This window comes from Porites lutea, chromosome 2, assembly GCF_958299795.1.
Source record: "Porites lutea chromosome 2, jaPorLute2.1, whole genome shotgun sequence".
Classification (NCBI taxonomy): Eukaryota; Metazoa; Cnidaria; class Anthozoa; order Scleractinia; family Poritidae; genus Porites; species Porites lutea.
This window is the reverse complement of record NC_133202.1, coordinates 20,009,142-20,129,141: the sequence shown is the minus strand read 5'-3', so window position 1 is coordinate 20,129,141 and position 120,000 is coordinate 20,009,142. Positions and strand designations below refer to the sequence as shown.

Below are 120,000 nucleotides of genomic sequence, written 5' to 3'. Positions count from 1 at the left end.
TCATTTATTAGATGGGGGGGGGGGGGGGGGGGGGGTGGTCTGGTGCATTTTAATTTTCCTATGCATAATTTGATAATTTCCCGTGGGCCTGTTCTTGCCACTGCATAACATAATGTGGCCCCCCTTCGAGTCTGCAAATGAAATAAGATGACCCGCCCTCAACCACAGAAACAGTTTTAATACAACTTCAATAAAACTCACCGGACTATTTCAAGCAAATAGCGAGTAGCGCTCCTCCCTGATTTAGTAGTTGTCACTGTGATCTGAATATCATCCCCTTCCTCATCATCATCCTCTGAGCTCGAGCCAAATCTGTTTGAACGCTTTCATCATCAGGGAATATAAGTATTCCTCTTCATTTTCACTACTGCAGAGTGGACCTTCCTCTTCTTGTGTAAAACCCTGTATCTGTTATTGAGTAATGTGCCTTTGCACCTCCATTAGCTTTGCATGCTTGTTTGATGCAGTGCGAAGCCAGTGATGCTTCAAGTATTTAGCGATAACTGCTATTATTATACACTCACTATCTCTTTTCAGATTGGCCGAAAGCGTACAGTGAATTTTCGAAATCAGCGCCTGGGACATTATCAGGCTGCAGATTATACATTAATCATGTCATGGACACTCAAGGTCACGGGTAATCATGTCATGTATGACCGCGGTGTATGATTTCTAAGGGTAATCATGTCAAGTTCGCGCGCTTTGTGTTGCTTGCCGTCAGTGAAGAAACAAAAACATGACTTCCAGGTTTGCTTCGTTGTCCAAGCAAGACAAATATAGCAAGGCATCGAAAAAGTGGTTGAAGACAAGGACTCACAAACACAAAAAGGTCGACGAAGGTGGCAAAGGAGCTGTTTGCTGATGACGTGAAAGAGAAAAACTGAGAGAACCTGAGGAAAAGAAAGAGTTGGCACAAACTTTGAAAACATTTTATGTCGAAGCGAGAAAGAAAGGATTCGTTCAATGTATAATAAAACAATTATTAGATCTTAGCTGTTGAAAACTTGGCAATCTCCATTCGTCAAAATGTTGATATCAAAGGAATTAAAATAGAAAATCACGAAGCCAAGCTATTGCAATACGCAGACGATACCACAGCAATCCTGTCTGATGAAAATTCTGCAAAAACGTTATTTGAAGAACTAGAAGTATTTAAGAACTTCAGTGGATTGGAGATAAATAGCTCTAAAACAGAAGGAATGTGGATTGGTTCGCTTAAAAGAAAAGATGAAAAACCGTTTAGTATTAAATGCCCAAGTGAACCCATAAAAGCTTTAGGAACCTTTTTTACATATGACCTATCATTACTTTACGAAAAAAACTTTCAAGAGAAGGTTGACAGCATAAAGCAGCTGACAAATATATGGTCAACTAGAGGACTGTCCATTTATGGTAAAGTAACTATAATCAAATCATTACTTATTCCAAAACTAGTTTTTATATCTTCGGTTCTTTCACCTCCAAGTAAAATCATCAAACAAGTGAATAGTTTGATTTTCTCCTTTTTATGGAATGGAAAGGATAAAGTAACGAGGCTCTCTTCAATAAACAGTTAAGAAGACGGTGGCATAAAAATGACAGATATTGAAAGCTTGGTCAAAGCTCTACGACTAGCTTGGCTAAAACGTATTTTCAGCGATAACGAAAGTACGTGGAATTCTACTTGTTACATCTCCTACGTAATGTTGGTGGTCTTTTACTTTTTAAATGCAATTATGCAATGAATGATCTTTCAATTAACTCGGTTTTCTACAGAGAACTCTTAGAATGTTGGTTAGAATTTCCAAAACTCTTTTTAGCTAACAAACAACGGCTCTGTATAATTTGGAATAACAAAGATATAAGAATAGATGGAAAACCGGTCTTTTATAAATCTTATTATGACTCGGGGATTTGTATCATTAAAGATCTCTTGTTCAATCTCAACAATATAGAATCCTTTAATGCAATTAATAACATAGTTGAGAAAGCTAATTTTCTTACATGGACAGGTCTCAGGCACGCAATTCCTTCTATTCTGAAACCAATAGAGTACACTACCTTTACAGAAAATACTCATTACTCATTTTACAAAGGGGAATGAGATTTTTGACATAGCGGAAAAGAAAACGAAAGACTACTACTCTTTCATAATAATTACCTAGTAATGCAAAGAATTTAAAACATGAAGAAGAGAATGTTTTGCAGCATCTGTTTTAGCATTTGCATACTTCATAAGATACGATTTGTTGAAAAATAACTGACAATTTGATGCTGTAGTTGTATAGCACTTGAAGTAGTCTTGAGTAATACTGAGTAATACATGAAGTTTATGAAGTTTATTTTTCTAATGTTAAAGGACTGCTATACACCATGTTATGTTGGTTTGTTATGCTATCATTTTGATAATAAATTTTTATTTGACTTGCTCTTGATTCCTTCAGTATTGTTTCTTTTTGGTGGAACGGAAACTGGAATGCAGAAAAATACATGGCCCCTCAGAAATGGTTGCACAATTTTATGCAGCCCCCTATTTTCAGGTGCACAAAAAGGTATGACCCCACCCCATTTGCACCAGCCCAACCCTCCCTCTAATAAATGACCGGTCCCTAAGTATAAAAGTGTCTAAATAAGCATGAGTCTTCGCTTTTTGGCAAACAATAACAACTTTATTGGCCACTCCAGAAAATACCATAACATACCATAATGCTCTTTGTTTGTCACCCCAAAATTTTGCATAAGCATTGTCTTCAGTTTCTCTTGGGAGTTAAAATGGCCCCAAGAGAAACTGACGACAATGCTTATGCAAATTTTGGGGTGACAAACAAAGAGCATTATGGTATGTTATGGTATTTCTGCAGTGGTCAATTATGCGTCTGAGCGGTTTACATTAAGTGAAGTTGACATTATATAACAAACTTGACAAAACAACCTGATCAATGGTGTCTTTACTAAATTCGTGACCTTTTCAGAGGACCTCTTTCCAATTTTTACTTTGTTCTTGGATGATTGTTATACATTTCTGCAAACAGTTTCTTTTAAAAGTGTTTTTTTTGCTAAAATTGCTACCCAGATTTTTCTAAAATTTGCGTCCACTAAAAGAAGGGACACGTCTTTATACTTTTAGCTACTAAGCTTCTTCGTCTTGTTTACTTTTTACCAAGACGATATTGGAAAGAACCGTTTGATACACAGCCGTCTTACAGATGAATTTTCGTAAGGTACCTTCACACAACAACTGCCCTCGATTGTCCCCTATGGGTCCCTATGCGGACGACGGACGTTGGCCCTCATTGGCGCTAGTTGATTTTACCAATCTTTTTCGTACAATATCATAGAGGTCTCGCTTTTCACAAAATATTCACATTCTGTCAATTTTGCTCGTTCAAACAGTAGTTCTTTTCCTTTGTCAACCATAGCTTCCTGTTGAAATGAAACAAATCTAAAATTTCCATGAATGAACCGAGCAGCTGTTTGGACTTGTTGTAGCAAATGAGCCTGAAATAACTCGGGATCTTGTGTGAAAATGCTGCAACTCCAAAGAATAAACTCCGAGGTGGGGGTAATTCGCCCGTGACTGAAAGAAATCGGTAAATGATCGTCGATGCATTCGTCAACAAACAGTTGGTCGCCATCCTTGAGTATAAAATCAATGTTGGTTTCTTCAGCCTGAAAAGGAAACCACTCGAGAACGAGCGTTTTGCTCGGAAACAAGTTCTTGACGACAGTGGGAGACAAAATTACTTCAGCGAAGTATTCTCGAGTGCACAGTTGTAGTTTGCGTTCGCTTTTTGGAAGATTTTTGAGCTGACATTTGTCTATGTCGGACCCCAGGATGTGTTGTACCAGCACCTCTCTGTAATCAGTACGAGAAGTATCTCGCTGAAACGAAGTGGTCAATCGTTGTCGGGTAATGTTCGGAAAAATCTGCCGTACGTGATTTCCCAGAGCTTCGGACAGGTGTTTTCCATAGCTGCGACCTCGGAAGTCTGGGTGAATTCTTCTTGCCCTACTCACGGCCGTCTTACCATTATCTACAACAACCTTAGCCTCCAAACCGATTATTTTGCCATCTTTAATAGCAACCATAACCATGACGTTTTCCTGTTTAAGCCAGTGATGATACTTGAACGGTAGATAATCATGTCCTTTGTATATACCCTTGGATATTTCCTGAACCTCGTCGAAATCTTGCAATGTAGCGAGTCGAAATGACAAATTGTCCGCCATCTTCCACTCAATAAGGGGCGTGACAGGTAATGAAATACACCCGTCACGCAAGGATTATTAGGGACCTTTAGTAAGCATGGTAAGGGCCTGTTTACATGGAGTGGGGGACCCCGGTATAGTGGGATAAGTTTCTTTTGTTTTCACGCTCTGGGAGACACAAAACAAAAGAAACTTACCCCACTAGTCCGGGGTCCCCCACTCCATGTAAACAGGGTATTACAGGGACCGCGGAGGGGGAGGGGCTGGTAGGGCCGCGGCCCCACCACTTTTTTGCGCCCCCGCCCCCACTTTTGGAAAATCAAATACTATGATTTTATTCCTTTTTTCGATTCTCAATATGAAAAAATTATTTTCAATCGTCAGCCCTCCCACTTTTCACCTTGTTCCGCGGTCCCTGTATTAGAGTGGGCGACGGCAACTTCAACCGGACGTGACATCATCATTTGTTGGATATTGCGCATGCTCTTACTCACCACCTTGCCGTCGTGGTCCCGTCCTGTCGCTGACCAAAAGGATCGCGGCGTCTGGGAACGAGCGTCGGCGACGTGAAACTGTTGTCAGCCAATCCTGACAATATTTGCTACGCTGTACTAGACTAAACTCCCCAAATCCCCCCCTCCCCTTATCCTAGAGTAGCTGTTTTCCAGAAACAACTGAGATCACTAGCACAGTCCAGCCTTAAACAAAACCGATTTGATATTTTTGTATTCTTGAGGGGCAGTTCCTGGCTTCCCTTGTCTAGACTAAAATCTTGATCAGCCAATTGATCAGTTTAAATGGAAAATGATACACTCCTCTAGACCCAAACTCTCTGATTTATATACCCTATCCCTAAACTGCTTGAAAACCATACCCTTCACAGCGGCACATACCTATATCGCCCACATATGGCAGTACCCCCCCCCCGGGTCACCTTGCCGTTCCCGTCCTAAAAAAAAAGCTTTAAAAATTCGCTGTTAAAAATTTGGTCATTCCACTTCGTAGTTATGCAGGGACTGAGAAGAAATGTACAAAAAAGCGTGATGCACGTGTAGAGTTGTTGTTTTGCTCATGAAACTATTGCCTTTTTGAATTTCCCGTTGCCGTCGCCGTCGTACTGTTTTGTATGGTCCCTATATTCTCTTGCCCCGATCCGAGGACTGGTAAAAAATGTGGACCCCTATTCTCTCTGCACCCCTTCTCGGCAAGAAATGCCTTGATTGTCAGGCTACTACATTTCTCACAGATATATCAAATCATAAAGAAGGGTGTAGTGGAGGGCCGTAGTGGAGACATTGTGGACCTTGCAGTGAAAACGTCGGTAAAAAAAATGAATTTGCGTTCTTTCAAACTTAATCGCGTCTATTTGGACCCGCTCAATATGTCAAATGCAGGCGACTTTTCCAGGGGTTGAATTCTTAAGGATGTTATTCAGGCGGGTTCCAAAATAGGAAGGAAAATTCGTCGTCGTATGTCCACGTCCTCCATAAAACGTCAAATTAGGAGGTTTCACGTCGTAGTCGTGCTGTGGACGTCAAAGAAATGTACTAAAAAGAGTGATCATCAAACCTATTGGTTTTTTGAAGTCGTTGTTGTGGTAATTTGCTTAAGCTCACTTATTGTTAGCCTCAATGCAAGGGGCTGTACGCTTATCACGTCCCGGGGGGGGGGGGGTGACGGGGGTTTTCAGGAAAGTGAGTTGTATCAAAACCTTACTTCTCCCCCAAAATAATTACATATAAAATTTGTACCCCCCAAATTTACCCCCCCCCCCCCCCCCCCACCTCCAACCCCTTCTAGACAAAGTCTCTTCTTCCATCCTTGGGCAGATAGCGTGTCGAAGGTGCCCCAAACCTGGGGGAGTCTAGATCTGGAGGCATGCTCCCCCAGAAAATATATTAAATTTAGGGTCTCGGAAATGCCATCTCCTGCGTTTTCTGCAGCCGGACAGTTTCAGTAAATAAAGACGAAGGAAAATGCAATAATTAGTTGTTTATTTTCCCCATCTATTTCTAGTGTTATTGGTAAGGTACAGACTGTTTACGGCAAAAAAGGTAAAACAGGGACGACATCAAGGACGTTACAAGCAAAGGGCGAGATGCACAGGAAAAAATAACGGATTCCCATTTTTGGATATTTTTGGGTATTTAAAGAATACCCATAAAAATCCCAAATTTGGCAAAGTGAGACAAGTCCCAACCAGGGAATTCCCAACCAAGTTCCCAGATTGGGACTTGTCTCACTTTTCCAAATTTGGGATTTTTGTGGGTATTCTTTAAATACCCAAAAATATCCAAAAATGGGAATCCGTTATTTTTTCCTGTGATGTGTACCCTTCAGACGGGCAAACGCTGTTATAATGTCATCAATATATATCAATTACGTCCTTGTGCTTGTGTATGTGCAGAATTGAAGGAGTTTGCTGTCTCTTCATACCGCTGAAGCTACGCTCAGCTGTGCATATGGGAGCTACATTATACTCCGGGACAGAATTGTATTTGGCTTGGTCAAAAGTCTCAACCAAGTTCTGAATTCAAATACTGAATTCAAATCCATTTCACTCCACTTAACCTGTAAGAGGATAAAGGAAATCCTAACACAAAAACACCAAATTATATAATGCAAAATATTTATATTATATTAATGATAAAAATGCTTTCATGAAATTAAAAAAGTCTATATATTTTTTCCAGATTATTTTCAGCTGTATGGATAGGCATATGTGCGTACATGCACGCTACATTCCTGGTAGTAGAAATAGCTGATAGGTTTCTGGGCCAAGCTTTATACGGGTAACATTTTGTTGTTGACAAAGAACCGCCGAAACAATTTTTTTTGTCTACTTTTGAACGTGGATTTGCTTCAATCGTAGTATAGCTAATATTTCGACCCCCCTTACGTTTTGTGCACTTTCAAAATTGACCCCCCAAAATCAAGCCTCTTAGAAAATTGTAACCCCATCCGACTCCCCCCCCACCTGGAACGTAATAAACATACAGTCTCCAATGGGACACTTCTTTTTATCTACTAGCCTGTGTGGCAGGTGTTCGAAAGGGAGGGGAAAGGGAATTAGGAGCAAGATTTCCCTTCCCCTTTTAACGCCTGCCACACAGGCTATTTATCTACAGTTGTTTTGTGCATGTGCCTTGTTGACATGGCCCCTCTCATGAACAGTTCAGCATTTTCAACGCCACTGTAAGGGACTGTGTAATAACTATCAGTAGGGGTTTCTAAAACAGAACGGGGGAGTAAAGGGTAAAGTGATGTAAGAAATTGATTGAACATGTACTGCACATGCCTGTGGCACTAGATCTACTTACATTGAAAAGAACAAAGGAGGCAAGTGATTGTGTAAACTTTAAGTTTACTACCTTGTTTCTGCTAGGGTTTTATGACGCATGAGTCTTTAGCTTGCACGGGAATGGGGCCGTTGAAGCGAAGGGAGAGGGGGTTGTACCTTGGTTACCTACAATTAAACGCAGATTAAGAAGTTAATTCAGTTTTTGTACAGGGGAAGGGGTATAAGGTAACTTAAAGCAATATTTCACTCATTTGAGGGCTCCCCTGATAATTTTACACAGTCCCTTAATCTGCATAACAACTGCATACCATATAAATGTTTTGGTTTTTGAACTTCTACTTAACGTATTTCTTGAAACCTTATTTCTAGTGTAAGCACTATCATTAAAATAATATTGTTTCAGAACTAAATCAATCGAAGACAAAACCCTGCTGGTTTTACAGTATTTAGTGTACAAGTCAAAACACTGTGAACCCTTTGCTTTAATGGTGGCAGGTCAATTTCTTACTGACCATCTCTTAAAAATTTCAGGGAAACAAACCTCAAAAGTGCAAACTTATTATCATTGCTGTATGTGTTTTGTTTTTCTCATGCCTAGTTGGCTTTTGGACCATTCCACACCCCATCTATGGACCAGATTTTCTGAGAAGGGCTTCAAAACTTTTTTAGGGGGTGGCTGTGTCAGCAACTTTGATAACTGGAATATTTCTGAGCGGTATAGGAAAAATATTCCTATTTCTGAGGGGCAAGGGGGGAAGACTATGTTGATACCTTTGATCTTGTTTTTTCTCAAGGGTAGAAGTCAACTTACCTCATCCATAGGCAGGGGGGGGGGGGTGAGTGTTGTGGCTATTAAATGCTTTTTTCCTTGAAGGACTATCACATCCCAGAATTATTATGGTGTTTACAGTTTTCTTAGTTTCTCACTTTTGTAAACACAAGAAGAAAGAAATCACAGCATGACTGTCTGTATAAATTATGGTCTCCAAATATGATTTAATAGATTGCTTGTGAGCTCAAAAAAAATGTGAAAACTTGACCCAGCTTGAAAGCTACAAGGAGGACCTGTTAGGGTTCAATTGCAACAAGCAACATGGCCTTGAAACAGCAGCTTATTAAGACAGGTGAAATGGCAACAAATGGGTTGAAACAGAGACAGCAATGAGGAAAATCACAATACCGACAGCGACATCACCTCTTCAGTTTGTGGAACCGCTTTTAAAATTCAGACCAGAAACATAAGTACCCCACCCCCCTGCCCCACACATACTCACACACACTAAGAGGGCCTCCACAAATTGATATTAGTGAACTTACACAACAAGACGAGAGAGGGGAGAAGACTTCAAACCAAGCATGACAATAGTTTTGTTTAAAAAAAACTTTCCTCTAAACTTCACCTTCCTTTAAATAGATCTCTTTGTAAAACACCAGAAAACATTTATTTAAGGGAAGATCATGACAAAACATGCAAGTAATAGCCCTTTCATGTTTAAAACACACTAGTGTTTTGCCATTCGCTTCTTCCTGCCATCCTGTTGCATAAACTCACTATTAAGAGAAAATAGTTTGTTTCTAAGTTACCAGATCTTCATCATCAAAAAGGGACAAAGCAGCACCAAACCCCCCATGGAAGGTCTCAATCTTTTCAAGGAATCTTACTGGAAATTACATGGTTTAAACTTCATTCATGTCCAAGGATAGCAGAGTAAAAACACTGTGATGACAGTCACTTTATATTTTACATTGCATCAGATTCATGTGAGTGCAAGAATCAAACAGGAGTTGCAGAAATGAAGTACAACACATGTTGCTCAAAAAAAGATAGTCGCAATTCAGATTCAGCTTAAGATTGAAATCCTTCCATTAAGCGAAGTGCTTGCTTCATTTCGCTTAGGAATACGCTAAATTTGTTCGACGTCATTGAGAATGACACTGGTTGACTTCTCCCACTGTTTTCATCCAGCTCACTGAACCTGAGTTGAACCTCTGGCTCCGAGATTTCATGTAATTCACTGGATCCTAAAACATAATCGACTCTCCACTCCACTTCTGTCATTCCACTCAACTTCAAACTTTTCCCCAAGAAGCAATCTTGTAACTTGATCAAATTCTCGCCATATGTTTTACACAGAGCAACAGAATGTTCTTTTGGCAAGCCAAGCTGCTGCAGCTCGTTGGATAAAGAATCACCGTCCACGCTGTACTTAGTAGCACTAGAAATTATGAACGACAATGCCGCGATCGATCCTTTCACATCAGACAGTTCGTACTTGGCATCAGATGTCAGCTTTTCTACCTTGGCATAGTCAATCGATTCTCCTAATAGATCCTTGATAATTTGAGTACATAGAAGCCGCATCTTTACAGAGGTTATTTTGGAAAGTGTACTTATCTCTGCAAGTACCCAATCTGGGCAATCTAACTCTCCACAAAAACGAAACTTCATTTTTTCCTCCCTCCTCCTTCCGACACTTCGTTCCTTCGTTTACAAAAGGTACTCACGTGACTTAGATGCCTTATATGGATTAAGCGTCTCGATAGCGTCCTTTCCGCGCGAAGGACGCAAATAGCGTTGTGAACTGGAAGGGATCATCGGCACGTTGGAGATGTTCGATAAAGAAGGTCTGGTGACAGCCGTGGTTATTTTAATAACTATCGTAGCTGTGATCCTGGTGATCTTGTTTGGTAAGTGGTTTTTGGTCGTCTATGGGCGCCTTTTCGTATGATCATGCAGTTGACAGTTGGGATGCGCGGATCACAGTTCGAGCCTTTTCGTTGAGTGTGGGGGTTAAGTTCCGTTATGCCCTGTTTAGCTCAAAGGATTAATAACTCAATCCCCGGTATACATAATTTACTACCTTGCTTCACTGATCTTGAGTTATGATCACCGAGGTTGCCACTGGTTAACCATCAACCGTAGTACATCACTTTATAGGGTTGTTTCGATCGAGAAAATTAAATTTCAATCTTTGCTGCACCCCCCGGCCCCCTTGCCGAAATTCCAAGCGTAATTATCCAGAAGAGCATGCTCAAGAATAATGACTCGTTTCTGAGCTAGATTTGATAAATTTTTGCCTTGCGTGCATGTCTTTCTCCTTTGGAAGAATTTTTTTCGTGTCGCACCACAGGGTTCCCAGTAGGTTTTTCAAGATTATGTATCGGTCAAATCGAAGCTTCAACATGCCCCCCCCCCCCCACCCCCGCATACCGCGGGCATTTGACACCTTTGCCGTCCCGGGGAGGAGGGAATTTGATTATCAGAGTCTTCCAGGGGGTGGGGAATTTGATCCCCATGCTTTAGGGGTGGGGAATTTGAACTGCACCCTCGATTTCATGTAAAATCTTTGGCGTGGCGACCTATCATGGGGGACGCGGTGTTAGAGGATTTTCGTGGAAAAGATTGTGCCTTTGTGGCCAATTGTTTACGAGGAAAGGGCTTAAACAAGCTTTGTGCCATATTTGAAGTATTTAAATTTTAAAATTTTTAATATTGGATTCAGGCTCTGAATGTATGAATGTATTTTATTGTTGAGTTCACAATGAAATACAACACCTATACCGGGGATTCAATACAACAACATAAAATAAAATAAAATAAAAAGCTCAGGTCAACTACTTTGACCTACTGTAAGTATGTTAATTAATAAGATGAGCGATCACGCATGTCAATGAAATGGTCATGATGTAGTAATCTCAATAGGTGGGATCTTTTTTTATACAACGCTTTGTAAGTTGCATGAAGAAGAAAAGCTGAGCATTCAGTGACCTTGTAGCAGCGATTTCCGCCGCTTTGCACGAGACTTCTGTTCGTAGTTAATACGCTAACTGTGTTTCTCAGTTTTTGTTATATTTATAAAGATTTGTTTGGCAACTGAAGGCGTTTCCATCGTCCTTCTGTCATTTTTGTGCCTGTGAAATGTCCCCGGGGTGGGGGCATTTGATCACCTGAATGGACCCTAGTGTGGGGCATTTGAATGGCATTTTGGCCTGGGTAGGGGGGAATTTGAACAAAAATTTTCAAAAAAGTCAAATGCCCGGGGGGTTTCCCGGGGGGGGGGCATGTTGAAGCTTCGATTTGACCGATACATTAGGGATTAGGGAATTGGCCTCACTAGAGAATTTGTGCGAAAATAATAGCCGAGCGAGATCTGGGGCCAGTTTTTCGAAGCCCGATTAGCGCTTAACCCGGGGTTAAATTTAACCCGGGTTTCTTTTTCTTGCGTTCAAAAGCATTTTCTCGGATAATTTTCTCTGTTATTTTTAGAGCCTCTAGTCATCAACTAGTAGACAAAAAGAATTAAAACTGAAATGCTTTTTAAGCTTTCAAATCTGAATTCAAATCTCGCACTAACCCTGGATTATCCTAACCCAGCTTTGAACAACTCGGCCCTGGAATTTTAATTGAATAAGGATATGGGGTTTTATGATATGAGATTTGGGAAATGTTGTTGTTTAGTCTGCGGAGTGTGACAAGTGCATACCCGCCAAGGGTCACGCCTGAGGAGTGATTGTCACGCCTGCGGATCGAAAACTTGGATCTCACTCCTACTTGCGCCTGTGTTACGATTTATCATGCCTGGTGGAAAAGTTTGAGCCATTACAGCATTTACTGACACATTGTAGTTATTTAAAGAAACCAGAACCAAAGAGAGAAAAGAAAAGTCTATGTGGATGATCTTCTCTTTTTTTAGTAGGGAAGTCAATGTTCCTTTGTGTTCCCATGTTCATGTTAGACTGAACTCTTCGTACAGTCTTCGGAAGTCTTTGGAACGTCTTCGGATCTTGTCGGACCCTATGAAAAATCTTGGCACTCTTAAGATAAAAAATGTCCACGCCTATTAATGTAAAAAAGTTGGCAGGTATACGAGTGCGCCCCATTTTTTTATTGTACATGCTCATTGTGCAGTTCAAAATGAGCACTGCACAGAGCTTAACATCTTTTTGCAATAGAATGACACTGAGAAGTTGTATTATTTAAAATCCAGTAGTTCAGTTTGCTCATGGTGCACATGGCAAATAGCTCTAGAATAGGCCAATAAAAGCCAGTGATAAGGATTATGGGATATTTGCAGAAAAATATTTTGGACAATCCATGGGGATTGTAAGCTCAGAATAAAACTTCCGCCAAGCTGTATAAAACCTAATCATCAGAGATCCAGTTGAATCTCTACTAACAACCACCTCTCCACTATAACAGACACTTTTTTTTGTCCCAGGGGACACTACACTACTTGACTCTCGTTTCTCGGGGGAGGGGAGAAAAACTGTGCCTGCCCGATATCATTGTTCTTTTGGAAAACTTCGTACGCTGGTAAACGGAGCCCCAGATTGGTGCAGCTTGGGGGAAGTAGATTGATGCCTGTCAATCAAATGTAAGTCTATATTGTTTATTCCGTTTTTGTTTACATGCAACTGCGGGAAAGAATTATTCTGAATTCAGAAATGGCGGATGCTAGAGCGATTTTTAACACTGCTGTCGAAACAAGTCTTTTGGAATTGGAGCGGCTGGGAATGTCGCGTGTGTTAGGCAATGAAAAAGTCAAAACAATTTCTACACTGGCATCAGGACAAGATTTGCTTGCAGTGCTACTTTAATTACCTCATGCCAAAATGCTGCTTGTTCCAATACGTTTTTTTTCTCTGGCAGGTAGATTATGCTCTGGAGGGTTCGCAGGTGTCATATGATGCCCCTACCCCCCCCCCCCCCCCCCATAATGGCCACCTCTCCCCAACAGCCACTTTCTTCTATCCCCAAGGTGGCCATTGTGGAAAGGTTCAACTGTAACGGCTAAAATTAATGTCCCAGTAGGCAAACAAAAGCTGCTTGTTTATGCTTGTAATACAGCAGCTGCGATCTTTATGGAACATTGGGGATGGTTGAAATATCAACCCTCAGTGACTGTACTAGGCATTAGGGGAGAGAGGGGAGAGAGGGGGAGAGGAGAAAAAAATATGCTTGCCTCAATTCTCATTTTTCGGTTGGGATTATGCTGGCAAATGGAGCCTTTGATTGTTGTGGTTTAGCACTATACATGGCTAACAGATCGATACCTGTCAGTTTTATTGTAAGTTGATAGATCTCTTTTGTTTGAGATGTAGGGACAGACAGAGGCAGCAGTGTAGCTTTCCATTTTGCTAGTGATGACTGTTTTATTGTCTAGAAATGTTGCATAGTTCGTCTGTGACATTTCAAGGGCCCCAATGTCTGGCCTTAAAATAAACAGTTTTACTGGAGGATGGATGTCATAAATTAGCAGTTATGTCTGATAGTAAGATTATGCTGTTGGTCCCATTTCAGTGCAGTAATATGAGTGTCATGTTACCATACTGTTTATAAGCATTATTTTATTGCATTAATGGTAATTAAAACTGAGTGAGAACATTCATCAAAGATAGAAGCGTAGCATAGCTAATTATGTATGCTTTTACCCCATTACTTATCTGAAAAGAATGTGGTTCTAGAGGTAAATGAAAACAAGACAAATGTGGCTATAAAATAGCTATTGGGTTGGAGAATATACCTGCTTTTATTCCCCTTAATTTGGAATTCTGTAAGTATTCAGTTACACAGCATTAACAGCATTGCACACAGTTTTACTACTTATAGCCCTGAAACTCAGACCAGCAAATTGATATTAACACCTGCACAAACAGTTGAAAAAGGGCAAAAGTCAGACAAACATCTTAGGTTAATCTAATGTTGTTTGGTTAGAAAATTTGTTAGCATTGTTTCTTGTTCTAATATCTTTTCAGGCTGGTTTATTGTTTGGAAAATGTTCCTTATCCGCTTCTCTTTCATTCGGGAGTTAGTGTATGGTGGTGGCAATGACAAGTCAAGTACCAACACTGTTCCAGCCACTCCATTAAGAAGATCATCACGTATCAGGGATCTGAGATCCAGGAAATTAAAAACTGATGATTAACATCATTGGTATCAAAGAAGATCTGTATTTACAATCTCTTTTCTGCAGTACTTATTCTTTCCAGCTGTACATAGTAACATTTTCTGGTGTCAAGACAAGTAACATGGATGACTGTGTATGAACTTCAGACCTCTTCAAAAAGACATGTAATAGGAAGAAAGAAATCGCTTAACCAAACCTACTCCAAACAAAAAGGACCCAAGTTGTAACATTTTATTCCACTTTTAACGATCTATTTATTGTATTAAAATATTGTAGTTAGTGTCATTAATATACTTAGGGATATTAGACATTCAAAGGAATGTTAAAAAAGTGAACATATATATGTTCGATATTTTAATGTCAATATAAAGTACAAGCAAGAATTTGCACTATTAGCACAGAAAAGCAAAGTCTCCTGTTAAGAGATAGAATATACAAGGTTGCTGAAACTTTGAAGTGCCAAAACTTAGTCTAAATTTTGGTTCTGTTGTAGTATCTTTGTTTTTGAAATGTAATTGAGGTTTGATGATTTTTCGTTCAAATACATTGTAGTTAAGCAAAGCACGGGTGGCCTAAACTCATGTGATGAGGAAGAGCAGTGATCTCAGGGGCGTAGCCAGCCCATCATAGACCTGTAGGCTCAGGCCTACAAATTTTTGGTTTGATCACTCCACCGTTGTAATAAATTAGGCATTATTATTTGTATTTCAGTCATGACCAAATAATCAGTGATATTTCTCATAGGAATAAATAAACTTGCACTGGATTTTTTTTACACTACAGATAGAATTTACAGTGAATTTTGTTGCACATCAGTGTAACAAGTTAAAAAGGTCTCATACTGGTCCTGATTTATTTGCTAATTACACTGAAAATTTTATGATCAGTATCAACTAGTAAAGTAGTAATTGACATAGTGTTAAGTGCTGTTCTTCAGAGACAAGTAAAAGAAACCAGGCCCTGGTTGTTTAAACGTTGGATAGCACCATCCACTAGATAAATCACTGTCCATTGGAAAAGTATTAGGAAAACCAATAGACCTTTTTACCAATACGGTGGCCATATTGAATTTGTTAGATTTAAGGAGTATTATGGGATGACCAGGGGGCACTCGCTCAGTATTTACGTCTGCTTTCTGGGCAAAGAGAGAATTTCACTGTATATTTCTCGGGGAAAAGGTGATCATTATTACATCCAAACATGGTACAATGATCTTTTTTTTCCATTATACAATCTTTTCTAGGAAAACTTAAAGAAAAATTGGCCTGAAAAGTTGCGTAAATACTTTAGCGAGTATACTGGATCGTGCTCATGCCCACTGGGGATCCCATAATACTCCTTAAATCTAATTTATTCAATATGGTTGTCGTATCGGTAAAAAGGTCTATTATGCTATCTGCTGGATAGTGATTTATCCAGTGGATAGCATTAGCCAATGTTTGAACAACCGGCACCTGATTGCGGGGCTGTCAACCCCAACATCTTCAAATATTGAGAATTGATAAGGAAGGGATGACAGATGACGTCATTACGCACAGTAAATGACATCATTTGTACAATAAATACTTGTTGACTCTGATTGCCAAAAAGGATGTTACCATTGTAAAATATGACCAGATTGGTTTACTTCCCACCAATCACATCATTATAATAATTATTATTACGATGGCATACCAGAGTTTATGAGGACTTTATGAGAGTTAAGGAGTTTATGTTAACATGAAAATAGCTCAAACAATGCAAAATAGTTCAAATTTTATTGTCAGAAAGTCAAGTGTACTGAAGAAATGGCAAACTTCAGTGATTATCCGCGAGATTTCATACTCTAATCTGGAGACCCGGAGTTAAGATCCAAAACCTGGAGTCTCCCGGATTATCCAAGACAGTTGACAGTACTGTGATTGACAAATGACGTATCATATTGATTTATGAAGACATGATTGTGTAAACTTGTTTATTTTTGGATACTGGATTGTGAATTCAAATTTGAAATAAATCATATACATGAACTGTGGATGAAACAGATGAATGTGCATGATATGATCAACCCGGACTTTAAAACAGTCTGGCTTTTTTCTCAAAAATCAGTTTAAGGTTGCTTACGAGTCTCACATGCGAAACACGCAAGCCTCACATACCCATGTGAGGGTGTAAGAGGCGAGAGAAAAAAAAAACAGTTTGCTCTCCACTTTTAGCCTTGCTCCTGACCTTTTGTTGACTGCTCATGCATACTTGAATATGCAAAAATGTGGACTGTTTTGCAGTCTATGATCAACCTTGCATATAATTTTCTACAACTTACCTCATGAAGCCTACCTGAGACCTATTCTTAACAGAATTCTTAACAGTGGAACCTCTACATAAGAAAGGGCCATGGCCGACTGGCAAAATTTGTTTGCTTTAAGAAGGGTTTGTTATGTTGAGATCTTTTTCCATAATATATTTTACTATTACTGGGGTAAAGGAAAACATTCAGTTATACTGAGGACTTTGTTATATAGAGGTTTGTTCAGTACAGTTTTGTAAAAGTTCCCATCCAATCTTGGGTGGGGGGTCCTTAAAGAAATTTTGTATTGCCATGTATTTCCTCTACCTCAATCTCCATAAAATATGACTGGTCCCTTAGGGGTTCTTTCAAACCCACAAAATTGAACAGCTGCAATTATGTGGTAATTAGTAATATACATTTTTAATTTTAAATATGTAGAAATACACAATTCAGCTATGTATGGCTGAATTATTATTATTATTTAAAGTATCTATCCAATTTGCAAAAGATTAAGTTTGTTAAGGAATGTACTATACCAGCTAATTTTTCATCAGCTTTATTCACTTTTTTAGTTTGAATAGGCCTGTAGTAAGTATTAACATAACAGCAAAATTAACGTACATACTGTCCATATTTAAACGATAATACTTTTACAGAAACTGCAGCGTTCTACCTTTAAGGATGAGGTTTGTTCTTTTATAATTTGTATGAAAATGAAAAAAAGATATCTCGTTACAGGTAAAGCTTTGCGAAGCAATCATGCTCTCTCCCTTGCAAATGAAATATTTGTTAACTCCAAATCAAACTTAAACCAAGATCAAAACAACTTTTTTAGCAGCTTCTCCGCATTAAAAGTACAAAATCAATATTGAACATATGCATGTTTAGGTGTGAAGACCATGTCACTTTTATTTATTTTCTCTAATATCTGCTTACACCCCATATTAGTTAAATGTCCATGAAACTGTTCAATAAGCTATACTGAGCCTGATCAAAGCTGCATGTTAAAAACTATCATACAATGATGGCACACTTCACATACCTGAATTTGCCACATAATTCAAAAATCCTAATAAATAACTTTAGACATAAAGTTCCATTTTGGCACACAGACCAGGTAAAGAACAATGTTACTACCGGTACCTTTCACTTACTGTAGCTAATGAGTTGCCAAGGATGAAAAGGCAATTAAGTCCTTGCAGAGCCACAGCAAACAGGTAAATGAGGTGTATTATGGGTATCGCCTATGTGAAAGCGGCATTCATGTTAACAAACATAAAACTATATATCTTATTGGCAGCTGTAAACATTCACTATTAAAGAGTCTGTTGATGCTGGGGAGCAAAGTTATGTTTACTTTCTAAGTTTGTAAATAATTAGAGACATTTGTGTGGAAGAAAAGCAAGCTTGTTCTCATTCATATCAATGTTTATGTTAGAAATTAATTTTTTTGTGCTGATCACCTAATGTGAAAGTAACTTCAGAGGACCTACCTGTCAATCTAAGCAGTTTACTTAGACTTGGGGCTTATGTAAATTGGGACAGTAGAACACCGGTAACTCAAACTCTAAAGGGAAACCAAAAACAGTTCGAGTTGGCGGTGAATTCAAGTTATCAGCGTAAATCTCAGTGAAATTTTGATGAAAGTAAAGGAAATTTAGTCCGAGTTTGCGGGGAATTTAAGTTGTCTGAGTTTGAGCTATTGAGGTTCTACCATAATTTTAAGTAATTGAGGCTGATTGTATCAATATTATGCTGGGGGTACCTGAGCTGTGTGAGGTCATGCCTGGTGAATTTGATCCACATTAACCACAACTCTGGTCAGAAAGAATACAGTGGAATCCCCATTAGTAAGGTCAATAACAGGCCAGAAGAAATTGGTTTATTAACCGAGGGGCTGTATTAGTGGGAAAGGGGATTTTTTTTTATGACCACTTTCTTTTCTTGAAGTAAGAAAGTAACCAACAACTTATTCATAAACACATATATCTGGTTATTAATATTTCTCATGATTCTTTTTTTCATTTGTCAAGTCTATGTTTTAAATGCAGCTTTGGTTCTAGTGGTCATTATTAAAACAAGGTCAATTAATAAGGTAAGGTAAGCTGATAAAGAAGCTACATAATTTTCAGCACTTGAGAGCTTGGCCGCTTCATATTGTCTTTTCATTTTTCCAATAAATTATTATTACACATGTGTTATTGAATTGACTGCAGTTCTTTTAATACACATATTAATACAAATGATTCAAAAAAGGTTGCAAGAAAAGCATACAAGCATACCCAACAATGCTGAAAGGCATTATGGGTGGTAGTCAGTTAACAGTTATGATACTTGACTGAGCATTGCAATGCAGTAGAAAAAGAAAATCATGAATGATGCTAATCATCTTATGAATTGAGGGTGTCAAAATTTTTATTTTCAAATCACTGAAGATATGCCAACCTACACTTCAGCACTGATAGCCTGCGAAAACAGTCATTTCATCCTCGCTCCTCACCGCTTGGGACATCTCAAGAGGAGGAATGTCGGCGACCAGGCAACAGAAATTCCATACTGATGAAATAAATCAATGTTTACATATTAAATCAGTAGTCATGGCGTTTCAAATGCAAATATGATCAATTTTACAATTCTCCTTGTCAATTTTGGTAAAGTGTTGTGGTCATTTGCGAACAAACTCCAGCTAAACTTAAATACTTCTTCTAGCAAAGTATATATACCACAAATTTTGACTGTTTTGTTACAGATACCTGCATTTATATTTAACCTTTGCAGCCTTTTGTCTTATGTCTGTCATTCGTAAACAAAGGCTAAAACAATATAACTACTCTGACGTCCAATCAGCACTTAAGAGCAGATAAGACAGATTTTAAGTCATCAATATGAAATTTCTGTCACTGAGACGCAGACGTTCCTGCAGAATAAATCATGATTGTATTAGCTGTAGGAGAAATGTCTGTTTTTGCAGGCTACAGCACTGACAGCCTTTTTTTGAATCAGTTATACAGTAGAACCTTGATAAGTTGAATATTAATTTCCTTTTCCTTGATCAAAATTTCACTGCAATTTACCACAATAACTCAAATTTCCCACTAACTCTAGACTGTGAGCAGGAGAGACGAGAGCACGTGCGAGGGGAGAGCGGCTAAGCCACGAGCAAAGTGGACAGTAATTTGCATAATTTTAACTTTTCATTCGACTTGCGTGGCTCTGAGGAAAGACGGATGACTGCTTGCGGCCTACACTAACTCCAACTGTTTTTCGTTTCCCTTCAGAGTTCAAGTTAACTACTGTGTTTACATATCTAGCCATAACCACCAGGGCCAGTGTTCAAAACCAGGTTAAGATAACCCAGGATTAGTGCAAAATTTAAATTCAGATATGAAAGCTTAAAACACAAATTCAGTTAAATTCTTTTTGTCCATAATTATTTGGTGATGAACGCTCTAAAAAAAAAAATAGAGAAAATTACCTGAGAAAGTGCTTTGAACAAGAGAAAAAAAACAGGTTAAAATTTAACCCCGTGTTAGTACTAACCAGCTTTCAAACTGGGCCCAGTACTTTTAAGCAATTAGGTTTGATTTTGTAAAATATTAGTCATTACTGTGTGCATGTAACTTCTTCATTAGGCCTAGCCCAGACACACCAGTCTAGCTTTCACAGTGTTTAGTAACGAGAAGAAGTGTTAATAATATTGTGCCTGAACATTCAAGACAGCATTTCAATAAATATTTGAAATGTGTCATATTATTCCTTAATTTATGATTAATTTATTCTACTTCTTTGGTCTGCCCAACTTACTCCTAAATGTGGCAATTCCTAATAACTAGCCTGCAATCATGCAACCACCTCTCATCACTTTTTGCTGCTAGGGACATAACGTGAAATGTCCCAAGCAGCAGAGAGCATTCAGGGGAGGCAGCATTATTCACAGACTTGAAAATGCCTATCTGTTTTTTAGAAATAATTAATGTGTAAAATCACTAATGAATGGGATCATACTGCTTCCCTTTAAATTGTGAACAAAATGATGTTTAAACACATAAAGTTGTTCACCTGAGTGAAGCATAACAGCTTGGACTGCAAAAGCTACCATTTTGTTAACAACTGCTATGACTGTTGTCTTCTGGATCTGGTTAGAATTAGATCCCCTCAGCCTTAACCCCCTCAGACATCTCATGAAGTTTACACAGCATAGTATTCCTTATCATTTTGGTTTCCAGCACTGACTATAGTAATCAGGGTTAAGAAACACTGATAAGGGTTAAGCACTGGAAATAGTGATTAGGATTAAGCACTGACTATGGTGATTAGGGTTAAGCCCTGAAAATAGTGTTAGCTTCTATTTAGGGTAAGGGTTATGGCTATATAGGTTTGAATCAAACCATCACTAGCCAGCAAATCCTCAGTGGCCTCGTGGTATAGGTGATGGAACAGAGACTCTACACTCCAAGTTTGATTTCTCCTCACCCTCTTCTGAATTTTTTTCCCTTAAAAATTTAAGAAACTTATAAACTTTCATGAACATTTGCTGGGCAGAATTTTCAAGAGACTTAGAAATTTCAACTAAGTGTAGAGTGGAAGCAAAAAAGAATACTATGTTGTGTAAACTTTATAAGAAGACCAAGGGGTTTAGGCTGATGGGATGTAATACTGACCTCGGGATCTATCACATCATAATATTATTAGGCCTTTGTAGTTTTCTTTACTATCTGGTACAGCTCAACAGCAACATCATTCACCACAACAACAGCATCACTCATTTCTTTGATGGCATTTGATGCAGGATACTGCAATGCCGCAGACTTTGTTGCACTTACTAAAATCTTGATACAGTTAGATAGTTTGTTAGTAACACTCATCACATGACCTCTCAACTCGCTATGCTTGATTCTCTTGCCAAGAGTGTCACCAATGTACACAAATTTATGGGCACTCAACACAATAAACTTGCTGTTGGAAACAAACACCTTTGGACTTTCTGCTTTTTCCACCACGGCAAAAAAACTTTTTACAGCCTCACTAAGCACAAAAAGCTGTGCATCAATCTCATATTTATAAAACTCTAGAAGTTCACGATCATTCAAAGACACCATAACTCCATTTGAGGTACCATCACCTTTTATCAGGTCTGAAAGAGGGCGATGCTGTAGTGCATCAAACTTGGGAAATCCAGAATTGACCTTTTCTCCAAATTGTGATGTAAATGAGTGCGCACTCTTTGATTGTCTTAAGCTTTGCGGCAAATCAGAATCAGAAACATGAACTGTTGTCTGTTTCATCAAAGAAACAACCTTGTTTCTGTCTGAAGACAGTGTCATTCTTCTTCCTTCTGCAACCTCCTTATTCTGTTCAAGTAACTGTGTTGGATCAGAATTGCACTTTCGTCTAGTTCCTGTTGGCTCTGACTCAGATTCATTATGCTCTCTGCGTAAAATGTTTTCATTATCCCGATTATGATCAGTAAACAAAGGAATTTTGTAGCTTTTTCTTGTTGTGTTTTTTCTATCTAATTTTGGCTTTGGGGGAGGTCCTCCTGTAGTATCAAAAGGAAACTTCTCTATACTTTTTTGCCTCAGGTGTTGACACTTTTCACTGCTATCCCTTCTTTCAGGAGGAGGTGGTGGTGAAGATTTTACTTCATCTTCAGAGCTGGAACTTTTCAATTTTTCTTTACTGGTTTGCAAACGTAATGGTAGGTTTGGTGCCACATTTTCATCAGACCAACCAGCACTATCCCTTTTAGGTGTGTCCATTCCACAAACACGGCGCACAGTTGTGGGGCTCCACTTCCCACCATTTGATGTGGGCTTGAAATTTGTATCAACGACATCTTTTACCACAGATTTAATCAATGTAAATTGTTTCTCTTCATTTGAGTTCTCACTGCTCTTCTCAGGGCCACTTATATTCTCTTTCTTTGGTGTGTGTGTCTTGGACTCCTCAGAGTTAATCAAAACCTCTGATTTCTTAGTGGCTTGGTTGTCTCTGCTCCCCTTGGCTGGCAAATTATACAGTGTCATGGCTGCAGAACGTACGATTGCTGCCAAGGCTTGTGTATTCTCAGGAACAGGCCGAATGTGAACCATGATCAGATCCAGATCATCATGAGTGTTGTCAGTTTTATCTAAAGGCAACCTCCAGTCTTGCCCATCAAGCCTTTGCAAAGCCAATTTTACTGAGTAATATGTTTCTAGTAAAGGCTCTATTGCTCTGCTAAGTCTCCCACTTAGTTCTTGGCTTGTAAGTTTTCTTGCATTGACAAGGGAACTAAGGCCAAATTCCGTCAATAATCTTAAGGCTACTTTTGCTTTACCTGCAATATCTCTGATGTCAGCTAGGAGAGGTTTCAGAATATTTGGATTCCTCCAAGAAGTTGTAACAAAGCTTAACAGCTTACTAACTGTTACATTTACAGCTTGTTCTAGTTTTGTAAGGCGCTGCAGTGCTGCCGATGGATCCAACTTTAATTCTTTGACAGCAGACATGTTAATACGCTGTAAGATACTTATTTGGGTTCGTTTTGGGGTAGGACCTCCATTGAAACTTTGACCCTCATCCTGAAGTGAAATTGGCTAAAAAATAAACAGAAAGCACTGCATTAACTAAAAACATTTAAGCCAATTCATTTTTACAACCTGTTTTCTTTGATAACAGAAGTAACCCTGACATTCTTTTGTCAATTGATTCCAGAGAACATGCCTGCACCTTTTTACACCAAATTCCTTTCAAATAAAATATTGGGGCAAGCAATATCATTTGCCACTATTATGAATTACATTAAGAAGTGGTCACATTTTTAACACAGCATCCCGCCTTCCACCCATTACCCTCAAACAGGGTTTCTGATATTTCACGCGGTCAAGGAGCTGCGAAATTGAGGTAAGTCCACGAAATTCACAGAAACACACAAAATACCACGAAATTCACAACAAATTAGATCAAATACATGTCTGTACGACATACTTGAAACTTATCTCAGCTATTGGGGCTGTTTACTTGCTGTAAACTCACAAATTTATGTTAAAACTTCATCACAGAAGCGAGCCAACAATATCTCCAAACTACCAGGCGTAGATTATGTTGCTAAAAACGGGGCATTAGCCATGGCACAAAAAACTTTTCCATTGGCTCGTTTCTTGATGGTATTGTGGTTGAAAAAAACGAATGATTATCCTGGTTACAAAAATGTTAAAAACGATGGTCAGATTGTCGCAAAACGGACCGATTATTAGCAAAATTTGCCCAGAAAATATCCTCGAAATTGGCCATATTTTATTGATGTTTTCTCACCCAAATTTACCCTGAAAATTTCCGTAAAAATCCCACAAAATCGGCCATTTTTTGCACAAATTTGTCCCTGAAAACCTTGCGAAATTTGACCTTTTTCTCTGCTTGAACAATGGCCTCTCATCAAAACAATCAAAATTCTACAAGCCTAAAAGAAAGTGGATCATCTCATACTGATTTTCTAAACTCCTAGGAAAAAAAATTTGTAGGGAAAATTGGAAAAACTCTATTGACAACAAAATCATCTAAAAAGGGATTTCCTGAATAGCAGAGAAACAATTTGCCATTTACCATGCAACTTGTTGAAGATAGCATGGTATTTTTGTCCTTGAGGACTGACTTGGGTTTTGTTTTTGTAACGATCAGACTTTGGCATAAGATATCCTCACAGATAAGCCACAACCTAAAGTTTGAGCAAAATTTAAGCACAAAAAGGTGTGGCTTATGTGCTGGAGTCCCAGGTATTGAGACCTACCAGAACTGGAACATCGTACACATTGACCTCTTGCTCACGTCCATCTCCATAAATGTCTTGATAGTCGACATAGTCATCATCCTCTGAACTCAACTTTACACTATCTGTGCTGCTAGATGACTGACGTTTACCATCACTACTATTACCGGACAAACGTGCAGGATTTTTATTAACATCAAGTGACACATTCACTCCTTCTGTTATTTTGTCAATACCATCAATTTTATCCCCATCACCAGATATGACAGGAACATCATAGATTTCAGAGTACAGGTCAGGTTCATTACAGATGACTGATTGTTGTTTCTTGTCATTTTCTCCCCTCCAATTTTCTTGAAAAGGACTAGGGAATACTTTAGGGAGAACAGTAGGATTTTGTGGTTCCTGATCAGCTGACTTTGATGGAGTGTCATAAATATCTCCCTCGATATCATCTTCAAGAAATGCAGAAGGTACATCATACACTTCAGCAGTAGCAGTATAGTTGTCAACAATATTTTCAGTTTCATGTTGCTTACTACTGAGGTCAAAAGCTGGTGAAGTACCATTAGCAAAATTGCTCTCTTGGCTATCAGCATTTGGGACATCATAGTCAGGACTCCTAATACCTCTTGGTACTGCATAATCTTGTCCTTCCTGGGACCTGGGAACATCATAATCAATATCTTCAAAGGTGAAAACCTCACTTGATACTGTTGGTTCAGGTGAGGTGTGTTCATCTACTCTTCTCTTAATCTGCTGCATGCGATTTCCTGGGGCAATACCTTGCCTGCCATGCAAGGAGCAAAGCCACCAGCCAATCAGACCATCCACATCTTGCTCAAGCACAGTGATAATATCTCCTTTTCTGAAGCTTAATTCATCAGGAGCATCAGCAAGATTGTCAAACAACGCTTTGGCAAGAATAGCCTAAGGAAAAAAAAAACATAACTCAACTGACAGAGAACAAATTAATCAACTCACTTCTACACCAGTAAAGAACTGTCTGTCTGGAGGGTCCCACAAAGGGTTCTTCAGCCCCTACATCATTTTTTTTATTGAGACACTTTTTACTAGCTAGTCACAAATATAATTTTTGAAAATCTTTACAATAGTTCCAGATTACTACATCTTTGTAGATTAAGTGGTAGGACAAGAGGGTGATGGTGACAGGGCCACTTGAGATGCTGTTACATCTTTTACTATTACTTTTATAGCCAAAGGAAAAAGGTTCTAGAATTCAACCTTAAGGTCCACTTCATCAGCACTCAAAAAAAGTCCTGTCCAGTAGTCTGGGACAAGTAGATTTTCTTGCTGGGCAGGTAACTTTTAAAGCTCACTTGTTCAATGGACCAGGGCCCAGGGGCCCGTTTCTTGAAAGACCCGATAATTAATGGGCACGTAAAGCAGTTGTTGTTTACATGCAAGATAGAGGTTTCAATAGTTTTGCATCTAACGTGATGAAACTATCAGTTAATGAAACAAAATGAAGCAGTTTGTTATCCAGGACCTGTGCTCTTATTCTCTATATTTCGATTTGAAAATATGATTTTGGGCCCGAAAAGTTACCGGGACTTTCAAGAAATGGGCCCAAGGTAAGTCATCCTCTAATAAAATCATTATCTAAGATGAGCAAGAAATGGCCCTGGGCAAGCGAAATGTGAGAGCTGCTTGCCCAATCGACACTGTTTGTTAGCCCTTTTTTGTAAATAGTGTTTATGTACAGTAGCTACACGTGTTGCGGACTTGATGAGTGCATGACACCATACTCAGGGCTCCCACATTATATTATGATTATTACATACAATGCACTAACTGAAAGGAATGCATCATTCTGGCATAATCTTTTATTATTTCCAAGTTAAGCTAACTCATATAATGCAACTTGCTGGTGTACACTAACTACTGGTAATAAGAAAAACACCACACTCTTTGAAAAATTATTACTGGGTGGCAACAAATATTACTACAAATTTTGAATCCAGGTGAGACAGGAATAATATAATAATATTATTGTAAATGACCTTTTGCAGAATACACAGGTAAAAATGTAAGAAAAATTGCTACCAGTTTGAATAAAATAGCTGGGTTTTTTTTGTTGTCACATAGGTCATTAGTCTGTTAACAGTCCTCTATTTGTCTGTAAGATCTTTGGGTTTACTGTAAAAGGCAGCTACCTTGGTTTCAAACATAAGCAAAACCTGGAGAAGAGCTACCAACTGGAAAGGGTGGGTTAGGGGGGCTCCTTCCATGCATTTTTATGGCCAAACATGACCCAGAAGTTAGGGAAACAGTGACACATGAGATGCTGTCCACTGAATACAATGAGGCAGCCTCAGTTACTGAACTGCAGGGTAACATGAATGACTTCTCCATCAATATTGACAGCTTTCCACTTATCATTTTACCTGACGATGTCAAATAACAGACAAAGGAAAGCACTCCTAAAAAATAACATTGATGTCTCCCTTTGATTTCCCAGCAACGTAAGGATGGCCTCCCTATTGTTCTTGCCACCCTTCCCCACCACTAAAAACCCCAAGGCCTATCTCCTCAGTACATTTAATATAAAGATGGCTGCCAGTTAAGAGTAATAACATTTTTGTAACATTTGAGATTAACAAAGCCATTCTATTCTATTAACAGGCACTATTTTAATGAGAAACACTATCCTTCATTCAGACAACTTCCCTGCAAAAGATTTTAAAATGACCAAAGCAAGGGCATTTGGTACAATTGTCATGGGGCAAATTCCACACAACACAGAGAATAAGAGCACACTTAATTTGGAGCCTCGCTCTGTTATGTGTCCTGCACCTTCGTCCTTCATTTTTGTGTCTTGTTCATAAGTATTTTCTCCCCCTAGTGTTTTTTAGTATTGTAATCATGGTGAAAGCGATTAAATAAATAAATAAATAAATAAGAATAAAAGTCTTAAAATCATGGGTGATAACTGGCCCAAAATTTCAGTGTTTATACCACTACATGAAAAAATTCTGCAATTTGATTGGCTTAGAGCAGTGGTATTTCAGCTTAATTTGAAATACTTACATGTGAAAATTACAAACCCTTTGCGCGTAGTAGTATAAACAAATAATGGCATGATTTGTACGTGATATTTGGCATAAATACCACTCGTGATATTTCAAAATTGTCTCAAATTTCACTTGCCTATCGGCTCGTGAAATTACGTACAACAATTTCGAAATATCACTTGTGGTATTTAGGCCAAATATCACTACAAATCATGCTATTACCTATACTAATTTGTAATTTCACACCTGAAATTACAAAATTGCTATGGCAACCTTCTGTCGTTTTAGTGCCAAGATGGCGGCAAAGTTTTAAAATATTATGAAGAAATCAGGACATTAAAAGACCCTAAACACACGAAAGAGCGCATCCAGAAGGATTCTTTCATGTATTTTGTCAAAAAAATCTGAAAATTTATGAACTTAAGCTACAATTTAAGCTTGAAAGTGTTCACTGCGTGGAGTTCTCAATCCAGAATCAATTTCATGGCAACGTCAAAATCCTACGATTGTGAGTGTAATTAGTCACCCATGATATTGGTAGGTAATTAAATGGGATATTCGTGAAATTAGGGAATAATTTCAATTGCGTTTTGTCAGAATCTCAATAATTTCCCTCGCCATTATCAGGATTTGGACAAAACACATGTAAGATTGCTGATATTCCCTAATTTCACTTGTCCCCATTTAATTACACATACAAATTTCATGTCAAATGATTGGATATTTCTTATGTGTTCATTGCTCTTATTGGCTGGAACTTATTTCACTATAAAAATTTACAACATAACTTTTCTTTGAGTATCCTTCGTTTCTTTTACTCTTATAAAATACAGGACACTTCATGTCACCCTTTCCAAGAAACCTCACCTTGGATAGTTTAACTGTCCTGGAAGGGCATTAATTTTGCCAATTTTTCCATAACTGGTATAACCTTACTTTTACTAACTCAAAACAGAAGATTTTCTAAGTTCTCTTTAAAAACGGACCTCTCTCTCGTATCCCTTGTCTCCAGTAGTTTTTGTTTTGAAAATCTTGAATTCGATTAACATTTGATTGTGTGATGTGTTGAACTGCAAGAGCTTATCATAGATGACAACTCCTGTCCAGCCCGCAGTGTATCACTAGACAATGCACCTACAGTCTCAGACAAAAATAGTTGGGACACTTTAACCAAACGCTGCTTTTTCCCTTCTCGTGCTCCCCTCGTCCCTCTCAAAGTTGTTTATCGCGGTTTGGTCACCAAATCTTGTACACCAACATTGGGGGGACAAGGAGACCCCAAAGTGTCCCAACCATTTTGACTGAGACTGTGTTTTTGAGGAATTTTAGTTATGTGACTCCTCGTTGGCTCTAGTGGCGGGAAATCGCTAGGTAGGTATATGCACGTTTCGGAGCCATTTTTTCAGGAAAGACATTAAAGATTTCAAGGATAGAAAGAGAGAAGACAATTAATAGAGGAAAGAAGTCTTTGTTTCTTTAATTACAACATTCCACGGTATTAAAAAAGCTTTCTAGGTATTAGGGTTAAAGAGTGAACAACGGATGAGTCAAAACTGCGCGCATTATTTCGCAGGCTGTGTATCTTGCCGCGAATATCTTGTACCAGTGGAGACACGATTGGACGGGTCACCATAATGGGTCACCATACTATCCAGGGCGTTTTCTAAGAGCTCTCTGGTATATATAATGGATTAAGAAAGAAAAGGATAAGGTACTTTCATACTTAATTGAAATAGCCAAGGTTTATATCGCCTTGATACATGTAAGACAAGTTATTAAAACTTTGATCATGGTGACACGATTGTTCGCTGAAAGAAACTTATAAATATCTTAATTGAATTAATGTACGGTGACCCGTGTACACGTCGAGTAGAACGCTTTTTTGGAGGTTTCAAGGATAGGTAGTGTCCTCGTTTTATATGATTCATGTTTTGTACCTCATGTCCCACATTTATGGCACAGTAGTTTGTTTTAGAGTTATTCAGGAAGGTGTATATTTGGGGTAAAGAATGAGAACCGATGTCACCATTTGGCGCAAGGCCAAATTAACATAAGTTGTAAACAACTTATAAAAAGTTGTCGATTTCACAGCAGTAGCCTGGAATATCATTAAGAAACTTTTTCGCGTCGGACCAAACAGTTACACTATTGTTGGACACCCTTTTTACGCGCTTGTAGTCAATAGTATCTTTAGAAATTTAGAAAGTGGGATACTGTTCTCGCTGATAGGTCTTGGGAATAATCCTGGCTTGTTGCATTTTCCTCCAAACTGAGGAAAAGTTTCCCCCTTTCTCTCGAATCGCTTAATCGCTCTTTCAGCTGTCTTTCGCCTCTTGCCCTTAAGTTAGAAATGCGTCCCTTTGAGCCTTGTTCCTACACTCTTTCTTGGCAAAGAGGCCTTCTCTATTATTCCCCACACATTTTTTTTAGAAATGTGGCACATTCGAGCGCCTCTCTGTATATGAAAACCCTGAATGTTACGTAGATAGTATGCACGTGCTATATTGTCACGCTATCAATCGGCCACTAGAAAGCTATTTGTGTACGGTTTAGTGCACACTCAGTTCCTTTTATTTTACAATACTCTACTCTGCCCAAGAAATTTCTGCGAACTGGTCATTCTTTGTGTTATGTTGTTATGCCCAAATAACTTAGTCCACTGCTACAGAAACGTTCGCGAAACACAATGGATACCCAACAAACCAAAAGCCCGTCGCTTGTGACCGACCTACAGATTAACCTCTGTATCTGTCAACACGCCTTCAAATTCCTCCCTGACACAGTCTCAGACAAAAATAGTTGGGACACTTTAACCAAACGCTGCTTTTTCCCTTCTCGTGCTCCCCTCGTCCCTCTCAAAGTTGTTTATCGCGGTTTGGTCACCAAATCTTGTACACCAACATTGGGGGGACAAGGAGACCCCAAAGTGTCCCAACCATTTTGACTGAGACTGTAGGTTTATAAAACTGCTGAATGCACTCCTCAATGGTTTTTTATATCCCTGAGAGAGTTGTAGACTTCTTTTTTATTAATACTTTTGAATGGAAGATATCTTTGTGTCTCCATAAGGTACATGCAGAAACTATGAAGTAATAATATTATTTGTGCACTGCTGAGACGAAAAATGGCCAATGAATTTTATCAAAACACTATGCTTATCTCAGCACTTCTCTTGTTTCTGGTCTAACTCAACAATGGACTTGGTCACTCGGAAATTTCATAAATCTGATAAAGCTTTTTCCAAGGGTCCAATGTTTCCTAACATCAGTTAGGGCTAATTATAACAAAAAGTAGTAAAAACCGTGACAACAAAAACAATAAGCTAATTAAAACGCGAAAACAGTCTGAAGGAGGTATATACAATAAACGGTATCACCAAAAATGTATCAAAACATGTTTAAAAGTAAGTACATGTAACAAAAGATTGTTAATAAAGGTTGATTACTACGTTAACCATAAAAATATTGTATTTATTATAGACAAGTACAACACAATTTCATAGTAAGACAGTGAAATAATAACATATTTGAAGAGCCCCTTGTTGATATAGAAAGCATTCAAATCTTCTCAAAACTCCTGACGACACATTCAAGTGTTTCTCAATACATATAAAATTTTCAAAATGGCTGTAAACATTCTCTTTGTACACGAGCATAAATATTGAAACGGCGATGGATCAAAAGTTTAGTTTCTGCAATTTAGCAAAAGTTTATATTAAACCAAGTAGCCATTTTTCAAATTCCATAAAACTCTCATGAATGACAAGAATAGAGTAACATGAACACTTGTAAACTAGGCTCACAAATATAAACAAATGCTTGTAAGAGAATGGAATTTTGTTAAACTTTAAAAGAAAAATTGTAAAGTTAGCGTGGTAAAAGACATACACAACACTCACCTGCTTAGTTAAATTTGTTCCTGCTACCATGATGATTTCCTATTACTTCGCCTAACTCACTACCTTGCTGATAATCTTAGGTTCAAATAAGCTAAGCGCCGATTTCGTCTACCTGCGCTGCGTGCACCTCTATAATCTAGAATTTGCTTGTAGTAACACACATTTGGAAGTAACTTCGTCAACCAGACATTAACACTAATTGTAGTTCCTTACCGGGGCGGACATGCCTGAGTATTTCGTCGAAAACCACGCAAATCAAAAGATACTTGAGCTCTTGTTACTTGTACTGCATTCCAGCATCTCGCAAAATGAAGTCAATGAAGCCATGTGCACTAAGACAGATATTAACAAACATTTAATATCAGGCGGACTGTAAAACACAGAATTACTCTGCAGCTTTATTATTTGCCGAATAGTCTGTATGTAAAACAGAAAATCGTGAATATTAGCTTGTAGGTTGTTACTGAGGTCGTTGCGGTCAATTGTTTATGGGCCTTCATGCGCCCGCCCAAGCCCGAGGCGAGCCATTCAAATAAAAGTAATCAGTTAAATGTAGTTGACAAATGAATCACCTTTTTCCTGGAATGTAATTCAGCCCCCAAGTAAACTGAAGATTCTAAATCTTCAACGTCCCACTGTTGTGTCAAATTCCAACACTGAACTCGAAAGAGGACGTCAAGTGAATCCGCCACGAAGATGATGACGTAAACCAACATGGCCGCACCTCGTTGAATATTTGTCGCATTCCGAAATATTTTGTCGCCCACACGCATTGTCTGCCTGGCGCCCGCGCGCGCTCCTGCTGTGATGTGTTATGGCTTAATAGTTTATACGCATACGTACACCATCATTATCGCTATCTCTTGAGCACCAAAATGGCTGCAATGCTTGTATTTTTGATGAAGAGCTCATTTGATTCATAAATTCAATAACACATTTGGGAACATGAAGCGTACACTGACTCGCGAAAACAATACTACACCCGGCCCAACAACCCGAATAGGACTACATACCTTATTAAAGTTATACAGAGGGAACGCGTGGAGAGTTTTTTTTTGAAACCGACTAACATCTTGCTCACTCGCCGCTGATTCAGTATTCTTTCTATGAAGAACAAACCAAGTCTCAGAAGACTTCACTTTCGCTGTAGCTGGTCCACATCTGCGCTCATAATTTTAGGCCTAGATTTTTGATAGTTTTTTTCTTAGTAATGCTTGATTTTCCTTTTCTCACTTTTAAATTATTCACAATTGTAAATAGTTTTCTATCGTGGACATATATTTAGCTTTTGATTTGTAAACAATACGATATACTTTAAAATTGTACATATTGCTTATTGTTCTGATACTTAAATAAAGATTGGAGAACATACCAACGACTTCAAACCCAGCAAAACTTTACTACATGCGTTGGCATTTATGTGGAAAATGTCTAGAAAAACTATCAAAAACTTCCCAAAGTGCAAAACTTCTTGGCTCTAAAAGTTACTTCATTTCTTCCACTTTAAGTTAGTTTATTACCAAATGCATTTTTAGCCCCAGCTCCAGAAAGAAGAAATAAAGTCTTTTCTTTATTTATTCTTGAAGCAATAAGACTGACTTTCTATTGCTTTACCTACGCAACATGTGATGTTGGAAGAGGGGTTCGAAAGCTTTGTCGTCTTTGTCCAGTCCCGACGACCCACGTGGCCTCGTTTATTGCGAGTCCACAGTGAGTGCTCCTTGATTTTATGTCAGTTTTTTGGCCACACCAATCGCCAAAAAGAGTATCCACTCTTCTGATCCAATTCATCGCCAACTTCTACCACATGTATGAATTAAAACCCTCTGCACAATTAAATCTCGTTAGATATTTTAAACCTAAGTGGTTTTATCATTGAAATTTTCCTGGGTGTCGCCGTCGCTGGTTTTTAAACAACCCACACTGAAGAAATGATTGTTCGTTAATTAAGAGCAGTCTAGGGATGTCACAAAAATCGGCGAATAAATTATTTGTGCCGTTTCAGGTACGCGTAAGAATGGTGGTTAGTATCAAAGAACTAACGTTCAAAATCAAGCCAAAATTAATTGTCCACGCGTCAATGGAAGTATTGCCGGCCCGAGATCTATAAAACTTGTCTCAGGCCAACACGTCTTTAGATCCTTATCGGATAATTCGCTCTTTTTTCCATTTCTTGTTAGAAACATTTGACTGGACCGTTTTTAAGAATGAGATAAAAACGTGTCAAAAACCAGGTAAAAGTTAAAAAGCGTATTTAATTTTAAAATAATGTTTAATTTCATTCCTTCGTTGATTATTTTCATGAGAATTATAATAATAATTACAGAAGATGAGAAACTATAAAACCTGGGATCAGGCGATTTTTTTTTGTATTTTTTTTCCCCGCAAAAAAAAAAGAAAGAAAAAAAATCGCCTGATCGCAGGTTACTCTACTGTCAGTAGAATGATGATAATCTAGCTAAGTTACAGTTGACCTCAGTTTTAAGGGGATCTATAATTTCAACTATGTTTTTGCTTTTCTATAGACTCCCTCGTCACAATTAACATATGGTAACGAGTCTATAATAACGTAATCAATGTATCACTGAAGGAAGCAATGAAATGAAATGAAATCTACGTTCCGTTTTATGCTTTGAGGGACTAAAATAGGGTTTTCCGAAACGGCCCGCTTCTCCGTCACTATCAGTTATTTATTTATTTATTTATTTATTATCCCGTCATCCGGCTAACATCCCACCCTCTTTCAAAATGCCGAGTCGGATTTTAAGCTTTCCGGATGAGACGCGGATTTCGCGGGTTAGGGGTAGGGTTAGCATACAAATCGGTCTTTGTTCATGGAAAGTGTAGTTTGGTAAATTTCTCTTTCTGAGGAAGCAAACAAAAAAAAACAAACAAGCATATCAGTAAACAGTGTCTACGTGTATCTAAGCTTAAAAGATTCAGTCATGCCGATGTGGTTATATTCCATAAAAAATATCAAAAAGTGTCAAATTTTCTTATTAAGAAAAAAAAACAGACCTTTCGGGTGTATAACCCTTCCTCAGTCTGAGGAAACCATTGTACTACGCAATTGCCATAGACAAAAATGATCGAAGTGCGTACGCCTGGGCGCGCAAGATGAAATTCAGTCCTTTCGGCTGAACGGTGCCTAGTTGGAAAATCAACTTCATCTCACGCTGCTTTTTTTGGATGTTAGTTCCACTGCATAGAGCCACACCACGCACTCTGACACTCAGAAATACTGTGGCCCGCCTGGAGTTGAAATGTTGGGCCACAGGAAACCCAGGAGTGTCGTTGCGAATGTTCGATCAAACGACTCCTGGGGTTATATCGCCCAGGTTTGGTGATATGGAATATCACCACATCAGCTACCTAAGTATAAATGTCACGCATCCCTGACTGTTTTTCCGTTCACCCAAGATTCAGTCATTCCGTCGTTTACAGTAATACATAAGACCTTCCAACCAACTATGTTACGGATGGAGTAATTGTTATTAATAATAACAACCCTCAACTGTTGCTGATACGAAATCGAAACAAATACAGTATGTCTCAAGCAGATAATCTTAAACAGCTTAACTATAATACCAGCACTTTTCAACCAGTTCAGAAACCTGCACAATCGAGGACAAAGCAATGAGTCGGGTCAAAAAATTATACGCATATTAAAGTTTAAAATTTAATATGCGTACAGGGTGGGCTCCCGATGCGTATAATTAAACTGATTCCTACGGCAGGAAGAGTGATAGACAAAAAAAAGAAAGAAGAAAGAGAACAAAAATAAAGCGGTGAATTATATTTGCCCGATATCTGTATTTGTATTCATTTTTCTTTTCTAGCCCCTGTTGAAGGTTAGTGTTGTAAACCGAAATGTCGGGCAAATATAATTCAAAACTTTATTTTTGTTCTGTTTCTTTATTTTTTTATTTTTTCTATCACTCTTCCTGTCGTAAGGATCAGTAAAAAGTCGACGTCTCGACTGCTTTGAGTGGAAACAAGACTGAAACAGGTTTTCGCTTTCTTCTGCGCTGCGGGAAGATTTTCTTCAGGCGCTTCTTTCTCTTCACTTTTGTCGAATTGGCGTCGTACATCTTACTCTATACTGTTAGGTTCATCTGGTGATTGAAAGGTCATACCGATTATTCCACGGCAGAGCCAATGACAACGGACAGGACCTCTTTAACGCTTGAGTCCCGTTGTGACTTGTTCTGCCGTGGAAGAATCTGTATGATCAGCTGTATGATCTTTTCACTCACTGGCACCTTACAGATGGTCCTACCGTTTACTAAATATAACTATTGTTTCTTCCTTATTGAGTTACGCTTCTCTGTCGTACAGAGGTCAGAGGCGCTATACGCCTTAACCCGCTCTCGCATCCGTCATCATCATTTCTTCTTAAGTTACTCTACTTAGAGGAGGTTGTTCCATCAGAGGGATATCGAAGAGGTGAAGAGACCGAGTGACCGTTATAAAGTAGCCGGCGACGCCTCGACCAGGAAGTTGTTCGTTTTAGCTCCTTTTAAGCCTCGGGTTTTCTAAACTTTTGAGCACATTTCAACACAATGTTGAACGACCTGGCTCTTGCGATGATGTACAGAAACTTGTAGATCTTCCACATCAAGCCGAGGAAAATTTTTCGAGGTTTTCCTGGAGTTTTTTCAATCCACATAGTAGCAGCTGTACCGAGTCCATTGGTTTTGCGGCAACAGTTCTATGAGGACCATTCAAAGTTGTGACAGAGCGCATTCCATATTTCTGATGGAAGATACATTCCCTTCCAAAACATGGAAACAGTCACCAACTAAGCTTTAAAATATCTGTTGTTAGATTGCAATGACTGAATTCTTCGTACTTTTCGTGAATAGAAAAAGCAGAACTAAAAGAGCACAAACAGCTGAAAGAAATCGGGCCATGTTTTAAGGGTTGTGAAAATCTTAATGCAACCTAAGTTTTTTGCGCGCCGCAGAAAGAAATCAGTTGGTTGAATATTGCACTTTGACACAATTCGGTTAGTTACCTGCAAATCCGCCCATCACCATTGAACATTTCAATCTTTCCGTCAGAACGCCACCATTTTCAGGATAAGAGACCGAAAAAATTGAAGCATTCCCACGTCCCGCCATGAGAATGACGAACTTCCCCCTTCCCGCCCACTCCTAACCATCTTCTATGCCAGCAGCTAAAAAAAATATTCTGCATCCTGCCAACGCTATGTTAGGCCCTCAATAGGACAATTGCACGATGACGACATTTGACTACAACTACCAGAATTCAATCCGGTTTTGCTTTGTTATTTAAATTTGTCAATCCCGCTGAGGATTAAAGAACAATAGCCTTAATTTGCACAAGAAAACAACAAGCTCAAGGATTCTGGTAGTTGTAGTAAAATGACGTCATCGTGCAATTGTCCTATTTCTTGCCAACGCAGACGTTGTTTTCCGTGCGTTCAAGGCCTTGAGATGTGGCTGAAAACGTGAATCAAAACCTTCAAGGAAATGCAATCTGTGAGTGGCGTCCAATACTCATTATTGTCTCCATAACTAACCATGACCCGTCTATGCTCTAGTAGATACCCGAGGATCGCAGCTCAATAAATTTCGCTACTCTTCAAGGGGGCACTCTTTTGAGAACGACTCTTGAATAAATTATCTCTATATAAACATACTAACAAACAAACAAACAAACAAAAAGAAAAAAAACAGGGGTATGTGTTTTTTATTGTTTAATAAAGGATATATATTTAAGGCCAAAGACAGAGCTTTTTCTGAGAGCGGGACTAAGGCGCAAAAAAGAAATCCCGAGCGGGTAAGATGGGCCCATCTTGAATGGTGATGCTCAAAGTGCCTTTTTCACCAAATTCAATAGTGGCTAGTCTGTTTCTAACTTGTCAGTTTCCCTCATTAACGGTTGTTTTAACAACAACGACAAAGGTACTTGCTACCTTCAACTGGGGAAAAAGTTCACATGTAATATTGTTCTTTTTAAAATAAATAATTTCTCCACAAAGTTATCATTTTCGGTTACATTTTTTTTAGAGACTGTAACTATGCCATTGAAATGAAAGTAACGAAAGTGAATCACAGGGAGCCCACACAAACTGAGTGACCGTTGTGTTTGGATTTAAAAAGGAAATGTATGGGAATATAATAAAGTATATATTATGATAATATAAACTTTGTTTTATTCCCATACATTTCCGTTTAAAATTCAAACATCACAACGGTCACTGAGGTTGTGTAGTCCCCCTGAGAAGTGAATATGATGCAATTCCACATATCTGAAATGCAGGAGAAAGTTTTAACACCTGAAAAAGATTATCAGAGTTGGTCATAATTTGGAAAGCCAAAAACAGGACACTGAGCTTGAAGTTGAAGTCCATATTTATAATAGCAGAAAACAAATTTAACAAAGGTAACAAAATGTTAAAGGAAAATGAACATCAAAATGTGTTAGATTGCCCTTAAGGGTGTGTTTCTTCTAGGGAGTGGGGGGTGGGGGTGGGTTAAAAACATTCTTAAGCATGGTGACTATTCAGGATGGGGGTGGACAGATCAAGCAGGGATCATTCAAGTGAATACATAAGCAGCTATGTAACCCAAACTAAATGGCTGAGGGGATTTAGCCTTCTCTCTGCATTGTCCCTTTCAGCCAGAGGAACATATAGATTTGCATGGAGGGCTAATGGAGATGTAAAACAGCACATTTTAATATTCAAGTTTCTTGCTCGCAACAGATTTTACTTTCTTACTGTTGTTTTGAAAGATATGTAAGAATCATAATAATATTCATAATCATGATAATATTCACTTTCTATATTACTACTATTGATACAAGTTGTCAGTTGGTTGTGTGGACACCACAATACAAATAAGAGTGGGTCCAAAGCAATCTCTAAGCCAGACTCCAATCCCATCTTGTAGCATAGGCATAAGGCACCCCTTCAACATGGTGCAGTGCACTTGAGGCCCCTCATTCCCATCCAATCCTTCACCCATACATTCCTCGGCAAATTTTTTGCCCACACATTGTTTCTTTGCCCCATGAGCCAGAAAATTTATGACTATAGTATCATAACAAATGACCCTGATTATTACATGAAATGTATAGAAAATTAAAATAAAGAGTTTACTGATTCACATCTCACATGTCTATGATCGACTGGATTTCTTAAGGTGATGATAATTGGGTAAGATCTTGGTAAGGAAATCAAGCTGCAGTGTTTGTGGCACTGGTCTCTCCCCTTGTACTCTCCTACTACAGCTCTGTCCATAGATGACTGTATTCTCGAGCAATGTCTCTTGCGAAGTAACTTCGCACTTGGCTCCTATAACACAACCGTGGGAAATACCCGTGTAGCGGCCAATCTTACTTTTTGCTTCAAGGATATTGTTATCTCCCACTTTCACCGCTTCACATTGACTCCCGACTTCAAACACGTTATGGTTTCCAATTCTCATGACAATCTTTTCTCCTTGTTGTGCATCATCGTCGTCGAGATAATACGAGTTTATTATTGTTGCTTGTTCTTCGATCAGATTGTTGTCTCCAATTATTATCGGTCCAGCTTCGGCTATAATTCGTGCTTTAGGGTGAATAACTGTCCGAGAACCTATTGTCACCTCACCTTTTATTTCAGCCTCCTGACAAACCACTGATCCACTCCCAATTTTTAATTTACGAGGCGTTTGAGAATGCTTCGACATATTGCCTTCCTTCCTTTCGCCGATCCCTCAATTTATCCCATAATGCAATACTAGAACTTACTAGAACTCTCGTTCCCAGGGTTTTTGTGCTCCGTCGTGCCTGTGCCCTGGGGGAAACCTCGATACACAACAAGACGCTCCAGAAATCAGACAACGCTGCACGGATTTGACTGGTTTTGAGCCATCTATTCGGTGAATGACCAAAAACTTAAAATGAAATCTTCTATATAGCAACGTCATTCAGGTGCAGTCCATAGTTCTTCCTAAATAGCTTGCATTATACACTGCATATTGAGGAACAATGCCGCTACCAACAAAGATTCCTCGCGGTGGAAAGGCCAGAAGTCAACATACTGGCCGTGTATTTGCAAATCGTTACCGGGTAGAGAAACGACTTGGTAGCGGCAGCTTTGGAACCGTTTTTCTGGTGGAAGATACGATGAGTAAAGGCGAATGGTGAGTTGTTATCCATGATCGAGGCTGTTGCCTTCAAACGAAGGTTTGTTGGCTTCCCAGCGGCTAGGCACGAGCCTTGATACAACTCCCACCCCCTGTGAAGTAGTGTAACTGCATCTCCTTACCTCTGGTAGACCAGGGCAACTACTGTTAGAGGTTCTGCAATATTTGATCCTGCAAAGTGAGTGAATTATGGCTCCGTCTATTCCAAGTATTCCCATCCTCCCGGGCTCGCCACCAGGCATCTGTCTGGCTTATGATATTCCTTCTTTGGAAAGCTGCAAATGCTGCACTTATAGGCTTTTGTTTTCGTATTACCATAGATGTTTCTTTTTATAGGTGCTAGAAATATGAAATTTAATTTTATGACAATTGAACCCTGTGCTGGAGTAGCTTAATGTCAAAAGTTGTTCAGACTGTTTTGCTTCTTGATTAGAAATCTGAACACACAAGACAATCTCGGGGAGACAGTCACTGTCTTGTTGTTTAGAGGCTTTGCTATTGATTAAGTTAAACCTCCTACAATCAGATGCACCAATTATATTTAAATAATGTACACAATATAAATTTTTGGCCTGAGTTAAGTATCATTATTATCACTACACGTGGCCAAATAACAAAGTGCCCCCTCTAAAATGCTCCTTTTGCGGGCCAAATGGCAAAGAGCAGGCTGTAAATGGAATTTGCAACCTACAAAATGATTTCCTGTTAAACAATCTTTCCTTATGAAATAAATTTGTGCAATTTGGCCTTGTGTATTGATAATAATGATAATAACATTACTTTTGTCAGGCATATACCCCGGTAGTTTATTTGTGTCCCTCATAGCATCATTTGCACCCCCACAACGTTTGAGCGTAAATGATGCTACTTCAGTCACAAATAAATTATATGCCTGACAAAAGTCATGTGATTGTCCTATTCCCACTTGATAGAATATCATAAACTGCTGCTTATAAGCTCTGGTAGTGAGGGTCCTTTGGAGGGCTCATAAATGGAGGGACTATATCCAAGGAGGTTTATAACCAGAACAAAAAAAGCGCTTTAAAACAAGCCATAGCAGTACTTATCAAAATACGTTTTGCACTTACTGGTATAAACGTCATAATAAATCAAATTCGTTTTGATACCAGCCAGAAGGGAGCTTATATCCGGGGAGACTTTTGTTTACAGCTGGATGGGCCTATAACTTGGGGGGGGGGGGGGGGGGGCTTATACATGTAAGTGAAGGGGTTTATAAGTGGCAGCCTATGGTATTTTTTTCTCTCCAGCTGCAGCTGCTCTAGGGGGCTCAAGTGAGTTATTTCCTAGTTATAATATTAATTATTAAATTGATTGATTTAAGTAAAATGTGATTGCAGCCATGTATTTTGGGTCTTAAATGAGTTTTAAGCAGTCATGCAAATCATGCAAGAATAATAGATTTTTATAACTTGGTTAGGTTTATTTCAACCACCTAAAGGGTAGTTTAGTGCAGGTTAATACTATCAATCAATTGATCATCCCTGCCTCTACATGACAATTTTCCAAATTTAAGCTTTATAATATTTATAGTAAGCACTACATTTTTGAAAAATACTTTGTTCTGTCATTCTCAACTTCAGCGTTTTTTCCTTTAAGGACGGTGCGTACTATTGTCACTGCGCAAATTTTCTGCGCATGCCAAGGTAGTCGAGTGCAACCCGAAACAAATGTGCAACACGCAGGACACGCTGATTGGTTTTGTCTCCTGGAAGTCTGGGAGGTTCGAGTTATTTCTTGTGGAAAAGATGCGTCGTTTTTCAACAGATGAAAAATAATTTCTATTTACCTTGTCAGTTCTTTGAAAACCGAAGAAGTATGCACATGTTGCTATTTCTATGTATGATCGATCTGACCGAACATTTTATAGTCAAACAAAAGTCAATTCTAAAACATCAAAAGTTAATGCCTCAAGATGTTACACTTAGAGCTTGGGTATTAAAAAATCCCTTAATAGGCAAGGATCAGTAAATCAGAAGGAAAATAGCTCTAAGTCCTCTGCTTAATCAAGAAACTGCAAGCTTACCTTTCACTCGTTTCCTTCGCGTTTTATCGGCTAATCGGCTATAAACACTTTCCCGAATATTTCTTTAATTTTGTAAGATTTTATGTAATTATTCACCAGAAGATAGATTTAAAGTGTTCGAGTACTTACAGATGTACCTTTTATTGCGAGTCGGCGGCTTTTATTTGTTGAACAAACAAGAAAAAAACTATCACAAGATTGTTTGGATTGCTGAGATCGCAGCTTCACAAATAGTTGCGGACCGCAAAGGAAACGCTTTCATTGTGGAAAAAATAATAAAAAACATTTTTATGCTTTTTGAGCTATTTTGAAAAAACAGCTCATATGTCAGTGGTGTGACGTATGTATCTTTGTGGCTTTGTATCTTTGTATGTTGGGATGTTTGTTGCAAGAGCCAATAAGGTTGAAGGTACTATGACTTGATGCTTAGGAACCAATGAGATCTTGGCATCTATTTAAACATGGCATTGGTAAAGGTCGAACAAGGGCACTTTGAGACTGCCATCTTGATTCTTCACAATTTTTTTGTCTTTTATTACGGCTACAGGTGTTTGGAAGAATTGCATTAAATATCTTCATGATTCAAACGCTGTGTACAGTGATGCAGCTGTTTAAGGGTTCATATTTTAGTATGGATGCTGCTTCAAGGCATTTCTGACATAATTCGGCTATTGGTACAACGCACGTCAGTATGAGTTCTGTTTCACCTGCTACAACTGGGTAGAGTATAAAAGATCATATATTTTCAAAGCTCTTCCAATGAAGCAATAATTGATATTTAGATATAGACTTTAATTCGAAAGTATGCGCCCTATAAAATGTGGTTTTAGAAGTTTAAAAAGGCAGCTTATTTTTGTGAAAGCTGTACCGAGTATTGTTAATCTTGTAAACAAGCTTTAAAAATATTATTCTCTCGCTTACAAAGTTCAACAGACCTTTTTCGTTCTGGCAAAACAACATAAAAAGAATAATAAGTGAACAACATGATACATCCTTCCTGCATGCTAAGTATTATAGTTTCTGAAACTATAATACGTAACTTAAGTAGAAACAGTAGCGTTAGGGAATAAAATTGGAAGAAGCTAGTTGACATAATAATTAGATACTGTTGTATTGACTGGAGTAACATGATACAAGTAGAAATATATTTCGGCAGTTTGATAATTTTCTTGGAAGTTAATAAATGTTAGGCTATCAACCTTGACGTTGTATGAAACATAATTTAATTGCAGAGGTTGTAATAAAGCCGAGGTGATTTCTTAAAATCGCTTGAGAAAATTTTGTAGTAAAACAATTTGCCTTTTTTTTTTCACATACGAATTGTAAAAGGGCCGATTCCAACATCTTCACATGCAAATTGTGTGCATGAGTTATTTTTATAATTCTGTTTGCTAGATTACTGTGTGATAACTCGAATTCCCTCACATACGAACCACGAAAGGGGGCAAAGTCCAACACTTTCCAAGCCAGCTGTGTGACTGTACATCTCATGCAGATTGGCTTTTCACAATAATAATAGTAACTTGGACGTATGAAGACGTGTTTTTTTCGTTAAGTAACCAATGCCCTAAAAAAGGCTCTTGTCTTTTAAGAAGCAGTAGCTTTTAAAACATGAAGAAATAAGTTGTCGGAGTTAAAGACTGTTTCACGAATGTTGATAAATGTTAGGTTATCAACCTTGACGTTGCATGAAACATAATTTAATTGCAGATGTTGTAATGAAGCCGAGGTGATTTCTTAAAATCGTTTGAGAAAATTTTGTAGGAAACAATTTGCTTTTTTTTTTACGTACGAATTGTAAAAGGGCCAAAGACCAACATCTTCACATGCAAATTGTGTGCATGAGTTATTTTTATAATTCTGTTTACTAGTTTACTGTGTGATAACTCGAATTCCCTCACGTACGAACCACGAAGGGGGGCAAAGTCCAACACTTTCACATGCCAGCTGTGTGACAGTACATCTCATGCAGATTGGCTTTTCACAATGATAAATGGTAACTTGGACGTATGAAGACCTGTTTCGTTTTGTAACCAATGCCTTAAAAAAGGCTCTTGTCTTTTAAGAAGCAATAGCTTTTAAAACATGAAGAAATAAGTTGTCGGAGTTAAAGACTGTTTCACTGAGTAGAATTGCACGTGAAAACCTCGTGAATTATGATGATGCAACCATCTACCTCAATGATAAAAATCCTGGTATTTCGTAACTATTCAGTCTTCGATGTGTCACATTTTGGCTTGAGAGACTCCGAGGAAACCTTAGGGTTTTCCTTCTAGTCAACGTTTGGTGAGTAGAAATTTATTTTACTTTAACAGTTTGTTTAACTTGCACCAGGTGTAACAGGGAAAGACAGAGGAAAGTGAATATATAGGTTGAGGATCAACTCAGCTGAGCGTTTTGCGTTTTCATTTATGTACCGCAATACCCAATTTCGCACAAAAACCAAATCTACATTTAGGATGAAAAAGGTAGATTCATCACTCTTGGTAAGGTTACACCGAAGTATTATAGTTATACTGAAGCATTCAAAATAGCTCATGCACGTTTAACGTGCCTATGTTTACTATTATCATTGTTATTTAAACATTTTGGCATTACTAAGCATTGAAATTATTGACTTATTGGCAGCTTGTCATGTAGATAGTATTTCTTAATGTTCAATTTCACGCCACACATCATCTGGACATTTTAGACATAGCTGCCATTTGGCTCTTTACAAACTAAAGATGGAAGGTAAAATAAAGTATTTCCACTCTAAGACTTTCTTAGGTTTAACAGACACCGTTAAGTCTAATATTAACATTTAGAAACGAAAAATAGTGAATGATCATGACCCAGAATGCTACAGTAAAAAAAATCAAAACGAAATACATAAAATGATCATTATAGCCCAGTGCATATATAAGGGTACAAAGACGCATTCTGTACAACTACTTTCACACTATTCAGCTTTTTTAAAAGAGAGCTCATGTATGGAACTTCAGTCAATGCAAATCATTTATGTCATATGACACTTGTGGCAAAGCCCGAAAGAGATAGCCCAAAGCACAGATATAAGCTCATTGAATGTATGCAAGTTTAATAACATATTTGATCGAGGTACCCGGTAAAATGATAAAAAAACGGTAGAAGGTTTACAATCCATGTTACATCTACAGTTCAAAAAATCTTGAGGACATGTACAGGTAAGCAAACGATTGAAGGAATACCTGTCTTAGAGTCCCTGTCGACTATTTGCCACTACAGTACAGTAGTTTGTTTACAACACCAGCCGTGGATCTTGAGCTCGCCATACTACTCTATGTGCGCTGCAAGTAATCTTTAATACCTTGGAGATTGCTCTTCTTCAAAAATCTTTGTTAAATGTTTGAGACGGAGAAGCTTCAGTTGAATGAAATGTTTTCCTTAGAGTCCATGAAATGTCCTGCTTCACTTTCTGTTTTTGCTCTCCTCCGTGTGTTGTTGTTTTCTCTGACTGTTAGCCATTTTGGATATCCCAGAGTACTTCGTGTTGAGTGAAGCAATAGTGAAACTGACTGGGGAGGGGATGGGGAAAATTGTAAATAACCCCCAAAGCGATTAAGTTAAGGTTGAAACCAACCAATTTAACTTCTAAAAACGCGCGGTAAGCCCTACCTTTTATGTTACCAAATGAAAGTAATAAGCCTATTTAGCAAACAATCAATTTAATGTCGTTTACACTATTTTTGAGGCAAACGCGTGGAGAGGGGTAACTGCTGATAACTTTCCAGTTGTGCTGATATTTCAAAAAAAGACGTATAAAGAGCAGTTGTTATGTTATCATTTGTTGCTTATTTTGAAACCTTGTTACAATTATCATTGCACTTGTGGCAGTTCATGTGTACACTCTGAAATTTGGGGAAAAAATAACTTTTTATCATTTTTTTCAAAAATGCCCCTTCAGTGTTTTTGAAGCGCAGTTATCTCTGAAAAATGCGTGGTTACCCCCAGTATTCTTTTTGGATTTCAATAGCTGCTGATATGATCTACTTGTCTCACACAGTCATTATCTGGGAAAAAATACTTCCCATTAGTGGGCACTGTCCTTAAACACATTTGAGTCTGGCTGCTTGTAAAAGTTAACCTAGTTAAATTTGTTTAAACCAAGAGTACATTTTGAAAAATATAAATATATATATATATTTTTAAAAATAACCTGGTTAACTTGCTAGGTGTGGTCGCGGCCGTTGTTATTGTTGTTTAACTTTGGCTCAATCATCAGCTTTTGATCACAAACAAGTGATGTGACATATTGGATCACAAAAAAATGCATGGTCAAATAAGGCTGGTATTACGTCAAATTGACCACAGGCTTTTACCTTTGTGTGCTGTACCTCACTTTCATGGCCTCTTGATTTTCACATTCAAAAACTTTTCTTATGTATTTATACAGTGGTAGAAGTTACTTTGAAGGAAGACTTAAGGGAAGGTTTTGTCTTGTATGTTTTGCCTCACCAATCATGTTTTCTGTATGTTATAAAATGCAAATTTCACTTTTTTGCCATCATAAATCAGAAATGACTGTGTAACAATTTGTTATTTTTAAGGAAGATTGAGTTAGTTTATCTCTCCTCAAGTTTCATTGATAGTAGAAATTAGGTAACCTTGAACATATTTACCATTCACATGATTGTTAACTTGTTATGGGCTGTTGTATTTAGGAAAGTTTTAAAGGAAATCTTTGTTGGCGAACTGCAACCAGATGAAACAGTTGATGCAATGAGAGAAGCTAAGTTGTTGTCCACGGTATGTGTTATTTTTATAGTGTTTTACCTCTGATGGGTGATGCGTCTTTCTCTAAAATCCTTGTGTAATCACTTTAATGAGCCAAACACACTTTTAAAAATATTATGTATGTGACCAGCCGATGGAACTGAGACTTTTGATCATCCCCCTAATTTCAACCTTCAGTCACTGAACTGCCATATAAAGAAAATGCTTGCAAACAATAACTATTTTAATCTACCAAAATCTGATCCAAAACCAAGGTTATCTTGGACAACTTATGCATCCAACCACTGTGCATTCTTAGTCAGCAGCAATCTCAGATGTGCCATGCAAAACCATGGAGAATGGCGCATTAACTGGCTGGCATGTTTCCTTGATACTCACAGTAACCTAGCCTCCTGGATAAACAACCCTGGCGAAAGACTTATGATCATCAATCCTTTGTACATATATGTTGTGGTTCAATTTTATGCTAAGTTTAAATTTTATTTTATTTTGTTTTTGTATATAGCAATGTATGATAATGAGTTTGAAACAAAGGAAAATAAAATTTAAATGGTTAACTTAGCATAAATTTTGTTATTAATAACTGCAGTCATTTTATTAATGTTAATGTAAACAATAAAGTTTTTATTTTTTCCAAACCAAAACTTCCAAATAATTATGTGGGTAATTTACCCTCTTTGTAATGCCAAGTAGTTCATTTGAAATACAAGTATCTACATGTACACTGTATAGAATGATATTGTCTGTTGCAAAACCTTTATCTGGCAACAATTTTTAAACAACTTATGCTCTGTATTTTTTCAGCTAAATCACCCTAACATTGTCAAGTTCTTTGATAGTTTCATTGATGGAGAATCATTTTGTATAGTTACTGAGTATTGTGAGGTAAGTGGCATTTTTGCCTCTCTAGTTTGGCTAAAACCGACCAAACTCTACTGTGAGAGGTTGTTTGATTTTCTCTTCCCTTTTTTTTTTCAAGAATTACCCCTCACTATAACTTTTTGCAGAAAAATGACTGGCTATAAAGAAGCAGGAACTGCCCAAATGCTTTTTATAGGTCTATCACCTAGTGACCTTCTGTGAACCAGGTGCATAATATCAGTTTCCCAAGTTCAAGCATGCACAGAAAGCAAAATTTAGAGAAAGAAGTCTTGACTTTGTGGCCCCTTTTTTTTTCTTTTGTGAGCATTTATTAAGCTTCATTTCAGTGAGGAAAAGGAAGGATCATAGGAGTAGGTGGAATTTTTGGGTCAACTTTACAAGGTTTTTTTTGCCTTTTTTCTCCAGCCTCTTTGACTGAATCATGCTTATTCTGGTATGTTAAAAGACTTCTTCCCCCTGTAGTTGGATGACAAAGTTGTCCTTGACCATTAAAACTGATGAATTCAGAAGTGACTCAAAACCATGGATCCTCATAAGGGTGTGGTGGTCCAGGGGCAAATAGGGTTAATCAAAGCAGCTAAAATTCTTCTTTTGCTGATTTTTTCACTTGATAATTTGGCATTTCATGACCAGATTTTGTTTTTTATTCTGAAATCTGGATTTTCTCCAGGAAACTAGGTGCTTGGAAATTTTGCTGAAAAACACGTTTTGAAGCTTAAGACATTCCGTTTTCTGTTCACTGTCTGGCTATTGGAGGCATCATGAAATTGCTCCTACACCAGAGAAAGTTTAATATAAAAATTATTACCTTGCATACGTGCATGTAATTTACGTATAATACCGGTAACCACATTTTAATGACTCAACTTAATTTTAGCTTATCATTTACAGGGCGTTAGTAATTTTTTACATACTGGTTACTTAAAAATGTTTGTTTTTCTGTTCTAAACTGAAGGGTGGTGATTTGGATGACAAAATCAAGGCTTGGAAGAAAGCTGGCAAGAGTTTTGATGAATCACTGATTTTGGCTTGGTTTATTCAATTGGTTTTAGCTGTTAAGTTCATGCATGAAAAGTAAGATTACATCAGCTGTGCTTTTATTGTATATTTGCACTATCAGTTTCTTACTAGATAAATAAACTATGTGAGTACCTTTTTATTGTTAACAAACTTGATGTGTCAACCTACAAGCACTTTCCTGCTGCTGGTGGACCTGTGGCTCTTTGTAGCCACCATCTTTATTAGTCAGTTCATGCACAAAGAATAAAGTTACTTTCGCAAGCAGAACTGATACTTTCTACCATTAAGCAAAGTTAGGACTCTGTCTAAACCCGCCAGCTGATTGCTTTCTTTTCATGAAGTGTTCATTGGCCATATTGCTAGCTTTTGCTACATGTACTTTTTTAAGATCCCTCTGCTTGACCCACTCTTTTCTTAAAGTCAAACTTCTTTGCACTATTCTAGCGTCCTGAAATAAATTTGAAAATGTCCTTTATTCCCACAGTTCCTGCAGGCATAATCACTTTGCTGGGCAGCTACAATGAGGGACATAAGTGTTGAGACACTTCTATATTTATGGCTCCTTTTTACACTTGTGTACCCCCACCCCCTCCCCCCAAAATCATTGTTGTATTTTAGACCCTCAGTTCTTCCTTTTACTCCAAGCAACATTGATTCAGGGGTGGGTGGGGGGATTCATGGTGTTGAAAAAGAATGAAATAATAAACGAATGAAATTGTTGATAAGAGTGCATATAATTTTTAGATGCGTGTGTCAACTATTGTTGAATAATATTGGGTGATAAGCTTTTTCTATTGCTGGAGCTTGCCGCTTACAAGAATGGCTCTCATAAGTGACCACTAGAGGTGTAAGTTATAAATGGCTGCTTCCAAGAGCTTGTCCAACTACAAATAAACATTGAAAATGCAAGAAAAATGTTTGTTAAGTGTTTGGCTATACTGTTGTTCTGACATTATGTTGCAATTTTCAGTTACAAGCATAAAATTCAAGTGGTGTTTTGAATTGTAATCGGACTTGTATGTGAAAAAAACAACTCTGAAAGTGAGGTAAATTTATTTTGACAGACAGCCATTTTAGGAAGTTGATGTATTAAAATACAAGATTTAGAGGGGAATGAGATTTCAGGTGTCTGCTCACAGGAGCGTAAAAACAAACTAAAATCTAACTGGTAGACCCTGAAAGTGTCTGTAGATGCCTTTGATAATTGTCTGCTTACAGGAATGTAAAAATACAGAGTTTGTATTGGAGTTGAAACAGGGTTTTGTGAAGACAGCCATAAGAAGAGCTGTCCACTGACAAGAGTGTCTGTTAAGAGAGCTTCCACTGTAGTTGATTTCTATTAATTTCTGTTAAACAGATAACACAATCATGTATAAAGAATATGACACCTTAGACCCTGCAAGAAGGATATTAAGTATATTCTCTACTGGAAGTGTACTTTAAAGGTAGATGTTTGTTTGTTTTCAGGAAAATCTTACATAGAGACTTAAAGACAAGGTAAGCTTGATGTAGACGCTGTGCTTGATTTCTTTGAAACCTGTTTCTCAGAGTAGTAACCGCCGCCCAGTTAGTTCAATGGGATAAGCGCCAGTCTGCTGAGCGGGAGGCTGTAGGTTCAAACCCCTGCCGGACCAACACTCAGGGTCTTTAAATAACTGAGGAGAAAGTGCTGCCTTTGTAATAACATCTGCAAACAGTTTGACTTTCTAGTCTTCTCGGATAAGGTCGATAAACCGTAGGCCTGTCTCGCAAGCCCTTGCACACGTAATAAAAAATCTGTGGAACGTTAAAGAACCCACACATTCTTGGTAAAAAGTAGGGCACGTAGTGCCCTGTGTAGTGGTCTATCTCACTTTCACACTCATGTATGGGGGCATCGTTACTCATTCCTTCACTACTTGTAAACTGCACCTTAAGCAGTCTGGCAAAGTCCCCCAACCATGTTGTAAATTATCCCCGAAAAGCCCTTAGGAGAGTGGATAATGTGATATTTACTACTTTATATTACTAGTAGGCAAGGGTAGAACTGATCTGCCTCAAATCACCAAAAAATGTGTGGTAGATTTCCTTTACAAAGAGTTCGTGGAGTGGCAAGTGAGATCAGCTTGGTTTGGAGTGAGAATGTGGGGTTGAGATAGACTGAATTTGAAATAGGTGAATTAAAACACTGAGATATATAGAATTTTTAAGATTGCTTCCCTTGACAACAAATGCCCTAATTCACCCTGTCAGTATATATTAAATATGTACCAGGAACCATCAGTTCAGGTATATTGCATGAGTTCAAAATAATTATAGTGGACAAGCATACCTTTGATCCTTATGCATGCATGGTACAATTTCATCTTGTTAATGTTGAGAAGGCTGGGTTAGCTGGCTACAGCTGTGTGGGTCTCCTTTTACTTGGATCACTTTTTCTCTGCCTGAACCTTTTTAATGACTTACCATTTTGTCCAACAAAAGGCCAAGAATTTATGGCCTTACAGTCAAACAAGTAAAACCATGAACACCTGAAATACTTTCAGGAATGTTTATTCTGTTACGACTCATCACAGCAAAGATCAGGACACATGAACTATAACCACAAAACCACAAACTAATTAACGTTGTTGCTTGTGGTTTTGTTTGTCGTGCCCAATTGGCTCTTTTTTCTTGCAAAACTTAAAGCATCTCTTGCAATGGCACTGTAATTTTAATTTTTTGTGTAATTATTTAGTAAGCTAATGATTTTAATAATAATAGTGTTTTATTTATATATTTCAGGAACATTTTTTTAAAGAATAATTTCATAAAATTAGGTATGTGGTGTACAATGTTAACCTAAGAGTTGGGATACTGTGAGGTTTATCTAGCTGTGTTGTTTTTATATAGCTAAGTGAATCTGTTGATTCAATAAATTTTCTGAGTACTAGTATAGGCATCTCTATCATTGAATTTTTCCAAATGCCTGTTTCAGTTGGACAAAAATAACAGCTTCCTTCAGCTCCACTCTTTCCCTTTTTGACAACAATAAGCAAAGACGTGTAACATTAAACCCAAGTCAGCTGAGTCATTGACTGAAAAAAAAAACATTCTTTAGTATATAAAACTCACAAGGCTAAAAATTCACTGTCACTTTTACCTCATAGCAAATATTTCATTCTTAGCTACATTCTACCTGTATCTATATTTATTGTTACGTAAACCCTGGCAGTAGTTTAGTGGCCATAATCTCCCACAAGTCCACTGTTACTTAGGGGCTTTACTTTAAGCTGATTGCATCTGTTTAATTATTTAGCTGCCTTTATTTTTTAACTTCTATTTTATTTGATTTTATAAATAATGAAGTTTCCATTTATAATGTTGCAGGTCAAACTTAAATGACATGTAATATCAATTTGATAGGTTTAATTTTTTTTAAACTTAGTTTCCTTTCTCTCCTGGACTTAATTCATGAATACTTTAATAGGGCTAAGCTGAATTTAAGTATGACCTGTAACATAATTATTATGTAATAGCGAGAGTATTTCCTATCACCCACCCTGAAGAAAGGGTGTAGAGTGTGCAGGGGTTGCAATTGGAGCCTATAATTGATTGTGGGTCAGCTAAGAACATTTTACAGTGATCTTGAAATTGTATTACTACCAATACAATGAGACTTGAGTTTGTATTTTTATTTCTGCCTCATAGTCCTGAAGTCTTAAGCAAGGGCCCTCACATCTCAGCAAGTCTTGGATTTTACATTCAACACCTCTAGTGTGAAAGAAACATAATAAATGTATAATTGCATGAAAGTACAAAATGTATAGCAAGAAAAATATATATGTCAAAAGAGAAGTAATGTAAAAATGAAGGCTAACCATTAAAAAAAAAAACTTTTACAGGAGATTAAAAATAATGGTCTGTAAAAAACTTCTCCCTTGGGCCATCAGAATATTTGCTACAAATTAATGTCAGGGGCAAAGCATGGCCATTTTGGCAAGTACGCACACGGATCCATGCATATTTGAAACAAAATAATGTTTTTGTTATCCTTTAATAGTTACTTCTTTTGGCAGATAACATTCTTGTTAACAATAGAACATGATATTAAAAAAAGCTTTTAAAATGTTTTTCTTTGAGCTGGTACTGGAATCAGAAAGTTTTCAAGCACAAAGCACCTCCCCTACAAGAAACTCAAATAAAATGGTTTGTTCAATTGCTAAATGTTTGGAATGAAACAAGCTCACCTACTGTCGCTCAAGAAAAATGACCACTTGAAGTGCAGAAATTTGGAGTTTAAAAGCAATTGTTGGAAGAATTTCGGCGTGTGTGTGGTTGTGTAAATTTTCTGCAAGTATAGTCCTTTACTGACTTTTGTGTGTTTCCTTTATTTCAATCATGAAACTGATCATGGAACAGACAATTATAGTCAGGGCTTTAGTATTTATTTATTTATTTATTTATTTTCAGTGAATATCTCTAATGCTTTTCATTGAAAACGATTCTACATCTGTTGAGTGCAAATTTCCGGCAAAATTCTTGTTGATGCTGCACCACAGCTGCACCTAATGGTCTGCTTCAGCTTTATACCTCGATTATGGTCAGCGTAGTCTGTTCAATGATTACCCACTTGAGCAACATTTATAGAGAGAGAGAAAAGTAAAAATGAACAGCTTTAATTTGAATGGGAAAACTTTCCAGATAAATCTTTAAAGGAATGATAATCAGTCAAGATCGATTTAAATGTGTTTCCATGAATTTCCTCAGTCCTCCTTCCTTTTTGTTTTATTCAAAAGCAATGTATTAGGGGATCCACATAAAATCTTTTTAAAAAAAATCCTACCGATTTCTCAAGTACACATGTGCATATTTGCATAAAGGACACTACGCCCCTGATGTATTTTTATTTGCATCCATCTCAATCAATCTACAATGTTAAAATTTTGTTAATCAATTTATTTTTTGTTTTAATTGGGTTTTTAAATGTATTATTTTCAAATAATCCAGAGATGCCTTTTCAAACTGTCCTGATGAATAAAAAGTTTCTAAAACATATTAAACAGTCCTGTCTGAAGGTGATGTTTGAGTCCTAGACCTTCATGAGAACGATTGTTATATAAATTATTGTACACCTGACTAGGTCTTACAACTTCAGCATTTTAATATTAATCTCCTTAAGCTGGCCAATAGGCCTTTGGCAATAGTTAGTCACATGGTCAACTTTCTGCAAACATAAAAACAGTTTGCTTTTGGAAAATGTTGTTAGTACGAGCTGAAAGAGCATATTAAAATGAAGAATTTTCAACTGTATAACTCAAAAGGAGTGATTGCAATGGTCACGAAAATTAGAAGGATTTGTATGACAAAAACTACTCTTGCCACCCAGTCGCGCTTGAGTGTCTTGTGTGGTTTACCATACAAACCCTTGTAAACTTCCACAATTTTTTAAACTGTCATTAAATCTTTCTCTTACCCATTTAACTACACAAATTGCCTGTTACGAATAAAAAGGAGATTTTTAGCGCTATAAGGCTTAAGGAAATATTTTACGACGGTTTGAAAATTTCCAATTTAACAAGGGTTTGTATGGAAAACCAGTTAAGCATGACTGGGTGGCAAAATTAATTTTGGGCAGCTGTTGCAATCTCTACTTTTGAGATACACAGCTGAAAATTTACAGGTGACCTAATTTTCATACACTCTTTCAGTTCCTGCTATCAAAAGTTTTCAAAAGCGAACTGTTTTCATGTTTACGGAAAGTTGATCACATGATCAACTAATGCAAAAGGCCTCTTTACCTCATTAAGTCAGATAAAAAAATCTTTTTGGAGCTTTGTCATGATTAGATTTTTGCCAAAACTTATTAATTCAAAGCCAGTAATAGTGAAATTTTTTGCATATTTAACCATGGTAAAACCCTTAAATTCCAGTTAGTTTACTTTTTTGTATGTTCTTTAGCAGTAATGAGCATATTTTTTTACTCAGGTGATCTGGGTATCTCCAGGATTCTCATGGGTACATCAGATATTGCCACTACATTCACTGGTACTCCATACTACATGAGTCCTGAAGTTTTAAAACATGAAGGATATAAATACAAGTCTGACATCTGGTATGAATGAACATGTACTTCATGATGTCTAATTAGGTTTTGGTAGGATGTTAATCCTGCTATTACCCTTAAGATAGATAAAACTGTTCAGGAGGTGTCTAGCTTACATATATCATCTGAATGTGGATTAGCCTATTAATAATAGTTTATTCATTAATTCATTTTATGTGTAACAACCCTCCAATTTGCGACCATTTTAGTCGCCACGGTGCCTAGAATTTTGAAGCTGGCGACTTGATTTGCAAAAAAGTCTCCCTAAACCTAAAGAATGGTCACCAAATGGCGACCAAGTAAAAACTGTACCTTACATTAAGTTTTGCATCATAGGTCTATGGGTGTGGTGTTGTATGAACTATGTAGTCTCCAACATGCCTTTCAGGGTGAGGTAAGCATTTATAGGTGACTCGAATGACTCATTGTATTAATACTGTATTGGTACATGTATTGGTTATTTGGGGTATGTTACTTCTTGACAATAAAGCAAGACTTAAAATAACATGATTAAAGTCTAGATGTTTTTTATTTAACTATTTGTGCTGTAAGTACTGGTATAATATTAGGTAGGTAGCCTATAAGCCTACTTCAAACTACATTGTACCTCTTTTGAGTTGCATTCCTTTTAGCCAATCTAAATCTGGATTTTGCAATCGAAAGTTTGATTTTTTGTTCCATTAAGGACCAACCTCTGAGCGTGGATTGTTCAGATTGGTTTCTCAATCTGGTTTCATATCTTTGTTCCATTTAATGAAACTGCTTTTCGATCGCAAAAACATACTCGTTCATCAGTAAACACGGTGGGTCATGGTTAGTTCAGATAGAGGTTATTTATATTCCCCCGTTGTTCTATGCCGCGAGAGGATTGTAGTATATTTAACTCAAGTTCCACTGTCAGTCTAAATCTGTTAGGAAGTGAAAACGCTTAGATTTTCTCACTGTAAAACTATACTGTTCAATGTCTGTGTGTGTTTAGAACGTGCTTCTCAGCGCTTTAGAATTCGTAGTTGTCCTCTGAATTTTCTTGAATCAAATTCCAGATAATTCTAAGTTGATGAGTTCCAGTATGAACCACCACTAGTTAAAGAACTAATTTTCTCTCTGTTTCTCCACAAGAAGATGCTTAATTTAGCAGAAAGAAGTAAAAAACGATGCATTGAAATTGAGAAGAAGATCGGAGCGGCAGGCAGCTGCTGTATGGATCAATCTTATTTCAGGTTTTTTTTCCAGTTAGCACGAAAATCCAAACCATCTGGATTGTCCAAATCCGAAAAAAGTTTGGCTAAAAGGAATGTAACCTTGATATTTTTAATCTTATTTGGAATTTCCTGCCGTTGAAAAATGGCAGGAAAGGGTGAAGTAAACTAAAAAATCTGTATTTTCCAGTCCTGGTTACTCGATGAAATGTATTTTCCCTTACCTAACACTCACATCTTCTGGGAATAAAGTACTAAGACCTGTGTGGCGGGTACTGACTTAAGATGACCTTAGAACCACCGTTTTGTGTCTAGAACAACAACTGCTCAAATTCCAGGGACCTGTGACAAAGACCTGTTAGGCCAGTCTTACTCACATCTGTGTCCAACATGAACAAGCCATGCAATGCTGAGAAAGCTAACTATGGCACATACATGTAACAGGGTTCTCAATAAGAGTGGCAGATTTCAGCAGCTATTTCACGTGAACTCGCCGCCTACTTTTCTTTAGAAAAAAAGACCCCAAAAAGCCAAATTTAACAATGTCTGTGTTCTGTTCAAACACTCTAATTTTTGCTTCAGAATACTGAAAATGCATTTTAAGAGGCCCAGACCCAACCCCCAGTGACTTGCGCTTTGGGTGCTCCCAAGTCACGCCTGTGGTGTGAGTTTTTTCCGTCTCTGCCTACTCAACAGCTTTTGCCATGTACCCTGCATGTAACATAAAAATGCTGTAGGTCAATGTGTGTTTTAGATCAGTTTGTTTTCAACCGTGGTCAGTTTGCCTTTCTCCATGCTAAATGAATTTTGTGACCAGGATCAGTTTGCTCCTAAATATAGGTTAATTTGTTCAAAGTCAGTGAATTTTCATGATTCCTTTTTCCTGTTTGTTTCTACTGGCCAGCATGGCCATTATTTTTTAGGAATTGCTATAAGCTAAATATATTTTGTTTCAGAGTTTAATGAGTGTGATGTATAGAATTGTGGAAGGAGAGCCACCTAAACTACCTGAAAAATACAGTGAACAGCTACAGGATTTGTACAAGAGGTATGTTTATTATCATCAGAGGATTGTAAAATAATAATTATATTTTAGAAATAAGGAAACATGCCGGCAGTAAAACCAGGGTAGACCAGAGTGAGTGGGGTAATTTATTGTCCTTTAACATCATATTTGCTTATGTATTTATTTACTGTAGTTGACAGACTGCTTCCTAATTTTTTTTATGGGGATGAAAATCTTATTGGCACAAATTTACCTTGTTTTCGTGCAAGCTACTTGGCTCATTTTGAATTTCACTTTCACCAGGAGATTATTATGCTTCTTCAAAATGATCTGATATAATATCTCACACATGAATATGATTGGATTTCTAATGTGCTTTGTTTATCGAATAAATTTAATTTATTTTGCCTCTTTAGGATGTTAGATAAAAACCCAGCCAATCGACCAAGTGCAAGTGAAGTTCTTAGAAATGACTATGTTGCAGAGAATTTAGCGGTATGTTGTCTGCCTCTCCTTTATACCTATTAATTTCAGGGGAAAAGGAACAACATTTTGATTATAATCTGAACCTCTCGATGGATGACTGAAAGCATACACTCAGTAGTATTGAATGAATTTGTCACAACCAGTGACAGATTTATGCAGACCAGCATAAAATATCATAATTATACAGTGAACATTTCATATAAATGTGGGAGTCCAAGATGACCCTTCTGATTCAAATAGTATAAGGCTAACACTTTACCTGGATCCACATTTCAAGGATGTTTTTTTTATTTTTGGTTGTGCATGGGCTGAGCAGCAAAGACAAAGATCCGTTGCTCAGGCCAGTTAGTCCATGTTACTTGAATTCATTCAAACCCCTGATCCCCAAGAAATCATGGGCAAGGTTTTCTTGCATACTTTATCATTCACTCAGCCCTTGGAAAAAGTGTTTCAAGCCCCTGGGTCAGCTCAATGTCAGCTGCTGCTTTGATTGGTTCAGTGTATCATTTGATGTCAGCATCAACTCCCCTTTCTTGTTTTATTTATTACATAAAGTTGTTGAGGCCTGCATGCATTGCAATAGTTGTGATTGTGATTCGTTTGTTTTAGTCTTGACTTCATGCAAATGTTTATTACCCTTTCTAATGGCTTGCATTGACCTTTGGTAATCTTATGGTATAACTAGTCAACTGGTCTTAGTAACCAAAGCATGTTCTTGGTGTCCAATTTTGTTTTTCCTTTGTTCATTTAACCTTATATTGCTTGATCAAATTGCCAAAACAGAATTTGTAGTGTTTAGAATTTTCTGTTCCTTTATTCTGCGTTTTTCTCTCTTCACCTTTCTTAGACTATTTCATACTTTGACATACATTTAAGAAAAGTAACAATATTTCTTTTTGATTGCAGAAAATAAAATGTCGAATAGAACAGTAAGTATTGTATTTCTAGAACTAAAGCTATGTTTTATAGATCACGTGGGCTCACGTGGACTAGCAGGACTGACAGTCTGACAGACAGCCTGAGAGAGCAAAGAGGCTGACAGAACAACAGGTTGACAGGGCTAAAAAGGCTGCTTGCCCTCCTTAAAGCTTATTGACAAGGGCTGACAGGGTAAGAGGGGTGAGTGACCGACAGGGTCTTACAGGGTTGATAAGGATTGTTAGGGCTAACAGGACTATCAAGGTCTGGTAAATGCTGATAGATTTGACAGCCTGGAGTGGTAAGTACTGACAGGGCTCACCTACCTAAGATGGCTGAGAGGCTGACAGACTAAGAGGGGTTACATGGTACATTGCTGACAAGAGGGTTGACAGTTGCTCAGCAGGCCGACAAAGGCTGCTTTTCCTCCTCAAAGCAAACTGATAGTGGCTAAAAGGTGATAGAGTTGACAAAGACTGAGAGAGTACTGGGTGACAGAGCTTGTAGCTGCTAATAAGGGCTAATAAGGTGCCATCTTCAAAAGGACTCACATTCGTAAAGTGTTGCACACTTTTAAGCGATAGATATCGGTATCCGACTTTATAGGCCTGTACGCAGTTTTACTGAAGAGTTAATTTTCTTAAGTTGTTGGAATGGACATTAGATACATTGGTAAAATATTTATGTTTTGTCAGCTGCAAGAAAGTTGTTGGTACTAAGCCATAAATAATTAATGTGGTCGTTCGCAGCCGAAATTCCTTAAAGCAAAAACAACGATGTCCTTAGTTTGGAAAGGAGGGCAAAATTATTTGTCTTATTTATCTTTTGCAACAGCAACTGGAAAATAAAAACAACAGTTACAGGTAACAGACAGTCACGAACTTTCTACCAGACTTGTTTCAAGCTCACTCTCAGCAATAATCAATTTGCCTAAGATATGATCACATCCGAGGTAACTTTAAATCATTTTGCATGTTATAGGTCAAATAAGGAGAGTAAAATAGGAGAGTCCTATGAGCGTCGAGGAGGCAGCAGCTTGTATCAAGAACCAGAAGCGGGCAGGCCTCTTACACCAATGTAGGTACACATCCTACTGCTAGCCACAACTTGTTTGTTTTGTCTTTGATATCTTCTTCAGTTCTCTTTTCTCTTCTCAATCATTTTCTCCTTAAGGTCTACTTACCCTTTTCCTTCACCGTAACATAGTGTATGCTTGACATGTGTGAGCTTTTTCCACAAGAAATTAAAGAAGGCAGGATACAACACTCTACTCTTGAACGAAAGAGCAGTTGATTTGTGAGCTTATGATACACACCAAGAGTTAGCAAAGTTAGATTTCGAGTAAAATCTTAAAGGCGTTTCCGAGATAGTGAGATACCTTGCTGCAGTCTTCTAACTCTTTCGTCTTCATTCTTGGCCAAAATTAAATTAGTGACCACAATAAAAAGCGCTCAAGTTTAACAGCTTCTTATTGGCACCAGAGTGTCAAATTCTTCTTATTTGATCTTAGTCCTATTTTCTAGTTTTGCAAGGAGCGTCCGCTTTCAGCATTCCTAAGGTGGTAATTGGTGCGTGAAACCGTTTTTCTAAGCCTTTGCAAGCCTGTGTAAATGTTTTCTTTTCCATAAACATGCTCGTGTACCTCGTGCATGTCTTCACTTTTAGTTGGGCAGGTTAGAAGTCTAGCAAGAATCGTCCTGTCTTTCTTGCTGTGTGTGTGTGTGTTGGGGGGGAGGGGTAAGGCACCACTCAAACGTACGTCACGTTTGCCTTTGAGCCATGGTCAGAGAAATTTTTATTTCAGCACATCTAGAAACGTTGTGGAAGATGGTGCGCATAACTTCAGTTGACAGGAAAGCACTAAAAAGAATTGTTTAAAATGGATTACTACCTACTTAGAAACAAGGATTCACCTATTCCAATACGTACTGATCATTTCTTTAACACAACATTGCTTGGTCTATCGATTGCTTTGTGGTCAAATGTCTGATATTCAGCTTGTTAAAGAGCCTATATTTTTTACTAGCGATTTTGAAGGGTTGTATAAGTTTCATTCGTGTCTCGAACCAACGCGCTGCCCAGTTGGGATGCCACCAAACTAGTGCATTTGGAAATGAGATAGTATGAAATACTTAAATTTATTTTCTATCCTCATTATGTGAACCAAATCCTTTAATACTGTCCACCATGGCCTGTTGGCATTCGCTGACTCGCATTGTAAGATTTTAACTTTTTACGTCTCTCGGCCAGGGCTTTGATTGAGCCTTCCTTAAGTATGACGTAACTCTTGCATGGGTCAGTGAACGAAATCCAGTTGTGGAGTCAAATCATATCGAAAATTTCGGAAATCATTTTGTCGTTTTGTCATCTAAGTCTGAGCAGACAGAGAGTTTATTAGAGTTGTTCCTGAGTTCGATTCTCATTGCCTTTTTCTTCATTCAATGCGTGAGATCATCATGAGTGGATATTGGCCACGTTTGTTTTAAGCGCTTTTATGGACCGAAACGACGACGAGGTCAATGAAAGCACAAAATGCTTATCTAAAAGGCTATCGAAAGTATAATGAAAAATAACGTTTACATCTATTTCTATCACCAGCTGTAATGCAAAGCCGGTCAAGTTCCTAAAAGCTTACTTGTCTATTCAATATCTATTTCATTTTATTATTGACAGGGATAAAATGAAATTGAGAAAGCAGCAAAGAGCTGATGAAGAAGCTGAAAGAATAAGGTTCGTTTTTCTCTGTTTGTGATCACAGGTAATTTAAACAAATTGATACTGTAATTACGTTCAATTTAATAGACCCACGTTCAATCTAGATGCATTGTGTGTCGAGAAACGGGTGCTTTTTTTATTTACGATTGCAAGAGATTTGAATAAATAAGGGTTTCTTCCTCCTAAGTGTTTCACCTTCTGTGTTTTATGAACACACAATTCTTTGTCAAACCCGTTAACTCGTCTTCCCGGTGACGACAGTCCCTCTTTTTTAAATTCGTGTAAATAAAACTTGTAAATTATCGGGGTAGACACTAAAACACCTGTATGAGATGACATCACTGTGCAATACAAATATTGTTGAATGGCAACTGGGACAGGCGTCATATTCATTGACACACTGTCTCAGAAATATGTTCCCTTAATTGGTATACTTTTTTAGTTACCCTGAACAGAAATGTCGTGCATCCATCCCTTGTAAGTAGTTAGGTAACTTGTTCTTTGCACGAGAGTTGCGAGTACCCAGTTTTTAAGAATCCTGGGAGTTCTTAATCTGTCTGACTGTTGCACAGGGTTACCAAGTTAAGGCTATCGTCAGTGAAGTCTACCAGCCCTTTTCTCTTTGCAAGCATCTTACTGTATGCCAGTGGAGCGTTTACCTAATTTGGAATCAAAAAACTGCTGCGTTGCATAAGTGTAACGAGATGCTTTAGTTTTCTCTGTGAAGCAGAGGCCCGGGTAAATGATTTGGCGGCATCCATGAGATTTCTTCTCTTTATCGTCAATCTTGACCAGTGCCAAAATAGTTTTCAAACAGTTTTTGTTTCTTCCAGGAGGTATACAGCTCTCCATTCAGCTGAAAACCAAGCACAGTACAGTTCACATAAGAAAAAGCAGGTAGGCCTAAGGCCGAGTTCTCCACTTTCTGTTTTAAAGGTTACCTGTTTTTCATATGTCTCTTTTGATCCTATGTAATATTAGTTACTGATTACCAGTTGATGGAGGTTTCAGCGTCCTCGTCCCCTTTTCCCATTTTACTTTCAGAACCAGGTGTCATTACCATGGGTTGAGGAGCATCCCGATGTGTTTAATGATGCTGCATTCACTATCACAGCTGCAGACAAACTTGAACCTTCTTCACCCATAACAGTTTCGGTACCAATGTCAAGTGACAACAACTATGACCAGCTCTGTTCTGCAAGTAAGCCCTCATTCCATAGCCTGCGAATACAACCGTCTATCCTCGCTCATCGCCTCTGGGGACATTTATTAAAATGAGTTTTGGAATATTTAATACTGTCGGTTCTGATATCATGCGACCAAAGTCTCTCATTAGTGCTAACAGTCATACACAACGTACAGCCTCATTCCCTGGTATTGAGCGTGCAGTTACCTTGCATGGACAAAGCCTTACAACCTCAGGAGCTCCCTGATATGGGGATATGGAGTCATTTCTTAAAAAATAAGCCCCAGTTTCATTTTTCGATTTCAATCGTTCCCGTTCTTTTCCATTCTTTGCTTAATTTGTTTTTTATTTTTATGGAGCTTATACGTAAACGACCTGTGTACGAATTTTTCGAGTTGTTCCTAGATGGCGTTCTTGTACTTTGCATTTATTTTTTGCCTGCTTGTTGGAATCGTGATATTTGGGCAGATTTCTTCGCCCGTACAAGTTATGCATAAGGTCCTATTTCGACCTGACGTTTATATTGATCCATGAACTAAACGGTACAAGGATAATAGTAGTTTGAGGTGAAATTTAAGATTTTAAGAAGTATGCCCTTGTACAATCTAATATATAGATTTAGCCGGGGCTAAAAGCGAAGCCTCCGTTTCTTTACTCATAATAAAAGCAATCAAATTAAAGTGATAACATGAACTCTAAGCCCAAAAACAAATGAAATCTTCACATCCCTAAGAGCCTTCGGCATCAGACACCTTTAGAAGGAGGGGGCTTAATGATTAAGAAAAAATATCCCGCAAACAAACCTAAATTGAAAAAATTGTTAAATTGTAGGTCTCTTAAGTAGTAGCAATTTACAGGTTACGATTTCTAGGGTCGGTGTTTCTGTGTTTAAGGCATGACCTAAGAGAAAAATCAGGCCGACTTAAGGACTTTCGTCTTCCCGTAAGCCCATTATATTTTCTTTTCTTTTTTTTTTAAACGGGCCCGGACGAACAGTTATGTGTAGCCTTTACATTTATACCTCACAATATCTGAAAGAAAATTTTACTGTAAGGTGTATAATATTTTCTCGGAGGACAGACATAGGAAAGCAAACGATAACCTTTTACGCTACTAATAACAATAATCCAATCTTTCACTACAAATACAAACGTTAATACAGCAACTTACAACTTTTTTTATTAAAAAAAAAAGAAAACCTCGGGCTCGAAAAGCCGGAGAGTCTGTCCGTTTTGGAAGAGAGGAGAACTCTTTCATTTTTTCGATAAGCTCACTTTTTCAGTGATAATATAAAGCCATAAACAAGCAACTGAAAACAAACGCAAACGCAAACGCAACATTCAAGCAGTATTCAGCTGTATTCAGGGCACAAGTTATGGAAAAAGAGCAGAACACTGCAAAACTGCAGTAATTCTTGAATTTTACACACTGCAAAAAAGTCCACTTTCGAGTTCGCTATGACCGCCGAATTAAAGAACTGAAGACGCATTTTTTACAGCCTTAGCCTCCATCTGAAGTAATATATTCACAAATTGCCACGAGAAAAAGACCTGTTTATTACTCTATCTATTGTGTATATTCAAATTTCAAACACTTACTTACCGGAATTTCTGAATATTTTACTTTACGTCGAGGCTACCCCTGTATGAATGTGTCGTTAATGTTTATATTCAGCAGTAATTTTTAATTCGAAACTAGATTATTCTTGAATGGCAAGTAATGAATGAGAAAATGAATAGCAATTCAATGCGGGACATGTACAAACTAAAAAACAGCGCTTCAGTTTTAATTCAAGAAAGGGCCCGTCTGAATGTTTCTAAAAATCTTACGATCTGTAGTCTCATGGTCGTTTTTTGAGCTAATGTTATGAATGAACAATGACAGATAAATAACTTAATTTCTTGAAAATTTTTATTCAAAAACCCATACCTTAGTCCTAAAAAGCAATTTGCGTATGACAAGTTAAATAGTTGCGTTCACCCAAGTTAAATCGGTCGAGCACATGGTAAAAAAATCAATTTCAAATGCACATTTTGTGGTTTTTCTTTCACGCCGATGTCATAATGTAGAAAGCGTCTCCGTGAAATACAAAAATTCCTTTTTAAAAACGTACTTTTCTTTGATCATAGAGTACGGAATGTACCTCAAGTGTCTTCAGAAACCTCTTTGCCTTGGTTGGTTCAAAACAAGCCAAGCGGTCCGATCCGCCGTGTAGAAAACAAGGTCGGATCCCTTGAAAGACAATTTCAGAGCGAAAAGCTTTCGTTTGTCCACAAAAAAGAAACTGAGCACTCTTTTGAACTTTCTCTTTCCATTTGTGTCTTTTATGGGCGTGTTTTCAATCTTGAAATGGAAAACTTTAGTCTTGAAAACCACCACATCATGAACGCGCGCCAGCCATTCTGTTCATGGATGACATTTACAAAGGTGTCAAATCCGTTTCTTCCCTCACCCCCTAAATGGTTAACATGACCATTGGACATTTGTGGGGGAGCGGGGTATGGGTGATTTTACTGATATAGTCTCTGGAGTTAGAAATTTTTTCCCCGACATATAACGGTGTAAGATTTTTTTCAGCATTGTCCGTCATGAACGATATTTTTCTCAGTTCAGGATATTTTTCTCACCAGGAATTTATTTGCGTGCTTTTATCCTCTCGAAATCAGTCTGCAGGACATTTTTTCCCAAATCACCCATAACCGCCTCAGAAGTTAAATGGTCGGCCCCCATAAAATCTACCAAACATTTGGTCAGTTGACAGATTCTGATTTGTCAATCATTTCTAAAGGCTTTTGAAACAATAGGGGACAAAACTCTCGAGGGAAGAAGGAAGGAATTCGTTTCTACTTACCCCTACCCGGAAAGTCCGTACGGACGGATAGTTTACCAAATTTTATTACCCATGGTGCTCCGCTGTGCGCGCTTCGCGCGCGCGGAGGCTACGCTATAAACACTGAGACTGCTTAGAGCCCTCACTGGCGAGGACCAGTGATTTTGTGAGCCGTTTAAAATGATTTGTGATCAAGTTAAATTCATTTCAGGTGAAGATTCTTTGGCTTTAACGAATGTGACAGAAATTCCTGATGATGCAGACTTAGCAGAAACATTTTATTCCCAGTTTGAAGATGAGTTTGAAAATGATGACAGTGAAAACGAAGTTGAGCCGGATGAAGATGATTTGAGTGCACTAATGGGACAAATGCAGGATGCATTGGATCAGACATCATCTGCTGATGATACATTTGCTGAAGCTGAATTTTCAAACCCGAGTGAACTTACAGACTCATTGAGACATCAGAGAATTCAAGCCTTACGGACGTATCCTTTTGAGAATAGCAGCTGTGGTAGTGAAGACAAAAAAAATTAAGAGATTCGGAACACGCTCTATACTGTTCATTTGCCGCTGATGTAAGCAATTTGCCCAGTTCGATTTACAAATATTAAGCTTCACAGAAAAGGACAATTTACTTGTTCAGTGGTCTTGTTTTGATTGACAACATAATTACATTACTTTCTACAGTTCAATTTTTGATGATATTATCATATCTCAAAACCAGTTAAAAACCAGGCTCCCAGAATTCGGGGAAAATTTTGGCGGCGGAGGTGCCCATTGTTGTCGCCGGCTTTGCTTGCTCGTGCCGCCAGAATTCTCCACGTACTTGTCTGCTCGCATGTTAAAGCACTACCTAACTAAACTTAGTTTCACGTTTCTCTTGTTGATAATTTTTCCAGTGTTACTCAGGTTAAGAGCAGGAAACCAAATCCTTAATTCACAGTTAGCGAGTGTGAACGACTGCTTGGTGTTGAAGCGTTTCATCGGGTGTACTCTTACCTGAAAAAAGCTCGCTTTGGAGACGAGATTAGCAATGAAGATTCAATTCTGGATGGCCTGGCAAAAATTGTAGATAAACCAGGAGACTGCTTCTTAGTGGACCAACTTCTATTTATGGAAAAACAGGCTGAAATTGCCTCAATGACGTAACACATAGATATGTTATTTGAAATTCGTGAAAAAGGGAATGGAATTCTAGAGGCGATTGCTTGTCGAAACTATGTTTTTATCACAGAGGACAGAATTACCTGAATTGACCAACAATGACGTTGTTTGCTAATCGATGAGAGGCCATAGTTGCCTGCAGTGTACAGCCGCCCCCTCCTTCAAAAAATTCCGGGGGAAGGCGCGCGGCTGTGCACAAGCCGCTAGGGTTACGGTCGTGTCAAATATTTATTTTTGTACCTTCAATTTCAGGTCTGTATGTTTGCGATTTTTTTCGTGGAAAAAAAGCTAGCCTGTGTTTTTAAAAAAGTTTAACGTAATAATTTTTTGAACATTGTCCACTCTAGAAAATGTATTTACTGCACCGTTTTATCAGCCGCTTTGCGGTTAGCGGTTCACGTGAGATAAATAGCGGTTAGCGGTTCACATGAGATAAATGTAAATACGTTTATTTCGAGTTTATTGGTATGCTTATTGGTAGATCGCACGAAAGAACGGTAGGTTTTTTTTAAAAAAATTAAGCGAAGCGCGAGGTATCGTAGAAATAAATTGTGTGAAAATACTTCTGTCAACGTTTTGGCGTCCTGCCGGTCTTTATGCTTAAGCTACGTTTAATAGACTTCCTGGAGCAATTGGTAGCGAGTTCGTTTGCTTTAATCGGGCAGTTGCTTTCTAATAGAGATTGCAGGAAGTTTAGGTGCATTGTTATAAGATTATAACGCTTAGGCCAAACGTCGAGCTTTTCATGAGACGAACCCAACTGTAATTTGGATCGACCTAAATTAAGTTAAGATCATCATCTGTTGAGTCAGACGTCATCCAAACGGTGAACCGACCGTTTTGTCCATGTAAATGGTAAACAACCTTCAGTAAGCAACCTTCATTTTACGTCGTTAGCTTGAAATAGTCATCTGACTAACCAACCGTGGGCCGGAGGAGGGCTCATTCTCCTGAATAGGGTTCCACTGTAGGCTCATTTCCGAGTTGCCTCAAGCCTCTGTGTCAAAGCGAGGCTAAGTGCGAAGCCATCGATCTTCAAATGATTTTCATTTTCACGCAAAAAATTCATTCACAAGAAAGGTTTTGCACTTAGCCTCGTTTTGAAAGTGAAAGTTTTTTGGAACTCGGAAATGGCCTATTTGGCTGGCCTCTCGCCAATGGATGCTTTCTCGATAGATGGGCCTCAACCACGTGCCAAAGGTCCTAAGACCATCGCGCACAGCCTGCTACCAAAAAAAGTTGAATATTTTCTGAGGCTTCTTTTTTCTGTTTTTCTGCCGGCCATTCCAGTATATTTTTGGTGGCTTAAAAAATCTTGTGCTTGACCAGTTTCTTGGGAATAAATCCCAGACCATCAATCCCGAGAACCAAAAATTGGGTGAAAGAGAGAGCCCTAACAACGGAGCATGTCCCCCGGAAAGTCTCCAAGATGATGCATTAGAAAATTTTCAGGAGAATTTGTTTTTGTCCTCTAGGCCAGAAAGGTCCAGGAACGTTTCCGTCAAGGTTCGAGATATTGGCTATTTAAAGGTGCTTGACCAAATGAAAAAAAAGCAGTTTATTTGAGTGTCAATGTACTTAGCACGAAAGTACTAATAGGGGAAACTATGGCGACGGGACCGCCACTTTACGTGGTCATCCGAGCCACGCTACAGTGCAAAGGGAGAAGTCAGAACCTTCATTGCTGAGTTATTTTAAGACCCTGAGTATTGGTCCGGTCTTGGGAATCAAACCTGCGACCTCCCACTCTGCAGTCACACGCTTAGCCTGTTTCAGGCCCTCAGATAGTGGGGAAGACGCGAAAGAAAAAGGTTCGCGAAAAGTTTTATTTTCTTGATTGCATTTTCTCAATTCAGCGGACCCGACTATCTCGGAGCCTGGAACAGGCTATCATACGCTCTACTGACTGAGCTAACACTTCCGCAGTGAAAGACTCGTAGATAGATCTTTCCATAAACAATTCATCTTTCTTGCCCACCTTTGACCCAATTTCAATAAACTTAACCGCAGCGGGATTAGCTCAGTCGGTAGAACGCTTGACTGCAGAGCGGCAGGTCACTGTTTGTATTCCCGGGACCCAGACCCACTTATGTCTAGAAATGCATGCAATGGCGAGAATGGCAAAAAACGCCAGAAGGCTGGCGATTCAAACTGGATGCCAAAAGTGGCCCCATGGAGAGTGGCGATTTTGGCAAAAATGTCGAATTTGGCACAAATGGCGAAAAATCACCTGGCCCCTTGTTTGGCACAAACAGCGAAAAATCGCCAGAGGGTTGGCAATATCCAGAATGCGGCAAATATTCAAATTGGATGCCAAATTTTCATTTGAACTTTTGTTATCAATTTGGCGATTAATCGCGATTTCTGCCATTTTCGCCACTGCGTGTATTTCTGGGCATATCCCAGGACCGGACCAATACTCACTGCCTTTGCCCTGCAAATGGCTCGACCTTTGCCTGGCTCGGATGACCACGTAAAATGACGGTCCCGTCTCCAGTAGGAGACGTAAAAATAGTCTCCCCAATTAGTTCTTTCTTGCTAAATACATTGACACTGAAATAAAGTGCATTTTTTATTTTTTTTTTACAGAAGAGTCGGTTAGAAAGACAAGGTAATAAAGAGTGGGCTTCGTACCACCCCTCGGTTTCACAGGCTCCGCCGGGCCGAGATCCAACTCCTTACCCTTTTAATATATCCCATTTTCTGTCAGAAAAGGTACCCCTTTGGAATACCTTCCATTGACGAATGGTATCCCTTTCACATACCTAGTTCTAACATTGATGGAAACTTTTTTGGCCCAGATGACAAAACAAATTCTCTTGAAAATTTTCCGATACATTCTTTTGCATAAGTAAATAACTGCAAAAACCGTGAACGAAGACCCCTGCTGGTTGTCAACGTTGGATCTCTAGAAAGGAGATTAAGAAAAAAAAGCGAAGTCCAAAGTCTACTGCAAACTTTCTTCAGGTTTACAGATGTTAAATCTGTTTACCTGTTACAAAAAAAGGCAATACGCGTTGTTATGATCAGCTTTGCAGTAGTCTTTAGACTTCTCGTTTTTCATTCGTTTGGAGACTTTCCGTGTGATTTCCCAGACAAAATTGAATCTGTAAAATAGCTGCTCATCAAACTCCCTCCATACGTCTTTTTGCTCCTCAGATGATACAATCTTTTGAATTGATTTTTGTCCACATCGTTTGTTAAATAGGGCACATTCCCCAAGGGGACCCAAGTGATTTAAGGACAATGGTTGAAACATGTGCAAAGAACATTAAAGAAATGTTACGTTAAAGTTGTAGGGGCACCGAACAACCGAATGTTTCCAAATACGTCAGAAGTGTCTAAAGCGATTTTCTCTAGGCTTTTAAAAGCCTCTTTGGTTAATTTCAAGCTACCTCTTCTATTCGGATGTCTTTGGAGAACTTTGGCCGTCGCGAAAGTTTTGTGTGCCTTTTCCGTCTCATCCGAAACTGTTAGCTTACCTGATGGGCCCGGGAGATGGAGAAGCCGTATCGTCTTAGGGGTCTTTAAACCGAAATTTTCATGATACCTTTTTTTAACAATTATTGCAATATCTTGGTGAAAAACACAACCTCCAAAAATCGCAGACTGTGAGTTAGTAGAAAAAGTCCGCATATCCCAGAAGAATGAAACAGTTATCCTAGCCTGCGTGGCAGGCGATTGAAAGGGAAGGGAAAGGGAATTTTAGGCGCGAGAGAAATGCGAGGGCCTGGGCGCGTGAGGAGGGAGGGAGGGAAATGCGTTTCCTTCCCTCCCTCCTCGCGCGCCCCTCGCGTTTCTCTCGTGCCTAAAACTACTTTCCCTTCCCTTTCAAACGCCTGCCACGCAGGCTACAGTTATCCCGACATTTGCTCCTTAACGAACAGAAAAAAGTCGTTGGTGCCCCTAGAATTCAGCTGTGAATATGTGGAAGTAGCTTACTTTGATGGTTATCAACCAACAGGCCAGTTGTGTCAATTGTCAGGGCACAATTTATTACAATCAGCGTAGGCTACCACACGATTCAATAACGCGCCAATTATACAGTGTAAATATACTAGAAAATAAATAATGACGCCATCCTCAACTCCGCCTTCAAAGCTCTGTCACTGTGCGAAAAGGACAGAAGCGTTTTCTATACTGGAGTCCGCTTCATTTAAATATCACAGGCCTCGTTATACTAGACAATAAAAAAACACTATATACAGTACAACTAAAAGGGACCCTTTGTGGTTATCAGTATTTATATAAACGGAGGGGGAGTACAAAAGTGTAAACAAGAGAATGACATTGCAGAATGCAGTAAATTGTACAGTTATGGGAAAGAAAATAACCCTGGCTCGACCTACATATATATCATACCAATCCACATGCCATTCCGTGCCACAAATTACGTACGGTGACACAAAGTGCCAACAGGTTTTTTAAGTCTTCGCAACGCTAACAGATTGAAGAAGAAAAAGTTCTCAGTGTATCATATCATTACATTTTATTGCAAGAGATGACACATCACGTTTATTGCTTTGTATAAATTCCTTGAAGCATTTGTTGGTTTTACTTACTTTTCACTAATTCTCTTTTTTTTTTTTTTGGATATTTTTAGAAAATTATTATTAACTACTTTTACATACGACCAACAAGCTTTAACCCCCACTGAGTTTAAATAAAAGGTATTGATTGATGGACACATTGTATTTGCATGGCAAAGTCATATATTACACTGCAACTTTACTTGGGGGGGGGGGGGGGGGTTGGTTCCCCTTTACTTATCAGAAATGTTGAAAGAATACCAAAATGTCGTATTGGTGGCCATGGCTAACATTAACCTCTTCTCCTACGACACACCATTTCCAAAACAACAAATTAACTGGCAATTGATTCAATGAAGTTACAACTGACAAGTTTCTCACTTTTCTTGTCTTGATGCCTGAAAAGGCTTTTAGATGATATGGGAACAACTGGAGGAAATTTTATGTTTTTGTTGTTGTTTTATGTGCCAATCCACAATTTAATTGATAAAGGTACATTGAGCACCTCTTGTCATTATGGTAAATGAACTTTGTTTCTTTAGCATTGTTAAGTTTAATAGCCTGCATCACAAATGATACTAAACTCTGGGTTAGTCCCTCTGTCAAACAGTGCTAAACCCCTTGTTTTAGGCCCCCACCTGTGCACCACCATTTGAGTACGCAACATGACTTTCCTGTCAGACTATTGAAGCCATTGCCCATCAACATCAAAAGAAATTTGAAACTTCCAGTATTTTGAGTCTTTTGGAGGCCCAGAGCAAGGATATCAGCACATTTGCAACAAACAGTTTAATTAAAGTACCTCTCTTGCCACCCATACTATTCGACTACTTTAAGTTCAAATGACTCAAGACTTTCTGCATCAGGACTTGCAATCAAGCTGTCCTCAACAGGTACAGTAACAAGAGCCTTGATTACTTCTTGTGCCCCTTGAAATTCGTCAGCTGAAAAATATCTGCTAAGGACACGTGCTTTCTTACTGGAACAACAGTCTGCTTCATATACCAGCTTGAGAAGAGTCCAAGTAAAGGAATCTGCAGGTTGATTTTTGAGAACAACCTCTCTTATTTCATCTATGAGCTTTTTTTCAGGATCTGGATAATATTAAACCAAAAATCAAAGAAACTGTACAATTATTATAAATTTAAATTTACCGCCTCTACAATTGAAAGATTGAAAATAATTTGACCTCATAAAACTGTACCCACCATCAGTACATTACCGCCTATAATGACCAACAATACATATTCAAACAGACAAACCACCATTAAGCCACCATTTTCAAATTCCTAAAATTGGTCACCCATGCTTACTATAAATTTATCCTTCATTTAGGGGTCACATCTATTAAGTTCACACAGTCACCCTTTGGAAGCTCCAGATGCAGAGATTCAGCTGGTGGACTCACAGGCACAAACTTCTGGGGTGGGGGGCATGTTTCCCCAGAAAAGTTTTAAAATTGGACTCTCTGAAACACAATTTTCTGAGTTCCCTGGAGACCAGAATTGGTTAACCCTTAAGATTCTTAAGGCATTAAAAATTACCACAAAAAATGAAAATATAATTAATTTGGCAATTATTATTGAACTACCAGACATTACATGTCAAACAACCTGATGTTCTGTCCAGCGTCTGGCCTCAAACAAAACCCCTGACCCTCTAGAATTATTCCCACTAACTATTAGCTAATACTAAACTATATTACACCTTTATTAACACAGTCACCTGGTAGGATAGCAGCGTGATGTGTTGACATGATGATCAACGAAACATGATCCACTTTCATATTCAAACAACATTAAACAAACATCCACTGTGTTGGACACATGTAAACATACCTATCTAATTAGTAATGGGTATGTTCCATTGGGATGATCATGATCAGGATCAGTGATCCAAGATCACTTAGATTATACCGTGTACATCCAACATGATTGTCAACCACAGAGCATGTTCAGACTATTTTTTTCATGATGATGAGCTAACATTACAGGGAACCCAAGGAAAACTGTCTCCTACAGGTATACACACAGTGAACCCCAAGACCAATTAATGTTAAAACCTGTTTTCCTTTGAATATGACTTTTTTGCAGTTCATTATAGACTTCTTTTGAAATGTAATGACTAATGGATCAATCAAATTGGTTGAACACATATCAACACTTCACACCAGATATGTTTTTTCTACCTAATTTCTACATCACCATCACTAGATCCACACAATGTCTGGATTCTAAATATTAGATTTTACCATATTACATGCAACATCCCTTCAGAACACCTCTATTTAGCATGAGAATACAGCCAACATTACGCGATGCCACCACTGGTTTTCTCACAAAATGATGTCTGAAATTCCATACTGATGACATGCCACTACTCAGATCTTTGAAGTAACACATCGTCAGTAAAGGAATTCTGCACACGTTTCTCAGATGTCATTTTGCAGGGAAAGCAGTTGTGGCATTGCAAAATGTCAGCTGTTTTCTCAGGCTACCTCTATTAGGCAGCACTAGTTTTGAAAGTATTTTTATAAAACTGACATTTGGAGGCTTTCAATGCAGAGTTATTGATGCAGTGACATGCAAACAGCTTTCAACTAAGATGGATTGACTGTACACAAGAACTCCAAGAAGTTTTTTAAGGCATTTCCGGCCCTCAGGTCAGAAAAAGCTTTTCTTGTCCCCGGATATGCCTGGGGAAGTTGGGGGAAGGTAAAATTCAATATGCATAACAAAAAAGGAGACAGCAAATTCATTACAAACAAAACTTTGCCTACCAGAATTAAGTGTTGGATATTTCCTTCCAAAAAGCATTGATTCCCTACCAAGGATCCCCCGCCGCACTAGGCTGTCCAAGACTGCAGTTGCTGAGTTTTCTCTTTCATGAGATCCTTGAATAATCCATTCAACAGTTGTTTTTTTCCGTCCCATACTATTATTATGGTATTTGACAATGTCTGAAAAAAGTGCTTTGTCCAAGTACGAACTTGTCATTGTGGCATCTTTAACCTGTGCATATGATATATTTGTATTGACTTTATGACTCTCATTGTTTTCATACTGAACAAAGCAAAATTATGAGCTTATTATAAACAGATGCCAAACTTTTCAAGGTCACTTAACCAGACATTGGGTCAACCCCATGTTGATAAAAGTTACCTGTTGGTTCAGACACTGAACAGTTTTAAGCAGAAAATTTTAAAATTTCAAAATATGATGTAAAAACTTCTCAGAACATATACATAATGCCCACCACATAAAATGGCTGCCTTTTGGGCTCATCCTCCGTGTAACAACCTGTAAAACTCATGAGTGAAATAAAACAAAAGGGGAAAAGAATGGTAAATTTAAGACTTTGAGAAACTGCGAGATTTCAAAATTCGAGACTGAGAAATTTTAGCCTCCCAGTTGAAAATCACCCAACACTGAGACTTTGAGACCCATCACAAATGCTTCCAAGATTTCAAGATTGAGCCAAAGACTCTTGCTCTGTATTACAAACACATACACTGGTCCTGACGGAGATATCCTGTTTTTCTGGACCTTTTTCAACCTTTTTTAACTTTTTACCATCTTTCATACATCAAAAAAAGTTTCTTGCATAATAAATTTTGTCTTTTACAGAATGATCCAGACAGTAAATTTTCTTTATAGTTAAATAAAGGGGCCGGCTATTCACATGATATTTAGGCTCAGTTTCTAGCCATGGGTGTCTTGATGCAGCCATGATTCTTCCAAAATTAAGACACCCATGGCTGGAGATTGAACCTTCATCAGTGATATTGGGATGACTTTCATTCCAAAATGAGTTTTGCTCAAGATCGCGAATGAAGTTTGTCAAGAAAGACGACCAGCTTACCATGTTAAGCATTCTTCGGAATGAAGACATAATTAAACCCGCTCCGGCAGGACGTTCATCTTTTAAACAGGAAGAGAAAAACATCCGGAGAAGAAATGGGCTTGTTCCAATTGAAATGCAAGACTACAAATTCTGATATCACGTAAATAGCCCCTAAGTAAACTACGAAAGCCAAAATTCGGTCTGAATAAAAGCTGCTCCAAAGTAAAAATTCCTGGTCAAATCAGGCGAAAAGAACGGCTGAGTCGTTCCAAAGGAATACGTGTTGTGTTTCGACGGCTTGTTAAAAAATTTAGCTAAGCCTTAATAAGCTTATAAATTTCCTTAAGTAGCCTGATTCTCCGTTAGTAATAAAGTTGGAGTATAAGTGGATTTAATGACTTTACGACCCACTTGTACGGAAATAACTTGTCTTCTTCTGTCCATCCACTGTTTGATTTCCTTCTCGAAATCAACCTTTTCCAGCACATGCAAATCCAACAGAACAGCAGCACAGGCGGTGTGTGACATGGCGGTCGGTCTTTGCCTTCCAGCAACATCTCCCGTTTTGTCATTTTGCCACAACAAACAGAACGCTTGAGATAAACTTAAATCTCTCTGTATAATGGCGGACTTATCAAACCTCTCACATGAGAGTAATTCCTCCAAAGTTTTTGAAACGGGCCACGAATACTCGGACACCATGTTTAACATACAAATATTGAAAAAAATTAAAAACCTCTCTGACCCAGGGCCTTCTCCACTGTCAAAAAGGTGGTATAAAGAGAAAAAGAGCAAAAATTCGTGATAAAAACTAAAATTTAAAAAACGAGCAATTTCAATAAATTTAAATTGCACCTAAAATTTTCCGAAAAAAAAAATACTGAAGCCCTAACAGATAAAAATGTTGTAGCGATGCTTATAGCTAGAATAACACCGCGGCAAAACGTCTACGCATGCGCCAGGTTGAGCATTTCCGGTCTCTTTTTCAGTGACACTTTCCAGTCAGATCAAAGTCTCCCGCGCGCGCTCGGCTTCACTCTGTGTGCAGCTTGTGGTTCAGTTGTTCTGCTTCATGCTGCTCGTGTTTTTGACTATTTCGTAGTTATTGAAATTGCTTTTATGGATAACCAGGCACAGATCACTGAAACAATTAGTCGATTAGATTCAGAAAAGGTAAGTTGATAATAACTCAGTGTGTAATTTTGGCTAGAGCGTAAGGTCAACTGATTTTCATTCACGAAAACAAAGTTTTTGACTGTTATTTTTCACTTAACCTGGCTGAAACTAAGACATAAAAAGTTATTATTGCAAGCTTGTGTATTGTAGTTCTAATTTTCAGTTCTTCAGTATCTCAGTCTTCATGCCTTAAAGCCGATTCGGGCTTTATTTATTTATTTTTTATTTTCGTGTTTTGAAACGAAACTCTTCTGAGTTGATTGCCATGAAACATAAGCTTAATTATACTGTTGAGGTTGGCAGCAAGTTGACATCTTTATTTATTTTTTTCATTCTCAGAATCAGAGAGCGAAAGATGGTTTGATGGCTTTTAGAAGTTAAAATTTTCATACCATGTATTTAGCAGCTGGGAGTTTCGTGTTTGCATGAGATGCAGCCTGCCGCACAGTCTGAAATTACTGAAGTCTTCAACCAAAGAAAAACCATGAAAAGAATTAAATAGGCATTTTCTTGAATGAAAGTAATTTATAGGGACGTTTAGTTTCTCCGCACTGAAAGCTCTGGGTGTTCGTGACTGCAGTCATCAAAGTCGAAGTTGTTATTAAATCCCGCTCATCTTTTGTTTTGAGTTCTTGTTTTCTCTGAAGATAAAAAAATTTATTGAACGGGCTAAAATTTTATTTCCTGGTCCTAGTGTTAATGATAATTTTGGTTTCTTTCATAAGTATTGCCATTCTTTTCTTATTTATCGCCTTCTCCCAAATTAACTTATGCCAAACCAGTCGCATGCAAGAAAGCCAGTAAAAACAAATTCGTCTTGTCGAGCGCTCGCGACCTGCAAACTTCAAACATCATTTTCACCGTTGGTGCAAACAGATAACCATGTGGTGCAAAAGTTTGACACTAGAAAAATATATAAGCTTTCGAATGAAGTGATTTTTTTGGCCCCCTTTTTTGTCTGTTTCTCCCTTTTTGCTTTTAAACTTGGTGCGACGGCAATGTTATGCTTACGGAAATAAAAAGCTGACCGGATGTTAAATTTTGTGCTCATGCGCAGTGCGTTTTGCCGCGGTGTCAGCTAGAATGCATCTCTAGAGACCTGCTAAAAAGCATAAAAGCATGAAAAGAGTGTTTTCAACATAACACTCTTTTTTATATAAGAAAGTTGTTTCTCCGGCCCAGGTTGAATATTCTTATTTTTCTGCCGATTTTAGGCTGAAAATATTCTTGTATTATTCTTAAATGTCTTATGACATTTCCGTTTTAGAATATATCTGGGGTATCAATTAAACCCGACCTATCCAATCGAACAAAACCGAACAAAAAACCAATCGAACCCAATCGAACTCCAATCGTTTGATTGGGTGGGGCAATCCAACAAAATCGAACACCTATTTTGCTGTCAGTTCGATTTTCGAACCAATCGAACCAATATAATAGAACAAAATCGAACTAATCCAATGCAATTGTCTCTTGACGCCTCAAACTGAGTAAAACACGTGGAATATAATCATTGTCAGCTTTTATTGAATAAACAGGAACTGAACATCATACTGCAAGAATGTCAATGTTCGAACAAAACAAAACAAATAAAAGGCAATTTCGATGACTGTTAAGGTACTGTGACTGTTAAAAGGAAATGCTTGGCAACAGAGAAAAAATGCGATGCGGCGTCCGTTAATCGAACGTTCGATTATACCAATCGTTCGGTAATCGAACGTTCGATTGGGTTCGATTACCAGTCGTTCGGTAATCGAACGTTCGATTGTGTTCGATTGGCAAAATTTTATTGTGAATTCGATTATGTTCGATTGAGTTCAGCAATCGAACGATTGGTGTTTGATTGGGTTCGATTGCCGAACTGTTCGATTGGATAGGTCGGGATTAAAGTAAGAGGGTCTCAATGGGGTTAACCGATAGGCGTAAAAGACCCGTAAAACGGCCAAACATTTAGTCGATAGCCGTAAAAATTGAAAAATTTTAACCGTTAGCCGTAAATAGCGTAAAAAGGAGTTAACCGTAAAATAAACTGTTCCCTAGATTTGCTACTTTTCAGGGACGTACTAAACTCACTTATGGCAACCTCGTTCGCAGGGTTCTCTCCTACCCGCCCCCTAGAGCGCTCCAGGGGGCGGGTAGGAGAGAACCCTGGGAACGAGGTTGCACTTATGGTTGCGTTTTGTATTTCCCGGCTAGCGTGAAGTACGGAGTCACGTAGTACATGCGTACGGAGTCCGTACGCATGTTAGGCGAAGCGCCTTTTAGGTGTTGACCAAGACCTAGGCTCCATTTCCTCCACTCTCTCGGGGAACTAATTTTTTCCATAGCAAAAGTGTGGCTTCTTGCAGGGGATTAATATTTGCGATTTTCAGGAGGTCGTGCCCTCGAAACACTAGTGAAACAAAACGCAGAGATGTCACTGTTTGTAAAACACGTTGCCGATAAACAACATTTCCCTGTTTTTCTCTGACGCTACGGTAGACATTACCATGCCTAGTTCCTGTACGGCGTCTTCCTACGCAATCTCGGTCAAGGCATTTCGGTGGCAAACTCGCTAGGACCACGTGACCTGAAACTCATTAGCCACGCGGAAAAATGAGGCCTACGGACAAGGCAACGGCAGACAGTCGTTCCGTACAGTCCTTCGCTATCATTAAAAACACTAGACAGGGGAATTTTGTTATTGGCCGTTTTCACGCTAGAGCTAGAAATGGATTATCCGTCTGAGACTAGCCTGTGTACAGTCGCGCCCTCCCCACAGACACCCCTTCTCCGAGTTTTTCTGAAGGGAGGGAGCGGCCGTACACAGGCTATCTGAAGCGGATAATCCCGTCTTCAAACTGTCCGTCGAAATTGACGGATAAAGTCAGGCGGATTGTTCATTAAATTAATAAGTATTACCTATCTGACGCGAATCATCAAACGGATAACCCGTCTCACACGAATAATCCGTCTCTGGTGTGAAAAAGGCCATTTCTGTTATAATGAATGTCGCGGCCCGGCCATGAGTTGGGCTTTTGCGTGACCGCTTTTGCTTTTTCACAAAGATTATTTTTAAATTGACTATTGATATTTCTATGTCTGCTATGTGTAAAATAATTCTTGGGTTGCACGTGACGTCACCAAAAATCAAACTAAGAAACTATCGATTCTTCTGAGTTTCTACTTTCACGAGGTATTACAGTACCTAAACACCTTTACACGAACAAATTTTTGGTTCGAAAGGGTTCTTCGTTTTGCGAGAGAGGACGCTTGAATTTCCAAGCTTTCGCGTGACGCGGCATTTAGCTGGCGGCCGGGAAAGCTCTTGGGTTAAAAACGTTACCGATTTTGGGAGATTTTGCAATCTAAACATTCCTTGTCTCAGAATAAATATTACTGTAATCTTTATGAGTTCCTCAAGCGAAGAATTCACGCATTAGTAAGAAAACTCGAAAACAGATGTTTCTGTTGGTATCCGGCGGCCATATTGGTGTTCCTGAACGGGACACCAACATGGCGTTTCCATACAAAGGTTTATAAATTTAGGTAAACCGTTTTTCCCAATATCTCGCATTTGAAATATTTCACAGACTTGATTCTTGGCAAGGGTTTTTGTATATTTATCTTTTTTCATTTCCCACATTCTAGTCCTTCTGTATTGAATGGTTGGCATCTTTATTTTTCATTTCGTGACAGTGCAAGCCGAGAATATTAGAAGTTAAATACTTTATAAAAAGTATGATCTACCAAATGTTAGAATTTTTGAAAAGAATAGCTTGTTTCATCTTGAGATGATCCGAAGACCTTTGTTTTGTTTTAAAGATACCAAAAATACAGGTTAATTAGTATTTAACTTTTTGAAACAAAAGAAGTTAATTTTTAACTTTTTTGTTAACCGTAACTGAAAAAAAAACCGATAGCCGTAAAAGAGGCAAAATTTTAGCCGATAACCGTAAAAGCCACCACCCCATTGAGACCCTCAAGTAAGTGCAGGTTTTTTTCGTTTTGTTGGCAGGTTTTGCCGTTTAGAGAATGGAATAGGTTGAAACATGTAATCGTATTGTATTTAAGTTTTTGAACACAGAAAATTATATCCTTTTCAAAATCTCAGTCTGGGGTTTATTCTTAGAATATTCTTAAAATTTCGCAAATTTCAGCCTCAATATTCTTACTTAATATATCCTTATAGAAAAAAAGGAGTGTATTTTGGAGGAAACCTTCGTTTGGTGCCCCTGCTTTATTGTAATGTTTTAACTTTAAGAGGGTTTAATACAAACTTGGTAGAGGCATAAAAGTGAGAAGGTAGAATGAAATCTGCGTTCGTATTTGCAAATCAGTCTGAGGAAGTTGTCTGAAACTGGGACACTAACTAGTCTAACAGCACGACAAACTGCCTAAAACAAATACTATTCAATTATGAGATCATCAGATGCCACCTAGGTTTCCACGATGCAGTGCCTTTTCCTTACATAAAAGCTACTCAGTATCAGGCTCCGAAAGCGAGACATCAATGTCTATAAGGCTACCAGCGCCCCTAATTTTCATGTGGCGCAGGCTTTTCCGTTGGCAGCGCAAGTGGCTCAAGGCGGAAAAAGACCTTTTTAGTAGTGCAGTTGAGGTCTTGGCCATGAATTCTTTACAACATCAAGTGCAGCTGCGTATTTCAAGTACGTTACAAATTACATCAGCAGAACGTGAGCGATGGCCTAGCACATTGTGCAGACTTAAAAAGTACTTGGCAGCGACCATGACTAAAGAGCGAGACTCCACTGCTCTTACTCTGATGAACATTGCAATACGCCGATTGGCCTAAGTACGCGTATCAATCGATACCTTTGCACGGAAGCATCCATGATGTCTCCGTCTTGCTAATATCCTTACTGAGTAAACGGCAAATCACAATACTACAGTGTGTGTTTTAACGTATTCAACGATTATCAACATGTATGTTGCAGTTAATTTTTTATCTCCGGTAATTTTTATTTTTCTTTTGTTTGTACTTCATCAGCTTACATTAATATTTACCATACCCAAAAACACTGAATGAAAAACAAAAAATACCTGAGATAAAAAGTTACAACAACATAAGTCTGTCACTCTATTTCTTCACTTAAAGCGAAAAAAATGCCAGTTTCTTTGGCACTGTTATTGGAAATTTGTGCTCAGAATCACAAAACGGAAATTTTTACGCGGGAAAATGCCTTATACCAGGAGCCTATGACCCTTAGGCTCATGCTTATACCCCATGCCCGTCGAACCTCGATCGTCAGTCTAGACAATAATACCACATTGGGAATCCCTCTATGCAAAAATGCTGGCTACGCCCCTGGGAAGCGCATAAGTCTGATCTTTGAGCTTAGAGAGATATGCTTATCACTCCAGATGGTCTTAAGTCTCGCTAGTGCTGCTGTTGTCTGTTCAATTCTGGACAGTACTTCAGACTTGGAACCTTAATCTGTGACGACCGCGCCCAGATTCATGAAGCCGTCGACCTCGCCCAGTTCTTCACCGTTGATTCTGATGTCAATGCTGATGCCATTTGTGTTGCACTAATTTCCATGCCAAAAACTGCAGAGGTAATTATTGGTAATTGTTCTGCCTCCGATGCTAACTTTTCCTTGGTAATCTTATAGTGAGTGGGTCATAATTCTCTCCAGAAAGATGTTGAAAAAAGTCGGTGAGAGTGAAGATCCTTGTCTGACTCCGACTGTGGTTCTGAAACAGTCTCCTATGCCGCCATAAAGTTATGCTGCACTAGTGGCCTGGATGTAGAGGTTTTTGACTTGGATCAGGTTGGCGTTAATGTTATAAAGCCTCGTAATAGACCAAAGGGCTTTATGCCATACTCTGTCAAGTGCCTTTTTTAAATCAATAAAGACGTGATAAAGGTTTTTTTTGATGTTAGAGGTACCTATCACACAGTCTGCGTCCTTGTCTGAAGCCTGCCTATTCTTCTGCGATGATTCATTTTGTCTGAGGCTTCAGCCTGTTTAACAACACCTTCAGCATGCCTTTTCTTGGGTGGCTGGTTGTGTGGTATTTGTTGCACTGTTGAAGGTTGCCTTTCTTGGGATGGCTGATGATAAGAGCTGAGTCCATGGTATGGGTCACTCTTCTGTCCGCTAAAGTGTATTGCAGACTTTATGACCGTTATCACGGCATCTCCTTCTGCCTGAACAGGCTTCCCCACGATATTGCCTATCCACAGAGATTTTCCCTTCTTGAACGATTTCACTGCTGCTTCGACGTCTTCCGCAAGATTGGGTAGTTGTTTGTGTTGGGTACTGGTGAGACACTCAGCACCTCTAGATCACCTTCGACTGTGTGGCTGTACAGTTCTGTGCAGTATTTTGTCTGTCTTTGTACTGTATGGTGTTGGTTTGTCTTTGTTTTGTGCTAGTTAGAGTTTTTACTAGCTGATATGCTTTCTTGCTATTGTTGGTTCTGATGTTATGTTCAGTATCGTGACGCTGTACATCAATCAAAGACTCTTTTGCCTTTTTTATGGTCTTCTTAATACTTTTCTGCCCCTTCTGCTGTCTCGTGTCTTCCCTTGTTCAGTGCTCTTCGTTAGTCACATAGATCATTCAATATGTCAGCTGTGACCCCTGTTTTTTTTTACTACTCTGCGAATGCCTTAGGTTTCACTAGTTCTTTCAGTCATTGTTATATTGAAAATGTTAATTGGTGTGTCCACTTCTGTGTCATCTGCATCGACGAAGGTAAGTGGCGCCAATTTTCCACCAATCATTGTTTGGGAGGCATCTGCAGTTTGAGGGTTTTTAAGCTTCTGGAGATCGAACTTGATCCTTGTGGGTGGTAAACGTCATCATCACTAAATCATGGTCCCTTCCTATGTCAGTTCCTGGGAAGACTCTTGTCTTAGCGGTGTTTACACCAGTCATGAAGCGCCACCTAACCATGATATAATCAATCCGGTCAAGGTATCCTCCATTTGCGCTGTGCCATGTCCATCTTCTAGATGCTTTATGTTTGCCAAGTGTATTCGCCAGCACAGCAACGTTGTAGTGAGCAAATTTCAGAAGCCTTAGACCTCTCTCGTTTGTCTCTAAGTTGCAGTAGCGCCCACAAATGCCTTTCCAGTTATTGAATGCATCCTCTCCTACTTTGGCGTTCCAATCGCCTGACACAACAAGCATGTCTTCCTTAGGGGACCGGTACAAGATTTCCTGCAGATGGTCATAGGAGTCTTCAACTGCATCATTATCATAGTCCGTGATAGGGGCGTATGGGTCTGTATAATTGTGATGTTCAATGGACTTGCACTCAGGCGGATGGTGATAAGACTGCTTGAGCCGGGACGGCAGGCCATGACAGTGTTCACGATGTCCTTTTGAACAAGAAATCCCCACCTGTTCGTGATTTTCCTCCTTGCCACTGAAGTATCATTTATGACCTTCCAGAGTGGATGTCTCGTCAAAATTTTTCCATCAAACGTCTGAGAGACCTAAGATGTTCCAGCCGTACCTTCTCGTCTCATATGTCAGTTCTTCAAAATTCCCTGCCGTTCGCAAGGTTCTCACGTTCCAGGTGCCAAAAATAATATTATTTCTGCTCGCACGTATTTTACACCAGCATACTTCTCACCTCCGTCCTGGTGCGCAGCGGAAGATGCGGTCCTTGTTGACCCGGGCGATGACCGATCCGGTATGGGCTGAGAAATGGCTGTCATTTCATGTGGCGTATCATGGGCAAATAAAGCCTGGCGGAGCCCATTCCTCTCGCAGCCTGGTTTGGGTTTGAAGTTTTCGTTCTTCTAGATAGTAATAGTGAGTTTATTTATATAGCGTTATTTCACTAACTGCTCATAGCGCTTTACAAGTCATTATGCAAAATCTATGCTACAAAATCTATTTACAAATCTGTTTACAATGAATACTCTAGAATAAACTAGTTACATATCATTAGCAAATTAAAAATTCTGACATTACAGATGAAATAACGTAAAACAAATTTTAAAAGTAAACTTTCTTAAGGGGATGGGTTTTCAGTTGAAGGCATTAATGTCGGTGGCCATTCTTAAGGAAACTGACAGTTAATTCCAAAGCCTTAGTCCAGCAATGGAAAACGCCCTGTCTCCGTAAGTCCCAGTTCTAGATCTCGGAACACTCTAAAAGCTCCTGAGAACAAGATCTAATTGAGCTTATAACAGCGTGGGGCCAAACGGTCGGATAGATAAAGTCAACTCCCTTTATAGCGGACACTGTTGGGACCTTAAGTTAGTGTCCTCTGTAGCGAGAGTCCGTAACAGCGGGAGTTTATTTCAGTCAAATGTCTGTAATTTATTTTTGTCCGGAATTTATCTGCTGTCCGTATTATCGAGGTGTCGTTATAGCGGGGTGTCTGCAAGGCGAGAGTTGACTGTAAATAGGCGCCAAGCAGTTGAGTGCTTTATAAATTCATACACAAATCTTAAAAGTAGTACGTTGAGATACAGGTAACCAGTGCAGCCACTTCATTACAGGAGTTATACGGTCGTATTTGCGAGCAAGAATGACCGCACGCACAGCAGTCAGGTTTAATACTAATTGCAGCCTATTGATCTGGTAGATGAGCTTCCGGCCAAGGCCGGATAAAGAGCCCCATGTGCCCGAGCCTGATATCCCGCGGGTTACTCGGTCCCTCAAGCCAACGTAGCTTGTAGTCGGTGAGACTCTCTAAAGTTACTTCCCTTCGGTTGGACTTCCCATGGTGACAGCCTCAGGCCCGCCGCAAGAGGAGTTGCTCACATTTGTCGGTAAATTAAGCTTGACATAAGGGACCTTGGAAGGCAAGCGTCAGTGACGTCACTTAAAGTGAATGGATTGACGATAACCAATCCAGAGGAGATATCAAACTGGTGATGATATTTCCACCACTGGTCCAAAACTTGCCAGTGAGATTGAATCCGATAGCAGAGACAACCAAAGGTATCTCACTAGCACTGATAAACGAATCTCGAATCTAATGCCAACAAAGTCTTCTCACTTATGAACAAACTAAACAAGTCTAAGGCAACTGGCGTGTACGGAATATTTGGCTAGGCTTATTCGGGAGTGCGCCGGTCATTTTCTAAAATTTTGACAAACAAATAGCATCATGTGAAAGGTCAGGCAGAGAGCTGTCATATGAATGGTTACATCATAGGATTTCGTCCACAGCCTCAAAAGTTAGAGTCACCTTACAAAACTCCATCAAGCACTCTGGTAGTGATATTTTTAACCAACCGATAAGCCAGGGTAAATTAACAGAAGACTGGAAATCTGCTAGACTTACACCCGTATTCAAGCAAGGTGATCGAGACGAGGTAAATAATTACCATCTCAGGGATCTCAGTCCCAGTTGTGGTCAAGGGAAAAGTTTACGAACAATTATATGCTTATCTAGAGGAGCACGATATGTTATACAAACATCAGTCGGGTTTTCGTGCTATTTATTCAACTGTTACTGACTGACTCCTGGGCATATAGAAATCGCGAAAATTAACGCAGTTATTTTTCTAGATCTGAAGAAAACTTTCGATACCGTTGACCACAAGATTCCTCTATTTAAGATTAACCATTATGGTATAAATGAGAATTCATTAAAATGGTTTCAATTATATTTCGAGAATCGCACACAGCAATGCTCAGTTGGTGGGTCTTTATCTGACAGCCTTGCTACTTCCTTATCAGTGGCAGTGAATGGTACTCGGGTGAAACAGGTTGTAAGTGCAAAATCACTGGGTGTGAAAATTGACGATAAACTTAGTTGGAATTACCACTTTGAAAAACTGACCAAAAAGATCGCTTTTGGAATCGGGGCAATGAAACGTGTTAAAACTTGCAAGATGTGAAAGGCCGCACATCTTCACCGGCGTGAAACCTTTGAAAACCTTTTACATATTGCCCCATCGAGGAGAACTCTTTTAGGGATCTTACAGTTTAAAATTTGAACCATGATATAGCTTATATATAGCGGACCAAGATACAGCTCGGTACCGTTTATATTCAGCAAGGGAAAATTGTGTAAGTTGAGCAGAACCTTTAAAATGTACAGCAGACAATTTGTTCAGTTCGCGCTTATTCCTGCTGAATTTGTGGCCCGTTTATGAGATTTGTCCACTCAAAAATATAATAATTTTTCCATAGCTGCTGTTATCTTAGGGTATCTGCCTTTAATATCTCCGTAAAGTTTAGGTTTACCCGCGCTCAGAAAACAATATTCAGCTGTTCACAGCACGTAGCCTTTTAATATATCCAGATCTAACACTGGTTTTGTGTATTTATCACGTCTTTAGTAGAAGCATGATTTAAATACATTATGATGCTGTGTCCTTTTAATGTCGTTTTAAAACTCAATCGCCTTGTAAATGTCTTTTGTAGTTTTAATATCAGAGGAGAGTATTTTAAAGCTCGATATTTTTCAATACCATTAGCATGTTGTTTTTTTACCAATCAATTGACTGGCTTCTTTGTGCCACTACATAATGTTTGCAGTTAAATATAAGTTTACAAACAAGACCGGCGGTTTCGAATCTTACGATTCTCATCAGTTGCTATGTGGTTGAGGTGAACTTTGGTAAGCGTTTATATATCCACCCTGGTTTGTTTGGAGGATCGAAAATGAGGCGGTTTGATTGGTTCCTTGCAAAAAACCAATCAGGTTGCTGTAGGTTCGATCAGTGTTTTCTCAAAGCTAGGTTGTGTTTTTATAAAGGTTTAAATTTGAAAAATAGTTGTCTTGCCTTGCTTTTTTGTAAAGTATAAAAACATCTTGTTAAAATGTTTATGATGTATAAGTGTTCCTCAAAATGGCGAGGGACTTTGTTGTATATTTTCGTTTCAATTTAAAGCAAGGCTTGCGTTGACTATACAGTTGTGTACTGTACAGAATGTAGATATGATTATTTTTTACTGGTACAGCATGGCACCGTATGGCGTGAGTAACTGTAACGGATGACAGACTACACATGTATAACGGCGTGAAACCTAGCCTCCCACGCAGACGCGTGACGAACCCCTAAGAACGTCTGCGTGGGAGGCTACGTGAAACCTTGAGTTAACCTTTAATGTTTTGTCATTTGAGCTCTGAGTTGTTTTTACAAAAAGGTTAAAATAATAGATTTTGGGACTTTGTCAAACCTTTTATTCAAATATGGAATTTTTCATGAAAACAAATAATTTATTAGTTCGTTCGAAATGTGTTGTTTCAATTGTTTTCATTTAAAGGTTGACTTTTCTGTACAGTGGTGTACTGCCCGTGAACAGGTTTGTTGTGATTTTTATGTTGTTTGTGGTTCCTCAGGCGACATTGCATCTTATTTATCAAGCTCTTATTCAACTTCACTTCGACTACTGTAGTAGTGTTTGGGAACTTGTGGGGGAACTTTACAATTAAAGATTGAAGGGATAAACGATAGACAGCGCGGGGCGGTGGAGGGTGTACTGCCCTTGCTAGGTCAATGAAAGCAACTTGAAATTCGTATCATCCCTCTTCAGCAGTGTTCTCCTCTCGGCAGATATGACTTTAAGAATCAAACGGCCAAGCAATTTAGCGCAAAAAAGTAGAAAAACCTTTTAAAGTCATCCTGGGAATCTGTTAGAGTATCCCATGGAATCTTCGGACCTAAGCTTTGGCAATGTTTGAATATATCGGCAGCGTTCATTTTTGCCAAGAAAATTTTTATAGATCCATATGAAGGTGTGACACAAAAATGACATCATCAAGCACTGCACCTATGTACCGTCTAATTTTAGCCTCCGTGTGTTTTCTTTGTCTTTTTTCCGTTTTGGTCACTGTTCGTATTTAGCGGCTTTTATAAGACAAATTTCAGTCACTTATTTGGGAAATGTTTGGTCACATGGACCGATTTGAAATAACTGGGCTAGGTTTTCACACTCTATTTTCCACTGAGATTCATTCGTCCGACCCCTCACACGAGCCTTTAGATCAGACAAACTCAACCCAAACCTTTTTCTATCCTTATGGATCCTGATGCCTGTTAAAACGCGAAACCTGACGCTGAATGACAATCTCTAAAACCCTAACTTGTGGAATTCAAATTTCCACTTCAGTATTTCCACCTTTGTGAAATTAGCCTGTCCCACGCTCCGGGATAGTTGGGTCAGCGAAACACGAAAATAAAAAGGGAGGAGACTGGGGAGAGGAAATTTGGTAATACAAAGTAAGATGGAGGTCAAGTAAGAGAGAGGTTTTCGCGGGATTAAGACAATAAAGATTATTCATATCTAGCCAGATTGTTGAAAACGTTACTACTAAATAGACCTCGTTTATCAAGCAGACACATTGAATTCGGCAGACAGTGTCTATTCAGTGTCCCCTGAATAGAGGGGGTTCTACTGTAAATTAAATTTCATATACTTGTTCCGGGACAGATAGATTTGACACATGAAAAATCATCGCAGTTACATAGACTATATACGCAACTTAAGCAGGATGCAAAAAAAGCCTGCAAAAATTCAGGCCTGAGCGGGGTTCGAGGTCATTCGACCCTTGAACTATGCATCAGTCAATTCCACCTGCGCCCAGCCCCTCCCCCCCCCCCCCCCGAGCTACTGCGCGGCATTTGCTCGCCTTGTCATTTCCCGGGGCCATTCCCAAGCTTTTGACACGCACGCGGTCTCCTATCAGAATATAACTACACAGGAGGTTTTACTGAAAAAAAAAGCAGATTGGCTCATCTGTAAGGGACAGGAATAAATTGAAGAGGGTTGTAAAGGCATCTTCTCCATTTTATGCATGCATTTCTTCATTGCTTATCAAGCGAGAATTACCGAGCGAAAATTGGAGCTATCGATGTGAATCAACGTTGTTTGGTTATTGAATCAAATTTCTGTTGATATTATTCGAAAAACATCCTTTTATTGTCATATTTAGTTTTGTCGCCCGTCTTCGCATTTTTCAAGGTCATTCCCGAGCCGTCAAATGGATATATACAGTCTACACAGTCCTTGGTAATGTTTTTAGCCTGCAAACGGCAGACGTTTCTCCCCTAATAAGATGCCCCATCCCGCCATCCAAACGAGCTACTTACTTTTCATTTACCCAAGACGCCTGCTGTAGAAAATACAAATCTTGTCTTCAGAATCGACGTCCAGTTTCACCGCTCGCGAGTTACACTATCGCCGCTCCGTCTCGTGTACTCTATACAGGGCCCGCGCAGGGGAGGGGGTGGGAGGGCCAGGGCTCCCTCACTTTTTGGGAAAAAAAAGAAAAGAAATATACAGTTTCAAATAAAACGAATCCTTGATGGAATAGGCATATTTGACTGGCAGACCTCGCCGAAGCATCCAAATTTATGATTCGTCCGTTTCGATCTTATATCATATGGAGATCCTCAAAACGACTATCGTTACATTTGTAAAATCCAACTAGTGGTCTGTTATCAATGCTGCGTTCTGATTGGTTGAGCTACTACTAGGCTATCTGTTATAGCCCACTGGTAGCGAAAAGCGTCGGCTTTGAAAAACAAAACAATGGCGGCTGAATTGCGTTTTGCTAGTTAAAGTTTAGCCTGAATTTCATCCGATTACTTCGAGTCGTTATTACTCCCTCAGTAACGTCTGAATCGAACCGCCGTCAATGCCGTCCAGTGACGTCACTACTCCCCGACCTTTGCTTTAATTCATGCAAAAAGTAAAACACGATTTCCAAGTGGCAAACTGAGAAATACCGTTTGGAAATGTCTGCATGATACAGAACTGCTTTATTTTTTGCCATCGTAATTCATGTTTAACGTTTAAACTATCAACTGCATGGAGTACAACTCTGAACCGGTTGTACTAAATTCTATAATCAAACTCGATCGCAATCACGCAATGAAATAAACAGGAACACTTACCTCAAAAACACAATGATTTGCTTTGATTGAAAAGAAGCTATTTGGTCCTTAACGACGAAAGAAACAAGGAGACAAGAAAGAAAAGCTAACAGAATCATTACACTTGCCGTTAAAAATAGTAAGAAGGTCGAATTATAACATTGATCTCAGAAACTTCGTGTAAACAAAAATCACCGGCCACCGAAATCACAAAGCGGCTCTAAATGAAAAACCTACCGACTCTCCGCAATGATTCTTCATTTGCAGTTTAGCATTCCAGTTTCGAACACAAGGGCAATTTTGCTGTTTAAGATAAAGATTAAGCTTATCGAAATGTTTGAACTAAACGAAAGAATGCCAGGGATGCGATCCGCTGAATATCAAGCGACAATCCCGCTAAAATTTTTCATAATTATACATAATTATGCGAATGTTTAGACAATCAACCAATAAAAATCACTACCCGGTTTTCGGGTAGTGAGTGACGTCACTGGACGGCATTAACGGCCGGTCGATAAAACGACTCGAAGCAATCGGATGAATTCCAGGCTAGTTAAAGTTGTTTTGTCTCGATATTTTTGACCAACTAGTTGGATTTTACTAAAACAATTATTCCTCTCGCCCTCATGGTCTCTGAATCAAAAGCATTAAATCAGAGCCCATTCGGGCTCAAGGAATAATTGTTAAAAACTCAGGGGCACCAAGCGACTATATTCCGTAAAATAACTGTTCGAAGGAGCAAATATTACCTAGAAATTTCTAAAGCTTGAGAAAAGCTAAAAATTTCTGGATAACCGGTCAATGTTTTCACACTTTAATATCAAGATATTGCAGTGCATGATAAATGAAATTGTCCCGATCTGCAAGCTTCTGCTGCATGGTAAATCCGCAACCATCGCAGCGGGAAAAGGTCAATTTCGGCAGCTCGAAGGATAAAAACATCTGAAACATGGCTCCATTCCGTGACAATGAATAAAGAAAGGTTCAAACAGCCGCAGGGAGAGAACGGACAAACTTTTGAAGTAAATGAAACACGCGAAAATTATGATGCTGCTGTGCATGGTTACACCTTTTTAATACAAACTCCTTTCTCGTTTGTTAAAGTATTACAACAAGACGCTGCGGGAGCGTATACTTGGGCGTGATCGTACTGCGGGCATGATACTTTGAACATGCCTTATTGCACCTAAACAGTTGTCATCATATCTTACCAGAAAAGATAAATCCTTTACTCCACTTGTTTGCTGACCCACACAGCTTATACAGTATGTCCCAATCCACAACAAAAATTGTGTCATTTCATGACAATGTTTGAAAATATGCACATCTTCAATGGAGACATGCTTGGAGCCAAATTGCAACATAGTACATAAGTGGTTACAGCCCGGAAAGTAAGTTTTATGTCAGCTCCACTGATACTGACACTTTGAGGAAGATTAACTGACAAATGTGTTTTCACACCCATCACATTGTACCGTGTATTCCAGTTACTAACAAGGGCAAATAAAGTTCCTTAAGTCCAGTATCCACAAGGAAAATAAGAGAATAACACATTGCATAAACTGCTATAGGGCAGCACTGTTTACAGGAACATTGGTTACTAGCAACATTTGATGTACAACAATTTTCAACATTGCTTGAGAAAAGATGAGGTTCAAAGGTGGCGATATGTGCACCTTTAAGTTCATATATATCCTCCATCCTACGTACAGTCTGAAAATACTGTACTAATTATGCATGGATGGTATTTCCAACAATACACATGTCCCTTCACTATGACTATTATGATACATATCTCTAGCATGAGAATCAAATACATTATATCCCCCAGCCTCAATGCTGTAGATACCAACACCAATAATTGCCACCGTTAAAATGAATGAGTTGTAGTTCAGTGCCAAGAGTGTTTCAAATGCCGTTACCCTGTGAGTGGCCTATACAGTGGTGATACCCCTCAATTCTGGGATCACCTTGGATGTTACAAGTATAACTGTCACTGTATTCAAGGTAGAAAAATTGCTCAAACACTGTAACCATTCCTGGCAATTCTGTTAACATTAACATAGATTGTCTTGCAAGCAGTGACACACTAGAATATATCTGAATACCAACAATCATTATTTGAGTCATATCATCAACTGAAGAAATATCTGTTATCTTACTGTAAATTAAAGCGCACAGAATCATTGCGACACATTGTTGTCCAGCATTTTCCCCAAATACTGTGACGTTTCCTTGACAGTATAGAGAATGAATTGTTTTTGTAGCATCTACATAAAATGGAGGTCCTGGATTCTTCTCGATATCAGTACAAAGCTTAAATTGGCCAAAAATAGTCCGGTGATTCAAACTGTTGTAAGCACTATAAAATGGACAATTGCATGTACAGAGGGGCAAATTCTTACTTAAAAGCCTATTTGGATATCTCATTCCATCTAAATCGCCTGTGCTTTGATGCTTAGACGACAGATACACCTTCCCTCGTTTACGAACTAGTTTTGGAGTTGCCCTCACACTGTTACAGTTACTTCTGTACCTGTTTAAGTGTAAACCTTTTCTATTTTTAACGTAACAATGAAGTTCAGATGACAATTTTTCCGAATACTCTTCCATACAAAAAGTGTCACTGTCCGTGTTTTCTGTAACAAAGATTTTAATTTGTTCTTCGGAACTCTGCTAGGTGCATGACTGCGTTGAGAGAAATGACTAACCTGATTTAAACCAGTGGAATTGTAAGTTCTGTCATAAATAAATTTCCCACGATGAGATCCCAATTCAACTTCTTTTATTTCAATTTTCGTTCTGTACAACTAGCTCATTACCTTCTCTTGTCGTTACCTCGATGCCATCAAAACACTAACACAAAACTTGCTGATAATGCAAAATCGCGACGCACAGCATCGTACATGTACCGCGTCGCAATATACCCAATAAGATTTAAAAACACAACACGCAATACAAATCAAGTACCTTAACCGTCACCCTGCTAAACAAAATTGAAATATAAAAAGAATTCTTGCAGTTATCACGGTAGTTCCAAAGGAAGCCTCACTCCCTTTTGGTTTCAATTGTTGACAATCGTCTCTTCCGTCATCGGAACAGATTTTTTTCACAGGCAACTCGTTGTGTTTCGCAATGCAGCTACACAAATCTTGCGACTCTCAAACTTGTTAAACATTCCTCTGTTCAAACTCTTATCCATTTTACACGTACACTTCTGATATTCCGATATGTCATTGCGTCTATGGGGTCCATGAGTTTTTGATGTCATTGAATGTCTTGATAATTTCCTTTGTTTTTCTTTGAGTTCGCGGACCAGTCCATTCCGAAAACACTCAGTGTTATTTTTTAGTGTGGGCCTACCGCGAACAGTGTGTGCATTTGTGAGTTTAACCCGGGATAACATAATTGAACAATATATTAACACGTTCCTCGAAACGCCGCGGCCAAATGTCATTCAAACTGCTTCTTGCTGCTGCTTCGAAAAATTTCAGATCAAATGATATCCAAATCGTTCCTCATCGGATTATCCACTCGACCTAACAAAATGGGCCAATCACAAAATAAGGAAAAGAAAATGGACATAACATTAAAAAAAAAAAAGCAAATTCAGATGACCTCTTAGGAAACATGCAATTAAAACTGTCTTTCTATGATTGGTGCATTTCGATCCTCTCGTCAAAAAAAGTCAGACGCCAAACATCTTAGCGGACCTCTTAGGAAACGAAAGTTTACTTCAACGGGTTCAAAAGATCATTGTTTGTGATTTGTGATTGGTGGATTTCGATCCGTTTTGTGAGTTTCTGTGTTTCAAGGTTCGTTGCTTGTGATCTTATTGTGACCAAAACCCGACGTTAAAATTCCAAATATTTTTGATAGATTTCATCTCTGGACTTCAGACTTCCAAATTGCGATGAGGCAAAAATACTGAAGATTCAGATTAACTTTTGAGACCGTAAAAGTGTAATAAAGTACCGTGTGTTAGCAGAACTTTCCTTCCCACATGGCTCTTACGTTGTACAAGACGTTCGAATGGCAGACATTCGCCTCGCTTCGCTTGTTTACTTGCCTTGTTTACATTAGCACGTATTGCGTGCCTATTACACATTTGCGTGAAAACAAGCCGTTTCCATTACTCTATTTGGGCCACGCCCAAATAATAAAAATGATCGATTGGAGAGGACCAAGGAGAGAGGACTGATATGGATTGGGCTCGAGCCCTGAATCGTGGGATTATGCAATCGAATGTAATCGGAACGACTGAGTCTCGAGTGAAGTAAAGATGTTGAGTTTTACAGATTATTTGTCATTTAGTTGTTGCCTTTGACCCGGATTGGGCTAAGAATTTTGCCGACCCTGCCAGGGCTTGTCTTACAAGAAAAATGGAACCGCTTGTGGTGACCCAACGAGGTAATTTGTGCTTTTTGTTCTTGCAACCACGTGCGCGAGTCGTTTTAATACTGTTGACGAAAACAAAGTTAGACAAACCCTGCGAAGACCCAACCTCGTCCCCAGGGCTTTTCCCTTAAAAAATGGGTGGGGCGGGAAAAGGCCCTGGCATCGGCTGGTCACGTGCACAGCCTAAATATTCCTGAGAAGTTAATTTATATGCAACCCGCTGGTTTTGCGCTGACAGAAGTCGAACGGAGCAACAATGGAAAATAATAATATCGCGAACTGTATGTCAATATTTTCGCGTCTGTGCGATTCAAAAGCTTAAGATCCATTTAAATGTGTATTATTCAAATGCTACAAGTTTATGAAAGGGCGTACCGGCTCTACGTTGTCACGTACAAAATATGCCAAATGCTTCAGAGTTGAGACAAGCTGTTATCGAGTAGTACTTCGACTGAAATTGGGCCGCTGAAATTCATCGTGACTGTGGAAGTACTGTACGATCATCAAGCGGAAAGTGATTTTGTCCAATGTCAAACAAAAATGCGGGCCTTTGCCTCTAGGATCTGCAGTGAATTTAAACAAATTGAACTTAACTGAAATAGAATTTTTCATCAAAATGCTTTATGGAGTCTGGTCTTCTCTACAACCCGACCATGAAACAAACAAATCTCCGCGCCAGATGCAAGTCAGCCCTCCAGCCAGGAACGATGACAGGTCGCCGATCTGAAACATTTGAAGATCTCTTATATCTTTTCTCTTCCGAGGATAAGTACAAAGGATTTTCCTTATATTAAAGGGAAGATTGACCGATCGATTGGAATCAACTACTTCTATGTCAATTTTAAATGGACCGAAGTCTTTCTTTGTTACCAGTCGTTTGATACCCTAGGTGCCAGAGACTTTTTATGCGCGGTTTCCGGTTTCGGTCAAGTCTCGCAGAGGTCAATGAATTTTTTAAAAATACAGGTCATACAAGATAAGTCTAAAACAACGCGTATCGCTATGATGATATGGCTGAGAGTTAAGGTGGAACGAGGTTGTGTACGGCGGTCCACTTCGCAAGAAATAAAATAAAATATCAAAAGAGTCGCGAAAACGAACTTTTCCAGTACAAACTTTATGCTTTTATGCATGTACGATAGCTTGTTTGTCATTTATATCGCTCTATAAAGGAAATTTTACAAATGTTACCGCTCGCTGTCCCCTTCATAGAAATCGGAGGAAAGCAAAAATTACCATAGCCAGTATCTGTGACAAAAAGGAAACCCTGTAAAACTCTTCGTTAATCGCCAAGAGATATAAAAGGCCGCCTAAGATCGCGCGCTGTGAGGTTACGCATAATTTTAGCTTTTCACATAGCGCTAATTTATTACACCCAGGATTTTAGGATGTACGACTCTATTTTTCTCGCCCCCTCCCCCCCCCCCCCCACCTCACCTAGAGCTTTAATCCCCGGCGCCCGCCCCCTCGGTACATTAGAAAATCAAGATACCCGTGGCGGTAAGACGCGGTATATCTAAACGATCTCACGAAAAAATATAGCCTGCGTAGCAAGCGTTTCTGTACGGTTTAGGAGAAAAGAACGAGGAACGAGAGTCAAAGACCGCGAGAAAAGTGGCGCAAGTAAAAGAGCGGGAAGGGGGTGGGGAAGAAAGGAAGGAAACGCTTGCAGACAAACCCCGGGATTTTGAAAACCACCCACTTGGTCTGTCACGCCTGAGTTCACGAACCGACATTTGATGCTGTCATCAACTGTCATAATTGACCAATAAAATGTTTGGCCTTCCGTGGAGCGGAAATGAACTTTAGAGGACGCGTTTCTGTAACTAAAATTTTTTTTTTTTTGTATTTTGGAGCGCTTGGACGGCGTTAATGGTGAAATCTCAATGAATCCGAACGATTAATGCAGGCTTTGTACATTTGTCTTCTTAATCCGTCTTAAAGGAGGGACCGCGAGGGTGAATGAAGTTTTAAAATTTTAGCTCTAAACCTCCAGAAAGTTGGATTTGAAGTGGTAAAATGTGACAAGCATTCAAGTCTAGATCAGCTAGACAGAACGGCTTACCGTTCTCGCCACGGCATAGACAACTAGAGTGCTCTTGTAAAAGCATCCTAGAACAAAGCTAACCCGGCAACTGAAAGTTCGCGTGGAGAACCAAGCAGAAATTTTGACTGAGTCACAATGCACGTCTTCCTAGTTGATGTAGCTTCAGCTTAAGGTGCAATCCATTCTTCAAAATTTGTATCTGTAAATCACTAACCGAGAGAATTTAACATCCCGCAAAAAAAAAAAAACACTAACGAGCTGGGCCCAGCATAGCAAACCAGCGCATTCGCTGACAAAAGAAAATCGCTTTTAGTTATTCAGATCCAGGAGACAAATAAAACGACCTGAAACCCTTATAAAGTCGCAAGAAGAGCTTTGTGTTTCGAAAGAAGTTAAATAAAATGCTCTTGCATTGGAGGGAAAATCTTGCCGACCAGAATAAACAATAACCACAGAAAATTAATATGCGTGTCACGTACCAAACATGACCTCTCAGTATGAAACAAACCTTTGATCGACACATGTCAACATTGTTCGACTAGCCGAGCCAATCAGGCGCTGCGTTCGCTGGCGAACGCAGGTTTTCAAAATCGAGGGGGTTTGTCTGCAAGCGTTTCCTTCCTTCCCCTCCCCCTCCCCCCTCTTTCACTTTTTGGCTCTCGTTTCATTTCTAGCGCGGTCAAAACCGAAAGTCCCCTTCCTCGGTATTTCTTTGCCCCGAAACCAAACGGAAACGCTTGCTACGCAGGCTAGAAAAAATAGGGGACTGTGAACAGTCTAGAGGGGACACGTGACCAGCCGATGCCAGGGCCTTTTCCCGCCCCACCCATTTTTTAAGGGAAAAGCCCTGGGGACGAGGTTGGCGAAGACCCTGTAGCAGTAGTCGAGATGGCAGAGGAACTTCAGTTAGAAATGCAGTCTCTAGTTTTTAAGGGGAAGCGGGAATCACTGGTAAAGGTATCGGAGTTTTTTAACGTCGAACATGAAGAACAGTCCAAACTAGTGGTACCCAGCGAGTAGAGTCTCCTTCGATCTTCGTAGATAGGAAGATCAAAGGAGATAGGAAGACTCAAAGGAGACTCTGCTCGCAGGGTAAGCTAGTGGTAGCGAAGCTCGTCCTTCAGAGATTGGAAGATGAGATTGCAAAGTTAAAGGAAATAGAAATTGTGCCTCATCTTACCGATGTAAGAAAACTACTACTAGAGAAGTCTTCTCTTGGCATTAAGGACGGAGGTAAGACAAAATCAGTTCCCAGTGATACTAAACCTGCCACCGTATCAAGCGAAGAGTCAGTTCATAAACTGTTGACAACTAGTACGCTACGTAGACAGTTTAAAATCAATGGATAGATCGGGGAGCCTGACCAAAAAGATAAAATTAGTTTCTCGTCACTGGCTCATCAGATTCAAATTGGGTTAACACAGGGATATGTTGAAAGTGAAATTGTTGATGGTGTCATCCGTGCAATCACACCTGGATTAGTGCTTAGGAGTTACCTTGAAACTTACAAGGATTTGACATTAGACCGATTGAAGAGAATTCTCCGCTGCCATTACGGTGATAAAAACACGCCGGAGTTGTATCCGACCCTAGCATCCTTTAGACAGAGCCAGAAGGAATCACCCCAAGCGTTTTTGATGAAAGCCTTAGACCTGTAAAGGCAGCAGATCATATTTGCATCGAGTGATGAAAGTGATGACACGTATCTGCAATATGACTCTGAACATATACAACGTCTCTTTTTACGTTCTGTGGAAACTGGTTTGTAGAATGAAAGCATCCGTGCTAAGATACGTCCATTTCTTAAAGACCTGAATGTGGCTGATGACGTTTTAGTGCAGCAGATGGGTGTGGCTGTATCAGCAGAAAAGGAAAGGGATAAAAAGTTAAGGGGCAACAAACCCAGTTCTCCCGAGGTGACAGATGCATCAGGGTCAGATCCATCTAACGAGAAGAAATCAAAACAGGAGCCATCACAGCAGAGTGATCTTATGGCAGCTATCAATGCTATCAAATTGGAGGTTGAAGCTTTGAAGGGAGAAGTCAGAAGGAAAGATGTTGATAAAATTGGTAGGGGACTGGAAAAAAGGAGACCACCGCGATATTCAAGTTGTGTAGAGAAGAAAGAAGAGTACTATAACTATTGCTTTAAGTGTGGTAGTGACTCACACTTTGCTAGAGGGTGTCGAAAGTCGCTAAACGGGAGGCGACTGCCTCTGCGGGACGGGAAGCAGTCGTAGATTCAGAAAAATCTCACCATTGTAAACATAGCTTCAGAGTAGGAGGACCGGAGCAATTTTAGAGGTGCAGCAATGTAAGAGTGTGTTGTATTGTTCTATGGAGTGCCAAAAGGCTCATCCTCGGAGACCCAGGGGAGGTCAGTCGGGCGGGAGAAAAGGCGCGACGAACGTTTTCAAGCACAGGCGGAAAAACCCCTGGGTACTGACTCTCACCGGACCATTTCCAAACGGTCAAGCGAATGTTGGCTCCTGATTGGGCACAAAAAATGGTTTGTATTATTGTGCCCAATCGGCGAACAGCATCTCCTGAGTTCTTTTCGTGAGTTCGTACACGACAGCTTTTGACTCGATCACGGCTTGTCTTGCTCATGCATGCACTAAAGAAATGAACGCAGTCAGGAAACTTTCAGTTTGATATAAACTCTCCATTTCGAAATACCGTCTACCCAAAAACTAAAGGCGCTTTTCCAAAAAGACAAGTTTGAGCTTACAACAGGTATTCACGCTTTCATCGATCACGCCTTCGAAAAGATAAGGGAGCTAAGAAAGCGGGAAATTTCATATATCCCATGATGCATCGCTTCATACTATATTATCAAGCTTCCGCACGCACGTGATCCGATCAGTTCAACAGGGACGCGATAGTTGAACAACGGTGGAAAGCGACTTGTTTTGCGAGAAAACCTTCTGTACCTTTGCTGTGTCGATCTATTTACGATTTTCGTTCTACTATTCCAAATGTAAATGTATTAAGTCAAAGAGAGTGTTTTGGCCGCCGATTATTGGTTAACTAGCATTAAGATCGCAAGGCAGTCCACGCAAATGTTCTTAGAAGCTAGCGAGGAAGATCTTTGCTTCAGTACGTCCTGTATTAACATGCATTGATAAAGCTCTCCATGAATTAACAAGCGATTTCCACGTACTTGTCTTGAAATAAATACATATTCTAGGTGTGAGATTTCTCTTCGTTGCTTGTTTGTCATCGCGGTCCTCATATTGTCAGTTCAATAATTCATCGATGCAGTACAGATCAACCGTTCGTTGATCGCACATGCTTTTACTTCAACAAGCTTGGCTTATGCAGTCGAAAATACCGAGACCGTTAAAGTACACAGTGACGTCTATCGGAGATAAAATTCAAAGGAGGGGAATAGCTCCAACAAACAACATGCTATTCCATGACATTTGAGGGCCTGTATATAGCGGTTACGACCGGAAGTCACCATGAGAAACCAATTTTACCTGAAATAATGAGATAAAAAAGCTTTAATACTACAAGCCATTGAATTTAATACTCATCATACCCTCAAGAGATAATATTCGTGTTTTGATCAGCGAAAAAAGAGCGAATTCAAGAAAAAATGTTCCATCTTCGCAGGACTTGGCATAAAGAAATTGAAACCTTCGCCTTGCATCTTATATATCGGTCAAATCGAAGCTTCAACATGCCCCTCCCCCCCCCGGGCATACCCCGGGCATTTGACACCTTTGCGGTCCCGGGGAGTAGGGAATTTGATTATCAGAGTCTTCTAGGGGGTGGGGAATTTGATCCCCATGCTTTAGGGGGTGGGGAGTTTGAACTGCACCATGTAAAATCTTTGGCGTGGCGACCTATCATGGGGGACGCGGTGTTAGAGGATTTTCGTGGAAAAGATTGTGCCTTTGTGGCCAATTGTTTACGAGGAAAGGGCTTAAACAAGCTTTGTGTCGTATTTGAAGTATTTAAATTTTAAAATTTTTAATATTGGATTCAGGCTTTGAATGTATGAATGTATTTTATTGAGTTTACAATGAAATACAACACCTATACCGGCGATTCAACACAACAACATAAAATAAAATAAAAAGCTCAGGTCAACTACTTTTACCTACTGTAAGTATGTTAATTAATAAGATGAGCGATGATGCATGTCAGTGAAATGGTCATGATGTAGTGATCTCAATAGGTGGGATCTTTTTTTATACAACGCTTTGTATGTTGCATGACGAAGAAAAGCTGAGCATTCAGTGACCTTGTAGCAGCGATTTCCGCCGCTTTGCACGAGACTTTTGTTCGTAGTAAATACACTAACCGTGTTTCTCAGTTTTTGTTATATTTATAATGATTTTGTTCGACAACTGAAGGCGTTTCCGCCGTCCTTCTGTCATTTTTTGCCTGTGAAATGTCCCCGGGGTGGGGGCATTTGATCACCTGAATGGACCCTAATGTGGGGCATTTGAACGGCATTTTGGCCCGGGTAGGGGGGAATTTGAACAAACATTTTCAAAAAAGTCAAATGCCCGGGGGTTTGCCCGGGGGGGGGGCATTTTGAAGCTTCGATTTGACCGATACATTAGCGGAGAAAGGGCAGAAAATGCGATATTTCAAAACGATCAAAGCCATAAAAATCGCGAGGTCGAAAGAGGTCGGAGCGTGGAACTAGTATCAAGCACCCCTTGCCCGCCCATTTAAATAATTTACTAGGGCAAAACCTTTCTAGAATAAAGACAGTTTTCGAAAATTGAAAGTCATCTAAATAAATATTCACTTGCGAGTTAAAACAGCATGGCTTAACAGGGTCGTAAACGAGAGCAATAATGTGTGAAATGACCTTGGAAGGATTTTACATTATCAATCAGATTCCAAAGATTAACAGGGCTCATTGAAACTTACCTCGGATGAGCTGCATCTTGAAATTCAGGTCGTTGAAAATCTCCCTCGAAACTCTCGAACACCCTTTCCACCGCAGAGAGAAGACAGAAATTAGCCGCGAAGCATCATGGGATATATGAAATTCCCCCCTTTGGAGCTTAAGATGCCGCGACAGCTGACAGCCACGAAAACGTGGCATGAAAAGTGAATTAACATTTTTTCAGTCAGTTTGATTATTCTAACTTGCTTACTTTGTCAAATGCAAGCGAACCCTTCTGGAGCTGAATTTCTGTCAACCATAAACGTGACATTAGGCATTTTCACGTGGTAGTCGTGCAGTGACGGCAAAGAAATGTACAAAAAAGCGTGGTGCTACACGTGCAAAGTCGTTGTTTTTCCTTGTCAAGCCATTGCCTTTTTTACTTTCTCGTCTCCGCTACATCTTAAACATCCTATTATTTACGATACATTGTGATCCGTCAGAAACATAATTTTCTCAGTGCAAATTGAATTTCTGCTGCTGGTAGCATCCAAACGTTTTTCGACTCATCGGTAGTTCCTTCGTTTCTGATTAGGAAAGCTAGGTGAACGAACCGGGCAAATGTGGCGAGATAATAGCCGTCGTGTACGAACTCACGAAAAGAACTTAGGAGATGCTGTTCGCCAATTGGGCACAATAATACAAAGCATTTTTTGTGCCCAATCAGGAGCCAGCATTCGCTTGACCGTTTGGAAATGGTCCGGTGAGAGTTGGTACCCAGGGGCTCTTCCGCCCATGCTTGTAAACTTTTGTGGCGCATTTTCTCCCGGCCCGACTGACTGCCCCTGGGTCTCCGAGGATGCAAAAGGCTCAGTGGCAGGAACATAAGTTGTTGTGTCAGGCTGTTAGTCAATTGAGTAATTCTGAGTCAAGGGAGTTTAAGGACCCAGCATGTGTTAGTCCCTTAACTCCAACTGAGCACGCTAAAGTGATTGATCTCATTGGCAAGAAGTGTATGGTGAAGTGTTTGCTCAATGACTGTGAAGTTGACATGTTTTGGGACACCTGGTGCCCAGGTATTGATTATACCAGTCAAGTCGTTTCAAGAACACCTAGGACGTATAGCCATCAGAACGTTATCAGAGCCCCTTAAATCTGACAGCAGTGAATGGGACCGAGATCCCTTACATTGGATGGGTGGAAGTCAGGCTGAAATTAACCCCGTCAAGCAGTAACAGTACCCAAGTGGAACCAGTGGCACCTTTCTTAGTGACTTCAGAGAACTTAGACTGCCCAATTCTAGGGTACAATGCTATTGAGGAGTCCGCAATGATCAGAGCCCAATTCCCACAGTCTATGAGAGTATTCAAAGGGAAGGACGAGGCAAAGCTAGATGTTCTTGTAAACTTTATTCAGAGTACAAGTTCAGGTCATATATGTAGTCTAAAAACTGGCAGAAAAGGCGTGGTTATTCCGAAGAACCACACAGTAAATGTTGATTGCCGTGCCAAGACAGGTCCTGTATAAAAACTGACTCCAGTGCTATTCGTGCCAGAGACACTTGCATAGTGGCCTGATGGTTTAGAAGTAACCGAGACCTTGCTAAGTATTAAACCAGGAAAGACGTCGAGTGAAAGTTGCAGTATATAATGGAACCGATCATGACATTGTACTTAAGAACCGCACAATGCTGAGATGCCTTCAGGCAGTTAAATCTATAACAGCAGCAGAAGTACAATTGACCGATAAAGAAGCACAAGGCAGCAATGAGAAGCCCGAGGAAGAGCAGTTCCACGAGTCACCTTCTGTTCCCCAGCAGCAAAGCGTGGGAGGATTGAACCCTCTCCCAGCAGTTGATCTGAGTGGCTTGAATTAATATCAAAGGACTGTAGCTGAAGCAATGTTAAGGGAAGAGTACAAGTCTTTTGCATTCAGTGATGAAGATATTGGCTGTATCCCTTACCTAGAAATGGAGATCAACTTGAAAGACCTCCAACCAGTCCAAAAGAAGTACACTTCAGTTCCAAGGCCGCTGTACCCTGAGGTAAAACAGTACATTGAAGACCTACTGAACCAGAACTTTATTGCTAAATCAAAGTCACCATATTCATCCCCTGTAGTTTGTGTCCGTAAAAAGGATGGGACACTGAGACTGTGTATTGATTATCGAGAACTGAATCGCCGAACGATTTCTGACCGACACCCTATCGCTAGCGTCCAGGATTGTTTGGGTGGGAACTCTTGGTTCACTGTGCTTGACCAAGGAAAGGCGTATCACCAGGGGTTTATGAACAAAGAAAGTAGGGCAGCGACAGCATTTGTGACATCATAGGGGCTGTATGAGTGGGTCAGAACTCCGTTTGGATTGATGAATGCGCCCGCAAATTTCCAGCGGTTTATGGAACGGTGTCTGGGCGATTTAAGAGATAAGGTAGCCATCACATACCTCGATGACATAATCGTGTTTACTGTAGTAGAACGTTTGAAGCTCATGTTGAGCACCTGAGAGAAGTCCTGAGAAAGCTACGCCAGCACGAAGTAAAGCTGAAGCCCCGTAAATGTAGTTTGTTTAAACGTGAGGTCCGTTTTCTTGGGAGGATCGTCTCTGGTGATGGTTTCCGGATGGACCCTGAAAGTGTTAAGGCCGTTGAAAAACTGAAAGAGACATTGCCTAAGACTGTTGGGAAGGTCAGACAGCTGGCTGGAATATTGAGTTATTACCGAAGATACATAAGAAATTTTGCAAAGGTCGCTAAGCCCATTTACGACCTTCTGACCACCACTGGGCAACCACCCTCTAAAACACTAGTCAGTTGGGGAAGTGCACAGCAAACAGCCCTCGAAGAGCTAGTGGGACATCTCAGTAACCCACCCATAATGGCTTATCCAGATTTTTCTGAGGCATTCATTCTCCATACAGATGCAAGTAGGGAAGGTCTCGGGGCGGAGTTGTACCAGAAAGTAGGGGGGTAATGAGAGTAGTAGCTTACGCCTCTCGAGCCCTCTCAGCAGCTGAGAAGAACTACCACCTTCACGCCGGCAACTTAGAGTTTCTTGCCTTAAAGTGGGCAATAACTGACCAGTTTCGCGATTACCTGTACTACTGTCCCAAGTTTACTGTCTTCACTGACAACAATCCATTGACGTACTTTCTGACATCAGCAAAACTAAACGCTACAGGTCTGCGATGGGTGAACGAACTTGCTGACTTCCACGTTGATGTTAGATACCGGCCAGGGAAAGCGAATGCAGATGCAGATACCTTGTCGCGCATGCCGATCAGCTTTGAAGAATACGATTGGTTGCTCGGAAATGGTTAGTCAGGATGTGTTGAATGCTGTGACTTCCTCGATTAATGAGAGCAATTCTACCATAACGGCCTGGTTGTCATCTCTCACAGATGTTATATTGGAAGAAGAGCTTGGTAGTGTTTCAACCATATCCCTAAGTGACCTTTCAGCTGCACAGCAGGAAGATACAACCATCTCTCGTGTTTTACACTTCATGCAGAACCGAAGACGCCCCACCTACCAGGAAAAGCTGCAAGAGACAGCGGTTGTATGACAGCTTTTACATGAATGGAATAGACTGTTCTTTCAGAATATGGAATTCTCTATCATAAATCTGGAGTTAGGAATCAGATAGTTTTGCCTAAGAAATACCGTAAGAGAGTGTACGAGGAACTGCATGAAAATATGGGACACTTAGGGGCTGACAGAGTAATCGGGCTGGCCAGAGAGCGCTTCTACTGGCCATTCATGAGGGCAGATATCACTCAGTATGTCACAAAAATATGCCAGTGTTTGAAACAGCGGAAACCAGCAGTCCATGTTAATGCCCCACTTCAGCCTATCATCTCTACTGGGCCCTTTCAGCTTGTCTCTATAGACTTTGTTCACCTAGAACCAAGCTCTGGTGGATACCAATATATACTTGTGATCATGGACGACTACACAAGATTCGCGCAAGCATACGCTATGCGTGACAAGTCTGCCAAAACGGCTGCTGATAAGCTGTTCAATGATTTCATCAGTCATGAGGTTTGGATTCATGATTTCTTCATGACCAAGGAGGAGAATTTGAAAACAAGCTTTTCTACAACCTGGAGAAACTGAGTGGAGTCAGACACTCAAGAACGACGCCTTATCACCCACAGGGTAACGGTCAGGTGGAGAGGTTTAATCGTACACTCTTATCCATGCTCCGAGCGTTACCTGAGAAACAGAAATCACGTTGGCGCGACCATCTCTATAATGTAGTCCATGCTTATAACTGCACCCGGAAGTCAGCCAAGCGCGGTCATTGCACGCGTGCTGAACAAGAATGCTGTATCATGACAGACTAGAAACAATAGACAACTCCCAAAGCACAAACTCAGCCAAAACGCTAAAAATCTTCAATGTTTACTCAAGTTTGGGCTTATAGAAGATAATGTCACAATTTTTCAATGACCATGAAATTCAGAGTCCGGGTAGTTAGTTAATCAATTGTGGCCCTGAAAAAATTTGAAGGAAAAAAAACTACGAATTTTTAAGAAAATGCTTTTTTCGTGAGAAGGACTCTTAAACGCTGACAAACGTCAACAAATAACGAAAACTATAATTTCTATATGTTTGCTTTGCTCGAAATCGCGCGCATTTACAAGGCCCTAAAGCGTTTTGCTGACTTTCAAGGACCCATCTGTTATAACGATGCCCAAAATAAAGAGATGAATCTCATAGTTTATTAGATATAATCCGTGTAAAGTTTGCTTATCATTTTCGCATAAATTATGACCTAAATTTGGAAACCGCTGAATTTCTCGAATTGGGTCTTTGCGATTTTGGTGAAACTCTCTTCAGCGCAAGGCACTAATGCGCACTACGTGTAGCCGAGAGATTTTCACGAAAAAATGCCGGCAACAGCAGATTTTCGACTCAGACCTCAAAGGGGTGTGGCATTATAACCACGTGACATTTACTCCGATCGCCAAAAATTTTATGTTATATTGTAGATTGATCTATATGTTATCCATTCTACGTGTTAGACTTACGATAAAAGTAAAGGTGGGGATACCAGAGAGCTTCAAAGTAGGATGGTACCCCCCCAAAAAAACTGGGTCGAGTCACCTAAAGCCTCCAGAAGGCTATTCTACATACCCTGAATATGTCAAGAGGTGGAGAGGAGCGATCTCAGGAAGCCTATGAACTGGCGTCTACTCATTCACGGAAGAGTGCAAAACTCGGTAAAGTACACTACGACAAGAGAGCTAGGCATACTACACTGTACGAAGGAGATCGCGTACTTGTAAGGAATCTGTCGCACCGGGGTGGACACAGAAACGAAAGGACATGCCAGTCAGTGTACGAGGTCATGCCATAGAATGGAGGTGGAAGGTCCAGAGTTCTTCATCGCAACCTCTTCCTGCTATGCTCTTACTTACCTGTTGAAGCTCCGATCAGTACAAGCAAAGGTACAAAGAAAAGTTACCAAACGGCAGCCTTCCACTGAAGGAACATCCAGCAATGCTGACGACATGCCGAACTTAACACACCATCAATTTGAGGAACTTTTTGAGTCTGCAGGTGCCAAGTTAGTGAGGGATATGAACATGCACCGGTGCCAGCAGAACAGGACGCTGATCCCTTTTATGCTGATGACGCGGACCAGGAGCGAGGGACCGAAGATAGCTGTGAACAGGTGGCTACTTCAAATGATGACGCTGATGCTGTGGATGAGGGACTCCCGAGGCATTCACAACGAAAGTCCAGACCCCCACTTAGGATGACTTATGATGTACAAGAACAGCCGTCCTTCCAACCGTGGACTACTGTGGGAGTGCAAGGGAATTCAGCATCATACCCACAGCATGTTGCAACCTGTGTGGAAACCCTGTTGTCAATGTTTTGTCTACATGTACCTCTGCAGTTTGGGCCGATGACTCGTGTACCTTACTGTTATTAACGAGTCTAGGAAAATGGGCTGTGCCTGTGAACCTACAAGAAATTTAGCCACGTCATTTATTTATATATTGTTTTTTTTTTCAGGACTTAAAAGTGTTTGTTGTCAGTTAAGTCAACTGCTTTGCCCTAGTTTCCAAAACAATACTTTCAACCGTTGTATGTCACTCATTATACATAGCCGTTTTTTTTTGTCGGAAAGCTCCTTGTATCGAGTTATGTGCGATGATGTGCGATGTTACTGCAGCAGAAGAGAAAGACTAGAGTAAGCCAGGTTAATTACGTTTAGTGCAAGGAACTGATATTGTGATAGCATACGAGAGTACCATTTCTGTATGATGTTGAGGACAACATTTTCTTTTAGAGGGGAAGAATGTAAAGGACTAAGTAGAGAGGACTGAAACGGACTGGGCCAGACCCCTGAATCGTGGGATGATGTAATCGAATGTAATCGGAACGACTGAGTGTCGAGTGCAGTGAAGATGTTGAATTTCACAGATTATTTGTCGTTTAGTTGTTGCCTTTGACCCGGATTGGGCTAACATGATGAGTTGTAACTGTATTAAAAAATATTGAGTCGGCACCAGGTAAACCATTTTTAAAGTCCACAATCCCACATCCCCCCTCCCCCGCCCCCCAACTTCACTTCAAAAGAGGTAGATCAGCCCCCGCACTTTGAAAACTGCTCCGTAGGCCATGCTATACCACTTTGAAACACAATAATGAAGGGCTCATATACAAAAAAAAAAAACGTGCCTAGCCTGCGAGCAAGCTGTTCATTGTCAAACTTAATACATAACACACTGTAACGGAGAGCTTGAAAATATCTGCGTACTAAAAGCTGTTTCTCTTAAAGAAATTTAACCCAACAAAAAATTAGTTCAGACACCTAAAAGATCTCCTTCTTTTTGGTAGTCTTGCAATTTCTTTAGGTTACGTAAGTACTTCCTGAAGGGGAAAATGGAAGTTCATCAACACAGGAAGATCTACAAATGTTTTTTAGACACAGTAATTTTTACACCGTACAATTTTACTTCCAAGTGGATAAAGTTCACTTCCTGCCAGAACGCCTGCCTGATTTTGCAGATTTTTTGCCATCTTTGTCAACAGTCTCATTATCAACATTGCTACGTTTATACTTGAACTCCAGCAAGTCCTGTATTTGTTGTATTTTCTGACTGATTGAAGCATTTGTAACAGCTGCTTTATTAATAGCAATGCTTCTAATGATGGAGGTTAGTTGCTCTCTTGTTACATGTTCTGGTAACGATTCAAATTCATAAAACTGTTCTTCCAGCCGCTGAACAGCCTGCTGTATTTCTTGTTCAAAGTATGCTTCTCTTTCCTGTTGGATAATTAAAGAGAATAATTTTGTTATCCAGCTCGGGTCAGCGGGGGAAGTTGGGGGGGGGGGGGTACTCCCACACCAAAGGAGACCAATTGGGCACGGCTCAGGCTTGACTAATCCCTAAAAGAGACTTAATCTTCCAATAAAGTGTCACGAGCCAGCATATCATTTCTGGTGGGATTGTTTGATGTGTGGAATACTTTCTTGCAAGCAAAGCCTGGAGGAATTTTCGTGAGCAGAGAAGCCACAAGAGAAAATCACAAGTTTGAGTTTTGCTCAATCTTCTTAAGGCTCTGCCACCAGTAACAGCACCAGTTGCCTGCTATTACCACCACCTATGCAGGCAATAGTGCGATCAGTCCTTAATTATCTACATGAATAATTTCTTTACATGCAACCCTTAGCAATAAATTAAATGGTAAAATATTACCTTTCTGTTTTCCACCCTGAAGCAGTCCCTAAGTGAAAAAACCACCTGCAATTTCAAACCCCTTATTGCTATGCTGAACATGTCCATCAATATCATATGGGAGTGCCCCTCTCTAGGATCCAGCTCCTTTTAGAAGAGTATTAAATACAGCAAAATATCTCTAGGACCAGTACTATCTGTTTATCTCCATCAACTCTCCATCTAACATTAACTGAAGAGCCAAAATAATAAAATGACCAAACAACACTAGTTACACCCTTAACTAAAAATATGTTGCAAACTTGTTTTACAGTGTGATTGAAAAAAAAAACACAACATTGTGTCCCAGAGTGTGTCCATTATACCAATGTTACCTGATTTCTTATCTGTTCAATTTCATCGATTTGTTGTAACCTCTGTTGTTCATCCCAAACACTCTTTGGTACACCTTCCATTAAAGAGAACAGTGATGTTGCTGGTGGTTCAACAACACAATGAAGATTTGTAATTTCACAAGCCCTTTCCTTGGTCAGCAGAAACTGATATAACTTGTAGTGTTGAAAAAAAGTCAGAAATAAGTAATCTATTGCACACTTGAGACTGTTGTCGCCAAAGTACCGAGAACTGCAGGAGACTTCTTCTTTAAACAAAGATATGGCCTCCACGACAGATGTTCCTTCAAGGCAAAAGAAAATGATAAATATTTCTATTAGCTCCCAGGAAAGGCACTTAAGAAATGTTTGTGTGGAAATGTGCAGCTCAGACCCTGGAACTCATAGCCTTTACCAGACTTACTGTAGTTTTAAAAAATTTTGCTACCCTGAACTAGACTGAATTTCCAAAATTTCTCCCTATCCTAGAGTCACTTATTTTCCAGAAATTACTGAGGCTTACTGAGGTTTTCGACGCTTTCTTTGCTATTTAACTGACTTGTGGGTAAATTAAGGTTTGCTGACTTCTTTGTTTTCGGAGTGTCAATTCTCTAGTCTAGACTAGAATTTTCAACCCACTGATCAGTTTCCTACAAAATGATACCCTATTCTAGGCCCAAACCCAGACCATAGGTAATGGATTGGAATGGTTATAAAACCTGTCAGACTCCTTTGTTACATGTCTTCGTGGACCTGACGGTGCACAATGTTCAATAGCATTCCTAGCATTTTGATAGTATTGACCAATGGAAACATCCCATTAATTTATTCCGTCACAATTTGCCAACGGAAAACAAAGGATTGTGCACCATCAGGGAGCCTCCAACATAAACTACAGCACTGTTGTTTTTATCTTTGATGTTTGGTGCCTTTCATTTCACCAGTCCCCTCTAAAAACTATGCCCGGAGACTATTTTAACTGCCTGAAAACCGTACGCTTCACAGCTGCACATAAACAAATATCTCATATCATTTATTATTAAAAACTGAAACATTGGATAATTATGCAATTCTAGAGCTCTGACTGGCTTAGCCATCATGGTATATGAGCCATTGTACCATGTTCTCCAAATATGGTAACTGTACATGTCTGCTCAAAATAATTTATTAAAAAAAAGTTGAAACTCGAATTTTTTTTACAAATAAAGTCGGGAAGAATTCTCAAAGATATTTTGTGGGCGTTTTTAAATCCACTCACAGTGACGTTCAGATATGAGATGATTATAGCCAACTCGGCACTACGTGCCTCGTTCAGGTTATCTACCATCTCATATCCAATGTGCACTCATGGGAGAATTGTTAAATAGAAACACAAATCTTCCTTAAATTGCTTTCCTCATACTCTAAGGTAAAATTCAGTTTTAACAGATGACTTTTTCTCGTGTAGCTAGGGATTTAACTTTAAGAACTTGAATTTTAGCTGATATTATAACGATACCCTATCTGTTGATCACACTGGGAACACAAGGCCAACAAAGGCAAAAGTAATACCCTAATTCAGGATGAAGACCCTTAAAACCATACCCTATCATGGGGAACAAAACTATTTAAATAGTCCATACATGGAAGTACCTTTCCCCCACTGGGGAAGCCCTCCCATAGCTTTGGTTGTAGTTTTGCATGGATCCTGGAGGAATTGGAATTTTTGCACTATTAAATTTTTTTTCAAGTGGTATTTCAGTAATTTAAAATTTTATGTGCGGTATTATGGTATCATCAAGCCCTGCTTTATTCGCTGAAAAAAGATCCTTAAATGTATTGGGTTACCATTCATTTGCACTCTCCTGTCTAAAATACACCTGATTAAAATCAAAGTGGCTGTGAGCCACAAAACTCGGAAAATAATCTATGTATTTTCCTGTAATTATTGATAATGCTAACAATCTTTTGGGATCGATCATGACACAAGTCGATCGATCTGTTGTTTTTTTACAAAATAATTTTTTGACGTCATAGATCATGTTTCATCTTTTACATGCCTGTTGAATAAAAGGATATTTGTAAAAAATCAACACGTATGAATAGAATACATACATGTGATTTATACCAGAATCACTATAAATTTAGTATTACTTTTGAATGATACTGTAGTGAAATTGTTCTTTAGCATGAAAACTTTGGTTGACAAGTACGCTTGTGTATATTTTGGAAAACTACCCTGAAAAATGGGTAAATACAGTAGATCTCTCACGCACGCAACTGAAATTAGTCATGATGTCTTGACGTTATGTTGTCATTAACAAATGCAATGTTTCTTTGCTTCCATATATGGAAAATGGTTCCCTTGGGAGTTTACAGATGGACGCATGTGCTGAAGGGGGAGGGAACTTCCATGTTTGGCTCACTTGGTATGTGCCATTCTGCATGGTATAGGTTTATGGGATCTTCAATCTTAAAAAAAGTATTTAATTTCACTATTTGGTGTCTTAAACAGGGTTGCAGTTTTAATGCATTTTAATGCCTTAAACAGCTTCTCCCCTGGAGTACTTCTCTTATACATAACAATAACTCAGCAAAAATGGCCTTGCCACTTTTTTTCTGAGTTAAAAAACTTTGTCACTTGAAAAGTATAAATCATGAACAGTGGAACCTAATGGATTTATGGGTAGAACTAAACTGTTAGCATTACAAATTTATAGTTCTTTCCAGAAATGTTTATGCTGTAGTTAATTTTTTTATCTCAAGTAATTTTTATTTTTCTTATGTTTCAAATTCATTTGCAGACATTACCATACCCAAAAACAAAAGCAAAAACAAAAATTACCTGAGGTTAAAAATTAACTACAACATTAATACTTTACTGAGGGTTTTTAATTTGCAACGATGCATTCAGAAAAGGTCAGACAGTTTGTTTTTGTCAATAAGATCACAGCTTCACCTGCAGATCAAAGATCTCTACAATTAGAGAGATAGCCATTTCAGTGACACACACTTGAAAATCATAAGATAGGAGTGGCCTAAAAGCTTTCTTGGAAGACATAAAAAGACAATGGCATGCCTTAAACAAAGTACCCTAGGGATCTGCATCCACATAACCATCTTGTAACAATGTAAACTTTTGTTGAAAGAACTTTCAGAACTTTGAATTTGCTTTGCTAGTAAATGTATACTGATAAATCTTTGAAGCCTCATTGTTCATGGTTTATACTTTTTTAGAGACAATGTTTTTTCAATCAGGTACTGATTACTGGACGCAACTTTCAGTAAGCTTGACCAACCGAAATTGCAGTATCGCTATTATGTTGACTTTTGACTCGGTATTTCATTATTTGGTATCACATTATTGGGTACCCCAATGTCCCCCTTATTACATGTATGGAAATGTAATCATTCCATCATGGTGATGAGTTTGAACGAGTGACCTTCCAGAAAGCGTTGGAGGATCGAACAAAATCTTTCACGTACCTAGAAAGGTAAGTGAGGCCATTAATTTTAGCAGGAGAGGTCATGATAATATTTACTACCCGGTATTCCAAAAGTTATCAGACTGGTACGTCTCTCTCACTGAAGATTGTCCCGGGAAGATTGTATGAATTAGTTCATAAGCTTTACAATATTAACCTTTGAATCAACTTGCCGGCACTAATTCTGCTACTCTTACCATCACCCGATGCTCTTTTACGTTACTCTAGTTCCACTATTACCTTCTTCCAAACTGTAGTTCTTACCTTGTGTTTTATTTAACAAACTTTTAAAAATTTCAAGGAACGACGCGATCTCCCGCCATGGAAATCCGTTTTCAACCAGATGAGACAGCAGTTCATAATAACTGTCAATTAGAACAGCCGTCTTTAAATCGTCTTCTGCGTTGAATTCTGGAAAATGGAGAAGTTTGGCCAACATTTTCTTTCGTTTTTCGACGTCTAAATGAAGAAAGACTTCTTTAACATCTTTTGCTTCAAACGCCATCTTGGTTTCCATGGGAAGTTGGTAATATGGTCACGTGCTCTGTTGCTTTGTTTCTGAGGGGCCGAGGGGGTAGTTACTCCTAATTTTGTAACCACCACCCATAATGCGAGAGCAAAGAGAAAGTAGAATTGACCTGGCCATTAACTGCAGGCTCCTGAGTACAAGTGGTAACATTTATACTACCCCAGAGGGGGGGGAGTACTCCCTATAACGGCCAAGATAGGAGGCTCCGCCGCTTCCGACAGAAAGGGTCTGAGGTCCGTTTCTCGAAAGTCCCGGTAACTTTACGGGCCCGAAACCAAATATTCAAATCGAAATATAAAGAATGAGAGCGCGGGTCCTGGGGCCCGTTTCTCGAAAGTCCCGATAATTGACGGGCCCGGTAAGCTGTCTCCGTTTACATTAAAGATCGAAGTTTCAATAGTTTTAATCTAACATGATAAAAATATCAGTTAATGAAACAAAATGGAGTAGTCTGCTAGCCAGGACCTGCTCTCTTATTCTTTATATTTCGATTTGAAGATTTGATTTCGGGCCCGAAAAGTCACCGGGACTTTCCAGAAACGGGCCCCTGGCTAGCAAACTACTCCATTTTGTTTCATTAACTGACAGTTTTATCGTGTTAGATGCAAAACTAAAAAAACCTCGGTCTTTAATGTAAATAGCCTGTGTACAGACGTCCCCACTCCCTCAGGAAAAATCGGGAGAGGAGACGTCTGTGAATCGCCGTCGTTAATCGTGTTCCGGTATAAATTTACATAAATTATTTTTTTGTTCTTTCGCTGACAGTTGAAAAGGCACAGGTAGGTCGAAAAATAGCTCTGGCGTCTGTGCACAGGCTAGATGAAAATCTTCATGTTGAAGATGATTACAGTCAAGCCATTAATGTATTTATTATTCGAAATTAAGTTGAACCGTTGGTGGTTGTAGATTTCAGATTCATCTCTGTGTGCATTTTTGCATGCTTAATGAGCCGTGAATTCACACGCGATTTAGTTAGAAAATATCTACCAGCTCAGTTTCCCTGAATTCAAAGATTTTCAATCTGACCAAATGCAGAGAAGTTCTCTTAAAATATTCACTGCTCATTACGCATACAGGAATGCCGATTTAAATTTGACACCAGTTACGGCAACGACTAACGGATTCACTTTTTCAAATAATCAATTCATTAATAGAATCTTTTTGGGGTAAGCTTGACCCGCGGCCTTGGCTGTTAACGTTGGATTTTGTATGCCTTCTCTTTTATTTACAATACCGAACGGTACCGACAGATGCATCCACAACCGGTGCAGCAGACATCGGTGGTCTTACCTTCTCATGTCTTTTCGATAGAGCCGAAATACAAATACCGGTAAACAAATATGAATGTCCACAAAGGCTGAGCTTTTCCCCGGGGAATCTATTCTGAGGTTCATTCACCAATCACAACACCGGAAATTATTTGCGTCATGGCATTAACATTACAACCAATCAGGGGCTGTCCCCAACATTCCGGGGAAACGGGAACAAGATTATCGTCGGCGATTCACAGACGTCTCCTCTCCCGATTTTTCCTGAGGGAGGGGGGGACGTCTGTACACAGGCTATAATGTAAACGGAGACAGCTTACCGGGCCCGTTAATTATCGGGACTTTCGAGAAACGGGCCTGTGCAGGACCTTTATCAGCCTTGTTCCGGTAAATAAAAGGTAGGGATATCACGAGTTGAAATAAGGGGCTGGCAGATCTACATGTGAACTCGGACGTACGTTTGATTTCTATTAAATGCGACCTTTTTTGGTATTTTATTGATGTTGATTATGACCCCAAACTTTTTTAAAAGGAATTTAAACATGTTAACTCTACCACAACAACTATAAGTTAACTACAATCAAGAAAGAAAGAAACAGAAAAAAAATCACAATTTACAGACTAATACTATTACCAATTTAAAAAAAAACGACACACACACACGCAAAACACACTAGACAATTAAGCGAAAATTAGGTACTAACTAAAACCAAAAAGTATGTGGTGTGACAAGCCAAAGGAATTATGAAACGGCCATTTGTTTAGCTTTTAAAAGAAGCAAAATACACTTAAGTAATCCGGCTGCTAGGTTTACTATTTTGGACATATTTCTTCCAATAGCGTCGTGAAAAGCCCGCTCTCCATTGGAGTCAGTAATGATTGTCTAACAACACTGATGAGCCAACAATGTTGGGAGTTGTTGCGTCCCGTTGCACGTAGCTAAACGTTTGACCGGTTTCAAACTTTGTGCAACAACTCCCAACAACATCCAACAGGGTGTGCAAACAGACGAATTCTTTACCAAAAATATACGTTTATGTGAGACACAGTGTATTAAAAAAAAATAGAAACCTCTTTTTCGAAAAGCATACATTAATTTTCATAGCTTTATGTAGAATTTCTTCTAACGTCTGAGATTCTTGAAGACCAACTTGCAAGCTAATTATTTAAAGTTTTACACTTTATTGCAATTATGTAAGACGCTGTAAGTGCTCTTGGAATTTTATGCAAAAAGCGCTTTATAAATAGGGACGATTATGTAATGTTTAATAAGCGAACAGCAGTGTTTTATCGGGTCTAAAATCACTCGCTCGTCATTTTAGACCTGATAAAACACGTACTGCGAGTTTATTAAACGACATCAAAGACATTCCACATTGATTTATAGAATCTTGTGAAAACTTCCATTATAAAATAAATACTAATTACTGATCTTCATTATCCGTGTTAAAGAGCACTGTCACTCACTTGGCCATGCATCATTTATGCAAATTTATTGGAACAAAAGAAAGCATTTGCATAAGAAAAGAGTTTAACTCCCAAAGGATTGGTTTGGAACACCAACATGGCCACCGTTTCATTGTTTTGGGACACCAATATAGCCGCCGTGACGTCATGTGAAAACACTCTATTGACAAGTATACAGCTATTTCGAGAAAGGTTGTCGGAAAAAGTGCCCGCGACAATCCCGAAAGGCAGAGAAATTTGAAAGAATTGGCACAAAAGTCCATGGAAATATGTTTGCGAGTGCTACAGTAGGTTCGACAGCTACAGTCGTCAGGAACAGTGTATCGATCATATCCAGCTATATCCTATATTACCTTTCGGGATTGTCGCGTCCACATTTTTGCCGACAACCTTTCTCGAAATAGCTGTATCAACCCTGCCGTTAGCCGTGTGTGGTATCTTTTAAGCGTGTAATTCTTTACTTACTTTTCATTCCAAAGGGTAGAAAAATTTTATTTATAAAATTGTTATATCTCTATCATAAAAAGAACCATGAGGGATCTAGGCTTTTCAATACAGTGTAGCTAGGTGACAATTAGTGTCATCCATTATCAGAGTGAACATGGACATCTGTTATTCTGTCAATGGAATCCAGCTGTTGTGATATAAACTTCACTGTGTCTACTCCAGCTAGAAGTTGGCTAAAAAAATGAACAAAATCAACAGACATTTCTCTAAGAGTTGATAACATATTATAAAGGACACCATTAGTACTTCACAACACCACTAACTTTAATTCTGTACACACATTGAGGTACCGCATAATGCGTTCCAAAAACTGTGATAATAATAATAATTGTTACTAACTTGGACGCCGCCTTTTAGTTTTATACTAAAATTTGACCTTTAAAAGAGGGTCTCAAAAAGGGTCTCAAAGGGGTTAAACGTCAGCTGGCAAACGGCCTAAAATTTCACCGTCTGCTGTCAATTGTAATATTTTTACCGTCAAAAGTCAAAAATGCAGACCGTTAAAAAGTTCCAACGCATTTCAAATCTTTCTTTTATTGGTATTTCAGCTGATGTTCATGGACTTCTGGCTCCTGAAAAATCTCCAAACTGGAAAACCAGTTCACATGTTCTCAAAAACACTCCTTCTGGACATTACAAGACCTTAAAACAAGCCAGTGTACACAGGCTACCTTATGCTTATATCTCAAACTATTTTGAAATTTTAAACGCGAAGACAACCTTCAAAACACAACTGTTAGCATCAATTTATACAGACGTTAATATTTTGTACAACTCTTGGACTAAATTTCCACTTTATAACCGTCAAACGTCAAAAGCTCTAAAATTTAATCGTCAACCGTCAAAATCGGAGAAAATTAACCATCACCCTTCATTGCTACTACCCCATCGACACCCTCTTAATAATAATATTATCCGGCAGTCTTGATTTGGAATTGGTTTTTCAGTGTATTCCTGGGTTCTCAGATAAAATTACAAATGTCATCTTGCAAAAAACCTTAACCGCTCAAAGGGCCCCACTGCATTGTTAAAATCCATGGCCATTCTACCTCCTGGGGGGTGGAGGAGGAGGGGGGGGGGGGAGAAGTTCAGTTAACTGATACATTATGATTCAGGTGTACAAGAAAATAACGGAAATGGAGTTGCCATGAGAGAGATTAGGACGTTTGAACCTGAACTGCCATGAAGTTATTTGCCAACTTTAGCTTGACTTTTCTGATAACGTTTTGGATCTCATAACTTTGAAAAGCTACATCAAACACTTACCACAGTGTTCCACCTATATTTGAGAAATATCAGACATCTCAAGTCTGAAAAACATGGGTGCACCTCTTTTTTCAAACACTTTTCTCTCTAGATTCTGTTCTATTCTTCCTGCATGGATACATATTGCATGAAAAATAAAACCTTTTTACATGTACATACCCTTTGAGGAAGCATATGAATAACACACCTTATGGCTTGCTCAGCATTCTTTGCTGCTGCATTCATCTGGTCAGCAGCTGCTCGTGCCTTATCTCTCACGGCTGACATTGTACATTGATTAGCATCCAATAGTTGATTATATGTTGCTATGGGAACTGACTCTGTCTGGTGTAGAATATAGAGACAAATGATTCTTGTCAAACATGGTTTGATGACACAAAATTAAAAATTAATAAAAAAAGGTCATTGTGGATTAAGGTTTTATGAAGTTTAAATAATGGAAGACAGTTGTTTGTTTTTTTTTAATTTGATCGACTATCCCCAGCTTTGTTTTCCTCCACAAAAGATTAATATGCAGTCATTTGGTCTCTTGTTTCATAGGAGGCTGTTTTGTCACTTATGTTACAAGGAACTTTTTGGAAAGCAAGCAAAACATCGAGAAAAGGAAAATAAAGAATTGGAATTTTCCAAAAATAAAATAACTGAGGTGCATGGTTACATAGCAGTCACGTGACCTCAGGGTGATCACGTGACAGGAAATTTAATCACAACAGTTTGGTAGTTCTAGCCCTCAATCACAGTTAAGATAGGGGTGTCTTGTTTTGATCTCTACAGCCTCCTTGATCTTCCTTTTAAAAGTGTTGTCTTCTGAGAGTATAATCTTCACGTTATCAGGTGTGATGGAATGACCTGATATAGAGCAATGTTCATGACTGCAGACGATGCTTGGTGCTCCTTCAGTATGGTACCCAGAGCCGTAGCCATTTCTCCCACGTAATCATGATCGCAGTCTTTGTATTTTACATGATAGATCACACCGCACTACTGTAGGGTTGGGGTCTTATCCTTGGTGTGTGAAAGCTGTTGTCTGAGGTTGGTGAAAGGCTTGTGGTAAAAATTGACTCCATGTTGTTTAATCATTCTGTGAAGGATTTCCGAGGTACCTCGCATGTATGGCATACCCATGTTGATCTTGTCTCATCCGCTCTGCAGATGGAATGTCCATTAAGGATAACCGTAAGCCCTCAGGACCTCCTGAACATGTTTGATCTCTTTCTCTCAGTCCTCTGGTTCGGTCACTTGGTGATCTGCACAGTGAAGTAGGGTGTGAGCGATGGGGAGTTTGTTCTCTAGATGGTGGTTGGAATTAAAGTTTAAATACTGATCTGTATGAGTTGGTTTCCTGAATACTGTGCAGTTGGGGTTAGTTTAATGGTTAGTTTCAGGAAGGGTTAGTTTAACGTCTTCCTCTGGTTCCAAGGTGAATTTGATGTGTGGATCTCGGGAGTTCAGATGCTGGGAAAACTTCTCCACATGACAGCAGTGTAGTTTGGTGAAAGTGTCATCCCCATATCTGTACCATAATGAGGGTGGGTTTCTAGCTGATCCAAGAGCTTCTTCCATAAACTCCTCCACGTAGATGAATAGCCACTATTGTTAACACAGGCGACTACATTGCTGAACCATTTTTCTGTATATAGATCAGGCTGTCACAGGCAAAGTACGATGTTGTATGCTCTTTATAGTAACATCTTTGTCCACCTTGTGACTATTTCACTGCAAAGGACTTATTTTGGTTTGTTAATGAATGCAAAAGAACCCAGTGTTAATGCTAGGCTCCAGGTGCCCCGGATAGGTTCCCTTCTGCATTTAACATTGAGTATATGTGGAAAGCCTCTTTGAATAGAAAGTACAAGGCCACCATGTCAAGACACTATTTTCCAAAGTTCTTGATATGGTTTTCTTCAAATCTTTGGTTTGCAAATTCGGAAAATCAAAATGTCGTAATAATGTTAAACTGCAGTTGTGAGGTTTTATCCAGTGCGTCTTTACATGTTTGTCAGAAAAACTGTTGTTTTATTTGGATATGTTTTGGCTTGTCATGAGCTAGCCTGTGCCAGGTTTTCCGCCCCCCAGAGTCTGACAGCAATTCTTCTTCTTCTTAGATAAAATTACATCAAAAATTAAAATAAAAAAAGTAAAATGGTCTTTCTGTGTACCTTCAATATTTTGATTTCTTCCTTAAGTCTTGCAACAGTTGCCTCTGCTCTGAGGGCCCTTTGCTAAGAAAGCAGAAGACAACAAAATAAGCAAAATTTATGATCCTAAAAAATAGTTTTTTGTAAAGTTTTCTTCCTTTTCATTGGACGCGAGCCCACAAGGTTACCTACAAATAACTGCCTGCAAATAACGGTGTAAAAACCAACTGGGCCATCAAATGATAAAATAATTATTGAACTTCGCTATTGCAAAATATCATGATTTGTCAGTGTTTCGCAGATCAATAATAATAATATTTACTCGCCATGCACTGACAAATCACAATATTTTGCTCAACTTCATCCAATAATTATAAATTATTTGCAACAAGGTTTGAGCCACAACATCACAGCAAGCTATGTTGTATCTAAGTGCTTCATAGACTTGTTTGGTGTGACTACGTAATGTGTGTTGTTTTATCTTAAAAAACACTGAATGCTTTCCCTCTATACTCAGTTGAAAGCAAGGTAAAGGTTTCAGTGAAGCTATTTACTCATGCTTGATGCAAGCTATGAGACTAGATAACAAGCCAGCATAAGTGAAAATGGTAAGGAATGGGAGTTATAAAGATGAAATGCAAAAATGCATACTGTAGTGAGCTCCAGGTTTTTTTCCACCATCTGAACCATATTTTCCAAGGCTGCTGTCTCATCTGCTTCTCTTTTTTCAATCTTTGTTAGCTTTTTTTGCAAACTAACAATCCTTTTGAAATGTAAGGAAATAGTTAGTCAAAAAAATTACTAGTTATTACAGATCCGGACTTGCTTATAGTGCTTGATGGGTCGCGACTGGAAAGCAGGGAGT

General features: G+C 39.1%; 8 protein-coding genes across 10 annotated transcripts in view; 1 reads left to right on the top strand and 7 right to left on the bottom strand.

Annotated features, from left to right (window-relative positions):
• Window positions 1-2,911: 2,911 nt before the first annotated feature.
• Window positions 2,912-4,224, bottom strand: LOC140926718 (histidine N-acetyltransferase-like). The gene has a single exon (XM_073376425.1). It carries the CDS (start codon window positions 4,207-4,209, stop codon window positions 3,289-3,291), a length of 921 nt encoding a protein of 306 aa, XP_073232526.1. The 5' UTR covers window positions 4,210-4,224; the 3' UTR covers window positions 2,912-3,288.
• A 3,888-nt stretch (window positions 4,225-8,112) lies between these two features.
• On the bottom strand, window positions 8,113-10,007 carry LOC140927981 (COMM domain-containing protein 4-like). Its single transcript, XM_073377692.1, has one exon. It carries the CDS (start codon window positions 9,936-9,938, stop codon window positions 9,336-9,338), a length of 603 nt encoding a protein of 200 aa, XP_073233793.1. The 5' UTR covers window positions 9,939-10,007; the 3' UTR covers window positions 8,113-9,335.
• An 8,857-nt stretch (window positions 10,008-18,864) lies between these two features.
• LOC140927980 (enhancer of filamentation 1-like) lies at window positions 18,865-32,050 on the bottom strand. 3 transcript variants are annotated; one of them, XM_073377690.1, is made up of 4 exons: window positions 31,919-32,050; window positions 31,560-31,678; window positions 24,435-25,343; window positions 18,865-23,244 (listed from the first exon to the last, which is right to left on the bottom strand). In XM_073377690.1, exons 2-4 carry the CDS (start codon window positions 31,569-31,571, stop codon window positions 21,355-21,357), a joined length of 2,811 nt encoding a protein of 936 aa, XP_073233791.1. In that variant the 5' UTR covers window positions 31,572-31,678; window positions 31,919-32,050; the 3' UTR covers window positions 18,865-21,354. The 3 variants fall into 3 exon arrangements, with proteins under 3 accessions (XP_073233791.1, XP_073233792.1, XP_073233790.1); XM_073377691.1 differs by having other exon boundaries at window positions 31,560-31,763; window positions 31,919-32,034; XM_073377689.1 differs by lacking the exons at window positions 31,560-31,678; window positions 31,919-32,050 and adding an exon at window positions 31,347-31,540.
• A 6,012-nt stretch (window positions 32,051-38,062) lies between these two features.
• On the bottom strand, window positions 38,063-39,087 carry LOC140927979 (dynactin subunit 6-like). The gene has a single exon (XM_073377688.1). It carries the CDS (start codon window positions 39,047-39,049, stop codon window positions 38,495-38,497), a length of 555 nt encoding a protein of 184 aa, XP_073233789.1. The 5' UTR covers window positions 39,050-39,087; the 3' UTR covers window positions 38,063-38,494.
• A 72-nt stretch (window positions 39,088-39,159) lies between these two features.
• LOC140927978 (serine/threonine-protein kinase Nek11-like) lies at window positions 39,160-66,335 on the top strand. Its single transcript, XM_073377687.1, has 17 exons — window positions 39,160-39,505; window positions 46,235-46,319; window positions 47,112-47,192; window positions 48,145-48,263; window positions 49,677-49,706; window positions 50,973-51,007; window positions 54,156-54,282; window positions 54,610-54,667; window positions 56,429-56,520; window positions 56,895-56,973; window positions 57,871-57,893; window positions 58,864-58,959; window positions 60,556-60,612; window positions 61,431-61,494; window positions 61,642-61,798; window positions 64,825-65,101; window positions 65,564-66,335. Exons 1-17 carry the CDS (start codon window positions 39,351-39,353, stop codon window positions 65,763-65,765), a joined length of 1,737 nt encoding a protein of 578 aa, XP_073233788.1. The 5' UTR covers window positions 39,160-39,350; the 3' UTR covers window positions 65,766-66,335.
• A 3,402-nt stretch (window positions 66,336-69,737) lies between these two features.
• Window positions 69,738-74,882, bottom strand: LOC140927977 (uncharacterized). The gene is made up of 3 exons (XM_073377685.1): window positions 74,564-74,882; window positions 73,089-73,320; window positions 69,738-71,403 (listed from the first exon to the last, which is right to left on the bottom strand). Exons 1-3 carry the CDS (start codon window positions 74,861-74,863, stop codon window positions 71,129-71,131), a joined length of 807 nt encoding a protein of 268 aa, XP_073233786.1. The 5' UTR covers window positions 74,864-74,882; the 3' UTR covers window positions 69,738-71,128.
• Window positions 74,883-107,113: 32,231 nt separating this feature from the next.
• LOC140926717 (uncharacterized protein C8orf74-like) lies at window positions 107,114-112,624 on the bottom strand. The gene is made up of 3 exons (XM_073376424.1): window positions 112,225-112,624; window positions 108,500-108,801; window positions 107,114-107,713 (listed from the first exon to the last, which is right to left on the bottom strand). The coding sequence occupies exons 1-3, from the start codon at window positions 112,475-112,477 to the stop codon at window positions 107,420-107,422; spliced, it is 849 nt and encodes a 282-aa protein (XP_073232525.1). The 5' UTR covers window positions 112,478-112,624; the 3' UTR covers window positions 107,114-107,419.
• Window positions 112,625-115,699: 3,075 nt separating this feature from the next.
• LOC140927976 (endosome-associated-trafficking regulator 1-like) overlaps window positions 115,700-120,000 on the bottom strand; it is a 21,562-nt gene continuing 17,261 nt past the window's right edge. Inside the window, exons 6-9 of the mRNA XM_073377684.1 lie at window positions 119,787-119,898; window positions 119,157-119,219; window positions 117,185-117,321; window positions 115,700-115,904 (exon numbers count right to left, since the gene is read on the bottom strand). Of these exons, the coding sequence (XP_073233785.1) occupies window positions 115,805-115,904; window positions 117,185-117,321; window positions 119,157-119,219; window positions 119,787-119,898 (412 nt within the window). The 3' untranslated portion in view covers window positions 115,700-115,804. The remainder of the gene's footprint in view (window positions 115,905-117,184; window positions 117,322-119,156; window positions 119,220-119,786; window positions 119,899-120,000) is intronic.

What these genes read in the sequence shown, in the direction of transcription:
- LOC140927980 (XM_073377689.1), bottom strand. Translation starts at nt 31,376, where the DNA reads ATGGTAGCAGGAACAAATTTAACTAAGCAG. An exon ending in GAACAAATTTAACTAAGCAG is followed by an intron (nt 25,344 to 31,346) that starts GTGAGTGTTGTG and finishes TTTTTTCCTTAG; the next exon opens with GCTATTCTTGCCAAAGCGTT. An exon ending in TGTACGATGTTCCAGTTCTG is followed by an intron (nt 23,245 to 24,434) that starts GTAGGTCTCAAT and finishes TTTATTTTTTAG; the next exon opens with CCAATTTCACTTCAGGATGA.
- LOC140927979 (XM_073377688.1), bottom strand. Translation starts at nt 39,049, where the DNA reads ATGTCGAAGCATTCTCAAACGCCTCGTAAATTAAAAATTGGGAGTGGA.
- LOC140926717 (XM_073376424.1), bottom strand. Translation starts at nt 112,477, where the DNA reads ATGGAAACCAAGATGGCGTTTGAAGCAAAAGATGTTAAAGAAGTCTTT. An exon ending in TTTGTTAAATAAAACACAAG is followed by an intron (nt 108,802 to 112,224) that starts GTAAGAACTACA and finishes TTTGCCTTGAAG; the next exon opens with GAACATCTGTCGTGGAGGCC. An exon ending in TTGAACAGATAAGAAATCAG is followed by an intron (nt 107,714 to 108,499) that starts GTAACATTGGTA and finishes ATTATCCAACAG; the next exon opens with GAAAGAGAAGCATACTTTGA.
- LOC140926718 (XM_073376425.1), bottom strand. Translation starts at nt 4,209, where the DNA reads ATGGCGGACAATTTGTCATTTCGACTCGCTACATTGCAAGATTTCGAC.
- LOC140927977 (XM_073377685.1), bottom strand. Translation starts at nt 74,863, where the DNA reads ATGTTAAACATGGTGTCCGAGTATTCGTGGCCCGTTTCAAAAACTTTG. An exon ending in GACAAGTTATTTCCGTACAA is followed by an intron (nt 73,321 to 74,563) that starts GTGGGTCGTAAA and finishes TCATATGCACAG; the next exon opens with GTTAAAGATGCCACAATGAC. An exon ending in ATATCCAACACTTAATTCTG is followed by an intron (nt 71,404 to 73,088) that starts GTAGGCAAAGTT and finishes AATATTATCCAG; the next exon opens with ATCCTGAAAAAAAGCTCATA.
- LOC140927978 (XM_073377687.1), top strand. Translation starts at nt 39,351, where the DNA reads ATGCCGCTACCAACAAAGATTCCTCGCGGTGGAAAGGCCAGAAGTCAA. An exon ending in AAATACAAGTCTGACATCTG is followed by an intron (nt 54,283 to 54,609) that starts GTATGAATGAAC and finishes TTTGCATCATAG; the next exon opens with GTCTATGGGTGTGGTGTTGT. An exon ending in AGAATTCAAGCCTTACGGAC is followed by an intron (nt 65,102 to 65,563) that starts GTATCCTTTTGA and finishes ATTCACAGTTAG; the next exon opens with CGAGTGTGAACGACTGCTTG.
- LOC140927981 (XM_073377692.1), bottom strand. Translation starts at nt 9,938, where the DNA reads ATGAAGTTTCGTTTTTGTGGAGAGTTAGATTGCCCAGATTGGGTACTT.